Source organism: Cygnus atratus, chromosome 2 (assembly GCF_013377495.2).
Source record: "Cygnus atratus isolate AKBS03 ecotype Queensland, Australia chromosome 2, CAtr_DNAZoo_HiC_assembly, whole genome shotgun sequence".
Classification (NCBI taxonomy): Eukaryota; Metazoa; Chordata; class Aves; order Anseriformes; family Anatidae; genus Cygnus; species Cygnus atratus.
Genome location: NC_066363.1, coordinates 129788967 through 129922623, shown reverse-complemented (window position 1 = coordinate 129922623; position 133657 = coordinate 129788967). Strand labels below are relative to the sequence as shown.

Genomic DNA, 133657 nt, shown 5'->3' with positions numbered 1-133657 from the left:
ACACACTTTGTTTTGCATTCATCTCCAACACACCAATTGCTAAAGAAATAAAGTTAATCTGCAGTGAACATCACAACAGTGCTGTCAATATGTGGTGCACTAGGATGAAAAATTAATCTCCAGCTATGACAACTATTGTGGCTAAATAACTTTCAAAGCTGCTTTAATGATAATTTGCAAGCTACCAGTTTTTGCTTGACTTTAGCTTCTGAATAGAGTTAAGCTCCTCAGTCCATATATCTTTTGGGTCCCACAACAATTTAGAATCAAGGTGAGAGAGACATGAATACCAGAAGTAATCTGAACAAATGGTTGCAGCCTTCTCATCAGTTGATGTTAAAATGTAACTTTCTGGTAATTATTCCCACCTAATTACCAACTAAATACTGAACCAAAGCCACTTTCACCTGTTTTCACATAATATAATATAATTGCAACTACAAAATCCACAGGTTTAAGACACAGGAAGGGAATAAAAACCAGACTTTGCATCCACAAGCAATCAGTTTCTAAAGTTCTAAGTATCAAATATTCTTTATGAACTGCCATGGAACTAAAATATCAAACACCACAGGTGAGAGTCCACATAAGTTTTGTTTTAACTCTTCCTCTCAAGCTAGTATCAAATTTTCACTGTGAAGTTCTAAAACGAAGTTCCACTTCTTAAAATTTAGTTTCCATTCACTTGAGTATGTTTTTACACCTTTTCTAACCCTTTTCTCAAGAAGTATACTGTAGGATAATTTTAATCATGGATGCTTGCCTCTGATCACTAAGAGAACAAAAGCTTCACAGGGAAACAAATGAGGAATATGCATTATTAGGTTTAAAACCAAACCACAGGAGCATCTCACATTTCGCAGAAATGTTCTTTTTTAACTTATTTCCTAAAGCTCTTTATCAATCAAATTTGCCAAAGGAAGAAAATCTCAACCATTTAGGTTTTTGAAACATAACTTAAATTTCCACATAGCACAGACAATATTTAGATAGATCAAGAAAAATGCCACTTTCATAGTAGCTTAGTCTCAAAATTCTAGGGTCCTACATCACTTTTGCAAGTCCTATGTATAGGTATTCATTGCTCGATACTTCTTTCTTTATTTTTGTTGAGCACTGATGGAAGACTTCTATGTAATTTTTGAGGCAATTATTACTTTTAGAAAAGCAATAGATTACAATTGGCTCAAGGGAGACAAAAGTTTGCACCAGATCTCACCTGACACTACCTGTATTTACCTATCTGGAAAGCTAGTTAGAAGTCATACATAAAGCAGATGCAGCACCAGAACCAAATGAAAAACATACCAGGATTTTCTTTTTATTAAAACAAACAAACAAACAAATGCACAGACAGAAGTATTTGGCATAGATGGATTTTAATTGCTGTCAAGGAACAAGAAAATATCGAAGAGGCTGGAGAACGAATCAAAGGAAGCCATGTACACTATTGCATATATATGTATCATTCTTCAACCAAAACTGGTGAATCTGTGTACAGTAGAAATATTTAGAAATATGCAGAATAACAGACAAGTAAAAATTTAATTAAAAAAAAAAAGGCAATGTATTGCCAGAGTTATTTCTTAATTTATTTGGAATCAGGAGACAAAAGTGGAAACAAAATATACAGATATGCAGGAAAAGCTCGGCCATGAAACAGATGGGTCTACCACTGTGACAAGTAAGGTAAGAGAAGAGACCTTCAGGTATGAATTAAGAAACAAGCTCCATAATGGAAGCAGAACACTGTTCAGGGGGTAGCACTCCAGGGTTCCAGAAAACACCTTGTTTGGCTTCAGTATGGTCATCTTTAACAGGGCAAAAAAGTGAACACAACATATGCAAAAGACATTTGTGCTCTGTTAACCTTGGTCTTCTGACATTAACAACTTGCTTCTGTATCTAGTATTGAAAATGGGTAGGGGGAAGGAGGTAGTGTGCGTGTGGGGAGCTGGGATTTATGGTCTCACACCATGGCAGGCTCTCTCTGATTGTCTTCTCTGGGCAGTGTAGAGGCTCTTGGATTCAGGTGTGTTCCCAGGAGCACTGTGGTACAACCTGGTCACCACTGAGCAGGCACAGAGCTGTGCCCTGTTCCTGCCCCTGTCCAAGGTGCCAGCCCATCCTAGCTTCCTCCACAAATCCCGTGGGAACTCTGGAGGTTGGAGCCCCTTTTTGTCTGGAGAGGCCATCTCTGGCTCCACGAGCAGCAGATGTTCCCACTGATTTCCTACAGAAAACATACAGTTGCTAAATAATAATAAATAATAATTAAAAGGCAATGCAAATGTTTTCCAATAAATCATAGATTAGCTCTAGTGTTATTAGTCAATATATTTGTATGATATGAAGGAGTTTATGGCAGTAAATAAATAGTCACAGATATGTTACAATTAATAGAATCATAGACTCATTTAGGTTGGAAAAGACTTCTGAGATCATCTAGTCCAACCTTTAACCTAGCACTGCCAAGTCCACCACTAAACCATGTCACTAAGCACTACATCTACATATTTTTTGAAGATTTTGGGGGATGGTTACCCAACTGCTTCCCTGAGCTGTCTGTTCCAATACTTCACAAGTGATGCACAAAGTAACTCATAAGTTTAATGTAATATTCCTTAAATAACTGGTCTTGCGTGACTATGTTACTGAGGATAGTGTTATTAATTAACATAGCTACCTATTAACAAACAATGGTAATCTCTGTCATATAATACATCTCTTACCAAAAAAAAAAAAAAAAAAGCCTACTGTTATGAACTAAACTAGAGCACACTTCCAGTAGTTCAGAGTATCTTTCCTTTAGGGAGAAAAATTTGTTCAATACAGGTGAGTGGAAATTTGAGAGAAAAAAAAGTTCTGTCAGGTTCCTATCGACAGTACTGTGCTCTGTAATTACTTTTATTGATCAGTGAGAACATTCATGCAGTAATGTTCTTTGTGTAATGGAACAAAACTTGCTCCATGTAAATTCAGACTCAACATGGTTAAGGTGTACAATCTGGCTCATTTGTTTTGCAGCTACAAGCCACTAGCTTTCTAAATTTTTATGGAAGTATCAACAGCTGTTCTCTCCACCCAGCTATTTCACCTCAAGCTGGAATGCACACTAATCCATCAGTAATTAGAACCAACTCCTTTGCAGAATATAAATAAGCAAAGAAAATCTCATGGACAATCTGGATATATAAAAACATATTCACAGCCCCAAATATCTTTACTGTGTCCTGGAGAAAATAATATATAAAAGATTCACGTGAACATTCACCTCTGTGAAGAGGAAAAAAAATGCAGAAGGAAATTTTGTGTTTCTGCACTTCATGTTTGAAAATATTTGATGAATTTATGAAGACAGGTTCATATATTCTGCCCTGGTCTGTTCACCAAATTACTTAGCTATTCATTCATGTTATAATGAAATGGATCATTTATAATACACACAATCAATCAGATCTAAACTTTATTCATTAAGGTCAGAAATATTACGAGTCCATCCCCAAGATGAATTGCCAGAAGTAGAAAAGGGGAATCACAAGATACACAAGAAGATGTCCGTGAGAACCTCAGAAAGAAAGAAAAAATGGTAGCAACAGTCATTTTAAAAACAAACTACAGTCAGGATTGAACTAATTCCTCCTGAGATAACTCCAGGACTGGAAGTAGTGCAGACACACCCAAGATCACCACATGGAAATGTCCACAGACATATCGTGAATGGCAGGGCTAGTCAGCTCACAGACATTATAATATAGGATCATAAACTCAGCTACACTGTCAGGAATGTGAGTTTTTAAGTCTACACAGTACTACACTGTCTGGACTCCATTGTCAACATCATATCCAGCCCTTCTACAGATCTATTTTGTGCTGCAGACAAGTCAGAAATCTTTCCAGGAACTGCTTGTAAGAGTTTCCTCTTCTCTTTGTTAGATCTCTACTAGATCAGGATGCCCAAAGCCCTATCCAACCTGAGGTTGGTAGGGAGAGATGACCCTGCCCACAGCAGAGGGTTTGGACTGGATGATTTTTAAAGGTCTCTTCCAACCCCAACTATTTTTTATGATTTTATGATTCAATGGTTGTAAATAATGTTTCTTTACTGTATTTTTATTGCACATATAACATTGATATGTGGTCATAGTGATTTCTTTTAGACAGTGTTAGTTTTGCATTTACAAATAAATGATATTTGAAGAGAACAGTTTTTTAGAAAAAGACTTCAGATTTTGAATTAGTACACTGGTATGAGTTACTATGGACTTACAGTAACTAGGTCACGAAAGTGTATTTTTTAGTTAAAAACATTACTTTCTTAGATGTTGTATATTTGTTCTACTCCAAATAAATAAATAAATAAACTTTCTAATTAGAGTGGTTCAAGTTGTAACCCATTTCTATATAAAAATGTATTATTGCAATAAAAACTTCTAGTTCAATTTGTTATGGTTTCCAAAATATTGTTATTCATTATTCACAGTTTATGTCTCTGAGTTCTAATGAAAAAATATACAAACTAGCTACTCACCTATCAGTAATCTTCTATAATACATACTGAGTTGAGGAGCAGAAGCAACATTGCATGATTTATGGTTGTATTGCTTACAAAAATTTTAAGTGTGTATAAAAGGTGTCTGATTATTGTAGTTAAAGTATTTCCAACCTGTTTGCAGACCATGGAATAAACATATTGGAAATATATATATTGGAAAATTAAAGAGTAACTATTGTCTACCTGAATCAGAAGGATATCCTTGCACGATGCAAGACAGATAGGTGTAGTTAGTTGTGTAGCATGTCTACTTGATACTGGCGAAAGGCTATAGGAAGAAGTAAGCTAATACTCTCAAGACCTCTAGGCTGTGATTTGAGCAATCCTGTGCCTGTTCTTGAAGCCAAACATCTCTCTTCTTCTCCATGACAGAATCTTTAGCTGATAATTGGAGATAACAAAGGAGAAAATGTGGATCCCTGATGTTTAATGCATTCCTGCACTTATATTTGAGAGAAGTGAGAATGGCATTATCCAACTGTCCTTAAGTGGTTGATGATGGACAGAAATTTTGTAAATTTTTCTAGAATTGCCCAATCCTGCAAACTGCCAGAGCAGTGGATTTTATTGCCATTGCAAGCTCAACTGCCTTTGAATAATACAAGGTCATAAGTGCTCAGCTACAGTTATCAGAAAACTGTCAATGTGAGTGCAATGAGCTATACTAGCAACCAAACAGGCACTAGCCCAATCTATTATCCAGTATAAAAAGATGGACATGCAGATGTGGTCCAGATTACCACTGCTTATTCTCCATCATTGCTATCAAAATGAGGAGTGCTAGCTGCTCTCTCATATTCATTGAGTAGAGCATAGATAGCAGTGGATTACATACTTTTTCTTGTTACACCCAGACGACACAGGGAAAAAAGAAATGAACCTCTCCAGCTGTCCAGAGTCAGAGGAAAACTATTTCTGACCACAAGCCATGTGTGGCTGTAACTGTTCTTTGAATAGAAATTTTTATGAAACATATTCGAAATTACTGAGTAGGTTAGCAAGGTTATTTGGCCTTAGTTTTCAACAGAGGATTTTTAGCTGAATCATGAACTGGTCTGCAAGTTTACTTATTCCATCCAGCATTTCAATCCTCAGGCATAGTCACAGGTAATGAATACCCAATGTGAGACAAGCAAACAAACAAACAACAACAACAACTACAACAACAAACACAGTAAAATGAAAACAGGAAAATAATCTAATTGGAAAAGTAGGGACTTCTTGCAAATTGTGTTCTAGTCCTAGGAAAAGGAAGAGCTTCAAAAGACCTAAGATACCCACTGTCATCATTTGTGCATTCTTGATACTCTCAAAACTGCCCTTCTGTGGCTGGCAATGCCAAACTGAGGGAAGTGTGCATGCTGTCTCATAGTTCACAGTCTGCTCTCAATTATCTCCCTGGAGTAGGATGAGTTAAAACTCTTTTCCCAAACTGTCCAACATTGCAAAATATGGTCTTGTTCCAATGCAGAATGAAACAAATTATCTTCAGATTTTCCTGTGAAATGAACATCCAAAAGTATCGGGGAAGAAAGGATTCATTATAGAGCTCTTAATTTTGATTTTTTTTTTTTCTAATAATTTCTGTCATTTGGCATCATGTCTCTCAAGCATATTAAGCACATAATATATTAGAGACTTTTTACTGAAGTCAGTAAAAATGCTTAAAATATTCTATGCTTTTGTTTTTTAAAAAAGAATAAAAATCTTTAAGACAGCTGCTACGTAACAGTGACTGAAACATCTTTTCTAGAGCAAAGTGTCTTTGTGTCAATATTGAAATAATTGGCATAAGCAGAAAACACTTTAAAGGTAGAAAGCAACTAACCAGTTTTTAAGGGATAGATATTGCAACATAAAACAAAACCAAAATGATGCATAAGTTCTTTGAAAATCTGACCCCAAACTCTTAATGAATTAATAGCTTAACAACTAGTGTTTCCTGAACATCCAAGAGTTTCTTTTTATCTTCACTTTGCAAAATTAAACAAAGGTAAAATATTTGGCTGTCAATAAATTTCTTTCATATTTGTTATTTGTCAAATTAACAGTTACATAGTTTATAACTGTCATGTGATAGAGTAGCAATGTGTATTACAGTAAGTCAGTTGCTCCTCCCTTCTTTCACTCTGATGTGTTGATGTGACTTGATTTACATTATAAACTAATGATGAGCATTAGGGTTTATTAAGGAGGGACTCTGAAGATATCTTGCATTTCTGTATTTTGTGGACTATGGGGCTGCTATAATACCATGTAATTTGATGCACTGGCTAGAAACCAGATAATAATGTCAGAGAAAAGGGATAAACACATCAGAAGATAGTACATACTCAAAACATCTTCTGGTCAGTTATTCCACCCACAGTCTGTTGATTTATTTCTTTGTGTGGTAGAAAATAATGCAGTTTTTATGTCTTTTTCTCTCCTTTTGCATGCACACAAACACCCAAGCACAGCCACACCCACATATGATTTATAATACTCCTCTTATCGATCTTCATTTTAGTGTCCTCTAATTCAATATATTGCTGAGTTTCACAAAGATATGACAAAGTAAAGATATTTGTTTTTCTGAGTCCTTCATCACTTGCTTTGCCTCAGTCAAGTGTTTCTGTGTTCTTTGTTCTTTGACTGTCAGATTTTTCTGTTTCAAGCTAGATATTGGCAATTCATTTTCATTTTCTCATTGTAATATAGTGGAATTTTCCCCTACAGAGACCTATAATTCCTCTATTTTTCATCCAGACTATTATCTGCAGGAGATTTCTTTCTTAACCTGAGAAAGAACTGTTTTTGACATAGCTGATATTCAGTATTTGTGATTAGATATAAAACAGATCAATGCAGAGTTTACAAATGGCAAAAATGACACTTTTTTTTTCATAACAGAAGTTCACTAGAAAAGCATGAAAAAATAATTATTTCCTTATTTGTTTCTTGGAATTTTTGCTTGCCTCTGATAATAGGAAAAAAAAAAAGCCACTGGAAACTAGAGACTGAGGTTGATATAAAGTCCAGCCCTGACAGTGCTGTGGCTGTGCTTTCATTATTTCCTGTCTTGATTGTTTTAATCAAGTGGCAATCACATACATTTACATCTAAATCACTCAGAGTTTCTAAACTTGATCCAATAGTACCATGTCCTCATGGCAGTCCTATGAGTTTAATTATTCCATACTTGTATAGCCAGGGGCAACTCTGGCTATATGTACAGACAGGGAGAAGAGAGGCTGGAGAGCAGCCCCACAGAAAGGGCTCTGGGGGTTCTGGCTGATGGCAAGTTGAGCATGAGCCAGCAGTGTACCTTGGCAGCCAGGAGGGTCAACTGTACCCTGGGGTGCCTCAGGCCCAGCACTGCCAGCCGGGCGAGGGAAGGGATTGTCTCTCTCTGCTCTGTGCTGTGTGGCCTCACCTCAAACACTGTGTGCAGTTTTGGGTGCTACAGTATAAGAAGGACATAAAACTAATAGAGAGTGTCAAAAGGAGGGCTGCAAAGATGGTGAGGAATCTAGAAGGGAAGACTTATGAGGAGCAGCTGAGCTCCCTTGGTTTGTTCAGCCCAGAGCAGAGCAGGCTGAGGGGAGGCCTCATGGCAGCCTGCAGCTCCCTCACGAGGGGAGCGGAGGGGCAGGCACGGAGCTCTGCTCTCTGGGGACAGCAACAGGACCTAGGGAACCGCATGGAGCTGGTTCCAGGGGAGGGTCAGGCTGGGTGTTGGGAAAAGGTTCTTCACCAAGGGGATGGTTGAGCACTGGAAAGACTGATGGAGTTCAAGACAGTTGTCTGGACAACGCACTCAGACATATGGTTTGGTTTTTGGGTGGTCCTGTGTGGAGCCAGAAGTTGGATTCGATGCTTGTGGGTCTCTTCCAACTCAGAATATTCTATGATTCAGTGAGTGTCTTTGTAGACGATTGCAACATCTAATCATGCTTGCCTCCTTTGACTAACAGATATGTCATGAACAACACATAGTAACCAAAAGAAGCAAGTCATCTGCACTGGGTACGAGTGTCTTTTTCCACCACACAGTTTGAGAAGAAGATCACAAATGCAAGGCTGGCCAATTTTCAGGCCCTAATGAGCCAAGAAGGAATCCCTACAGAAAATGTGTCCTCCTTCTCAAGCAGAAAACTGATAAAACCAAACCAGACAAACCATGGGTTGGAGAGAGAGAGATATATGTTTTACAGTTTTTTACATGCCTGAGAAATAAAGAAATTAACAATTTCTGTGACAAAAGGAACAAAACCCTTTTTTGATGGAAGAGGTTGTGGAATAGGTTAAAACACATCACATGAATAAGATATATGGCTCGTGTCTGTGATGCAATATTCTTTGATGTGTTTCAGCAAGATGGCTGAATCATAACTGGGAACTGTGATGAATAACAAAGTAACAGCTAAAAAAGGTCATGAGAAAGGGAAAGAAATATATGCCCAGCTCTGACAAAGTATTAATTTTCTCTCCCACTGCAGGCAAGCTCTACCTGCCTGTTCCTCAGAGTCTTTCACCCACTATGCAACTAGCCACTTATATCCTTCATTTACTCCATACAGAGCACATGTAAAAGTATTTTCCTGAACTTTTAAAGTCTAGTTTGCTCTGTCTTTGATATGTAGCTACTGACTTTAACTCAGATTATTGTTTTATAAAAGAACCAGTATATACTGAAAGGCGTGTGAACTGTTCATGACATTTTTTTTTTTTTCAGTAAAGTCAAACACAGCTATGGATGCTTAGCCTGGTGAATGATACCTTGCAACATGAGTTACAAAAATACTTTCATGTACAGGACACAATCTGCACTCTTCCTCAGTAGATTTGACAAAGAAAACAAAGCCGTCACTGCCAAAACACAAGATCTGCATTGCCAGTTCCTTACAGAGTAGCCAGGCATTGATACGTTCATTCACCATGTGCCTGGGGGGATCACAACCAACAGCATGTATCAGACTGAAGGGTTGTCCAGATGTGAGATAAGTGCTTCTGTTAACACAGGACAGTAGGATAACTGGTGTATGATGTGTATGATGTGCATCAAATTATTACAGAGGTTGCTTAATAAAAATTGTAGAAGTTGAATGGGAAACCACTGTTTACTCTTTTAAAAGTGTTATTCAAAACATTATTTTTAATAGATTATTTTCTTGCTCACTTCCATAGTAATCTATATCTTCAAGCCAGGGCCAAAGCAAAGCAGAGACTGATTTATTCATGAATCGATAAAAATCAGGTGTTCTTATAAACCATTTGTCTTGCTAGAGAAAAATCACTTTTAGATTTTAAAACCTTTTGTGAATATTAGTTCTTGCAACAGCAGAATACAAATGCAGATACTCAGAGTTTTACATTGTACTAACTCCCTGAGCTCTACTTTCTTCTACCTATGGCTTATTTATAAATAGGTCCAAGAGTCAAAATAGGGTATTTGTATGGGAACAGTTTAGTCCCACATTATGATGCAGCTCATCAGTAAGAAGCTGATGCATCTGAATCAATTTCTTACATTGTAGATTTTGTTTCTTTGAGCAAAATTCTTCTTTTAACAAAATAACCAGTGGTGATTTACTATCCCATTTCTGTCTCAGCAGCTCTCCCCAGTAATTTGTTAGGATTACTTATTAGGGACCTCCATCAACTCCAGAAAAGGAATGGAGGAATGTCAGAGAGGATGAGAATGCTTTGCAAACTTACATAATCTTATGGAAGTCAACAGGGACTTTCATATTCCCCTTTAAGATGGCTTAAAGTTGACACAAAGATTTTTCAAGCATAGCCACCTGCAGCCATGAAGGATTTCACATGCAGATAACACGCAAATTCGTATTCTTAAAATTTGGTTTCATCCAAACTTGAACAACTGAAACTGCATTCACTGATTCAGCATTGTTTTCAGAAACGTTTTACAGAATCACTGGACAGGTGCCAATTAGTGTTTCTAGAACCCAGTCACTGTTATTGCTAGAGTATGAACTTGATTTTCTTGCTGACAGGCATAGCCTTTTATCTTCCTCTGCCCTTGCCATTCATTCCTCTCTCCCTTGCACATTTTGGCTAAACACTGTTCTACCATTACTTGCTCATCAGTTCTCCTCATTGCTCTCTCATCTCCTTGTCTCAGTTAACCTTCCTTGTATCCCATCGAATGAAGCACAGTGTCTCAACAGATCTGTCAGACCAAGGGCCATCCATTAAAATAAAATTAATATTTTATATAATATTTCATGCTTCAAAAACCCAAATTAACTTCTGAATTGTACATATATATGCTAATATATTGTAATACATAGCAGCTGGTTAAATGGCATGTTAATAATGCATTTTGGGGTGGAATTGGGGAATGTGGTAGGTAATTAAGGCACCTCACAGAAATAAGGCATAAGGCAAAAACGTTTTGTTGCCTGATGTAGCATTTAGCTGTCACTAGTGCTCAGGATACTTGCTACATTAAAACATTCTCCATAACTATGATAACTGGCCCTAAAACATATTCTGTGCCTGTGGTGGTTAACTCCAAATTTGCTGATTCTCAGGCAATGAAAACAAAAAAGTTAAGCACTACTTTGTTTTTCTCATAAATTTGGGGAAGAAAATGCATCTGCAGAAAGCAAAATATCATAGCTTCAGAAGCTGTAGGCTGGGACTTTCTGGTTTATTGAACATAATAATAATAATAATTTAATTTAACAATTTAGCAATGATAATGATAATTTAATTATTAAGGTAACTATTGTTAACTCATTTAATTTAACACTGTTAACGAGCAGAAGTGGCTTTGTTTTATCTCTCATTTATCAAAGAGTCTCAAGCAGTAACATTTTGTTTAACACTGTGCTGAACTGCAGATGTGCACTATTTTAAGGTCTGATATCGAAATGACTTATGTCAGTCAATGGGAATCCTTGCTAATTGTTTGCAATTACAAGTATCTAAGAGTCAGAGTAAACAAGACGGTGCAGGGATGACTACTGCCTTCCACTGCAGGAATTACTTAAGTAAATATACTTACCTCATCTGGACAATTTTACAGATATTTTTCAAATCTTTATTGCTTCTATTTCTTTCCTATCAGAGCATGACCGTGCCCAGCATAGCAAATTATGACCCAACACAGCAGATGTTCTTCACTGGATTTGAAGCCCAGCTTTGATCAAGCAGCATGGGTATTGTCAGAAACAGAGTAAGCCTTCCAAAAGGACAAGGTTCACGTGTAACATCACAGTCACGAGCCAAAAGGAACAATTTTATTCTTGCCTCCTGTCCTCAGCAAACTGATTTCCCTTAATAACTGTCGTGCAGAATCTTAATTACTGAACAACAGGATTGCGACATCACTAAAGGAACACATCCAGCTGATTAATTTCTCCATAAAAAAGTTAATAGCTTACTTATTGCACAAGTAATTTTAGGGCAGCTGAATACATAGATTGAAATATTTCATGAACAAGGGCCTGGCTACTATTTGTGGGTTGATTTTTATTTGCAGTCATTGTGACAACAACTATTCACAGGACAGTTTGTGAATCCTCAGCAACTTTAGACAGCTCTTAATTCTCAATTACAAACAATTCTTTGTTATTGAGTTATGTCCAAACCCCAGCAACTGCTGATAGCAAAATATTTTCAGCCTCGTCCTTCTCTGCTTGCAACTGAAGACCTAGGACTGCTGCACAGCCTCTTGCCAAAATTGCCATGGTCAGGGAGGCAAAATGAGACCCAGGTTGTGATTACAATGACAAATGGGAGAGTGAGGAAGAGACTGAGATATTCATATACTTTTGTACCTATGGGTTAACACACATTGGAGTTTTTTGCCTGTAAAGCAATCTCAGATGATTTAGTACTTCCAGGTTACATATACTTATCCAGGACTTGCGTCACTGAAATCAACTACTGGCAAAGGGACAGAGTCTGGACAGCACGAAAGCATAGTCCTAAAGCTGTTAAGCTCAATGGCACATGCTGTGTGCTCTCCACAGTCTATAATTGTTCCCAGGGCTTCTTGGGACATGCTCTGTGTTAGAATGCAAGTTGCTATGGGCAAAGTGTACATGTACTTGGCCATACCTACAGCACCAACATCCTGGCATGGGGCTTGATTGTTTTTATTGTGAGTAATTCACTATAAAATTAATCACACAACCCAAGGGAGCAAATACAACTAGCGAGTTCCTGAACAACCTGCAGGTGGGAATTATCAAACTATTCAGCAAGCATTCAGTGATTTAAATATGTTCATAGAAATCAGAAGTTTTTCATGAAATATTTGTCAAAAGTGAAAAGGCCGTATATGTCCATAGCTGTTCATGGCATTGAACTTAACCAGCACTCTTCTTTGTGTGATAAGACTTAGAATTTTTCCAAATATTAAGTTTTATATGAAAGTTTTCTGTTCTACCTATCAAGTGAATGGTACCTATTTTCCTCTAATGTTTCTGTCCAACCAATTTCTGTCCCCAATATTCCAACAATTTCTGACAATGGGAGAAAAAAAAAAAAAAACAAACACTGGTTGATCTCAATTGAAAATATTTTAACACCTTTTAGGGTTTTGATATTTGAAAAGGAACACCATGCTGCTTATCATGATCAGAAATGGAAATAAAAGGCAATTCTGTTAAGAAATGCTTCAATAAAACCTGTGTGCAACATAAATATTCCTTGAATGTGTTTGTTTAATTCATATTATTTCTGTTAGGACATTTAGCAAAGCAAAATGTCACATATTTTCTGGTTATTGACAAAAGAAGTATATATACCTTGCTAATAATAATAAAAAAGAGGAGATCCCAAAGCATCTTGTTAGATCTTGTATGTTGGTGACTTGTGTGTTGGTGACTACAGCATATGTTAAAAAGATCAAGTACACAAGAAATAATCGTTCTTTACCTATTTTCCACAGAAGAAATTACGTATTCACAGTCTCATTGAAAAATGTGGGCAAATAAATTTGTCCAAAGAAAAAAGCAGTCAAACTCTATCCTGGTGGTGCTTGCCTAGTTGCTTACGAGAAGTGTAGTGCAGTTATGAAAAAAGACCTGTCCTCTGTAGCTATGGCCCTCTGGCATCCTGTTCAAAAGTGAAGGCATTTCCATTCCTGAGGAGGGATTCCCTACGAAGTTCATTAGGGTAATTAGCAGCAATTATTGGATTTTAAATATTGCTACTTATGAACCTGCTGAACTTGCTTCTTGTATCTCTTTCCTAATCAAATCTTACATTCAAAGCAATCATATCTGTTAATCTCTCATCATATCTGGCTGCTCCTCAGTAGGACAAAATACAAAGAGGGCTGAAGTAAAGTCTGGAGCTATAACAACAACAGTAAATACAACGAAGTGCAAGCAACACCACAGTTTACATCCAAATGGATGCAATGTTTTTTCCTTCCACTAGCCCATGCTATTCCTGTCCATGCCCAAGCAGAGATTTTCAGCATAACCATGGACTTAAACTGTTACTTGGAGAATGCTAGGAATTAAAGAGAATAAGTGACTATGGGTAGTGTTTAAGTCCAAGCATGAGCTATGTGTGATGGTAGAGATGTAGGACTAAATTCAATCTCGGCACTGAGATTTCCCTTTTTTTTTTTGTCCTGAGCATGAGTGTAGCCCAAAAGAGAAACCACACTCAGTGAACAGCTTCTGACCTACACTACATTTCTCTGCAGAAAGAAAGACCCTAAAGCAATGTATATACACTAGGGCACAGTATATATTTATAGATCTATTGTTTTTCTCTTTGTGTTATTTACAACGTTTCGCTTGCTTCAGAAAAGAAAAAAAAAAAAAGGTCCGTCTGCTGAACTTACTGAACATGCATGTCCATACATTGCAATAAGATAAAATATCAAGACAACAATTTCTAAATTTCATTTGAGAAAATTTCTAGAAATGTTAATGAAAATAGAGAATAGTAGGACTAAAATTAGCATCTAAAGAGAGAATTGCAGAATATAATCAAAGAAATCTGAATCCTGTGTTATATTCTTAATATCAATGAATGACAAAAATCTGCAACATCTCCCATAATAGGTTTCTAAACTCAATTTTCTTCATGCAAAATATCATGAAAAATCCAACTTATATCCTCTGCCACTATGATGAGATGAGGAAGTAGTTGGCTCAGTTTTATGTATGTTCATTTAGTGTACAATTTACTGTCGAAAGAGACACTGAGTCTATGTTTAAGGCATGGCAGAGCTGGATCAAGATCTAATAGTACCTTAAAGTCAAACTGTATAGTAGAAGACAATCAAGGGATGCACAGCCCTGAAAGGGACTTTAGGTAAAATCTCAGTGCCTCACATCCTCTTTAAATCTTAGGCTTAGTCCCTAGCCTTAGGGACAATTTTATCAATTAATGTTTAGAGGACTCACTAGAGGCATTATAATTGCACTAAATGCTAGCAAAACAAATACATAACACAAATGAAAGAACTGGTAGACAAGTAGCCCTTCAGAGAAGACAGGTCACAGGAAAAGCAGAACACGCTTTTTATTTCTTAGCCTAATAATTCCCAATCAACAGGATGTATCATGGGAGGTGATTACAAAGGCAGTGAGGATTACATATTTTATTACATTTCCTTTTAGCAAAAATATGTTCCTTCCTTTTCGAGTTGCCAAATCACTGTAGCCTTTGATATTCATGTATTCTCTGCCAAGCATTCAGAATACACAGGCTGAAATACATATCTCTACAAAACTAACCTCCTATTTTACACTCTGATATTCGTAATGAGAAAAAACAACAACAACAAAAAATTAGGACATTTCAAACAACTTCCATTTCTGCCAAGGGGACCAACCACAGAAAAGCTTCAAAATGCAACAATTCCCTTGGATGTTGCTTGCTCTTTGTAAAGGTGAGTGCTCAAAAAGATAGTTCATGAACAAGCCCCAACTCATTGTCTTCAGCAAGACTTCCAAATTTTTTAGGGCATTTTTCAGCTGGATTTTCTTGTACTTCTACAAAATTCTGAAGATAAGAATAAACAATAACTTTGAATGTAACAGACAGGTGTCCAGGTTTAAAAGAAAGCAAAAACAACAACAACAAACAAACAAACCAAAACTAAGGAATTTAAAATATTCTGTTTCGTTAATATTAACATTAAATTGTAATGTTAAGAACTGCCCGCATAATATACTTTGTCATTGGAAAGGTCTATTATTATTATTAAAAAGCATATGCAGTGATACTTAGCATTTCTGAACACCACAATTTGTTGACCTTGATTCAGGGTAAGATTGATGCATATACTCAGCAGGAGAAAGCTTGAATGCTTTGCTGATTGGCACTTCATTAAATTTGACTATAAGTGTAACCTGCTTTTTTTTTTTCCTTCAAATTCAAGAACTGTGCTATGAAAATAATTTTCTATTCCTTTAGTTGAATTGAGGAAAAACAAGCCTGACCTCTATGGATTACAATATTATCTCTTTAAGCCTGAACGCATGAAAAGGCTAGGATTTTCCTAGTTCATATAAACTGTAGGTGAAAATGTAAGCTTAATTAACACCATATTTTCATCTGTTCTAAAATGTTTGAAGAAAACCATCTACAAGTGTGTTGCTCTCCCTTTCTTTCCCCTCCTTTTTGCTTCCAAATACAATGTTTCATTTAGGAGGTCTTTAAAACCTGCCATAACAAATCCTTTGGGGCTGATGATGATTTGGCAATGGCTGGAGTTACCCACCTGGTTCAGCCTTATATAGGGAACAGGAAAGCTGCCTTTTTTTTAGTATTTCAGAGCAGAATAACTACTATAACTTTCATGGTATAGCTATTGCTCCCTGAGCACACTCTGACAATGCATATGTGGCTAAATGACATATAATACACTTAGCAGATTTCAAACTGCAAGAACTACAGGGATTTAATAGTATTTATTGCCAATTTAGAGTCCTCCTCTTCTGTTTGTTCCCTCTCTCTAACCTTCTTCTCAAACCATAAATCTCTGCAGGACTGATGGATTGCACAATTTTCCTCAGGATTATATCCATTGTTTTAGGAAAAGGAGTGTTATTTTTCAAAGCACTCATCCAGAAACTTGGCTGAGAGAGTGGCCTGATCTCACAGGGGTACTGTATGTCCCTTAGGATGCTTCCCTTTTGTTCTAGGAGGAAAAAAAAAAAAAAAAAAAAAAAAACACTTTTTAAAAAATAACCTTACATATGGCAATGAAAAGGGAATAGACATTGGAATATTCCTTTTGTGAATAATTACAATCCTGAATTCAGTACAAGTATGCTAAAGAGGGCAGTTGAATGCTTGCCTAACTCTGTGTGTCCCAAATTAATATTTTATTTTCGTTCAGGAGTATACTGCTGAGAGGAATCTTCTGATTATCACCACTTACCAGCTTGATTCACACAGGGAGCAGGCTTTCAGTGCTCAGCCTGAATTCATAGAACCACAGAATGGCTGAGGTTGGCAGGGACCTCTGGAGGTTATCTGGTCCAAACCCCCTGCTCAAGAAAGGACACGTAGAACTGCTTGCCCAGGACCATGTCCAGATGGCCTCCTTTAAGAAGAAACCATATCCAGACAGCTTTCTTTCAGATGAAACCAAACCTGAAGATGTGCTCCCAGAAAATGCTCTTCCAACCCCTAAAATGTTCAGCCCATAGACTGTAAAACTGTAAAGCAAAGTAAACTTCCCCTGAAATGCACATGGTATGAGTGCCAGGCCCTTAGCATTCATGATTGCTAATAGGAACCTTAATTCTGTGGCCTCTTTATGGTACAATTTGTGCACACAGACATGAAATCTGTTTGTGCAAATAAGAAAGGCTTTTGCCTATGTCCTTTCTGGGAAACTGGTTTCAGTGTGTGCTCTTTGTCCAAAACAGTTACTCTTTAATTGCTGTTCATCAGTATTTGTGAGTACATGACAGAGACTATACATGAGACCGATAAAGGAAGAAACTTTTTTGTTTGTTTTTTAAACTCTTAAAATTAAACTTTTAAGACTAGCTTTTTATTTGTACAGGAGAATATTTCTAACAGAATTACAGTGCTGAGATTTTCAAAAGATGCCATCTTTATCATTCTTTTCATTGTTGTTATACTGCCATGAGTAGCTGCATACTTACAACTGTCAACAATTGCAAATGGATGAATGGCATTATCTGCAGCCACCAACCCATTTGATTAAAAATAGCATTTGCAGACCCACATTCGCTGTGTTTCCATATGCCTACAAAGGGAAAATCATAGCAATTACTGCAAAATAATTATTGCAAAACCTCATCTACATCTCCAGAAGCAGTGAAATTTTTCTTTGTTGCGAATACGTGTTAACCCAGACACGAGACACCTGAAGAAAGCATTAGGGACAAGCATACGTTTGTGAACATATGAGGATAATCAGATAAAGCTGGATGAATTACTCTATGAAAGCAGCAGTAGCTAATTATGTAAAGAAAACACAGTTTGGCATAAACAAATATTTCTGTGTATAATACAAATGGAAGACATATGTGTGAGTTGTTTGAAAAGATGAGGTCATGGTATCATGATAGTGTTATATGTTATATTCCAGACATTTTTGTGAATTATATTTATGCTGCTCTTGGGAAAAAAAAAAAAAAGTCAGTAAAGAAGAGTCCATATTTTCACTGTCCTTGGGAAACATACAGGTAATGGCTAAATAAAGTTACTAATGAGGAAAGTTTTGTAAAAAGACTGTTGCTCCTCATGAAGCACAGAGATGGAAGAAAGAACAGTATGGCAGCATACCAACATACGGAGCTACTGATGAGGCATTTTTAAATCAGGAAAATGTCCTAAGAGTAGGAGGAAAAGCGTCACTCTACTGCAGAGATTTCTCAGAGTTGTAAAGCTCTGGATTTTTATGCAATAAATTATGGAGCATGAAATTATTATACGGTAGATATGAACCTGCATTTTTAAGAGGTTCATCATGTAATAATCTCATAATGTTGTGGGTTTTTTTTAATCCATATATGGTGGACTTTTCTTTGCAGAAATTTATTCTGTAAAACAGGTCTATAAAGCAGTCTCTGCTATGCTAGTGTAGTGAAGTGTTGAGCACTGTTTCAGAGCCAGAGCTACAAAACTCAACAGAGTATGGTATCATATATGACCAGGAGGCTAGTTTAGAATAAAAGAAATGCTATTTAATGTGACTGGCTTCTCAGTTCCTTTTCAGAAGGATATCCTGAAATATTTCAGACAAACTATAAAATATGAAAGAAAATCGTAACACTGAAACATTTTTAAGGATTCTTTAATTATCTTGTTTCAGACATCTCATACTCCTGACAAAGACTACATTGAGAATTGAAAAACTCCCATATTAATATTTCTTCCAGAAAGTACTATGGGCTGAAGTGAGACATTAAGTTAAATTAACCTACGTTAGTGTCTTCAGAATATTGTTGTCTTTTCCCCAGAGAAGCTATTGTACAGAAGACAAACAAAGCAAAGAATAAACACAGGGTCATTACTCAAACTCTTGTGATTTCTATGTTAGATTAGAACACAGTTTCAGGGGCAAATACTATATAAGAAACCTGTTGTATACAAACAGAGATTTTATGAAGATGAAGAATGCAAAAGTCTCCAAAGGACTTCAAAGAAGGAAATAAAAACTCTTTGTATGTTCAGGCACAAAATCATAAACTCAGAATTGTATTTCTGATTACACTTTAAAGTTCATTTGAAGTTGGCAGATCCTATATTTAGCCCAACATTCTGTAAAATCAGTTATACAAGAGCCTTGTCAGACCCTTAGACACCAGAAAGCAGATCAAATCTGCTCCCTTTACCACAATAGCTGCCATTTTCCTCCACCCCCTCAATTTATTTGGACTTTTTTACATGGAGGCCTCTGAAAGGGAGAGTGTGAATTTATTGAAGTGGTATGTTTTTGATGTTTCCATTGCCCATGCAATATTGCCATATCTCACAATGGTTATTCAAAGGTAATCTTTCTAAATGTTCCCTTTCTGAAACTTCACTCTGACCAGAGTCCACAGTTGAAACCATTTGGTTCAGGTAAACTCACTGTTTTTTCACTATGGATTCATTTCATATGGAACAATTTTTCTTTGTGAGGTCAGAGTAGAAGGATGACTGCAGGTGGCAGAAGTATTGCTCCTTGCACTGTGATGCAGAAGTGCTACTGCTGGGCTGCACAGGCAGGTTGGGGACCCTGCTAGGATACTGCACAGCTGAAGCAGCAACATCAAGGGCTTTGCAGATGGAGAGATCCTGACATTGGCTACAGCCAATGTTGCTGGAGCTGATTACAATGCAGCTCCTGTGCAGGGACCTCTACAAGGCTCTTTTACCTGACTTGGAGAAAGAAAAAAAAAATCCAACTCTTAATTCACATTTAGATGGAGCTTTGTCTTTTGTGATTCTCCATATTTTCTGCGTTCATTGCTGAAAATTGGTCACCCAGTATCAGCGTGTTTATAAAAACTGATTAATCACATCTCTAGCAGTTGGCTTGTTTATGTTTGTTTGTGATTTACAAGATAGGAAATAAGACTTGGCATAGCAAGTAAAATTTGATTGTTACTATTCCAATCATTAATTGTATTTCTAACATTTGGAACTGATTTCTTCTAATTTTCATACTGTCAAAAATATATTCCACTTTGTAATTAGTTTGATAGCCTTTGTTTATTCCATCATATCAAGTTTCCTCTTAATTTTAAATCAACAAAAGTTCTTTTTTTTGTTGCCTTTTATTAGAGAATGATTAGGTTTCCTAATCCAAGGACCATAATTGCATGATAGAATTACAGTTACAATGCTGATATTCTTTTCCAAGGAAGTGTTTAATTATTTGGGGTGGGTAGAGAATACAGTATTACTTACTTGATATTTTGGTGTCAGCACGGTGTCAGTTACATATTCTGACCTGGATTCTCATACATGCAGATGCCCACATACAGCCTGGATATTCCATGTGCAGAAAAAGTAATGGAAATGTATAACCCATTCCACACACAAGTACATTTGGAGTTTGCATCTGCAGTTACTTATCTGCAATCACAGCTCTGATTTATGTATTTTTTTAATTCCTTACTTTTTTGGGTTGACTATACAAGAATAGGAAAATGCAGCTATAAATGGCTCTTTCAACAGTTATTCGGACACACAATATGCAGTTCTGATCTATTTCCTGCAACTTTTTTTCCATTTCAGTATGAAGTACAAGTGGGTTCCTTTAAGAGACTACATATTTTTCATTCAAACATTGTGCAAATACAAAATATTAAGAGTATCTCATGAAACCCATCTTTAAAACATAAGTGAAATTGGACAGATTACAAAAAAAAAAAAAAAAAGTGTACATACTGACAAATACCTCACTCTGTAGCATATTAAAATTAATCCAGTAGAGGTGAACAAATTAGGATAGGAGCCCAATTATTATTGTTTAATGATTATTTATGAATGTTACATAATATGCTATGTATAGGAGCCCCTAATGCTTTTTAAATACTTATCCAGCACCTCCAGCAGCTAAGATGTTTTATAAGCAAGGGCAATCCCAAAGATGAAGTATTTTTATAATAGTTTCAGTCTGGTGAAAAGAAACACGGTTTATCCTACCACAAGTGAAACATTCATACCCGGTTAGGGCTCTAGCTAGGATGACTTCTGAGTTATCTCAGTCATATATATTAGAAGGAAAAAAGATTAACATTGAAAAAAATAGATCTGAAAGAGGCTTGTGCACTGGAATGTTCATTCATTTCTTCCCTCCTGCTCTATGAGCTCTTTCAATAAAAGCTATTCTTTCACCCTACAGACTCACTTTTTTTTTTTCTAAATAACTTATAGATTCACACTGGAACTTATTAATTTCATTTTTATAACAGAAAGTATATACAAAAATCTTGGTTTTGCAAATTTACCCTTATCCTGGATTAAACTGGTTAAAAAATATTTTCAAGCAGACTCATTGCAAAAACAAAGCCTGATCACTTAGCACATAAAGGAGAACAATCTTTTCTGAAGAAAACTTGCAAGTTTTTATATATGAAAGTAGAATTCATGCTCAAAGAACACAAACTCCTGGGAATGAAAAGACAATTACTTTCAAAGGAACTCCATTCTTTTGCTAAAATACGTGTCTTAACACCTCCTGTGCAAATTCAACAGGACCACACGAGCTCACTTAAAACTTGTTCTCAGCAAGCACAAATTCCAACAACCTTGTAGTCAAAGGCTGTAAACCATCCAGCCTGTTGACATCCTGCTTTGTACCACACTTTGTCTTTAGGAACCTGCATACCTTTAAAATCAAAAATGTGCAGGTTTTTCTTATATTGTGCATACTTTTGGACAGATATTCTTGAATACTTACAGTGAGAATAGAGTGAGGGGATTTTTCTTGACTAATTTTAACTATCGCTGTTTTAACTATGATTTAACTACCACTAGTACTACTAACTACAGAAGTGAGCCCTGCAGTTAAAGCTAGTTATCTAGACCTGAAACAGAAGCCAAACACCTCCAAAGACATGGTTTATCCCTGTCTGTTTCACAAAGATCTTTTGGGCTGAGATGAATCACCCTCTGAGGGTGGCTGTCTCTTCCCAGTGATCAGACAACTGATTTAGACAACTGATCTAGGTCAGATGCCGAAGTTTCAGATAACCCAAATTAAGTAAATTGAATAGCACTTCCATGCAGTGCTACAAGATCTTGGTTGATAATCTCTAATGTAAATCAGCTCTTAGAATAGCCAAGGTTTCTGAATGCAGACAGTCTAAATTTATTTTGACTTCCGCATCTCTCACTGTCTCTTACTATAGGCCATTCAGACCAGTGTGGTTTTATTCTATTCTTTAAAATATCTTTCAAAGACATTTTGCCAGACAAATATATAGCCAATGTGTAAATCACCTTATTTCCCCCATGTGTAAATCATCTTATTTCCCTCATTATTTCTCTTTCAATACAAACTAGCCTACTGCTTTCATTTAAGCAAGACTAATTGTTAACTGATATCTGTCATGACTCAATACTATATCACCACTTCATTTAACACATAGTGCTTAGATTAGCAACTATTGTTAGAGCCTTCATAACAACTATTTGTACTGTTACCTTTGCTGAAAGACACCTTTCAGTAGATCAATTACCACATCTAAACCTTACAAATCTCTGAAATTAGACTATGGAACCTGGCAAAGAATTTAGCTAACATAGAATAAGTACTTATACATGGATTTTACACTTTAATATTTTTTATCTCCTTTATCTACAGTTTCATTTAAGACATTCGGTGGGCACACTGACATTCATGTAGGTACAATATGAATATCCGCTAGACAATTCTTACAGTTTACATGTTATATATGATTACCCCCAACAGCAGTTGTAAGGTATAATGAATTACAGGGACTGAAATAATTGTACAGCTGGGACAGTAAGAAGAGGCAGGATCTGTGCAGAGATCCCTGAAGTTATTAAACAAGTGTTCATTATCAAAGAGGCTGACAAACAACTGGAATGGGAAAGAAAATCAAAGTTAAACACTTTCATGTGATCAGATGCAGAAATTACTTTTTAAGGAGAGGCTGCAATTGCGTAGTCTGCCCTTTGGGGCCCCTCAGCTTGGGTCTAGTTAACTTCAGAGTTAAATAGAGTTCTTCTCTACTGAAAAGCATTCTTGAGTGAGGAGTTTTGATGAAAATTGTCTTTTTGCATATCGTGAAAGTTTTAGAACATGTTGCTGTGCCCAGTCTGGGCTCTTTCAACCCACTAGCAAAATGTGAACATTTCCTACAGCACAAATCAACCATAAGGACTAGTGAATGGGTGTTTGAGATATTGAAAAGCAGGGAAAACCTACACAGTTAGTTGCTATTGCTCTTGGTATATAATCTCCTTACGTAGCTCAAGGCATTAAATAAAACTTTTGAAGTTCTGATCCAAAACTATTAGCAAACACTCAACTTTAAAAGAAAGAAACATTACAAAGAGAACAAAAGGTAACCACCACTTACTTACACTTTAGCAGCTATTCCTTGTTTGCTGTGACTGCACAAAGTGGCTAAGAGCAGCCATAAAAGCAAAACTGCTGAAAGCATAATAGTTCATAAATGTTATCCTATGGGTTTGCTCAAAGTCTCAGTAAGATCCAAGCATTGTAACTATATTGAGATGGGCATTACAGAAAGTACAGAAAGCACTTTTACAAGTAATTTAACAAAACTGCACATTTATAACTACCCATTAGAGGTTGTGGCACTAGCCACTGGAGAAAGGCATGAGTCTCCAAAGACATTCAATATTAGTTTTATTACTGACTTCCCATACAATATTGGTCAAGTTACTTCATTTTTCTCTGCTTTGAGTCCTTCTTCTATGAAACAGTGATAACCATACCTGTAAAATGTTGTAAAGCATGTAAACAGCTGACAGAGCTGTCTCCCTAAAAGTGAGAGATGCAAAATTAAATGAAACTGATTCTATATATCTTAAGACAGATTTGTAGAAGAAAATTTAAGACATTTCAGAAGACAATCAGAACATCAGAAAATGCTAAAATGCTTCTGACATACAAAGAAGTAAGGTTACCATCAATTAGCCTTTGCTGTCTGTATACACTGATAAACCATTCAGTCACTTAATGGAATTTAAATTTAAGTGCAATTATATAGGTCCCTAGATTGTAGTTAGACTTGGTTTAAAATGCAGGGTCAGAAACGCATTTAAGTTGTGCACTGAACAGTAACAAAATCTGAAAGTCTGAAACCTTTTTATTGATGATTTGGACAAGGGAATTGAGTGCACCCTCAGTAAGTTTGCAGACGACACCAAGATGGAGGGAATTGTCAATCTGCTGGAGGGTAGGAAGGGCCTGCAGAGAGACCTGGACAGGTTGGATCGATGGGCAGAGACCAAAGGGATGAGGTTCAACATGGATAAGTGCCGGGTCCTACACTTTGGTCACAAAAACCCCATGCAACATTATAGGCTTGGGGCAGAGTGGCTGGAAAGCTGGGCAGAAGAAAAGGATCTGGGGGTGTTGGTCAACACTTGTCTGAACCTGAGCCAACAGTGTGCCCAGGTGGCCAAGAAGGCCAATGGCATCCTGACTTGTATCAGGAATAGTGACGCCAGCAGGACCAGGGAGGCGATCATCCGCCTGTACTCAGCTCTGGTGAGGCCGCACCTCAAGTGCTCAGCTTTGGGACCCTCACTACAAGAAGGACGTCGAGGCCCTGGAAGGTGTCCAGAGAAAGGCTATGAGGCTGGTGAAGGGTTTGGAACATGAGTCCTATGAGGAGCAGCTGAGGAAACTGGGGTTGTTTAGTATGAAGAAGAGGAGGCTCAGGGGAGATCTTATTGCTCTCTAGAACTACCTGAAAGGAAGGTGTGGGGAGCTGGGGGTCAGCCTCTTCTCACAGGTAACTAGTGATAGGACTAGAGGGAATGGCCTCAAGTTGTGCCAGGGGAGGTTTAGGTTGGAAATGAGGAGACATTTCTTCTCAGAAAGAGCAGTCAGGCATTGGGACGGGTTGCCCAGGGAGGTGGTGGAGTCACCATCCCTGGGGGTGCTTAAGGAAAGGTTGGACATGGTGCTTAGGGACATGGTTTAGTGGGTAATGTTGGTGGTAGGGGTATGGTTGGACCAGATGATCTTGGAGGCCTTTTCCAACATTAATGATTCTATGATTCCATGATTCTTGCAAGAATGTCCTGCCGATTTGTAGGGCTCTAGCAGGAAGTGGGGGAACTGGTAAGCAAGGGCGATGCTCTGGTTTCCTACCTCTAGGCAAGATGTTAGTTGTTTACAGAATGATTTCCCAGCTCTGTCTACTCCAGGAAGAGTCATGAACGCTTCCACAAGCAGAATTCATAGTCAAGAGCACATATAGAACTATGGAGGGACTATGCTATTTTGGCTAAATCTGAAAGATGTATCTCAACAGTACAAAGAACAGAAGTGTTGTGATAGGAAGATACAAAACAAACTATATATGTACACTGAAAAAAATTGTTGAAATCATCTCTTTCAGGTTAATGAACACACATTGCCTTGGAATTTATTGTGCTGTTCATGCATTCCTTCCCATCTGTGAAGTGTAGGGGCATGACAGAACAGAGTGGATCTCAATCAGCCTTTGCCTGCATATTTTCCTGTGAAACAGCCACTTTGCAAATTAAAGTCCTTATTTGCATTGCAGTTTACTGCTAGAATAGCAGATCCTGACTGAGACTGCTACATTTATATACTAACATTGTATTGTATTCAGTCATTTATATCTGTTTTATAAATAATTAGTTAAATCTAACATTAGTCACACTACTAAAAATTGAATAGTTCAGATATGTAGTTTGGAAAACTAGGCTATGAGACTTCTGAATGAAGAGCTAGTCACTTAAGAATGTGTTTGTTTGTCATTTGGCTAAATCAGAACCAGACAATGTAAGTATCACCAGATGGAAAGTATTACTATAATATTAAAAAAAAAAAAAAAAAAAAGAATGCCGGAAAAGTATATTTGACTATGCACGGGCCTATACTGCTACTTAAATACTCAGTGAAACCTGTGAAATATAGGTTAGTCCTGAAATGTGCAAAAGCACAGAGAATCCTTCACTGAAGGAGTTCAATTTCTTTTGAAAGACAGCATGGATAACTCCCGCCAAGTTTTTTAACAGCTGGGTGAAAGAGTTACAGTAATTGAATTTTTCTCCAGCATAAAAACTAGATGGCTTGTAATCCAGTATTACTGCATCAGGACATATGTGCTGGATCATCAAAGTCAGTTAAAGTAAACAGATAAGCAGGAAATCCAGACTAGCTTTACAAATCTAAAGTGTAATCAGCTACTTCCACAAAGCTCGAATAAGTGGACCAAAGCTTGGCAAGCTGAAGGATGAATAACGTTTATGAATCTTCCTCATAAATTGTCCTTCACAGAATGCCTGGGCCATGGAAATAAAATGTTTTTTTCTTGTAGGTTTGTGACTTTGGGAGAACAATAATTCTTATTCTATAATAAATATATACATTCTAATCTGTTTTTTCTTTTCTTTTTTTTTTTTTTTTTTTTAAAAAAAAGCTATCAACATAAACAAGGCAATAGGGGCTGCTATTGAAATAAACAGGGTAGAATGGACAGGCAACACTAGAAACAATGGCAAATGCAATGACTGAGTGAGGTGAAAACTGAAATCTCTTTTGTCTTGCCCCAAAAATTCTTTGAAGGGGATCATGATTGTCACTTCTGAAAATCCAGTCGTGCCAGCCCTATATTATAGTCATCTGCAGCTTCAACATGCCACAGCTGGGAACGACCAGAGTTGTTTCCAGAGTGCTCCATGGTAGAGGAAGGGGCTCCTCCCTGAGTCTGTCCTCAGATATTCAGGAGCTCTCTAAGGCTTCAAATGCTGCATGCAAATCTTTCTTCTTAGGAGAGAAGTGCTACCCAAAAGCCTTTACAGCCTGATCCTGGGAATCAGCCACAAAGCCAGAGAGATCAGTGCAAAAGGCTGGAATTAGAGATTAGTACAAAAGTTTGCTCTCTCCTACAAAAACGTTTGCATCAACTTTAAATTTTGAATCTGCTTCTTGGTGGAACAAAATCCACCCGATTTCATTTCTGGCCTCATTCTCCATCTCTCGCAACTCTGGTGAAAAGTCTTGCTTGCTGTCTCTACAGCCACCAAAAAGGGGCTTCAGAAACTGGAACACTCTTCTTCTCATTTCAGGTCATATCAGAAATGACAGCCCATAAAGACCTTTTACCAGATTGCTACCCAGAGGCTTACATTTTATTACATTATAGCATATTCATGGAAATCAATAAATATTGGTACTCTATCTTTCAGTGGATTTTAATAAGGATATTAACTGAAGAAAACTGAAGGAAGAAGGACTATTTTAACCCAATTTCAAGTGCATTGAGGCAGCTAACATTTCTAGGAAATAGTTATCCAGAACACGTGTTTTCAAAGAAGAACATGCTGATAAATCTGCTGAAAGCAGAACAAAAACTCTGTGTATCTGAGGCAAAAATACACATTCTGAGGAAGAAACAAACAAAGCTGATTACTTAGAAGACAGATGCCATATACTGGTACTTTTAACTGATGATTGTTATTTATTTTGCCTGGAAGCTACCCTGCTATTTTCATATAGTTTGTGGTGGTGTGGCTTTTGTTTTGGTTTTGTTTCTTTTGACCAGTTTTGTGCCATTGGGTAGTATCTATAGATGAGATACAGCCAGAAGAGCTGTTTGTGTAATTGTACTTTCAGTGAAGCAGTTAAATCCTCTCCTTCAGCACTCCCTCTCACACCCACATACTCCTATTCATATGCAGCGCCTTATCTCTTGCTGTCTGGCCTGTGAATTATGTGTCTGCTCCTATGTTTTCTGCCAGCATTTGCTCATCACGGGCTGGTCATTTTTCACCTACAGAGATATACAGTCATCACATTTACTAGCTGTACTTCCATGATAGAAAATGAAAATTATGTCCTTTCATTTCACTATTTAAACTATTTAAATTTGTGCTAAAAGAGACCAAGGACTACACTAGTTAAAACATGTTACTTTCTAATTGAGATCAGTCTGGAAGCTGGAAAATTAGGTAATGTTTCCTTAGTATTTTGTTACTAAAGTTACCAGAGTCTGTAGTGATCTTGGCCTCTGTCCATAAAGTACTCATAAATCACTGCACGGTTCAGTCTGCTCTTCTGTATTATGGTACACAACAGGCTGAGCAGGGAAAGAGACAAATTAAATGGAGACACACAGAAGTGTGTGTGAATCTGAGAACACTGCAGGACAGCAAATGGTTTCCTAAAAGGAGCAAGAGGCACTTAATCACAGGGACCATGTGAGTGGCAGGAATTGCTCCCTAAGTTGGGAGATGCTAGAGTATCTTGCTCCAAAACTGCCACTAAAGAACCACAAACCCCACTCCCCCATCATAATCCCCCCAACAAGAATCAGGTACTGGTGGGGTGACCGTCTTACTGGCACTGCCACCAAAAATGCTTCAAGGGCATGTGCAAACAGAGGAAAAAAATACCAACAAGTTGCTTTTCAGATTGAATTACTAGCACAAAGATACATGCATTTTAATGTAAATTCTGTTCCCAGAACAGTGTTCAAGAGATTCAAATACCCACAGGAATTCCACTAGCATATCTTAAGGGTATTCCTCTATTTATTGTGTCTTTTACTAAGAAATTAATTGCTGACAAATTTATTAGACGTCATATGCAGACATCTTTTTATCATCTTTGGCTGTGTGTTTCTTGGTAGTCTTTTCTTCTTGACAATATCATAACAGTCTCTAGGGGTGTCAATAATAATAATGCTTATGCAAATTTCTTGGCCTGAACTGAATGTCAGCAGAAAAAAAAAAACAAGTTAACACTTTGTTAGTCAAACACTGGCTTTGTTTTCAAAGGAAAACAATACAAAACACAAAGAAAAAAGAAAAAAAAAACAACAAAAAAAAGAAAAACAGACTTAAATAATTATCTGTTTATGAAATGCTGAATCATGGACCCACATATGCCAGAAAACTTGTCAGGTTATGTTTTCTATCCTGCTTGTCTGTTTTTTCCAGTAGGGCTTAAGGGATTGATAGAAATTAATCATTTCTCAAAATCACCAACTCTTTGGGCAGCAGATATGAGAAAAAGATTTATCACATGATAGCAAACCCATCTCCACTTAGGAAATTACAGTTTGCCAGCCCTCTCGCCTCCGCAACCCCCAGTCACTCTACAGTGCTGTTATTGCTCAAACACAGCCAGATCCCAGGGGCAGCAACCCAGCAAGGAGGTAGCTCAGGGAAAAACAAAACAAAACAAAGCAAAACAAAAACCAACAACAAAAAAATAAAAAAAACACCACCCTTTGCCAAGCCAGGGCACCAGCAACCTGGTAACGCAGGTGAGGTGTGATTATGTGGTCAAGTAACACAGTGAACTTGTACATTCCTCAGATAGCTGCAGGGTTTTAGTAGGGCATGTTCTGCAAAATTATTGCTTCTGGTTTCTGGCAGACACCCAAGGAAAAACAGTACCTGCAGCAAGGTCAGGGAAGTACTGGATAGGAAAAAACTTCTGAAACATCTCTGGTTAAAGTTTACTTTTACGGCACCAAAAAAAAAAAAAAAAAAAAAAAAAAACAACTTTTCTGCAGACTTGAGGTAAATCACAAGTCACTCAGCACTTCTTTTCCCATGAGGGCTCCAGGAACAATCAGTACATTTGCTGCAGGAAGGTATAAAAAGCAACATATTCACAAACAGTAGTTATAATTCCTGAAATGGCTCTGCTGCCAGCATGACTTTATAACCTCCATATATTCAGTTTTTAAAGCACCTTCTCTTTCACAAGAGCCAGAATTAGTATGAGAATATTAAGACTACCTGGTGCCTATTAAAGCCATATGCAATCAACATTGTTGAAATAAATATGCAAAAAACTCTGTTCTTATCTTCCTCTGTGGTGTGCAGCAGTGCTAGCTCTTACCTTGTAATCCAGAAAGAGTAGTGGAAGCTCAGCTGAGCAAGACAGCTGTTGTAGAACATGGGATGGTATCTTGCACTGCTTCAGAAAGATAGCTCTTTGGCTAAATAGTACTGACAGTGGGAGTTGGTTCTACACAGCCAAAACACAAGAATGGGAACAACCCATGGACACGATACCTCAGGTTTTGCCTTCTTCAGTTTGACCAACCTGTGCTGCTAACACTCTCCTGACCCAAGGCTCATTTTTAACGGTACAGAGAGAAGAGTGTGCTAAATGAGGCATGCTCCTGGCAGACTTATATTAAAACCAGGGAATATAGGGGTTTACAAAGCAGTAATCTAGACAAAGCTGGGAATTTTAACGTGGTTTTAATGGTTCAGAGGGGGAACATATGTGCTTTCTGTCCTATTCAGGACACAGGAGCATCCCCATAGTAATAGGAAAGGGCCTTATTTTTCCCCTTCTAACTTTTTTGGAGTACAGGTAGGTTGCTTTTTTAGACAATTCCCATTGTGGTGCTTTGATAAAACAGGAGGTACTATTCTGCTCATATTTATCAAATACTCAAAAACACTTCCGAAAATTTCTAAATTACTCCTCTCCTGATATCCCCCAAGGGCTAAAGAGCTTTTAAGTACGTGTAATTTAAATGCTTACACCTATGACAACTATCATCTTTTGCCATTTGCAATTTTGGAGGACGTAGTTTAGTTCCAGTGCCCCTGCAGAGAAGAAAAAAAATCTGTTTTTCTCCAGTTCTGAAGACTGAAACCAATGCAACTATGTGGTTCTCTAGTGCAAGAGCCCATTTCTATAATGAACATCTGGAAAACAAACAAACAAGAAAAAAACAAACAAACAAACAAACAAATAAAAAACACCAAATCTTTTATCACTGTGAATGTATTCTAGAATAAGCAAACATTTTATTTCACATGTTATTTTGACTTCACAAATATCATGGATTCAAAAAGTGAAGCAGCTGGGATAATCAGAAAAAAAATAAAATAAAAACACAGAAAAAGAAGTTGATGAACATGGAATTGCCCAAAGATTTGGAGAAAAGTGGAAACAACCTCTTCACCACCCGAAAGTGCTGATTCCTGTTGTCTGGATTTTGGTATCAGAGGTGACCTTTCCAGCCTTGCATGGGAGGCCAATGCCTCGCCTCCTCCCTATGGACACCTCTGACCACTCAACCCCTCTGAAGGGTCCCACAGCATCCATGCATCAGTTCCCACTGCTGCTAGAAGGCTCCCAGATGCTTGGGTGGGGTCAGCCTGCAGGACATCACCTCCAGGAGGTGAGTAAGGAGCAAAAGCTTGCCCCATAGGGCATAACCTCAGGTAAAGTTCTTGATGTGCTCTTGAGTAAACAGCCTGGCACCCGCTGTGCAATTGCTTCCTATCTGCCTGCACAACAAGGACTGTGACAGTACATTTGGACAGTGACTCAGGATCTTCCCCAACTCACAACAGATAAGACAAACAAAGCTGTAAGAGATTACATTTCATTTCCTAGCTTCTGCCAGAAACTGAGATGAAAGGTAAACAACTATATGTGCGTGTGTGTATATACACATGTACATATCCTCCATGCTGTAGGGAGCAGTCAATATCTAGGGATGCCGGTAACTGCAGTTTCTTTTGTCTTTCTTAACAAAAGCACCAGAAAAGAGAGAGCACTGAAGCACAATTTTGGTCTGACAGATGTAATTACATACTTATGCATTTTTTTCTAGTCAGTAGCTTTCTACCAAGTTTTAAAAGAGCTGTAAGTTATGCCAAATCAATAACACACAGTTGTGTATATGTTCCTCTGAAAAATGAAAGAAGCTATCATTCTTGATCCACTTGATGTGACTGAAATACAAAAAGTAATTGTGAAAAACAAATTGTGCAGACTGTGCAAAAGCAGACTTGTTGCCATTAAACCTCTAAATGGACTATTAATTTTCATTACTCAAAATTATACAATTAAGATCACAGATTTAATCGATTAGTTTTCAGTAATTAGGCTAATCCTTTCTGAGACCATCACAGAATGTTTTGAACAAATGATTACTGCAAATGCTGTGTGTGTACTACTCAGCTTTTCCATTTCAATCTTTTTATATAAATTGATATTTATTACTTCATTTAAAAAAAAAAAAAAGTGCTTCAGGAGTCATGAATACTCTGAAATAACATGCAAATATCTTTCAGAAGAGGTCAAAAAATAGAAAAATAATCTGCTGTTTAACATTTAATTAAAATGAAGCTATTTAATGAACTGAAATTAAATGTTAATTTAATTAAAAAGAAGCTATTTTTAGAAAACATAAAAATTAAGATACCCATATCGGACAATTATCCCATGGCCTACTATAACATTCTATGATTCATCAGATACAAAATAGTGTAGAGTGAAATCAATCTCATGCTGCCAGATAAACTGTCATGTGTCATACTGACACGTTACTACATGCTCTCTTACTGCAGTTAAACAAATGTTCCTTTGAAACATAGTATAAACTACATTAAAAAAAAAAGTACAAAAGCATAAATGCACATATATACATTTTGGTGGCATTAGTCTTAGCTCGATAATTAAAACTAAGCTGAACTTTGCATGAAAAGGAGGAATCCACTTAACCTTCAATATTCTTCAAAAGTAATGTCAGCCTGCAAGCATTAGCACCACAGTCAAGAGCTCACAAGAGAGCTTATGCCAGGGATTTAGTTGGCCCATAATTTATTTTCACTTTATTAAAATATTTTCCTTAATTTGCAGTAGGCATCCAAACAAAGAGAAAGATTTCCTAACAAAACAATGAAGTAGCTTTATATGTCTTTACCAGAAATCTTCCTTTTGCTATATGGATCAGTAAAGATGGCTTGCTAGGTTACAATTTTTTTCATTAATCTTTAACAAATTTCATGTTACCTGAGATGTTATTCACTAAATACATACTTTAGAGTTTTATAGGCAATGGCTATTGGGTTATTTCTTTAAAACCATGCTTTTCAATAACACTCATTAATGTGTACATCAATGAATTCAAGAGTAACAAAGAATATTTGGCTTCAATTTTTATTATCCTTTCAAATTTTTGCCTATTCATCCTCTTTTATTTCTGAATCCACTACAGCAATCTATTGAGTCACTGTTTATACATTCCAGAACAGCTCGCATTCACTTATCTCCTTTTAGAAAAAGCTTCTTTTCCTTACCATTTTCCTATTCAGTGCTTTTTTGTTGTTGTTGTTTGTTTTAAATTTACTTGAATTATTCATTTCTAATTTTCAGATTACCTGTATTCAGTTTTCACATTTTTTATGTCGTGTTTTCAAACCAGTTTTTGAAAGTTTCTGGTTATATCAACACCACTAGCAGGTGTTGAAGTTTGTTAGCACAATGATTGTTAGTAGATCATACCATCCCTGTGATAATTCTTGCAAGAAAGCCAGACTCTTTTGTTCCTATTCAGAAAGGAATAGAGGGGCTTTTCTGTTGTAGGTCAAGAGTAGTTTTTTAACATAGTTCATTGGTTTCAGAGTACAGATAAGACAGTCCCTTTCAGCCTTACTTTCTGAGGTTATGTGAGTTAGGATCTGATTTTTTGTATGTATGCATATACATGGCTTGCTCATTACTATTAAATAAAGAAGATATTTTACTTCACGTTTTGAACTTATCTTATTTCATATAATTGAATGTCTCTGTACTGTAATACAACTTTTGTTAGCAGGTTTCCCTCCCTGGAAACTAAACTGAGATAAATATTTAGTAGTTCATCTATTTTCATACAGGAGTAATATTTTCCCTGTCAAGTAATTTGCTTATTTTCCAGGCTACTGGAAATAAACCATTCTAATGGCACTAACCATTCCAACAATTCTAAGTGTTAAAAGGCATTGAATTCACCTTCTCCAAGCACCACCAAGAAATCTATTTGCAAACACAACTTTATTTTTAAGGAAATACAGAGCTTGTAGTGAGTATGGTCATTGCAAGACTTTATTGCCATAGGATTACATACAGAAACACATCCTAGCAATAGGATACTTTACCATTGGTGGCTATGCTGTAAAGCTCTATACAATAACATGAATTTGCTTAAAATTTACATTGCAGTTTCAAAAATCTTCCACTAGATGCCGATATATTATAGTAGAAATTATATTGGCAGTCAAATCGTATCAATTCAACCGTAAGAATAATAATAAATATTTTTTCATATATGTGCTTGTCCTGATTTGGATTAAGACTTCTACAGCTGACACTCCATCAGATTTGTGCTTCTTAACTGAAGGCCATTACATCTAGTGTCATCTGGACATGGTCCTGGGCAAGCAGTTCCAGGTGTCTCGCCTTGAGCAGTGGGATTGGACCACATAGCCTCCTGAGGTCCATTCCAACCTCAACCATTTTGTGATTCCATGATTAGAGAGACTGTCTAACTTTAGTAGGTCTGGTTCTGTAAATTTAGCAGATACCTGGTTAGATCATCTGGTTAGATGATGCTCTGGAACCTTCTGAACAACCATCAGCCTGGTCAGTGAGCCTTGGCAGAGCTGGGGCAGGCAATCACATTTCCATCCTTCACACCCATTTGATCTGCTGTGATCACAGGTGTACCGTACAAATCATGATGAACTGTAGATCCATGATACAGATAACCAGTGAATCAATGCTTGCCCAACACTACTTACATGCAGCACCAACGAGGGAACCTCAGACAATTTGTACTTGATATTTGGTAGTGATTATAAACTTTGATTCCACAATATCTCTTTGTATTGGAAGATGTGCAAATTTAAGAGCAACCCATAACTTATGCTGAGGAGCCTACACACATGAAGAAAAAGACTTAAAATATCCCTTGGAAATTTGAAGTCTCCTGTTAGCCTTCCAAAACCATGGAGATGATCCTTAGAATTTTTGCATTCTACAAACTCGATTTCATTTCTGCTACACGACTGGTGATAATCAAGTTGGGAACTATGCTTTCACTACGGACCAACCTTTGAAAGCTAAAATGCTACCTTTATATTGGCTACATGTGAGAACTTTAAAGAGCACAATGCATGGCAAAGTCTCTGAAGGAATTGCTTGCTGATTGCCTTTGTTTGGGGATGCTATATTGCCCTTAGCTAACCATCAGGACGTTAGCACTTCACAGCGCTCAGCTGCCACTCTCAGCCTCTGACTCCTCTTCGATTTCTGCCCAGCATTTTTCCTGGCTCTGACAATGGCTTGCAGTGCCCTGGCTCTGGCAGCAGCACCTCCTCCATCACAGCATGGGGTAGGCAGGGAGCACCCCCTCACTCCGGGACCTGGCCTCAGGCAAAGGGCAGTGTGTCCCACCTGCCCCAGCCCCAGCTCCCAGCACATGGGCTGCAGTGACCTCCCGGTTACCAGGCGTGGGACTTGTGGGCTGCTATACAGAAATCAGTGGGACGTGTACCACAGCACTCTTAACTTAAATTGCTTAACTGCAGTTATTTTTAACTCTATGCTTTTTAACATTGGAATGCAATGTTTATCTGGATTTCAAACTCAGTGTGGGAAAGCTAGATTATCTTCCTGCTTGGTGTTGTGCTTACTATCCACCGTGCTGGAAATTTAGGCATTGCAATTTCATTTTTATATCAATTCAGCAATTTTATTGTGATTTCACAACTTCTTATGTAGCAAAGTTCTCCTTTCCCCTTCACTGTTACATGAATTTCATTTGAATTCCTTTGAATGAGAGCCCTACACAACACAAATCAGGCTACAGGCTCATTAATTCATTCTTAATAATAACTTTCACAATCATGGTGTTTTGGCTGGCTCTATAAGAGAAGTTTTAACAAGCAAAAGAGAAAATCTGCAGTCACACAATCCTTGGTAAGGAAAACCAAGCAAGCAAGACAAGCTGCTAACAGATAGGTCCTACTTTGGAAGCTTTCTCTCTTATGATATAACTTCAGGATGCCTATTTTATATGACCTGTACTTTCTTTCTCTTGATATAAATATGTACCACACTGACTTTGGGACTCCCAAATTTCATAGATTAATCACCTGTCATACATTACAATCATTTCATTTACTTAGTGAGCTCCCATAGTACCATTGTCCATACTGTGATTACACCTATGTATATCATGTAAATATTGATTATCAGTAACTACTGTTGATATCCAGATATGTGTTGGGAATCAGAAAAGCTTCCCACATAAGTAGACAAAAAGTCTACCTAAAATTTTTGAAATGCAATACAGTGACAAACAGCAGCCTTGCAATATAGAGCAGATATGGAGATCTATGCAATACAATAATAAGTAGAATATATTTTGGGGGGATTATATGCATAGTGAGAAAAAGAAATACTGAAAGAAAAATAAATCTTTTAAACTAAAAGAATACTTTGAAACTTACTGGATAAGACTTTCTACTTTAACATAGCTCAAGTGCATAAACTAATTGCAGAAGAGTATTTTATAGCATCTGTAAATGAGATGTTCTGGGAAAGCGCACCTTTAGCCTCAGAGACACCAGTAATGAGGCTGCATTTTAGTCACTGGGGTAATATAAGTTAAACACCCTCCTTCACTACTCTTAACTGCTGATATCTCCCTGCCTGACATACAAATAAATTATTTCCCCATGGATCTACTCTTTCAGAAAGATCAGTACAGCCTCTGGTTTCCCTTTGCCACTTAAAACAAAAAAGAAGTAGCCAATAACTATACTGTTATATTGTCTGACTCTTGGGCTGCTATGTTTTTTTCCCTTCTCTTTTTAAAGACACATGCTGAATATATTGCATTTATTTTTTGGCCTTTTTAATAAAAGAACAAATAAGAAGAGATATTTATCATTGAAAATGAATTTGCTTTATGATTTCACAATATTTATACACAAATAATCTCTGGAAAAAAAACATCTTGGTATTTGGCAAAAATTTCTCCATTGCCAGACAGAAAGTTATTTTTACTTAACAATTAAGACAGTTGCTAAGATGCTTTCTCAAATATATTTCCACCCACACAACTACTCTGTCATATGATTGCTAGCATCAGAAAAGAGGATAATTGCAATATACTGGCTCTTAGAGGATGTTTTTGATAAAACAAGCTGACTGAAGAAAAATCTCAATAGAGTTTCAAATTGTTGGGTGCTAATAACTGGATAGATATTTTAAATGCATTTGAGTGCTATATAATGTTCCAGTTGTCTGCATTACCTGTTAATGTTAGACTTCGATTATGTTTTAGCCATGCCTCGCTTTGTTTCTGAGCTGTCGATCCACTTTATAAGAACCAGTCATAATTTATACAGCATGTAAACTTAACAAAGCAGCCTGAATTACAACTTTGTTCAGTGTGATTTAAAGTGGCACTGTGTACATACAAATGTCAATATTATTCTCTATATGCAAATATTCCCTTTGTTTGCATAATCCTCAAGAGTATCATGTTTCAGTATTTGGCTGCTTTTCGCAGACCAAAGGGCAAAGTGGTGGAGCAACCTGCAGTAACACATATTAAGAGAAGCCTTTGACCAAAAGCTCTTCAGTCTTGGCAATACCAAAGTTACCAAATTTAATCCTTAGTTATGCAGAGCTCAGTTTTATGTGTGTCAAGTGAAATTTTCAGGAGTCAAACAAATGAGATGCTGCTTGTCGCACCCTCCTCCCCAACACAGTGTTGTTCTAAGCACAAAGGAAGCCCTGCAACAATTCTACCACAGGGCATGATACAGCAAGTGTTTGTATATCCGTACACACAGCCCTCCTCCCAAATAAATAAGAAAATAAGAATTTGCAGCAAAGAACACATCCCCTGTCTTAAGGATTTTATTCCCATTCATCCTTTCACCCAGCCTTTGCTCCTTCTTCATGCTGCCCATCAGGTGCATCAGGCACCAAGCTCAGACCACGACTAACATCACACACAAGGCAAAACTGCCGCGGAGCCTCATGGCAAGGCAGCCTGCTTTGCACACTGTGCTGAGCAGACAGCGGCCAGTCATTGAGCACAGTAATTTGATTTAGGTGTCGTGCCTTCTGAGTGAACTGTAAGTGGGGTACTCCTCTTTCACACATGCACACACGTCAAATCCTGAAATCCCCTTCCACCTCATGCCCAAAGCAGAGTGGTTGTTGGTTTGTAAAATGTTTCTCTGATGTTCTGATGACACAATAACCAACAGTTTTCAGAGCAAAAATGAGACACCTGTTGCTTAATGTTGTTGATTTGAAAATAAGAGTATTTCTATACTTTGCCCATCTAAAAGTTTTCAGTAATTTCTCATTCTTCTTATGTACCTATAGGTCTTCATGTGTGCAAACCTCTGCATTTGATGTCGGACACCTCTCTGACTCAGAAATCTCCCTGGAGAAGCTGTAACTTTATTCAGCTAGGTTCACATTCCCGGTATAGTATTCACCTTGAGCTTCATCTGTTCAACCAGCACTACCAGCTGACCTTCTTTAGGGACACTGACTTGCCAGAGGAAGTAGAGGTTGCCCCATTTTAGCAGTAGCATTTTGTTGTATCCCTGGTTTTTCTTTCAGACCAGTTAATTTAGTCTTTTTTATTGCTGTTGATTTCAAAACCCCAAGTCATTCGGAAATCCACTATCAGCTACTACCACACTTTATAAATCTGCTTTTTTTTTTTCCCATGAGCACACATATTCCTAGAAGAAGGTCCTAGTTAATGTCTTTGCTGTTTTGTTTAAGTAGTAGTCAGCTTAGCTTTACAGATTCAAAAAGTATTCTTACCTTTTACTGCACAGCGAGGTGCTACATATTTTATTTCCAGTCATTCCCATCCCCCCACCCTGGTTTGCCTCCTGCCTCTGTTGCTTCAGATATGCACCACAATAAATGCAGATAAGGAACTGCTTTTTTTTTTTTTTTTTTTGGCTAGTTATCCAAACAAGGCAGTGAGACGCTTGTGTCTTTGCAATGCCATAGCAGAATTTCTTGGCACTGCTAATAATAATACTTCCTTGGTGTAGCACCTATCAGGTATATAGGAAAAAAAAAAAAAAAAAAAGAATTTGCTTTCTGACTGCAGTTTCACCGGATTAGAGCAGTTCCCCCGCTGTTCCAAAGTGTTTCCCTGCAGCAGCTGGCTTGCACGGAAAGATACTACAAGCGTTTCAAGGATGAGTTCAGGCTGTACTGTTTGGCAGGCTTTCTTGCTGACATTTCAAGACAGTTCTAGCTCCCCCTCGTGGATAATTAACCACAGGAAACGTTTTCCTTATTAACAGGCTCCACTAGTCACACATTGATGTATAACCTGGACCTAAAGTGTGGATGCCATTAAGAGAAACCTTTATGTAAAGCACATTAAAAGGACGTCACTCTCTAATTTCTAACCCTCATCAGCACAATTCCCCATTTTCCCATGATGATCTCAGCGAGGTTTTGGGAGGACTCCCCTCTCTCCTTCCCCAGCTCTGGCTGTGTGACGCCCGCCTTGCTGGCCGCAGCACCATGCCTGCCGATGGAAGATGCCCTTCTTGCCACTGCTCTGCCTCAGCTCTCGGCACCCAGCCAAACAAAAACTTCCTCCAGGAGAAACCAAACCCACTGAGCCCTTCTGAAGACAATATTTGAAATTCTTTCTTATGGTTCCTTTCTGAGCTGTTTCAAATATTTTTACAGTACCTGCTGTAAGATAATAGGTGATGCCACCTACAGAAATAATACCCCTTTCCCTGTGCTTCCTTCAGATTTCCATTCAGCTCTCCATAGATGCATAAAATATGAAGATGACATCACCTTGCTAAGTCCCCATGATTATTTGATGGTCCATCATGATCCCATGATTCTTCATTAAACAGAAGAAAAAGCCAAGTGAAACAAGGAAGAGGGGAAAAAAAAATAAGCACCATGTAGACTTAAAACCTTACAAGGTGCTCCCATGTTGTGTTTCACTGGTGAGAAAATATCTTGCTGCTTCATTTTCATATGAAGACTTTAATATGGTATTCATATAAGGTATTAACTGAAATGGCATATCAAAATAAACAGTATTTTTTTAAGCTCAGAATTCTACCATGTGATGTCACATTCATGACTACATTCCCATACAGCCCATACGTGAGAAGTCAATGGAAAGTGATTGCATAACAATAGTGTTCTGTAGCACTTAAAATGCCATTCACTACTCCAGTTGTTCATTAATAAACTAAAACAAGCAATTTTTATATCATGTAAATGCTTGGGTTTTGTCTACATAGTGGTAATAGGTATTCCAGCTGAAAAGTAAAAATCGCCACAAGACTGCCATAAGCAAGCTGGATGATTTTACACATAAGCATCCCTCAGAAGAGAGTTCCTTGCACTTTTCCCAGCCTCCGCTGGCCTCCAGTGAAGCAGAAATGCTTCCAGCACAGCCAGGTGCTGCACTTCACCTTCACGCCTGCAAATGGAGCAAATATGACAGCTGCTCCCTCAGAAACTGCAGCCAAAATAAGTAATAATGATGTTCCTGGAGAAACAGTGGAGACCTCACACACCTCCCCTATGAGTCACAAATGCACACACAGACCAGATCCAGTACAAAAATAATTCTGGTCTGAAACTTCTGTACTAGAGAAATCTGACAGCATATAATAAACATCTTTTTCAAATTCATGCTCCTCATAAATTAAGAATGATACTGTAGCAATATATCTTCTCTTTCCTTTGTTATGTATTTTACTTTCACTTTAATTTTCAGAACAGCAATTATCCTTTGGAAAGGATCCAATTTACAATGACATGAACCTGCAGAAGCCCAAACAAATCTTTGTAAATAAGAACAATATAGTTTCATTACAGTTCTTGTGACTTGTCTTTCCAATGTCTTATTTCATTATTTTGAGGGAACTCACAATCAGCAAATTCACATCCACCAGGAGTTTACTCTCCTATTCAAATGAACTGAAATAAATAAGTAGCAGACAACTGATTCTGCCAGTGTCAGTGATGCTCAGACAGCCGGGGTTCACAGCAGAGAACACCTGCACAGATTTTAATTTTATTTTTATTTCTATATATATATTTTATTTTTACTTGGAAAAAAAAATAAATATTTTTTAATGTATTATAGGATAAAAACCAAGCTAAATCAACCAAACAAAATGAGTCTCCTTATTCCACCCTTGAATGTAATTCTTCCACACATTAACTATGCAAGAGGCTTATAGAAATGCCAAAACCAATGTACGTCTTGCTTAAAAATCTCAAAACTCTGATACAATCATAACTTTAGACTCACTGAAATCATTATGCGCCAAGACAATATTTTATCTGTACACAAGAAATCAAATTATAGTATAATTGCCTGTCACTAGGCAACCATTGATTTTTTTCAAAATGAGTAATCAATCCTTGGAGACAAAGAATAAACCAAACATAATAAGTAGTTACCACTTAGCCCTTTAGATAATCCTTAAAACCAAGAGCCACTCCTTTCTCTCTTCTGAAAACTACTCTTTTTATCTCACAGCATCAAAGAACCATGCCAGGTACATTTGTGCAGTTTTGTTAAATCAGTCCCTGCTGTTAATTACATAGGGGATATAAGAATGTTTGTGTCAAAAAAAGAAAAATAAAGTGAGCCTGTGAGACAGAATTTAATGTGTTAAATCTTTTCTAAAGCACAGGACTGAGAGGTAGTGTACTGTTGGGCCATTTTACCATGTTTTCTGCAACCTCCTAGCCAGAGTATTTTCGTATTGTTACACTTTTTCCATATCTTTTTTTTCATCTCAGCCACAACATCGCCTAAACCCTTCTTCTAGTGGAAGCTGCTCCAGCAACTTGTTTTCTCCCTTGGTCAGCAGCCATCTTCCAGCATCTAGCCTGTAACCTATTTACATGCATTTGTTCCAGCATCCATCATCCTTCAGCTTATTTAGCTCTTTACCATTGTGTTCAGCCGCTAGATTTACCTACGAATAACAATCCCTTTCTTTGTCTGTATTTTGTTAGGCAAAAGAGATCAGCCTTTTAGCTTCCTTTTGCACCAGAGGATCACTGTCCCCTTTAATACCAAGTATCTGCATTGATTCTTGTTAGCTTTTAATTTTCCTGTACCCTTCTTCCACATCTGTGCTTCATCAGTGCCTTACGACTAATATTTCCTCTCTTCATGGGAAATACCTTTCCTGGTGACCTGCCAATTATATCTGCCTTTTTTTTTCCCCCCCGACTATACAACAAAGGCTATTCTCAGTGAGAAAGAGTAAAATTACCTAGCACCCATGACATGAACCCAAACATATGTGAGCCTGGGCAGAAATGGAGCAAAGGGAGACATAGGGAGAAGTGAGAAATTTGACAATGATTATTACTTAAAATAAATCATAGAAGATAGTAAGAAAACAAAAACAAACAGTCCATCTACAGAACACTTTAGACATCTGTACCGGTGAAAGAAATGTGGGAAACTGAATAGAAGAGCCTGAACATGTTAAATATTAAGTGTGATTATCTATGCCAGTTAGCATAACTGAGAATGGATGGGATAATTCATACAGGTTGGATGTGCACAGAGTAAGCCTGTTGAGAAGACAGCTGGGGTGGAGGAGGAGACAAGCTGCTGCTCCGTGCCAGAGGACCACAGGCTCTGCATCTTGGCTCCACAGGGATAGTAGAAGGTGCTCAGCTGGAAATGCTCAGGTAAAGGTGAGAATAGACAGCACCCTGTCAGAAAAGTGACCCATATAGTTGTCTGAAAATCTCTCTCCTAGAGTTGGGAAAGGAAAGCAAATTCTACTAATGATTTGGGAAGGCCAGCTTTGAAAGGAAAGATGAAGAAATCAGCTAGAGAGGGAGACCACCAATGTTCAATAATGCTTCTAGGATAACCAGCTGTGCATGCAAAGGCAAGTCAAGTAGCAGAATTATTACTTGATAGTTTAATATTTCTAGGGAGAAAAAAAAGGCGGGGGGGAGAACAAACACAGTTGACATGAAGACAGAAGATACCAGATTCAAGGAAAGAAAGATATTTTACTGGCAAAAAAAAGTAGCACACTTTAAAGAAAAAAAAATAAAGCAATTGCACCATCCAAAAGGAAGAATAAGGAAACTTAAAAACAGTTCAGCTTGACAAAGTCATGGGTCCTCAATAATCTGAACTCACAAAGCATACAGTGGGAAATGAATGAGAAGCAAAAAAAATTTTGAAGCACGAAGTACAGAATGAGGCTGGGCAAGGCACACAGGCAGATCCAATAGACAAAGAAAATACAGGAAATAAAAAAATATACACACATACTGCAACGGCAAAACCACAGAAAGAGATGGTACAGAAAAAGGTAATGTTCATTCATTGTCTGCTTTAGAAGCACATCCACACATTTGTATTTTGCTTTTGCATTGTCTTACTCCTACTAGCAGCAGATCTTGCACATCTTCCTATTGAAATGTTTATTCCTCTGTTCCTGTGCCCCAAACTACCTTAGCTCACGAAGATCATTTTCAGTATTTATCCTGTCCTCCAGCATGCTTTATATACCTTCCAGTTCTGACAACTCCATGATTCCTCCATATCTGAGAACTCCATCAAATACTCTCTAGCATCTAGGCTATTGAAAAAAATACATGTTAGTATCAAACCCAGAAAAGACCCTTGCAGGGCTCCCCAATACCTTTTTTTTTTTTTTTGACAGTAAACTCCGTGGCAAGGTTTTTTGAAATCTGAATTCAAAGTCTTGCACCCAGCTAGCTGTACATTACCATTTCTCTAGCCTATTTACTAAATGAACATGTCATAAGAAACATAACAAAAACCCTAATAATGCCAAGGCAGATGAAATTTGCTTCTTCCCATCTGTCCAAAAGACCTATTATCCTATCAAAGAAGGAAATAATATTGGCTTGACATGACTTGTTGACTGCAGTTCGTCTCATTTTACTCTTTCGAGTGCTTACAGGTATTTGGAATTTTTATTCCAGCATTTATTTGGAAATCAGAGTTACTTGACTAGTTTAGAGGTATGCATCCTCACCTTCTCTTCCTCTTTTCTTTTCCTGTCTTCCCTCCTACAAAGATTATTTCCAAACAGTTCAGAGTCAGTAACAGAATAAGATCAAAAAAAAAAACCCTGTTGAAATTAAGACTGTTCACATGAAATCTAGAAGTTTGCATCTCACATACAGCAAACATTTAACAGGAATATGTTAAAATAATCAGAAAAAAAAAAGTTTATGTTTTATGCAAGAGTGTATCAAATTACCTAGTTTAAAAATGGCTAGAAAGAAGAGTGGGAACAGAAAGTGAAAAAGATTAATATACTACAATATCATGTTTAGGCTAATGAAGGTCATAAAAACACGTTGATATTATATAATTTATTTCTTGGCATATTTTTGTTTTCTTTCCTCATTTCTGAATAAAAGTACTGGCATAGTCAGGTGCTTCTAATCAGTACAATTCCAAATGTAGACCTCAGAGTAGTCTGAGAAAGGAAAGTCTTGGCTGAAATAAAAGATGAGAGAGAAATATGTATCTCATGACAGATGTCTAGTCTTTGACATTTAATTTTTTTGTTCATGCCTGCTGATTCATGTCTTGATTCTCTCTTTCCTGGAAGTCTTTGCTACTCATTGTTGTACCCTTCACTCCTGTAACTTTTGAATAGGAACACAATTTTTATCCAGTGCTGACAGCTTGTCATCTTTCTCCCAGTAATTTATCACGAGAGATGCTTATCTTGTGGTATGTCCAAGACTGAAAGAATCTGCTTTTGGTTTTTGTTAAATAAGCTAAAAACTATAAACAACTCTAGTGAATGAGGTTGCACTGAAGTACTGAAATCCGTTTTTGTTTACGCCTTTTTCATCTCAGTGTAATTCTCTGTTCTTTAATCCTTTATTTAGAGGAATCTTGTCAGTGAAGGAGGGAAATCCTTTCCTGTCTGATGAGAACTTGGAGCTCAGGGTCACAAGGACAAGAACCCATCCTCCCCAAGCTCTGAAAAGAAAGGACAAGAAGAGTGTATCCCCTCTGGTAGATGCAAAGGGTGAACTGGTAATGACAGACATGGAGAAGACCAAGGTACTCAACAACTTCTTTGCCTCAGTCTTCATTGACAGTCAGGCTTCCCAAGTCTTTAACTTCCCTGAACCCATAGATGGAGGCTGGGGGACCAAAGTCCCACCCACTGTAAGTGAAAAGCAGGTTCGAGACTAAACAGGTACAAGTCTGTGGGACCTGATGACATTCATCCCAGGGTCCTGAGGGAACTGGCTGATGTAGTTGCCAAGCCTCTCCCCATCATATTGGAAAAGTCCTGGTAGGCAGGCAAAGTCCCCAGCAACTGGAAAAAGGGAAACATCACTCCCATTTTCAAAAAGGGTAGAAAGGAGGACCTGGGGAACTACAGACCAGTGAGGCTCACCTCTGTGCCTGGCAAGATCATGGAAAAGATCCTCCTGGAAGCAATGCCAAGGCACATGCAAGGCAAAGAGGTGATCTGAGACAGTCAGCATGGCTTCACCAAGGGCAAATCATGCCTGACCAATCTGGTGGCTTTCTATGATGGAGTGACTGCATCAATTGACAAAAGAAGACAGACCAATGCCATCTACCTGGACTTCTGCAAGGCCTTTGACATGGTCCCATACAACATCCTGATTTCCAAATTGGAGAGATGGATTTAAAGGGTGGACCATTCATTGAATAAGGAGTTGGCTTAAAGGTCACACCCAACGAGTGGTAATCAGTAGCTCTATGTCCAAGTGGAGGCTGGTGATGAGTGGTGTACCTCAGGGGTACTGTCCTGGGACTGGTACTATTTAATATCTTTATCAATGACATGGACAGTGGGATCGAGTGCACCCTCAGCAATCTGCAGATGACACCAAGCTGAGTGGTGCGGTTGATAGAATAGAAGGAAGGGATGCCATCCAAAGGTACATGGGCAAGCTTGAGTAGTGGGCCCACATGAATCTAATGAGGTTCAACAAGTCAAAGTGCAAGGTGATGCACCTAGACCAGGGCAATCCCAGATATGAGTACAGACTGGGAGAAGAAATCATTGAGAGCAGCCCTGCAGAGAAGGACTTGGGGGTTCTGGTGAACAAAAAGTTCAACATGAGCCAGCACTGCATGCTTGCAACCCAGAAGGCCAACTGCATCCTGGGCTGCATCACCAGAGTGGCCAGCAGGTCGAGGGAGATGATTGTCCCCCTCTGCTCTGCCCTTGTGAGGCCTCATCTGGAGTACTGCATCCAGGTCTGGAGCCCCCAGCACAAGAACGATGTGGACCTGTTAGAGCGAGTCCAGAGGACGGCCACAAAGATGATCAAGGGGCTGGAGCACCTCTCCTAAGAAGAAAGGCTGAGAGAGCTGGGGCTGTTTAGCCTACAGAAGAGAAGGCTCCGGAGTGACCTCATTGCAACCTTTCAGTACTTAAAGGGGACTTATAAAAAAGATGGAGAGCAACTCTTTGCTCAATCAGATAATGACAGGATGAAGGGTAATGGTTTTAAACTAAAAGAGGGGAGATTTAGATTAGGAGGAAATTCTCACTCAGAGGGTGGTGAGGCACTAGAACAGGTTGCCCAGAGAAGCTGTGGATGCCCCATCCCTGGAGGTGTTCAAGACCAGGTTAGACTGGGGCCCTGGGCAACCTGATCTAGTGGGTTGTGTCCCTGCCTGTGGTGTGTGGGGGGTTGGAACTACATGATCTTTGAGGTCCCTTCCAACCCAAGCCATTCTGTGATTCTATGATTCAAGCTCAAGCTTCCCTACTAAGAACTCTGATTTGCAAAGCGGGTGCACACACAGAATGTGTACAGGGCTACCCTACTTCTAGCTACTTGTCACAGTACTGTTTGACTTTCTGTCAGGAGAAAGTCCCCTGGAGTCATCTGCTCTACCTCTTGCTGTTCCTTCTCCAGTGACAGGTTCAGAAAAAAAAGGCTAATCTACAGAAACTCTGGCCTTGCATTATGCCACCAGCTTTCAAGCCTGAAGAATTGCTGAAAAATACCACACTACTCAGACATGACTATAGAGGCAAAGACTCAGCATCTTGGAGTTTTATTCATATAAAATAATCCTCACTAATTATGCTAGGGAAAACATATTAAAATTATTTCATGCATTAGACCACAATGATGGCATGTCACCTCTGAAGGAGATTAAATAATTATAATAAATAATTAAAAAAACAAAAACGGAGATTGGCTATGTGAAAGAGCAAATAAAAATAATACAAAATCAATGGTTTGTTCAGGCTTCTTTTGTTGCTTTCTTATTAAGGAAAAAGCCTTGGGTGGCTATACTTTTACTGGGGTGGAGGGGATTATCCTTTTTTAATATTAGAATATAAGTTCTCAAATGCTTTTATCACAAGGGCTGTATCTCAACAGAGCTCACTACTTCCATTTACAGAAGATCCATATCTGCCCTGCAGAAGCACTTGAGATACCATCCTGTAAGCACTTAGTGTCTGGAGCAGCGCCTGCAGAACATGATCAGCCAGCTGTCTTAAGGCCACCTACAAGTGCTCTGCAGACCAGCGATCCCAAAACCCTTCAGTGAACAAATATTTAGAGCATTTGTGTCTACAAAGATGCTTTCTTAGTACATTTTTCAAACCCACATAATAACTCTCTTGAAAGTAAAGACTGAAAAAGTGCTCCAGAAAAGACCATTTCAACGGCAGTAGACCTTTTAAGCTCTGCAAAACTTACACATGCATTATCCATACATGCACACTCATACGTATGCATACATGCTTTTAGATGTAATCAATCATAATTCATCAGGGCAATACAGACCTGGACACAAAACCATGAGAGCACTATAGCATCACTCACTTTTGACCCTTCCTGTTTAGAAAAAGGCAAATGACTTCTGCTCCATCACACACAAACAAACAAACAAACAAAAAAAGATGAAAAATCAATACAGTTCTGATACAACAGTTCAGACATACTGCTAAGCCCTGCTCTTGCATATAATGGTTGTACTGCACCACATACAGAAAGCGGAAGCAGATGCACCAGGAATAAACCATAAACCATGGTTTTCTTTGTGTATCTGGTTTGCTGTAAACTGCCAGGTTTTATAATTCTCTCTCGTGTGTCGATTATCTGGTGCATAACAAATATGCAATTTCATACTAAAGACTCTCTTTCTGTCAAGGTATTGGGTCTCTTCTACCCAGCCACCTATTTTCACAAAACTTACAGGAATTACATCTTCATGATTGCTGCCTTGCTACTCACATCAAGCAATTAAACCACCCCACATATTGGGGTATGAAGGTGAAAAACCAGTGACAGCACTGCTGGACAGACAGTGTTAGGCTAAGAAGAGGAGGTTGCAGTGATAATGTAGTGTGTAGGGAAGGACTCCTTGCACAATGTATTTGCTTACAAGCTAAGTACTAACTGGCTCTAAATAAGTTCTCTTTAGTAAAGTACTGTCAACTCTTAAACATTTCCAAAATTGGTTTAAGTTGATTACAGTTCTAAGGTTTGGAAAACTTGATTCTAACTAATCTTATTTATCCTATTGAGCCTTTGAATTTTTTTCTCCTGACCACAAGGGCTAATATCTCATTTATTTTTGGCAGAGAAAAGGGTAGATAATGGGTGTTGTTTGATTTCTTATATAATCCTCTTACTGAAAAGGAATAAGCTTTAAGGGAAAAAGTAAATATCATAGATGTTTTATAGTCTGAGACTACATGAAAAATATTGCTAGTACTCTGGCAGTATTGGTTGCTATTGGTTTAAAATCAACTGTAGAATAACTTAATAATATATATATTATATATATAAAAGGCATAACAGAATACTAACAAATAAGAAAAAAAAAAGACGTGCTTTTTAAAAGGCACTGAAGTTCAGTTTTGTCATATTCAGACAGTAGGTATTGTCTACGGTCTAACTCTGAAAGAAACTTACCCAACTACATCCCGTAACTTCTACATTAACGTATGTACTAGTGCTACAAGAAAGTCAGCTATTCATGTTTCAATAATTCTTGGTACATTAGGGAAGTCTGGTGTATTTGGAAGGAATTAGTATATGTCAAGCTACTATAAAAAGTCATCTAATCCATTTGTGAAGCACATAATGTTTCAGAATACAAGTTAAGAAGCTCCACGCAACAAGAGGCCACAATGCTATAATCATAAACAGCAGCCATAGCCATAGTTACCAAAACTAGTACACATACACAGCTTATCTGACTGTATTAAACTGGGTATCCATTAAAGACATAGCCTCAGCCAGTTATCTGCTATGGGGAAAGTTTCATACCTGCTTTAGTGTACAAATTTGCTGTGTGAAACGTCAGCCACTTCAATTTCCAAATCAGAAAGAAAATACAGCTGCTTTTATCAGAGCACTGTATTTGGTGTAATCCCCTGAACATGTTTTGTAGCTAACAAAAGGTAAACATGTCTGCACGGAATTTATGTTCACAGCCTGTTTAGACTGCCAAGTTTCAGCTGGTATGTGTTGACCAAAATCTGTTACACTAAACAAGCATTATGTAACACGTCTCTCTCAACCACTGAACTGGGCTCCTCCTACCTAAATTAGGAGACTGAAGATAAGGATTGGCAGGCATTAATGGTTTTTGAGATGAGGATGAGGATATATTCTCATTTATGCAAGTTGATGAATTTAGGCAGCTTATTTGTTAAAGACCTACTCAGATCTTTCATAGCATTGAACAATATATTTAAGATAACCCAAATGTGATTTTAGGTAAGATCAAAGCTGCATTCTGCAGAGGAGATGGTGGTCAAAAGCAAAAAGCCTATTTATTACATAAATCTTTCCTTCTGAGCTCAGACAGTTTTTGTTCTACCAAAGCATCTGAAATGACATGGCACCTTGTACAGTTATTCACCTCAATTCAAAAATACCAGATCCTTTAAGACTCTCAGTGTTACTCAATACCTCGGTGGCAGAGTTCAGAAGTTTGGGGCTTACTGACCTGTTAGACTTGAACCTCCAGCAGAGATAATATACAAGTATCATAAATAATAATTCTAGTTTCTAATAGGTCATATCCTGTAATTACTTTTTACTTTGTGAAACAGTGAAGCATTCAGTGAAGCATTTCTTTGCAAAACTGTAGAGCATTATTTTTTGGGTCATTTTGTCAGGGTGGGAGGCAAATGACCTGTTAGCTAAAAAATAACTGTATCTACGTACTCCTTTTTTCATCTCAAAGGATGACTGTGGTAGTTCTGCACAGGTAGCCACATTGATTGTAATGACAGTAGTGAGTGACAGTGGCACTTAGACAAAGTAGTTAACTGTGCAATTGCTGTGGTGCATGCCATTGGATTCAGTCAGTATCACACTTACCAGTTCATCAGTTTATCATTCTGCAGATCAAATAAACCATCTTCCAACTTTGGCACTCCTACCAATACTACCTTTTTTGCATATCTTATTCAGAAGTATGTACTTCTGAATCAATCTTTACTCATGTCCCTATAAGGACAGAAATTTGGTTGCATGCCTGATTGCACAGAACAAGGAAAGAAAACAATCTTCATCAGTTATTGAAAAGGAGAAAGGGTAGTGAGATTGCTTTTTGATACAGGACAAAATACATATTAAAAGAAGCAGCATGCAAATGTTTTCATCATATGCTACACCTTTTATTTTGCCCCTACCTATGCAGAGCAATGAAGTACTTTTCGACAAGCCTTAACCATGTGCTTTCCATGCTGATCAGGAGCAGAGATCTTCCCTTCCCATCCTATTGCAAGCACATGCAGGCAGAAACAGCAAACACTGACAAATATCGGTAAAAGCCAGCACAAACATTTTCTACAGCTGACAGATCATATCAAGTTTTAACTGGAACACTAGAAATGCTTGGTGTGGAGCCATGCCAGTTTTTCTCCTGCTTGTGGGCAGACAGAGTGAACAAGTTACATACGTCTTAACAAATATTTGTCTTCAGCACTTGTCTTCCTTTCAGAAGTCGACCATCCTGTTTTACTTAACTTTTCCTAAAATACCCTATCAATAACATTGATAGCCTGGGAACAGACACACCTTTATTCAGTTTAAAAATTAAGTGACACAAGAATAAAGCAGAAGCCAAAAAGCTGTTGGATCATCAGTTTTACATAAAATTAAAACTAAGCATTACTGGTGTCCAGCCTAATGTGCTCTAGTCCACTTCCTCCCAGCCAAATAAAGCCTTGGACAGGAATCAAAGCCCTTTAACCTTCTTTTTTGGTAAAGACATATTTTTTTACTAAAGAATGTTTTGCAAGATATCCTGATAATATTAAAAGCTAGATACATCCGTCTTTGTGAAACATGCTTTATTCGCTTTTCCACTGTGTGCACCATGTAAATTTGTTTTACATCCTCTAACTCTTCAGTGCTTATTACAGAGATTTCTTTGAATAATAGAAGTTACTGTGTGAGAAGATATTGTGTGACTCACTTACAGGAGTACTTCCAAATTTTAAGTGGACAATTTATCTTTGAAAAGCATGGCCACTGCTGGGAGCACCAGCAGCCAGGTCTCTCCTAGCGATCAAGGTATCATATAATTTGATTCTCTTGGGGCCAAAGTATCCTCCATTCCTGATTGCACCTTCGGCTTTTCCAGACTGCCTAGCTTATAGCCTTGTGCCAGAAAAAGCCACGTGATTCACTGAAGAGCACAGCAGAAACAGCACCTTTGCATGCTATACTTGCTAGGAACCCCTTCCCAGCCTGCCTCTTCTTCAGGTACACCAATAGGTAGCTTGGCACTCACCTCACATAGCACAACCAAAGCCTGTCTCACCTCCAGAGCAACACACGCAGAGCTGCCGGGCTGAGAGATAAGGGTGACTGCCACCCTCCCGCTCCTCTCCTCCTCCTGTTTGCCTGGTGCCCTTGTTCTAACAGTGCCAGTCAAATTTGGAGATGTAATTTACCAAGCAAAAACCAGCCAGCACTGCACGCACATGCATGTTAATGTTTTATTCTTAAGCTGCAACTTGTTTGCTCCGAGTGCAGCGATGCCAATGCACAGGATGAGGGCAAGGTGCTGAGCAGTGACTCAGTCCCTGATAGACACGTACTCCCAGCTGTTACCCCCGGGGTTGTCAGCACAGGCAAATCATGAACTGACCCTACCTCTGTCCAACTCACCTGTGTCTCACGCTACCTCCACAGATATCAGCAGGCTGATTAGCTCTGGCAGGCTTCTTAGGGAGAGATAGGAAAGCTGGCTGGGGCAAAAGAAACACGACAGTCCTTGAGTCTATTCAAAGAGGATCCCCAACCTCTTGCTAATTAGCGTTGCAAAGAGAAAATTGGGCCCACTTCACCTTCTTGCTATTTGTCAGTTTTGTTTTGCTTTGTTTCTGGTTGGTTGGTTGGTTTGGTTGTTGGGTTTTTAACACTGTTTTAAAGGAAATATGTCTGTCACCTTTATGATCTTCATTGCTGTAGCCTTCTATATCCCTGTGCCCAGAGATCATGTTGTCACACCCCAGTTCCCCATGAACACCGGCCACCTTAGCATTCATCTGGAGCTGCTTTGTTCTCAGCACTCTCAGGCTGAGGGTATGCATCCCTGGCACACACCCTGGGTGCAGTGCTGAAAAGGAATGGAATGAATCCCTGACTAATTAATTAATGTTTGTTTACCAGCTGTTCTGGCCCTGCCCTGTGTTTGCCTGCTCCCCATGGTTCTTCCTTAGGCATTCATCCAACCTTTGCTCCAGGAGTTAGTAGCAGTGACTCCAATCTTGACAGCAGTGAAGCTTTTTGAAGTGCTTCTAGAAAAGGGAGAAGAAGAAATTTCATCAGCACCAGAAGGACCTGGAACGTAGGTATGCCACGGAAGCCTGAGAGTCAAGGGTTGGAAGCAGGCATCCCATTTGAAAGGAAAATGCCTTGAACACTGTCCAAAGCTCACGTTGGAAACACCGCCTAGGCAGGGATGTCCTGAAGGATGTCCTCCTCTTACCCTCAGTTTCTTGACTGCCTGGGTAGCAGACCATCTTGGATCTAGACAAGCTTGAAAGTTCACTGGAAGATGCAGATTCGTTGGCAGACTGCAAAGTGGTTTGCCTACCAAAAGTTACTGACAGCCAAAGGAATCTTTTCGGATCAACGGCTAATAAGGTACCTTATGACAGAGTGAATGAGAGGCAGGTTTCCAGCAATGTAAGCCTGATTCCAGCAACTGCTTTCACATCATTCCAGGATCCTTCCTCAGGTGGCTTGTAGGTGAACAGAGGATGCTTGTTACAAGGGGAACGTGGACTGCAACAAGTGTGAATGCAAAGGGCAAACAGGCAGAAGCTGATAATCTTTCAACACGCAGAAGTGGAAAAGCTGATGATTGCTATCACTTCCCATATACTAGGCAACTGCTCATAACTTACACCCATATGTCAAAGTCCATGGAGACCTAGCCCAAGAGAGATCAGTCCTTGAGAGACGGAGTCCAACCAGTGGTGGTGACAGTAGTGCCCATGCGCCACCATACCTTCCTGTTGTACTTTTTGCGGACCATGCTTCAAGGGAAAACTTCCTGATATTGCAGTCCAAACTTATTTCACAGCGTTAGTTGAGACAGATGTGGCTTTTTAAGACTTTTGTAACCTGGTCATGTAGCACAGGGTTTGTTTTTGCTATTTTACTCAGCTGTGGTGAGGCAGCAGGAGAGGCATGCTGCAGACAAGGGGTTCCAGGTCCCAGGCTGCTGCGGGGACAATGGGGTTCTCTGTACCACACTGAGATCTTCAGTGCTACTTTTTATGGGTACATTATCTGTTTACCACCTCCAAGTGCTAAGAGCCAAGGTGTCTTGATTTATACAATAGAGATTTCACTTTTGCTTTTACTAGAATTAAAGCATTTGGTGCTTTCTTTGTATCTTGTCTCTTGACTCACTTCCCTAGAACTTCTTTTTCTGAAAACACAAACCCAGGAAGTTCCCATATCTTCTGCTTGCCAAATTAAGAATAATGGTGAGCTTTGGTTATAGCCTAGAGGCTCTTCCTAGAGAGAAGAAGAGGTTTACATGCCAGGGAAACGAAGGGGGAGCAGTTCTAGCTTGTGCCCCAGGATCTGCAGCTAGAGGAAGCTGTCCATGCAGCTCCTGAATGCTCCACTCCAAACCCACGAAAGCAAATTCTTGAGGTTTTGACCTGCCAGTATATATGCCAGTAAGAGCTGATGAAACCTTTCTGCTCAGGTTCACATGCTGTGTTATAAGCACCATTGGGTAATGTTTACATCCAGACAAGACCATTCATAAGTAGAGCGGGGAACAAGGAATATTGGGCTGGAACAGGATAATTGCAAGAAGGCTGCCACATAGACCTGAGACTGCTGTTTTGCTCAGAAGTATCTCATGTATGGGTGCAACAGAAATACCAGGAATGCCTCAAAGGATCTTAGGAATATGAGAACATTATGGCACTGAGCTCACTTTCTAGTGTGCTCCCAAGAAGCAACTGAAGAACATGTATATGATGCCATGATATCTATAGAGATCTGCCTCCAAGGAAGATGCATCAATTCTACAGTTTTCAAAACCCACTCCTGATTTAGGGGCACAGGTTGCCAGTGATGGACAAAAACTCCCAGAGGCCCATGTTCACCCTGCTACAATGCCCATTCCCCTTAAGTGTCACGGCCACATGGTCTTACTTAGCCCATCTTTAGCTGGCTTGCTCACAGCCATGCCCTAATCTTAACCATACACAGAAGAAGGCACTAAATTGCATCATCTGCTTCAGACGAGATAACAGACAACACTGGGTGTGACACACACTGACAATGACACAGCTTCTCACAACACATATAAAAACACATTAAATAAAATGTGGCAAAATGGAATTCTGCCTGAGAAATGGCCTGTGAATTACTAGCATGGTATTTTTCCTCCTCAAACTGTATGGCCCAGAAATTAAACAAATAAACCAGGGGTGAGAAATAAGAGGAATATTTCTTCAGCATTTCTAGAAAAGAGGAGTCTAAAACCTGCTGATCCAGAAAACCTGTTTTATAGGACCCTACCTCAAAAGAGACTCAGATCTTCAAAATGAAGTGGTACATTCTAGAGCATTTCCAAAACCACTTCTTATTAAAAATGTAGTAATTGTGGTGTGATGGAAAAAGAGCTTGGGCAATCATATTTAGCCTTGCTCATCCACCATCATTTTGAAAAATGCAACTGCTGAAAACCTTGATAACAATTTTTGAATGCCATGTAAAAGAATAAAAATCTACTGTTGGTCACTCATTTATTCCTTTTAGTTTTAGAGTTTACATCACCATTTAATCCATTTCTACAGATTAGAACAATTTACAGTTGTTCACATGTTTTCATTTCAGGTCACTTGACGTCTGTGAGAATCCATGTTATCTTTACTGAAGGAGAGAACATAAACCAAAGACACCAAAAGTCTCCAACAGAACAAGCACACACATATCCATTCACCGGTCCAAAGTCAGTCCTTTAAAATGCTTGAAATAAAATAAAAATTGCAGTATCTGCACACTGCTCTTATTATGAAATGTGTTTGCTACATCTTTAGGTGATATTTAAATGTACTTTCTCTGTTAATAAATAAATAAATAAATAATAAGATGTTTAAGTCCCAGCACATGCTACCAGCTTTGATTTGCCAAGTGACATTTATCGGATAAATTGTATTAACACACCATATTTTGATGGTAATTTTGCTTCTTTCTTAATATCCCCCTCCCACTCTATGCACACATCTATCTCCCACTCACTACAAATGAAGAAAGGCAAATTTGTTATAATGATGTTCAAAAAGAAATATGTGTTTGCAATATTTAGGGGAAATTGCAGACAGCAGCAAAAAAGCTCCAAAGTGGAGAATCTCTATTTTCAGCTGAGCTACAAACCTATAAACTAATATTTTGCTTAAAAATAAGCATGCAAGTCAGGCATGCTGAAATAAGGGCCAAACAGGCACATGTTTGCAGGATTAGGCCCACAAAGTCCAAGTTTACAATAAGTAATCTGTTTGGTTTTTTTATTATTATTATTATTTTGTATCGATTTTTTTTTTAATATCAGTCTGAAAGATTTATATCAACCTGAAGGAAGACAGATTTCCTCTTCATCATTTACTACCATACAATAAATGCAGCTGCTTGGTAGTAAAGAGGTCATTTAGTAAGAATTTTTAAGTGCATGGATTTAAGCATGCTGTTGGGACTAAAAAGCAAGTCAAGTAAAAGCTGTCAGGACCGGGAGGGTACAGTTCGCAAATGAAAAACAAAACTGGAGTTCACAGAAGCCATAACATTAAAATTTATTTTTACCCTTGGAGAAGTTCATTAAAAGTTAGAATTTAGGTTTCTTGTTATGTGTGAAAGACAGAATAACCTTTCCTAAAATAAACATTATTCAGAGAAGTGATTATACAAAACACTACTAATAAAACAAACAGAAAAAAACAACCATCAGATGGAAAAAAAAATCAGAATGCTTGTAATGGGACACACACATTTATTATTATACATCCAAAGCATGAAGAAAATAACCATTAGTGCCTTGCAATTGATTTCCAAGATTTAAGGCCTGAAACTTATTCTTAGGAAAGACTCTGGTTCTACAAAATTGCAGATATTTTATTTTATCTCCCTTCCAATGAAGTGCCTATCATGTCTCCTCCCTGCCTCCTTTCAACATCAGGAGAAAGAATCCTGGTACCCTTCCAGAAAAGAAAAAAAAAAGAAAGAAAAAGAAAAAGGAAAAGAGAAAGAAAAAGGAAAAAAGAAAGAAAAAGGAAAAGAGGAATAAAAAGGAAAAGGAAAGGAAAAAGAAAAAGGAAAAAAAAAGAAAAAAGGAAAAGAAAAAGGAAAAAGGAAAAGAAAAAGGAAAAGGAAAAAGAAAGAAAAGGAAAAGGAAAAGGAAAAAAGAAAAAGAAAAAGAAAAAGAAAAAGAAAAAGAAAAAGAAAAAGAAAAAAAAGAAAAAGAAAAAGAAAAAGAAAAAGAAAAAGAAGAAGAAAAAAGAAAAAGAAAAAGAAAAAGAAAAAGAAAAAGAAAAAGAAAAAGAAAAAGAAAAAGAAAAAAGGCAAAAAGAAAAAGGAAAAAGAAAGAAATAGAGGGACAGGTTGTCTTGGGTATTAACTACATTATCTCAAGGATGGACAGCAAGGCAAGTCAAGGCAAGTCAAGGCAAGTCAAGGCAAGTCACGGCAATGCAAGGCAAGGCAAGGCAAAAGGCAAGGCAAAAGGCAAGGCAAAAGGCAAGGCAAAAGGCAAGGAAAGGAAGACAACAGAAAATTAGAAAAGTTAAATAAATGCCCTTTTGTACTCATATATGTAGCATTGTAAAAAAGAGCAATCACTAGAAAACACGTAAGTTTGCACCAACAGTAAAATATAAATGATTATATTTTTAGGAAAACACTCTTAGAACCACAAAAACAAACCCTCATGAACTCCTAAGACCCCAATATCCATTGACATTTTCATAATTTCAGTACAGGTGAATATTTGCAAAGACCAATGTCGCTACCAAAAGGAAAAAGAAAAAAAATAAAAACAAACAAACATGAAACTGTACTTTTTAAAGTAGGAAAAGCAAGAGAAAATGTATTAGCAAAGCCCTCCTGCCCCAATCCCTTCTTTTTTCCTATGGCTATCTGAAGCAGAAGTCGGATTTGAAGTTTGCCGCAGCTGGAATATTTTTTTTTCTCCCCCACTCAGCCTCCTTCAAGGCAGAGACAGCCAGCAAACAGCTCGAAAACTTCCACTTGCTTAACAGGATGACTGCACCAAAGCCTGTCACTGCAACACAGGGCTCGAGCTGCTCAAGACCCATGAAAAGAAATAGCTCCTGCACCCCATGGATGCTGCCCCAGCGCCCAGGAGCAGGGCTGCATCCTGCGCCAGCACCCAGCCGCTGTGGAGTCTGTCGCCCAGCTGGGTGAACGGGGAGTGTAAGCACTGGGAAAGTTGAGGCTGCCCATTTGAAGAAGTTTGGGGGCGTATTTCTCAGGCATTTTGATAATGCCCTCGATAACGTGCTTTAATTTTTGGTTAGCCCTGAAGCGGTCAGGCAGATGGGCTCGATCATTGTTAGAACCCTTCTAACAGAAGTATTCTAAAAATAAATAAATACAAGAAATGGAGCCTTTCCCTTGGTGAACTGACCCAGCATCCTTCTTCCTACCTGCCATCAAATAATGATTGCAGCAACTCAAGTGCAAAGAGCTTTAGCAGAGGGGCAAGCAGAGCCCAGAACTTTCCAAACATAGGTTTGAAGCTACCAATTCCCGTCCCAATTTTCCCCCCCCAATTTCAGGGCATGTCTTATATCCAGGGTGAGGATGCCCTGGTGGGGCACCAGCATCCCCATGCCTGTTGGAAACCCTGCGCCTGCCCAGTAGCCGCTTCCCCACCGGCACTGCCCTGACCTACGAGATCTCCTCCACCTCTGCACTGCTGCCCTCAGGAAGTGCCCCCGTCCCACCGCTGGTTTGCTAAAATCACGTTATTTGGCATCTTGTCCTTGGTGCTAAAATCTTTATAGGCATCTTCCTGTCCTGCAAAACAAGAAGATAAAATGATTGCCACCTTCTGTTGAAGAAATAAGGTTTTCCATAGCTTGATAACAAAAATTTCCTGTGAGCTTCGCATGTTTCCTCAATCCTTATCTTAATAGTTTTCCAGGAATATTTTCTTTTCTTTCCTAGCTTCTGTTGATAAAATTACCTTGAATTCTCACACACACACACACACACAAAAAACGAAACAGAGATAGCCACCTTACAGTTGAGTGAATGCGAGTCACAGCTCTGCACTGAAGCACAGTGCATCAGCCATTTCACGTGTTTTTCCAGCACACACTCCAATGACAGTGATTTGTACAGAAAAAGTAGCAACTGCAGTTCAACAAAATGGGAGTCCTGGTGCAACAGAATTAGGTTGCTTGCTCTTGCTTAAATATATCAGAAGACTTGAACTTCCCACACATGGATACCAGTGGAAGTTTTGGGTGCACAATAAACTCCAAACTGCAGTTCATCCAGGACCCTTTTGTGGTTTGGGTTTTTTTTGGCGGGTGGGAGGAGGAGGGAACATGTCTCTGCTTCTCCCCCTCCCCTGCAGTTAGATGAGGATAGCATAAGTACCAGACAAATATACTCTTAAAAATAAATTCATTCACAGCAGTGACCACACTTTCCTGAGTTGCACCAGGTCATGACAACTATCACATCTACGTTTTACTCCATAATAAAATAAAAATGTTCTAACTTTTAAACTATTTTTCCCAATAATAAAATCATTCATTAACGGTAGTGCAACTTTGCAAGCAGCCTGAAGTCCAGTCTAAAGGCATGAGTAAAGATCTTCTCAAGCTGACAAGTAACAGCTGTAGAAAGCCAGCAACATTCCCAGAAGTACTTAGTCTTACGAGAATGGGGTCTTAACAAGAAATCATGTGCTTTGCAATCATGTAGTTATCCAGGAATATTGGTATTCCAGTGGATATCAATATATAATGCCAAAATAGCTGATTGTCCAAGAAGCAGATTTTACCAGGTCAAGAGACAATTAGATCTCCTTTAAAATCAAACTAGTTTAGAGAAACTATCCTCAAAAAATGTATGGAACAGAACCATGGAGTATGTTCATCCATGAGCAGATAAAATTACTGGTGCCTTTCAGTCGTTAGCAATGCAATTTGAAGTATCTTCTTTTACTGTTTTAAAAGTTATTCCTGAAAGGTGGATGAAGGAGAAAACTGCACACATTTGCACTAATGCCCTGCGTTATACTGCATCCTTCCAGAAGTCACTTATTTGGAATTTTGCTCAAATTATTTACGTAGTGAAGCTAGCCCATCTCGTATTAAAACAGATGGTTCTATCAACTGCCAGGGTATTAAAAAGAAGTGGGACACTTAATGTATGAGAAACTCGACAGGAGTGTTTCAGTTTGACTCTTCCTCCGAAGGTTTTGCCCACCAAGCCACAGCTCCGTCCTGCTCCAGAGGGAGAGCTCGCTAGCTACAGCTCGGCACCAAATGCATTTTGTAAAATGGGCAAACCACCATCACTCATTTAGATTCGGTCTCAGGTGAAAAAAACCTTCAAGACTCCTTTCATGAGTTCTTGATTAAAACTGGCTGTTAAGATGATACTAGAATAATCAGTCAAATTCTTTCTTTTAATATTTCAACTGGTTGGTGTCCATTCATTCTCAAAAAAAAATAGGCAACTATATTTGCTGAATATACTGTTCTGAAGATTTGTATTTGATCCTTTTGTAGGTAATCTTTTCTGAAAAATCCTTACTACATCACTAAAAGAGGTGCTTTGAAAACAAAATCCATATAATGATTCCGAACATGCACACACACAAAGAATAAATAAAAATAACAGTCAAACCTTGAACATTTAAGCACCAACCACACACAAATACATCAAATAACATCTGCATCGTAAGTGTATACCACAGTCCAGGGCTAGGGCCAAAGCACAGCTCACGCCACTTATTCCTCATTTTGACTAAAGGAAAAGTTCCACATCCATTCAGCACACCACGGATTCTTCATCTTACAAAACGGCAAGACAAGACCCTGCCACTACCAAAGAAAACAGCAGAACTGCTATTACACTCCGGCATTACCATTCAGAGTCATGATCCTATTAATATGTAAAGCTACTATGCTGCCTTTTCCCATGAATCACAATGAGCATTGTTTTGAATTTAAATTGAAACAATTATCGGTCCTTCTGATGTTTCAGGTAGCCAGTAAACTAGCATATCCAAACCAGCTAAAGAAGTCTTCCCGTGTGTTTTACACCCTGACAATTTACTAACACCTGCATAAAATACCTCGTGTCACATGTGAGCACACATGTACAATCATAAGAAATTAGAAGGAGGATGTGCCTGGAATAAAGTTGATCTTGTGGATATATTTTTGTATGTATGGAGCTTTATCCTGAAGCTTTTTCAAAACCTTTTAGTTTGTAAGTACCAGACCACGAAAATAGCTAGGCATAAATTTACATTGTACAGCAGCAAATTTAAATGTGCCTGGAGGCACATCTGCAGACAACATTTGGCGGAAGAAGACTTAATAAATAATAATGAAAAGAGTGACAACTTAGGAAACGTTTAAGAATGAGATGACGTATCTATTAGTGGGGCAAAATCCTTGACCAAATTCAAGATCTGACCCATCTGTCAAATACAGCCTGCCATGCATTAAGGGAACAAGCAAAGCCAGGTGCATGCTCTCTGTATGGAGCTATGTTGGTACCCATCACCACCATCCCTTGCCCAAACAGTATGCTAGTGGCATGAAATTGTTACCAAAGTCAACTCGCTCAAAGCCGAAGGGGTGGAAAACATCCTCACTCTTGAATCTTGTCATAATACTTATAACAAAGGACTAAAACATTTCCCACAGAAAACCTAATGAGAAATATGCACCCCATCCAAAGCAGAGTGCAGTCTGGAGACAAGCACCCTGAAAGTAAAAATTGCTAAGTACTGCCAAGGCACTTGTACATGAATGAAGTGGCACAATTCCAGTGAGCAAGAATGGGTGGAAAACGTCCTGAGAAGTCTACGCCTTTGCCAAGTCCATGAATTTATTCCTTGATACTCATGCCCCACTCTTAGGTAAGCAGCCTTACGAGAAGACAGAGGGGTTTTGGAGTCAGCCTTTTGTGCTGGTGCAGCTGGAAATGGGACAAAGATCTCAAAACACAAAAAGTATGTTGGTGGGAGGCAGTGGGGAGGGGATGCTACAAAGACATTTCATACCCTATTTTATTCCAAGCCTTTTCACTTGCAGCAAAACATCAATTTTTGCATTTATAGATTGGAAAATAGATTTTTGCAGTCTACCTAGGGAGGTATCTAGCTACAACGATGTCTGTTAGAATTTGAGCTGAGTCTACACTACAACACCTTCCCGAGCCATTCACCAGTTTCAGTCAATCCTTCCAGATTTCTCACGATGCTGGGGAAAATACAAAGCCCCAAGAAAACCAACCACCCTGCTCTCCCGAGGTGACGCCGGGCACCCTGGGGTGAGCCGGCACCTGATGGGGAGCCCCTTGGCAGTCCCTCCTCCCCGACCAACCCAGGCACCAAGCTCTCGGGAGAACGCTGGCCAGCCAAGTCCTTCCACAGAGCCACTCCAGAATCCTTTTTTTTTTCCTTCCCTCCTTTTTTTTTTTTTTTAATTTTTTTTTTTTTTTTAAGGATTTCCTCCCCGCGGATGAGCGGCTCTTTCCACGCGCACTGCCAAGGTCCATCCTTCCGTCCCTGGCCGCGCACCCGGCACTGGGCGTGTAACCGGGGCCCTATGTAACCCCCCGCCGGCTCTGCCCCGCCGCAGCCGCCGCCCTCGGGGAGCCCCGACGGTCTCTCCCCGCTCCTCGGGTTCCTTCTCCTGCCGGCCCGGGACCTGCCGCCGGCCTCCCCCGGGATGCCTCCTCCCCTGGCGGCCGGCCAGCCGCCCGCACCCTGCTCTCCGCGCTGAGGCCGCGGAGCCCTGCGCCGCCCGCGGAGAACCCGACGGCAGCTCCGGGAGCAGAAAGCGAAAGTACCTGCGGCCGGCGGAAGCCCCATGGGAACAGCAAAGCCCGGCCGAGCCGCAGCCGGGTCTGACAGCGCCGCGCCCCCCGACGGCAACCTCTCGGGGTGCTGAGCACCCCCCTCTTCTCCCGCTCCCCCCCGTCGCGGCTTCGCTCGCCCCCTGGCTCGCCTCCTGGCACCATGGGCGAGACGGCGCCGCCACCATGACCGCCGAGCCGCCGCCGCTGCTCCCTGCCACCCCCCCGGCGGACCATGTCCCATGGTAAGGAGCGCAGCGCCGCGCAGCGCCGCGCCCCCCCGGTTCCTCTCCGCACCCGCGCACCTCTCACCGCTCCGCCGCCTGCCCGCCGCCTCCTCGCCTCCTCTGTGGCTGCGCGGTGCCGCCCGGTGCCCTTTTATCCCCGCGGTGACGGCCACGGGGAAATTCCCAGTTTTGCTTTTCTTTTCTTTTTTTTTTTTTTCTTTCCTATTTTGTCCTTAGAATGAAAGTAAAAGAGCCCCGTTCCCAGCCCGGCCGCTGCCGGGAAAGTGGCCGGGGCGGGGGGGGGGGGGGTGGTGGTGGTGAAAAAAGGTGGTGGTGCTGGGGGAGCTGCGCGGAGCTCCGCGGGTACCCGCGGTCCGCCCCGCGGGGGCGCGCCCCGAGCAGGTGCCGCGCAGCGCCGGGGGCTGCAGCCGAGCCCCGCGCCCCTTGCGAGGGCTGGGGGCGGGCGGGCAGAAAGCCCCCGCCGGGCCGCTGCCGTCGAGGGTCGCTGCGGGTGTCGGGCGGGCGAGCAGGGGCACGGCAGCCGCACTATAACGCGGGAGGTTTGCGGGGGGGAGCCCGCAGCCCCGGGGCGCGGGAGGGTCGCTTGCACGAAGCGGAGGAAAAGGGGATTTTTTGGACCATAAAGAGGGGCTTTTTTCCATTTGGAAATACTGGAATGCTGAGTCTTCCCGGCTTTCCTCGGAGAATTTGCTGGGGGTTTCCACATAAAACTTAGGAGCTTTTCAGGAGTTTGCTGAAAGAATGGGGTTTACCAGCAATGTAAGATTCCTTTCTTCAGAAGCACTAGCCATATGGCCGCTATCAGCTCTGCTTCGTGGGAAGGTACTAGCTCACCCCAAAGCTGCTGGGACTCTTTAGGATGCTCATCTAACAGAGGACTCATTTAGGAACATCTAAACTGGTTGCGTTGGGATCCTGCTGTGGGTCAAGGGGCTTTGTGAGTGTGCAGCATCCCTTTCAGAATTATCTGCTCTGATTCTGTCGTTTCCTCGCTTAAAAGATTCACCACCTGACCAATACAGAGAAAGTAAAACAAGAGGAAGAGAAGTGATTTTGCAGTTTTCATCAGTCACTCCATTCTTACCGGAAAAAAAGTTTTAAAAGTGATGGAATCTGTTACAGTGACTTTAATTTAGAAGGTGGTTATTTGTGTCTCCGAAATGTCCTTTTGAAGCAACATAGCTGAGTTGTTTGTATCACTTTTTTGGAAGTGTGTATGTATTACAGTTCCTTTTTTAATTTGTACTGGGATCAAGAGGTGCAATGGTATGCTGGAAAAAATGTTGTCCTGTAATTGACTTCTAGCATGCTTTTGCAACATCTTTTTGGTATCACAGTTGTACAAATCCCAGTCCTACAAACTGATAATTCTCTTGGAGTAGAGGTAATTAGCATTGAGATTTACAAAGGTGAAGCTCTGTGGAAGTCAGATGTCCATCTGGAGGTCCTATCTGCCTTGCATAGGCACTATTTTTTGTATTTACTGCCTGTAGGATCAAATCTCGTCAGGCTAGATTTCTTGAAATCCTCATAGACAGGTCTGATGATCAGTGTCTGAAAAGGTTAGATTGTTTGGTTGTCAGCCAAATGAATTTCCCGTGCAAAATTGGCAGGCAGCTTGCCACAAGAAAACAAAAATGGAATTGTACAGGTGAAAATCTTCCAGTCCTGTTTCTAGGACAGAGGTGTACATCACAGCATGTTCACAAGTACACTGTCAGAAAAAACGCTTTGGTAGGCAGAAAAGTGATACGCGTCCTTCTCTGAAGCAGCAGCATGCGGTAGGGCTGGGCTGGGCTGTGAGGGACTTTCTGTGGACAGCAGACAGTCATGGCATGACCCTGGTTCTTGCATCACGGAGGTTACATGGCTCAGTAAAGACTATGGTCAAGTTTCACTTCTTTCTTCCTTGAAGCTATGCACCCAGAATAAGTATTTTAAAAGTGTATTCAGGGATACATATTTTACTTTCATCTCTAGTGTTCTGCAGTTATTCAGGATTTCTTTCTGAGGCTGGGATTCACAAGTGATGCCAAGTCCGGAGATGCCCAACTCTGAGTGTCTGGCTGGGCTCAGTGCTCCCATCCTCACCAGAGAGGAAGGAAGGAAGCTGTAGGGTCAGGGCATCCCTTCTGCCTTTCCTGGCAACTCTGGTGTCTCCAGTTACTCTGTGTACGTTTGTTGGTCTTACTGAGTAGCAGAGATGGGTAGAAACAGCTCATAATACTGCAGGAATTTGCTGTGGTCTTTGATGATCCTCCAACACAAACTTCTAGCTTTTTCTTTTTTTTTTTTTCTTTTCCCTACAACCTTCCGTTTAAGCATCATCCTACTCCATCCATCTGTAGGCCAGTGTCCAGTTATCAGCTTCCTATTAGCTTCCTCACTCCCAGCATCAGGCTAGTCACCAGCAGCCTCTAGTTACCATCAGTCCCTTCAGGCTGACCAGTTATTTTGGTCCTTTCTCTCTTTGCCCATCCTCACAAAGCTCCTGTTCTCCTGGATGTCATGCAAGGAGAGAAGACCAGTGGTCTGAGCAAAGCAAGATGGTCCACTGAGGGGAGAAACGGTGAGGAGCAGTGAGGCTTGCTCCAAAGGATTTCAAAAACTTGCAGAGAAAGTTGTATTGCTACCTTGTCTCATGTTCAGCCACTAATATGGGCTTCTACATCTGATCAGCCAGACACACATGTCCGTTAGCACTTACAGAATTCATTGTAGGAAAAATCACTAGTTAAGGTGGAATTCAGCTGCAGACACTTGAATGTCTACATCTGTTTCACTAGGGCACTTATTTGTCTACATATGTACTACTAGATGGTTATGGCCCCATTATGGTCAATGGAGAGACCTCATCAATGCTTTCTACAGACTGGATAGGAATTCAGCCCAAGTTGACATGAAGTGGCTGGTCAGCTTAATAACTGAAGGCTGTCAACCACAGTGGCTAAATCACCCTTCAGTATGAGGAAGTTTAGATGCTCAGCTAGTGTTTTACTCTGGAGCTGAATCTTTCCCTCAAGGTACAAGTCATTTGGTTGTACAAAGATCCCCTTTAAACTGTTTTAACAGATTACAGAATGTATTTGTTAATACAGGTTATATTCTATGGTATTCAATGTGTACTTAACTGCTCTTGTTGTAATCCAGCCTTTTTTAGATCTATCTTTCGGGTTCTGCCACTACTCCTTGTTCTGTCACCAGTGAATTCATCTAGTTGTACAATGGGAAATAAAACAGCTGAGATCCGTGTGAAGTATGAGAATATACTAAGCCACGACATCGATGAGCTGGTAGGTAATAGCTTTTGGGCTTCCTAATTATTTTTAGATGATAGCAAATAATAAAAAACAAACAATGACCAAACAAAAAAGCTCTAATGTTAACATTTGATAGAAGACAATTGTAAAATCGCATGTTGTACTGGGATTGTGGCTTTATTTGAGGGCGTGCTGCCTATTTGCCTGTACAAATACATGGCAAATACATGGTTTGTGTTTGTACACCAAGTAGTTAGACACAAGTACCATTTGGACCTAAGCAGTATATTAAAAAAAAAAAAACAACACTTTTTAAAGGTAGTTTTATTACTACGTGTTTTATTTTCTTGTCAAGAGAAGAAAGCATTCCACAGCCTGCAATTTTCTCTACTAACTATAGTCTTCTTGACTAAAGTTTTATGTTGTCCATTGAATACAAATGAACAGAGGCACAAAATTCAAGTCACTGATTTTCAAAACAATTTCTATGTTATATTCCGGCCAGTGAGCCCATTCATTGGCCATTTTAAAGGTAAAACCCTGCTATTAAAACTTCAGATAAGTGGACTTGTTTGGATATTTCTGCGTATTGAAACATTTTTTATGGAGAGTGGCTGAAATCTTTCATTTTTCAACTGTTTAAGATTTTTGCTTCATTAACAGAGAATATTATCATTTTAATAGTCCTAGATATTCATATCATTATCATCATAATCATTCAGAATTACCAAGGTACCTTTCTAAAGGTTAAGTAGTAAATTAATGCATTTGTAGTTAATGAAAGTGATGTAAAATTCACCCATATTACAATAGAAGTTTCTTTCTATTTTACCTATCAATACATTTTATATAACCAACAAAGAATCAAGTTTTCAAGATAGCAGCAGAGAAAAAGTTAACTTTCTCAGTTGCAAGTAGCAACCTCTCCTCCATCATGGCTTTATCACCTACAACTATTACAGCTATACAAACGTGCATTGCTAGAGTTTACAGATCCATGCCTCAAACTTATCTTCATCAAGAATTTATTAACAAATTAGTCTGCCAAGAACGCTTTCATGGGAGAAAGCACTTTCCACTCTTGGATTAGCAGAAGCATGTCTACGAAAAGGGGATTTTTCTGACAGTTTGTCACTACAGTAGAACTCACCATTCTGTTGCAGTCTTAAATCAAGATCTGTTCGCATGAAGTGTGAGTGATAGATGGTGTTTTTTCCAAAGGTGAAGTAGAGAGCTATTATATTTCTTCACACTTAGCATCCACTACCATCATTCAGAGCATTATGCTGGTGGTTTCCAACCTTTCTTTACCAAGATGCATCAACCCTTCCCTGGAAGCAAAATACCTTTAGGTTCAGGGAAAGATCATTTAATTTTCAAAAACATTCTGATCATGTGTGTGATAATCTTGAGACTACAAAAAGAGAAAGCTACTGCTTTTCTGTCTTCTGTGTAGAGAAATCACATTGTCCTCAACAAGGCACCAAAGACGGGCAAAAAATCATGGCCATGTTAGTACAGATAGCACCTTTAGTTTGTCATCATAGTGATTGGTGACCTATGAGAGGTACCAACATGTCAGGAAGGAGAGCCTCTGGGAAACAGATCCTGCTGTCTTCCTGCAGTGCAGAACCATGAGGCGCATCCCAGCTCTGCTGGAGCTGCAGGGCCAGAGAAGCCAGGAGGGTGTTTTCTGTTTAAATAATAAACAAACTAATAAACAAAACTTCAAGCATTAATGTTTGTGAAAGGTAGTGGGAATGTATTGAACTCCGAAGTTCTTACTTGCTAGAATAGACATGCACAAGCAACTGCGGTGTAACTTTCCTCATTTGCCAGTCTATATTTTCTCTCATTTAAGAGAGATTAACTTGGTTTTTTATGTAAAATCAGTGTAGAGTCTTGTCACTATAGCTTAACAGCAAACATTAGGGACATTGCCCTTTGGGTCATAGCAACTGTTCACTAGGAACTTTCCTGCAATTGTATAGCCAAAGTCAGTAACTTTCAGTCCCTCAACCTGATGTTTGGACACAGTCATGGAGACGACCAGTGGGTTCTATACTAGACCTTCAGAGATTAATTTGATTTTCACTAATGCCTTTTTTGAGGCCAGGATTTCTCTCTGGTTGCTTTAGCCACGGCAAATAAACTGCCTTCAGAAATGGTTACTACAATATGCTATAGATGAGGGGTCAGTGACTTCTTAGTGGTTAGAAAATGAAGTTGCAGATAAAACTGAGTTTTAGGATGATTTATTTTATTTATTTATTTATTTATTTTAGATCTTGGTGCTCTATGATTGCAGTAGAATTTCAGTCTGCTATGGTACAAGTAGAGATGAGCATTATATTCCTAATGCTTTTTTGTGTCAGTGAATATTTGGCTCCCTAAACTCCTGGGTTTGAAAACCCTTCCTGTAGAAAGTGCTGTTCATCTTGGATGACCTGCTGAAATACAAGTATTATGCAAAAATCTGCAAAAAAGCCCTAAATATGAGGTTGACTAATGTGTTCATATGCACACCTAAATGAGGAGAGCTAATATAGTATTGACAGGAGCTGTCTTCTTTTTTAAAGTTTTTTTGGTTGCATTAAGTTATATGGATACAGGCTGAAGAAGAAACAGAAGGGGTTTTTTTTGAGTTAGATTCAGTTGTGGGTGACAACCATGAAAGCAGAACAAAAAGCAGAGAGTATAAACCATTGATAAAAGATTATGGCCATACAAAGGGAGCAAATGTACTGGCTTCGGATTATCTTGAGATACATGTTCTGTAAATCCACATGTTAAGTTAATGCTAGAATATGTTTAGGTGCCTAGGGCTTGTATTTATTAAGACAAACATTGACAAACATTGTGTTTGATGTCTGTGTAAGATTTAAATATTTCTGTAGTTTTTTAAATGCTAAAAGACCAAGTAATTCAATGGAGTATGAAGGTTTAAAATAGACTTGTGTCCAGTTAGAGGCTCTGTGTTACAAAAGAGATAGAGAGCTACTGGAGAGAGTCCAGTGAAGGGTGAGGAGCAAGGGACTGGAGCACCTCTCCTGTGAGGAGATGCTGAGAGAGCTGGGACTGGTCTGCCTGGAGAAGAGGAGGCTCAGGAGGGATCTCATCAATAAATACCTGAAGGCAGGATGCAACTAGACAGAGCCAGGCTCTTTTCAGTAGGGCCCAGTGGCAGAAGATGCAATGGGCACAAACACAGGAGCTTCCCCTGAACATAGGCATGTAACATGCAATGAATATAGCACTTCTTTACTGTGTTGGTGACAGAGCACTGGCAGGGAGGCTCTAGAGTCTCCCTCCTTGGAGATCTTCAAAAGTTGCCTCCACATGGTCCTGGGCAACCTGCCCAAGGGACTTAGACCAGCTGACCTCCAGAGGTCCCTTCCAGCCTCAACATTTCTGTGATTCTGTGTGATTCTGTGAGTACCTTTGCAAACTGTAGCTGGATTGGGGTTTTCTTTGCTTGCTTGCCAAGGGAAAGCTCAGAACTGTACACTGACCCTGCTACAACAGAGGAGATCCTACCGAGCAATTTAGTGTTAAGGTCACCAGCTATAAGTGAGAAACTTGGCTCATTTGATTAAAAATACTTCCATGATTAAGCATATATTATATTTTACAGGTAAATATGTCAGCAGAGTATCGTGACAGGTGCTGCAAGAATAAAAAACATGAACATAGCAAGGTGTTCTTCTGCAATGATACTCAGGTAAAATTTAGCTTCTCATAAATTACTTTAGAGAATACGAACCCCAGAGGGTTCTTTGTACAATCCACTCCCTGAATAACACATTGTGATAGTGAATAATGTAATATTTTTTAATTGTCAAATCGTGGTGTTCAGGAATATTCCTTTTAGGAATTTGGAATCATAGAATCTGTCCAGTAAATAGATATTTTTTCAATTGAAATATTAAACAATACCACATCAGAAATCTTTTTAATTTTTTTCTACTGCAACAATTGCTTTAAATTTGTAATACAAATTAGTACAGAACACTGATTGTATTTTGACAATGGAAGTAAACAAAATTTTTCCAACATCTGTTTTTGTTTTTCTACAGAAATCATGTTAGCTAGTGTTTCCACTTCAGATCTGAGAGCTTTAAAATTAATAGTCTGGGCAGATCTTAAATAACAGAAAGCACAATTGTCCGTTGTAGCTGTGGATTTTATCATGACTTGGTAAAAGGACTGAGTTCAAAAACTGGTCAGCATTTTCCTGATTGCGTCAGCTGCTTTCATTAAGGCCAGGATTTATCCCTAGTATCCTTACTAATATTATTAGTGCTAGCATTATTATTACTAATTACAAATTGATGTTTTAAATATTTTGAAGAGATGGCAATTGGGTCAGATTAGTCATGATTTATTGGAACAGACTGTTGTTATGCCAGATAAAGAAGCTAATGGTTACTGATGGAGCTTTTGTTTTAAGACAAACACTACACGGAATTAACAGTGCACAGACTTTTCAGCAAGTTTTTTTTTCTTGCTCTCTTCACAGGAAATAGAATCACTACAGAGTATGGCATGCAACATGCTCAAATTCTTTAATAAGCAAAAAATCAGCAAAGAATTTAGATGGAAAGCAGCATTAGTCTCATGTGGGACGTTACAAGTTCTACAGTGCAAATGTGAAAGACATAAAAAAGAAAAGGTGAGTGGTAGTGATGGTCTACAGTTTACTGGAAGTACGTGGCTTACTCCTCAGAGCTCTTCAGCACAGATTATCACATCTACCTCTCAAAGGTATATCTATCATGCACATTACATGCATGACAAATTTTGCTCTGTATAGCAGCACGTCTTGTAACAGACATTAAACCCGGTGCAAAGACTATTTAAGTCAGTGATCTGGATGTCTGTAGTCAAGATATGTACTCTGGTTTAGTAGTGAAAGACCTCAATTAATTCTCCAGTAAAAGACAAAGATCACACTTATGCAGAGATTTCCTTTAACTTCCATATATGTAAAATCACGCTTGCTACTTCACATTGGGTTTCTACCTTAAAATTAATGTTTAAGGTGGCTTATTTCAACAAATAATTAGTGGGAGTTTCTCTCCTTTCCATAATCCCTTTGATTATTGATCTTAATTTTATCCACAATATCTCAAACTCAACAAGAGTAGTTAGATATGAAAGTATTTATATTTTTAGTTAATGGCAACATCAGCTCTTTAATATGTCAGTCAAATCTAGTGCAATGATCTACCGGAGAGAAGGAAAAGTGTTCTTTTAAGTGTGGCCTGCAGTTCTACCTAATGGGCCAACATCAAAAAGCCTCCTTGTAGGCACCAAAGGTTATAATTCTTTGTGGTTGGCTTACACAGGTGAATTGAAGGCTACATTTAACTCTTTTTTTTTTTTTCTCCTTAATATGGAGAAACATATAACCTAAGAACCAGATCTTCAAAGTAAACGTTGGTGTCTATACTTTGCTTATACAACTCTGGTGAATCTAACTTTTGCCTAACCGTAAAAAGTCTCCTAGTTCAGTAATAGAAGTGTCACCTAACCCCGTGGATGCCTGGTTTTATTTAAGGACCAATTACATTAAAGTCATTTGGTAAAACTCTGTGACAGTCTGTAAAAGTCTATAACGTCTTATAAAAGGCCATAATATCTATTATTTCAGCCTGGAGAAGAGGAGGCTCAGGGAGGATCTTATCTATGTGTATAAATAGCTGAAGGGAGGATGCAATGAGGATGGAGCCAGGCTCTGTTCAGTGGTGCCCAGAGCCAGGACAAGAGGCAATGGGCACAGACTGGAACACAGGAGGTTCAGGAAGCACTTCTGTACTGTGTGGGTGACAGAGCCCTGGCACAGGTTGCCGAGAGAGGTTGAGGAGTCTCCTTCCTTAGAGATCTTCAACAGCAGCCTGGACATGGTCCTGGGCAGCCTACTCTGGGTGTCCCTGCTTGGGCAGGGGGTTGGAGCAGGTGACCTCTAGAAGTCCCTTCCAACCTTAACCCTTCTGTGTGATTCTGTGAAGTCACAATCATAGAATGTGTACAAGAAGCCCAGTCTGGTGAGACCCTGAACTTTAGGGCCAGCATCCGGAACAGGACTGTTTGGCTCCGTCAGCCTCAAGGTACCACACGTACAGGCATAGCTTTTGAAGCTTGGCTCACAGATTAATTGGCTTTGTTCTTCGGGTCCTTAAATTAATTGAGGATAGATTTTAAACCGCTGACAGAGGACGTAGGTATTCTCAATTGCACAGACTGGTTTCAGATGCCTTTACTTGCAGAGCATTAAGGCTGCGTTCTCCCAAATCAGCAGGAAGCAGCGGCAATAGGGCTGTGTTCACAGTGAGAACTGATGCAGGCTGGGCCCTGCCATGGCACATTTTGTGAGCCCAGCATTCTGGCTAAGTTACCACGTAAGATACCTGCATTATTTATTGAGACGTAATGAAATTAGTTTGCTTTAAAATATGTCTGTATAAAAAGAATTAACACTTCTCAATTAACAATGTAAACTATCGTGTTTCAGGTTTGCACGCAGATAAACACACATAATAATGAAGATAGAGAAACAGGTGAACAGTCAAAAAAGAAATGTAACCACGAATTTTGTGAACTGAAAGAGAATATATCTAGCCTTCGATCCTGCTGGAATAAATTTGAAAAAATAATTTCCAGGTGATTCCAGATGAATCCTGCTCTTTTCTTTCAAAGTGGCATTACTTGGTATCTTTGCATTTCATATGCATCCTATGAGTAACTCTGTTTGCTTACATGAATACCAGAATTCGGATGTAAAGCTACCGTATTTTGATCCTGGAGATGGAATAAATAGAAACAGCTAAACCAAGCTGCTAAAGTCCGAGAAGGGGAAATAGAGACCAGTGTTTGAAACAAAAAACTCTGGAGAAGGTTGTGTCCCACCTTCGTGCTCTGGAAAGTACTTTGAATTTTCTGATCTTCTGAGTGACTTTGTAATACCTTCATATGAAAGCAATCCACTTAGATGTCTACTGCAATTTATAAAAAAATCTTAGAAGCTGCAGGCCAAAAAAAAAAAAATCAGTATGGAAGAGCAGCTGATTTCTTTCTACCTATAGAAAACACATCAAGGACCAAAATGAACAATTTACCAAACAAGCAGCAGCTCTTGAGTTTGTTCTGCTGATGCAATAATGTTTTCAGTGTGAGCATCTAATGGGTTCACAAATTGATTTAGGTTTGAAAAATGGGAAAAAGGTAAACTTTTTTAAAAACCTTGGAAGGGTAGTGATTTTTGAGAGATTTAGCACAGTTCTGCTGGCTGAAGCAGAGGCAAGACAGCGAGGCATACGGAAGGCGAGAAATGGGATGCCTGAATGTAAGTTTGCTCAGCTGACTGGAAACAGCAATAGCGTTATGCATTTGGTTATTGGAGTCAGCTGACAGAGGACCTAGAATTTCTTACCTTTGGATTGTGATTTCTTATATGCAATTATTTTATATAACGTGTTTAACGTGTTAGAAAAACGTGACTCAAAATGTGTGAATACTTTCAGAGAATAATATATTGGCATTTAACTAATAAAGTGTTCATATTTAATTTTGGATAAATAGAGGTATTTTTATAGATGTTTATAACTCTTTTGCAGTTTCTTACATTGATATAACTCCTTTGATAATAAAATATTTGTCTTCTATGGAATTGGGCTGTTGGCTTTTTGAGTGTCATTACTCCTTTCTTAGCTTTTTTTTTTTCCACAGCTAGTCATTAAAATCACAGTGGCTTTTGTAAGATCCAGCTGCATGAGATTTCCTATTATAAAATATCTGTTTCTTAACTGCTTATAACCCTATAATTTAGGTAGACAGTTCCAGACCAGCTGTCCAACTTGGACTAAATATTTTGGGAAATCTTCAACTAAGCCCGTTCTTTCCTGATTCAGAGTGAAAATTTTCTGTGGAACTACTCAGAGAAATCTCTGATTGATTCAATCAGATTCTCTGATTCAATCTCAAAGATTGAAAAAATGGTGGGATGTGATTTAAACAACTGTATGGACCTCTTCTGACTGGAGTAAAATCTGCTGACTGAATCCATTAAACCCAGTGTGCCCTATTGCTAATGGTGAGGGACCCATATCTAATTATGGCGAGGAAACTTCCTGAGTTTGTATCTTCGTATCTTTGAATTGGATCTTTGTAAATATGTGACTGAGATTTTCACATATTCTTTTTAGCTCTTGATTTAAGGGATTGCAACTTTAACTTCAAACTGGGAAAAAAAAAAAAAAAGGCAATAAAAAAATCAGCCCAACCCACAACCCTTTTATGTAATAGGAAAAGGAAACAGATTTCCCAATATTGCACTGCATCTCAGAGAACACAACTATTGTAGGGACTTCTGAGGAAATCACTTCTACTGAAAGAAGTCCCAGCTGGCTGAGGACTAAATTTTTCTCTGAGAGTGACTGAAGAATACCAACTATGTTTTGGAAACTCAGGAACGATTGAGAGCCAAGATTTATTTCCTAATAACTGCTATCACTTGGCAAGGAAAGGGCAGTGTGAGTTAAAAGAAAAATACACAGGTGCAATATTAGTTACTACAAAACTGAAATCACAAAGTTCAGTTGGCTTAAATGACTTAAGCAGCAGCTCACAACTCAAATCTTGAGGCCAATCAAGCAGTTTCTGGCCTATCCTGAGGAAAGACTGAACATAGATCCAGAACAGAAATTTGAATTGAGTGGTTATGAAATTGTGGTTTTCCTGATTGCTTCTCTTAATAAATATCCTGCCTGCCTGATTCTTCCTGCCAAGTTTCTTGAGTCATCACTTTTATGTAAAGACTAACTGCTAAACCCAGTGATTTGTGCTCTTTGATTTGTTCCTTCTAATTGAGAACCTTCTCCAGCTTCCACTGAAATTAGGAATGTGGCAATACCAAACTGCTTTGCAGGAAATGGGCTAAGGGACCTTGCAAGGTATCACCACCACTCCTACCTCCCTTTCATTATTTACCATCTTTTTGCTAGTTTGAATTAAAATTAGTTTAAAATTTTGACACTGTAAAAAAGGAATATGAGTAGGTCAAACATGCAATTTAGAAATGCATGGAATTTATGGGAATACCTTAATACCTTGCAAAGGAAGCAAGGGAAGACAGGTATTAAAATTAGTGAAAATAATTTTAGCACTGTCGTTACAAGGGACTGTGAATTGAGCAGATTAACCCATGTGAGCAAGATAATGTTGCACATTTGAATAATTTCTAACAGCAGGTTAGGTGCTCTGCTGAGAAGAATTTCTGGTGTTTAGGAAATCAGATCAAGGAAGGTCACTGTTTTGACATCTTACTTTACACCATTAAACTGCTGAAGTTCCTCAGCTAAGGGTCACTCCTGGCTGATTTTAATTTCCCTTCCAGTTTCACCTCTTCAGCTTTGTGCTGAGCAACAGAGATGGTGGCTTTATGATAGGATTCATGAAGCATCTGCTTGGTTCTTCTTTTTTTTTTTTTCTTTTCCTCCTGCTATCTGACTGGGATAGTTCATGATAAACTAAAACAAAGAGGAAGCAAGCTTGGTGGCTGGCTATCATGGAATCTCAGCAGTGACAAGATTTTACAGCCTTTTGGCACATGAGTTTTATCCAGAATTAATGGAAAATAGATCTGTTTTCCTCTGAAGAGGGTGTGGTAAAGTAAACAAAAGAGACATCAGGAGGAACTTTTCCCTAAAAAGAAGAAAGAAAAGAGGAACCGGTCTCTACTCAGCCCTATTTAGCAAACAAAATCAGGAACCCAAGTCCTTATTACAATTTCTGGTCACATAAGTGAACTTTACAGGAAAAATATAACTTCTTTTTCTTCCTTCTTAATCATTTCATGAACAAAGCAGTGATTAGTCCTCACAAAGCAGAACAAACCTAGATCAGGTTTAGTTACAGGTTATACCTTACAGCCTTATTAAAAATAAATAAATAAATAAATAATAATAATGATTTACTACAGGTTATCACAGTGATAGGCACTATATTAACTAAGCAATCCATGTAGTTGGGAAAGGGATAACAGAATTAACTTTACATGCGCAGCTCTTACTAACTTAAATATCTGGTACAGAGTATTTTTCAAGGTGACTAAGCAATACAGATCTCATCTTGCAAGTCAATGAAAAAAAAAACTATCCTTTGAAACGGATAACTAAGTGGTTCTCTACAAACCACTAGGAGAAGACTTTGGATGGGTTCTCCCATTAGGTATGGTTTCCCTGAGACCAAAGACATGACAATATTTATAAGGTTGAAATGATTTTACCTATCCCTATCCTATTTTTAAAGACAATTTCACATTTGGCTACAAAAATGCACGGATTTCCAAAAGTTTTATTGGCATATTTCCTTTATTGTTAACAAGTGGCAAATTAGCATCAGGTAGTGATTTACATTTATTAAAACAGAACTGGTGGTTTAAAATAATATATCAAATAAGATGGAAACCCAGGTGTTCTGAACAACAACAAAAAAGAAACACTGGATGGTCACAAACACAAATATCCAGTGTACTGAACGACAAGGCAAACAAAAAATAATAAATGTAATGCTGACAAAATTAATCACCTCAAATACATGAATGAACACTTCATTTAAAAACAGAATATCAATAAATAAACTTATGAAGATATATACTAAGTATCATATGAAGGATGAACACCTAGAGAGTTACAGCAATTATATAAAGTAGGTATTGTAACAGTCATGGAATACTTAACACTTTACAAGATCAGACCCAAATCCATCTGCACTTCTGCCAGAAATCCAAATACAAATATAGAACAATGAAAAACCATGCACTTGCATTTAGACCTTAAGTTCACTATTCAACAATATCAACCTGAATATTTGATTTACTGTCTCAAAAGCTACTGTTCATATTGGAGAAAACTGATTTCCCTATTGATTAGTTTTGTGAAAAAGTACTAGTTATTTAAAAGAATATATGAATAGGTTGTTTTCTGGAAACATGAAATGGGGCTAAATAGGATCCTCCGGAAAATGGGTATTCTGGAACAATACATATACAAAAAGAAAATTAAAATTCCCATTAATATGCAAGATTAATCCCTTATCTTGTGAATAGTGGAAAGAAAGCAACGACCAAATAACTGCTGAATACAGCTAAGAATCTTTTACTTAACATTTCTTCCAACAACACAACTAGGTAATTCAAACCTTACTCAGCAACTTAAAAAAAAAAAAAAATCACAAGTTGGAATGAGCTGTACTTATTCCAAGGCAATAAAAATATTTTCACCAAAGTCACCAAAAACAATTTCAAAGATGGAAATTCCACTGTCTCATACAATCCATATGATTACTTATAGCTTAGTCATACTGAAGAAAAATAAAGTTGTAACAAGTACTCTTACAAAACACAATTTTCTGTCAAGATATAAAAAAGATTTGTTCATTGCACAGATGCAAAAGTCATGTGATGGAAACCAGCAGTTCTTGAGAACTTTATAATATGTTGACAATGCCATTTCATTTTATATTCAAACTACTTAGCCTACATCAAGGTGCACTGCTACATTGCCTTGACCCTTAGAGTTTAAACTACTGCACCATACCTCCTCTCGCTGACTTTGATAAGCGTGCATCATGGAACTGTTCTTTTCACACACTGCATTTCAGACACTAACTCTTAGTTGCAATGGTGAATCAAGAGCTAGTCTTACCCAGATGACAGAACTTCCATGACGGATGAAGATTAGCTCAGGTCTTAAAATACATTTTTTTGGAGTTCCTAGTTTGCGTACCTTGCTACCTGAGGGTCAGTGTTAAGAGCACCATGGAGAGCTCCCCAGGCTTCCAGGCCGCCTCCCAGGCCAAGCAATCCCTCAGGTCAAGCTTTTCAAATCCACCTATGGGAGGTTAATGGCTCTTCAAGTCTCTTTGGCAAATTTGAAAAATTCTGCTTAGATGTTCACTTCATAGGTGTAAGTTGAAATGATGCTAAAGTTTGCTCCTCCTCCTGCTGCCCACTTTCCTGTAGTGGTGTGGGAGACTAAGAGTCTAACTATCTGCATAACCATACATTTATGTTGCTGTGTGGGTACAAATACCCTAGATTGTTTCAGACCTGGAAACAGTATTATACATAAACTTGTGAAAGGTAAATTATATAAAGCCTAGGCCTTTTACTATGCTGCTTTCACCTTTGGAACTAGTATATTTCAGAATTCCATTGCACTTGCATCACTACAGGCCCAATGCTCCTACACTCCTTTCTGTTATGTAGACTGCCCTAGTAAATCACATATTCGCAAGAGCAAAATAGGAATGCAAACACTGTCAGCCAGGACCTCAGCAACAGCCTTCTTGCTTTTTTACATGGGATTTTATCACTGACCTTTCTTTTTTTTTTTTTTTTTTTTTTTCCCGATCCACCTCCCCTCCCTATTGTTTTCTTCTTTGTTGATTGAAACTCTTAGCAAGCAATTTAGGAAGATATAGTGGCAATCAATAAAAGAAAGTCTGACATATGGTCAGACACTGTTAGTAGGTAACATTAAAATCATGTCAATAAATTTCACTTTCAGTATACAGCAAGTACATCAGTCAGCTGTTTGGGGCTTCACAATCCCCCAGTAATATTCAGTACAGTTTTGTATTAACTCTGCTTTAGTGAAACAACTTTTTGTTTGTATAACAAGAGTTCTCACAAAATACACATGCACACACACAAACAAACAACTGGAAAGACGGATGGTAAATGGAGTAATCACATCATCATAGATTTACACATTAAATCTAAGGAATTTAGGCTTTTAAGTTAAATATCTTTCAACAAGGCATCCAGCAGATGACACTAACTAAGTTTAGACTCCTCAGTGAAGTGCATCAGGGCTGGATAGTTCATCTAGGTGTTTTATCTTAACAATTATCAAAATTTTGATTCTTGAGGCATTCTGGAACACTACCCTTTCAGCATCTGTATTCATGATTTTTCCTCCCATGAAAAAGCAAGGCATAAGGGCAGTGGGAGGAGTAGGGCAAGATGTTTTGGACCTAGGTCTTATTAATAAATTGAATTCAGGAATTTCTTCACAAATGTAATATACCTAAAGATTCAAAATTTGGAGTCTTTACTCGTCTCCCTTACCAGTTTATATTTTCCTTAAGTGCTATAATCAATTTATTTTCTATATGCAGTTCTGCACGGCATTATGAAAACAAATCTATTCGCAAATAAATATTTAGATGGAATTACTGTGATCTGTTCTGATAATGTGTGTAATACAGCCTACTGTTCGTAACAAAACCTGCCATTCAGTGACAAAACCAGTTGAAAGTAGAAACACACCAGCCTTCTGATAGTCTCACTATACAGTAATAAACTGCATAGTCAATTATATTTTCATTCTTTTCTTATCTTTATTGTAGATTCTATTGCATACACATTACCAAATGTGACTATCAACAGTCATTAACACTTCAGTAGACTTTCCTGTAAAGCCAAATTAAAAGTTCAGGAAATCTTTTTTAAAGTTTTTCCTTCAGTTGAGGTTAATCTCCTGTCTAGTTCTTGCCATAAATCACAGAAGCATAAAAAAAATATAAAGGTGTCACTCAAGTAATTTCCTAAATGCTACGTTGGAAGCAAAGAGTTACACAAAGCTCAAAAGGCAGAAATTATCATTGTTGTATGTGAATTGGTTTAAAATTAGGAAACCTAAATGGTCAATATATTTTTCAACAGTTCCATCACTTCTTGAAAACCTGTAATATATATATTTCCTTAAAAATTTCCCTTGTAGAATGCATTTTCAGTAAGGGGTGAAAAGCTTTTTTTTTTTTCCAGCAGAAACAAACTGGAAATTCATCAACTCAGATAAAGGAAATGATTCTCTGATGAATTCACTAACCAATCAAACCTATGCTGGATTTCTCTTTTCTGATACTCACAACTTCCAGTAATTCAGTCTGCAGACTTCCATGGCCCAAGTCCAGGACAAATTTTCTAAAGCAAACTTATCTATGCTAAAGATGCAGGATTGCAATTTTTCCAAGTACAAATATGAATGTGCCAAAAAGGATCCTAGAACCTAAATTATGTAAAATATAAACTGGCTAAGATTTGTCAGATCTCTCATTAACAGTCATCCATCCTATCATGCTCAGCCGCCAGCTTATGTAAATTACAATAATACAAGACTACATTGAACGAAAAGATAATTTCTAGAAATAATTTTGTATAAAAAGTGTAAGACAATTTCATATAATCCATATTGTATGAATTATATTATTTCCATGGAAATAATTCTGAAATATCAAAAGTTTACAGCCTGCATGATGACTACATCAAGCCTCTTAAATCTCTTATCTTCCAAGACTGGAACCTGTTTTGGAGATGCATGTCTTAAATCACGGTTTCTCCATAATAGGCCCCATTGACAGTAATCACAAATTTTGAAAATGCAAACAACATTCAAGTTGCTATAATGCAACACTGCAGCAGATTTTGCAAAAGCTACAGAGAAAGTATAAAAACCAATTCTAACGGTGAGCTCAAAGTAACCATTTCTGACAAAAAGAGTGTGTTGTGGGAAAGGCACAATTAAGGTCTTTCAGATTGTTCTTCCACGCATAGCTAAGATGGTGCCAGTATTTCAAAATAAAATTTCACAAAACAAATTACTACATTCAGATACAAGTTAAGTGATTCAGCTTGTGAATAGCTCTGATAGATTGTGTCATTTATTTTAAAAGAATGAAAAAAACAACTTCCAGGGCCTGACCCTTCTAACCAATGAACTGATGTGAAGTCTGTTACTAACTTTAAGAGGCTGCTTTGAGAGCCCATGAACATACAGAATTGAAGAGAAAAAAAATATCATGTGTTAACCCAAGAAATATGGACCTGCTGTTTGCACAGGGAGAGGTATAAAAGCAGTTGCTACTTATATCAATTTCTACTCTTCTAATAGCATACATTTTATGGATCTCTTTTTGTATTGGATACATCAAGAAGGTTGTTTTTAAAACAAGTTCAACATTTAGGTACAGTAACTACAGACTCTCCTTCGGGAGACAAGGGAAGAAAAAAAGAGTAGGACTTTTGGAAACCTTTAAAGACAAAAGCAAAGAGCTTTTACACATGCTAGTCATGGTGGAGAACACAAGAAGACGAAGACAACTATTTTGGAACAAAAGGAACTGATTAAAATGAGGATATCATATTTCTTCTTATAAGTACATAAAAATATTAACAAGTTATTATTCAAAAACAGAATGGGGAAAGTTACACAAATTTTGTTTTTCTTATATGTGAATGGAATTTTCAGACTTTTTCCTCTTTGAATAATTAAAAAAATCCTTGGAAGTAACTGTAAAGTCCAGTTAGGATATTACTGTGAAGTAATTGTTTAAATAGTTTGAAGGGATCCACTCTTTTTGCATTTTTAACCAGAGATTTCTAGGAAGTTGCTTATGTTGTTTTCACTTAGAACATAGATAACATCTACTTAATATTACATATGAAGGAAATGCCTCCACAAAGAAACTTTTGACACAGAAGTTTTTCATCGTTAGTTCCCTATGGGTGAGTTAACCTACATAAGTGATTTAAATAATGCCTTATCTAGTAGGATTATATAAGAAAAATAACACTGAACCACTTCCGCTACCTAAGTTACTTAACATGTTTTTATACTTTAAAATATTTCCAGCAGAGATTAAAGAATATTTCCATGAATGGCACAGTTTAAGGTACCTGCTATTTTTATATACAGTATATATATTTATATATAAATTACTACGTAACCGGAAGATTGCACTCAGAAAATTACAATATGATGTTTCAACACATTTGCAGCATGAAGTCTAACTGGAAGGAGTGCTCTAGCTTTCCATGCAGCAGTACATTGCAGATGCTTCCAATTTCTCTTTTTCTCTTGGCTGTTAAGAATGTGTTCACACAACCATTCTTCGAATTCCACACTCACAGCAAAACTTTGCCCATTCCACTGGATACCTTGTTCCACATTCATGGCAGAATTTAGATAACTGTACAGGTGAATTTCCTTCACTGCTTTTTGAACTTCCACCATTGACTGAGTAGTCTCCACTGTCATACCCTATTTTACCATCAGGCCTGAAAAAAAAAAAAAAAAAACAGATAAAAAACGTTCACTGTAACTCAGTTCAGTATAACTTGATGCAAAACTATTTAAATCCTTTCAGGGAATTACTGCTACTGTTATTGTCATTTTCATGCTTACACTTTGCATTTATTTGCCATTTACCACCACCTTGTAAGTTTACCCAGATTCCCCAATTTTTAGGAGCACAATGAAGTGTTTGAGTCACTAGTTAGGTTAACCAGATAATCTGGAAACATAAAAATTAGCTTGTCAAAACAGGAAAGGCAAATAGCCTAAAAAAGAAATATAATTTCCCTCCTGCCCTTTAAAAGGGTATGTGCCGGACAATTTCTTTTTGTGCTGTAGATGTAAATTTCATTTAACTTCAAGTGAACCACTGGCCATTTGAATGATCATTCACCCAATTTTTCAGTGACTAAGAGGTTTTTGACATTTCTAAAAGTCTTCTGTGCACATCTTATCTGACAGTGATATTGTATTAGATGGCAAATAAGGAAAATACATTCTGAGCATCTAAAACGGGCATCTAAAATTGACCATGAATTCTCCGTTAACTGCAGAGAACAGCATATTCCCCTACTTATTCTGCAGTGAGTACTCCCCTTAAATGAAGGTTCTACTGCTGGGAAAAATAACAAAACCAAAAGCTACCTTGAGTAACTGTCTGAATTACTTGTTTTTCTTTTGTTTGGTAGAGCACCCGTGCTCATGGTTCTTGCCACACTAGGAGGGGTTGATGTCCGTGCTTTTGATACACCTCTAAAACAGAATAAATACCCAATTAGTTACATAAACAGAAATTTACACAAGGACAGGCATTTATAAATTATATACAAAAATTAATTCAACAATCCACAACAATCAATTCACTGTATGAATAATACAACTTATTTCCTAAAATAAAGACAGAAAAGCTTTGCCATGAACTTGCCTGCACTGGACTAAATGATTCGAATCTTACACTGCCAAGCTAAATTGCACAGCCAGTCCCTTCCTGTTTCACTTGTTATCACACCAAAATACAGGTAGAACCCGCACTATTTATCATTTAGTATATTCTAAGGTCTTCTTTGACAGACTACAAGTCACTTTATAGTGTTGTCAGGACTTTCAGAAAAATACCGGGTAGCTGAATGCAATGCAAAAAAGAATTTACAGAAGATACAATATTTGCAATATTTTGTGACAAATATGAAACAAGTAATATTTTCTTAATAGCCACAGACTTGACATAGGACGCATAATTCTCAGATAAAGCTTGGCAGACCTTCTTTCTCCAAAGCATATGTATGGGGGGGATGAGGAGGGGAAGGAAGGTCTGTCCAGCTGGACATTAGGGCCTAGTTTTTTTCTAGCTTGCCACAGTGTTTCAAAGTTGGCTTCAATAGTACATCCACAGAGCTGTGAAAGCTACCTTCCTCAAGACTCATGGGTTTTATAAGTCATTACGCAATTAACAGCACGTCCTAAACATGCAGAACATTTTAGTGCTTGCTCTGGTCAGTGGTAAGAACATCAGAATCCCCTGTAAAATCTCAGAAGTACAAGGAAAAAAGATAGGAAGGGACATTCTTTTATCATCAGTGATCAAGGACAGAATTTTTCTTCATTGCTCAAGAGAATTACTATTCACCAGGATTTCTTCTTGTTTGGCAAGGCTTCAGAGTGACTATGACATCTTGTGCCTGACCACCAAGTTTTTCTGTTCACATTCTTGAGCACTGATGCATAAATGAAATTTAAGTTGGGACAATCTCATGGAGGTTACAAAATATTAAAACAAGATCTCACAAACAGTTAGTCACCAAGAGCCCAATCAGCAACAAAAACCCCAGTAGTGATTTTTTCCAGATGAACCTAACTGCTCCTTTCAAAACTATAAACAGCTTACTCTTGGCTTGCTTTTCAAAATATAAAGAAAAGCATTCAGTTCCAATAACTTCAAATACAGCAATGACACAACTGATGATCAGTGTCATAACTCCCGAATTTTAGACGATTCATTGCATAAAGCCCATTTTCCTTCATGTTGTGAACATAAGCTAAGGATGGTTTTCCAGTTCCTTCCACTAAGAAACAGTCACTCAAATACTTCAGTGGAAAAGTGATCAAATGATTAAGAATAAAAATGGAAACCAGGAACTAAATTTAAGAGTAAATCAAGTGAAAATTATATTTAGAAAACGTATTCAAGTTTAACAAGAATGGCTTTTACATTCAACAGGTAAATTGGAACTATCAAAAATTCTGTCTCACTGGGCAGAACACCAACTTTCTCCTTCAGTTCTCATTTGCGCCCTCTTACCTGGCAAAAGAGATTCTAAAGATGATTTTATTTAAACCATTGTGTAGACTGAAAAGCACTACATAGGTTTTAATTCTGAAATAACATTAAAAGTTATGTCAGTTTTTCAGAAGCTACAGAATTCCAGGATAAAAGTTCTAAGTGTAACTTACATTATGATGTTACAAGTACACATAACAGTACAGATACTAAAAACTATCATGTGTTATTTCCTCCATCTCATTTTAGATTGGAGACAGACCATGCCTTAAATACAAGTAAAATTCATTAAAGCTCAATAGTGCAGAAAAATATACTGGACTTTTACTTTATTTATTATGGAAGCTAGAAAAATGTATAAAAATAACTCAACCGCAGACACAGAAATGGTAGATCTCATGAATCAGGGATGATCAAACAATGAGGACCATAATTGTGTCCCAATTCCTGTTTAGAGAATTCCAAATAATTTAAACCAAACTTTTCTAACCTATTAATGAATCACAGTTTTCTTCAGATTTCCAAATTTGGGACCAACACTCTACTTTTTCAAAACTGAGAGCATTAATTTCTTAAATTGAAATCTGTTCAGGGTATACTTTGAATCAATAATTTCCTACATAACGCAAGGAATACTTAAAAAAAAAAGTCCTAGATATTTGAAAGAAATTGACGTGAAAAATAGTCCACTTCTCTTTCCTGTATTTCAGCTGTTCACTTCTTTAAAATATGTATAATAACATACCCTCACCTTTCTAGGGTCTCTAAAAAAAGTCAACTGATACTTTAATAATATATGTATATTAGAGAAGATTCCCCAAAATCAGTCTCTTAAGAACATGATTTGAATGTACAATATGGCACATCAGTTACCAATGAAACCAGGAAAAAATAAAAAACAAACAAAACAAACAAACAAAAAACACATTGAAAGTGCACTGTCTATCCTGTCTGTTGAGCAAGGTGGTCACATGAAAAGTTAGAACTTTATTAAGGTTTAACAGGGCACCCTAACTCCAAAATACTCAAAAATAGATTTGTTTATATGCAGATATATTTTTCTTTCTAAAAATGCAGGAAAAAAAGAGCTATTTTCAGACTGAAATAGAAGCTTAATATTAGTATTATAGTTAACTGCAATGATTTCTGCTATTTCAACAAGTAAATCAATAGCAGAAGGCTGCTACTGTCTAAAACTTCATGCACCCCAGATCTGGACACTAGAATTAGCATCAGGTTTAGTGTATATTTGATTACAAATCTTGAAACTGGATCCATAATTTGCAATCTGATCTATGGAGACAGATGTCTTCCAACACTGCCAGACATTCTTGATTATCTCTGTTTCTGTCACTGCAGCTTGGTCTCCCAGTCTGTCTAACTTCTGCTATTTCTATCCATTTGTCCAGTAGGTATAAATACATAACTACACACATAATTATATATTCTACATATTATGTAATGTAATATATATATGTGTGTATAATTATATATATATATATATATGTATATGTATACAACATACATATATACATGTTCTAACATGTATAATGAGAAATACTGGTGGAGCCTGACAGCAGGTGAAGCTGTCACAGTGCTATCTTTAATCCTTAAAGTTCTGACATACCTTTACAGGCATTTATTATCCTGTGCAATTTCAGAAGAATTAAGACTGAAGGTGACCTCTCTTCCTAAGCAACTTATATTATGCCTCTAGTTGAATTGCCACTGCGTGCAAAATCGAAAGCTTAAACAAATTTGTATGAGAAGCATACCTTTTCCATTCATACACTTGCAATTTGGTTGTATTTTGCAATGGAATATTGAACTATCAAGTTTGCTTCCTAGACAGGGTATTTTCAGATATTCTTGATAGCTATCACCATCACTCACAACTGCTAATACTTCAGTGCAAAATCGTATGCCTCCAATGACTAACAGCATGCATACCAAAGTCCAGGAACCTCTACCATAAACTGTCATCATCTGCATTGCCATACTGAATTTAACAATGGCTAGTAGCTATTCGCATTTGTCCGGTGCTGTCGGCACGTAACATACTCAACAACCTCCTGCAAGGAAGACACATTCAATCCACAATTCCAGTGGTCCTTTGAATAAGTACAACATAAACAGTGAGGATGTGAATAGCAGAATAAATGCATATACTCCTAAAGAAATTCTGTCAAGAAGAAAAGTCAAGTCCCTGCTCTACAGAGAAGGGATGCTTGTAAGCACATTTAGGAACTCACCAAGCAGAATTTTCAACATCTTAGTAACGTATTATAAAATGAAAAATTGACCTATTTTTGAGGGTACACAGACAGGATTCATGACTAGCCAACTATGAAAAAGAACACACACCAAAAAAACAATCTCTCTAAAAAGCTACCCATTCTCCTTTATTCCTTTTGCTTCTTAAAATAAGAATTCAAGTTCAAACATTCTCGCCTTGTCTAAAAAATACGTCGGCTTTGGTTACAACACTACCACAGCATTACAAGATTTAGACATGTTTCTATCTCTTAAACCACTGTATTCCAAACATGGACTATATAATTGGAATTTATATAATTTATTTTAGTAATTACTCCTAATTACTCTTCTGCAGTGTATTTTGAGGTATTATTTATGAAGAATCAGCCCATTTGAATTTGGCACCTTCCAAATTACACGGAAGCATTAACTACAATGCAACTATCTCCTTTTTAAACAATTGGAACACCTTTTCTTTCAAAGCAGCTTTGATTTTAATCTTTCATCATAAAGCCTGCCTTGCTTACATTCTTGGACTATCATAGCTACCTTACAGAAGGAGGGGAAGTAAATATTTGACTTTAAAAGCACAATAAATTTCCTTTGTCATAAAACATTTGCCTGTAAGACAGATATTTGTACAGTTATCAGTTGTTCTACAGGCTTAAATGTTTACTTCAGCTCTGCATCATATAACTTCATTTTCATCTCAGGTTTACAGAGTATATTACTCTTAGTCTAGAATCAGTGACAGAAGAAATCAAATCTGAAAAAGGGGTTTTCATCACCTTTCCATTCCTACAATGAAGCAGTTTACCTAACAGATACTTATACTAATTACATTCCCACAACATTTATACTGAAGACATACTGGGCAGCAGGTATCTTTCAAGGTCACAGTTTTACTATTCAAATGGTTTTGAGGAATGTTTCTGTAAAACAGATAAACCAAGCAGATTTGTAATACTTCTTTATAGGCAACAACTCATTTGGTCTTTTGATGGTACTCTTTTTTTTTTTATCAGTGTCATAAAACCTTTGCACATCTTCCAGTTTGCAGTGGTTGGCCCAACTTGTCCATCTTACTATTAAAATAAATGAAGGGGTACTCATAACTAAAATAGCAGTCTGTCAATCTCCTTATCACCAAAAAAAAAAGTACAAATATTTGTATTTCCAGAGAATTCCTATTTACTAAAAAAGGCATTTACCTGGCACAAATCAGACTTTAATAATCGAGCAAGCAAACGGGGTGCGTGTGTTCTTACATTAAAAAGAAGAATATTTCATAGACTTATAATTGTATTAGGTCTCCAATATATATATTAAAAAAAAAAAAAAACAAATAAAAAAAACTGTTGCTAGTTTTCCTTACAGTCTGCACAACGCTCTCACATTTAGGCTTTTTTGTTTTAAGCATACTTTTTATAATGTCAAATTCATCACACCTAGAAGAGGAGGCTCATATTTACAAGATATACCAACTTTATTAAGATGGTAGAAAGTAAAAGATGTAAGTACAAGTCTTGTGGACTTTAGGGTTAACAAGAAGGAAAAAAAAATTTTTTTTTTTTGTAAAGGCTTAATGTTGTGCCAAAAGACAGTAATATGCCTTCCATTCTCTTTTATAGAGATAAAAAAAAGACCAGAGAAAGCCTGAAAGAAAAACAATTGTTTTAGTTATCGAAATACCCACTCACAATAGACAGCACCATATACACAGGCAATACTTCTGGCAATACTTTTTTTGTTTTTAATACTACTATGTATAACAATTCCAAAATGGAAAGCCTTGGTAGAGTATCAAAAACTAACAAACAAACAACAAACCAAAAAAAAAAAAAAAAGACAACATTACCCCCCCCCCCACATGTGATCATAAGAAAAACTGTATCTCTTGAGAAATCACAGCTTATATGAGGAAAATCAGGACTTCATGTGAAATTTTGCATTATTATGTCAATACAGTAAACTTGCAAAAATTAAATTATATCTTCACTCCCATCTTGGTAATGTAATAAAATGTTTCTTCTTATTGCCAAAAAATGGTATATAAGCCCCAAGTGAAACATGATGAAACAATCTGAGCATTTTTATTGATCTTTCTGAAATCAGAGAACTATAAACAAACAAACCAAAATTGATGGAAATGTCTAGGCAGCTGAAGATTAGCTTTTCTACAAGTTTTCTACCACTCAAGGGAAGTTATAAGGAAAACAAATGAACAAAAACAATAATGAAAAAGCTATACTTTTACACCAAGAGAAATAACTTTCTAAACTTACCGTGGAGTTCTCTGACTCTTGTTATATAACCTTAATAAACTGTAATGCCAGGAAAATTACTAAACAGCTAATTACTGTCAAGGAAGCTCACTATTTTTGATATAGCTTTTAATATCTCAAAAAAAAAAAAGAAAAAAAAGAAAAAGGAGCTTGTGTACCTCCAACATTTATATCATACAACTTCTCATGCTGCTTCTGCAATAACATCATATTAAAAGTCATTGAGCCTATAAATTTTGCCAGGTAATTTGGGTTTTGGAAATTTTCTCTTGGGAACCTTGCAATCCGTATTACATCTGTAAAGAATCAAAGGAAATCTCCTCATAAGGAACAAAATTCAACAACACTAAATGATATTCCTTTATTATGAAGCCAGAAGGGAACACCGAGATTTCGGTCTGACAATTTAGCCCCCAAACAACGTGGGACATCAGATAAGTTCCCCTACTGTTCCTCTTCCCACTGCTCCTCACAAACCAATCTTGTTCTTGTTCAAACCAATTAACTCCGGAAATGCTTAATCAGTTCCTGTTTGACCAAATACATATTTCCCAGGGATCGAGAAGCAGGACCAAGATTTTTGACACTGCATGACACTTACTCCTACCTGTCATGATTGTCTTAGTTCTTTCTGAACTTTAAATGACCAACATTATCGGCAAACTCTGGTCACCCGCAGTGTAGAATACTGTAGACAGTAACCTAGCAGCAGTCACGATTGCCAAAAGGAAGAACTACAGTATCCCTTCCACACTTAAAGACACACACACACACAAAAAAAACCAAGCGAAGCCCTTTCATGTACTAATAACCAAAAGTGCGATCATAGGAATCATAAGAATCTTCTGAAATGCAAATACCACTACAACACTTATTTACCTCTATTTCACTGAACAAAGCTGTGGAAGTTACAGTCTTATTGAAAGGAAGTGAAGTACTCTAAAGATATGTTGTTTTTAAAGGCTGCACATACTGTATGCAAACATAAGCGGAATTTAAAATGTATTGACACTGGTTAGGTAAGCAGTTCACATTGCACTTCAGCTGTACTGGGTGTGCCACTGACCGACATGACTCCCAGTCACGGGAGTGGGCTTAACATCAAATAGCAAAATTTATCTGAAAAAATAAAATAAAATAAGTAATTTCCAAGCGTACATTTGCCATACTGAAAAACATAACAATTTTCCAAGCCACAATAAAAGAAATATTACTGTTCACATATGAAATATGCAGAGATGAGAAATTAATCTGTATGTGCAAAAGATCTCTGGCTGGCCACAAAGAGTTTGTTTTTGCTATGGAAAACATGGCGGGGTGGAGTCTGGCTGTTTGCTTAGCCTTAGGAAAAATTGGGTAGGTTCTTCCTATCCTCCTGAAGTTCGGACTATTTCTAACAGCTCACAAGAACTGCCCTACCCCTTAAAAAATGCAATACATGCTGCTAAATTCTGTGCTCTTATAAAATATGCATCAAACTTTGGATTTTAACATCATTCACTGTCAGAATATAAGCCCAGCAATTTATGTAGAATTAACTTTTCTTTTCCCTATTCTTCAACATGAAAAAGATGAAATCCTGTATTCACTCAAGCGAATGGAGGTTTTCCTACTGACTGCAATAGAGACCCACTACTCTTGCGCTCTCACTTGCTTCTCCAGGACTCATAAATGATGCCCTTATGCCACACTTCCATTCATATTTATTAACTGGACATGTTACCCTGTTCAGGCAGAAAACTCTTTACAGTTGAGCTCAGCTGACCCATCCTGACCTACATGTACCAGCTAAGTCTCACTAATGCTAACCTAGCTTATGCTGATGATGTTGTAGTGCAGTCCTTTACCTGGGGAGAAAACGAAGAGAAACAGTATTTGAAAAAGGAAGTTTATATAATCTGGTTGCATTTCTGTTCCTATAAAATAAAAATTAATAGTGTAATATTGGAGTTGAATTTCATATTAAAACAAGCTACAGAATTTTTCCTTTATAAAGCTAAACACGTGAAAGACCCAGTTTGTTTTATCCTTCACCTTTAACAGAAGTGTACCAATAGCTTCAGATGCCTGTCACAATAGTTTCAGACGGCAGTTCAAGAGTGCCACCTAAAGAGCAAGAGGAAAACTGCATGCCTGTGTATTTTAATCATGTGGTTGCTACATTAGCCGGCAAAGTTGTTTCTTGTCTCTTCACATATTCATCACAATGAATTGGTACCATGATTCTACAGAAAGAAGCAGTGTTTGATTAAGCTGCCCACCTTACTAATATCGATCTAATTCATCCTTGACATCGCGCATTATAATTGTAATTCTATCAAGCCTTACTACCTCTGTGTCAAACCTGGAATTACAACAATCTAGGCAAAAAATGGAAGATTTCACTTTATACATAAAACCCCACAAAATTAGGGAGTGAATAACACTTCAGGAGCTCATTTCTTACACCAAAGACTAGAATTTAACCAGGTCAAAACCAGTATGTAGGAATATTGAATATTTACCAAAAAAAAAAAAGTAAAACAAAACAAACAAAAAAGCATTGTCTCTCAACATTCTGAACATTTGAAAAACTGCACTTAAAACAGAACATTTGAAACACCATGCTCAGTCAATCAGATCATTAGCAGCTCACAAGGAAGAGCTATTTTCATTCTGACTTTAGGATACTGACTGTTAGTGTCTCGCTCCCTACTCTGATGTAATTTTATCACAGGTAAGTATAAATGCTGGAGGTATTTCAGTAGAACCCTAAACATTTCAAACCTCCCTTCCTCCCCCAATACTGAGGCTGAGAGGATTAAGGTCAAAATTGTCACTAGCAACCAAACTGAGACACCTAACTTTTCCATGTTGTTGGTACTCCTACATCTGCTTGCTTCAACATAACTCATGACAAATTTGTTCTCAGAAGTGAATACAGCATAGACAAAAGAAAGGGAAAGAATTATTAGGTCTCAGAATGCTTAGGAAAGGGACACATTAAATTGCCTTCTATCAATGAGAAGGCCGGTTAGTATAATGACCAAGAAATCACATGGACTGCTTAGCAAAGACGAGAACTTTTTTTTTTTTTTTTTTTTTTTTAAAGAACAGAGAAGTGAGAAGGACTGCAGGCAGAACACACTGATCACACACATACTTGTACTGGGTCTGACTGGGGTGTGGAGATAACTTTCCCTGCAGCAGCCCATACAGTGCTGTGCTCTGCATGTGTAGCTAGAACAGCATTGGTATCACACCAGTGTTATGTCTGTTGCTGAACAATACTGGCACCGCATCAGGACTCCCTCCAAGACCCCAAGAGCCAGCAGGCTGGGGGTGGGCAAGAGGTGGGGAGGGGACATCACCAGGGCAGCTGACCTAAACCAACCAAAGGGATATTCCATGCCATATGGTGTCACACACTCAGCAATAAAAGGTGGGAAAAGGGAAGGAGAGAGGGGGCTCTCGTTATGAAGACATCTGTCCTCCCAGACAACCGCTACACGTATTGAGGCCCTGCTTCCTGGGACATGGCCAAACACTGCTCATTGATGGGAAGTAGAAAATAATTTCTCTCTGTACTTCTGTGCAGCCTTCGCTTGTGTTTTTTTTTCCTTTTCCTTTTCCCTTTAATTAAATTATCCTTATCTTAGTGCACAAGGTTTTTGTTTTTTTTTCTTTCCAGCATACTTTCATCTCCCCCTCTTCTGAGGAGGAAGGGGGATGAGAGCAGTTGTGGTGGAGCTCAGCTGCCCAGAAAGGTAAAACCACCACAGTCTTTTTTGGCACCCAACGTGGGGCTCGAGGAATTTGAGATAAGGATGATAGTTCAGAGAACTAATGGGCAAAACATGGACTGGATGTTGTTTATGAATGTAATAGTTGTGAAGAATTTAAAAAAGTAATAATTGTGAAGAATGTGTTTTAGTAATGTGAATGGACGAGGGGTGGAGTTTGTGTAAATTGTCAACTTTGTGATGATGTTATGTCTCTTATGGTGTGGGGAATTTTTTCTTTTTTTATGCAAATGAACTTTGTGAAGACTGTGATGATCATCATGTAAGAGTATATTGTGATTATTCTTAAATATGCTTTTCACAGAGGTGAGGTGTGGAACGTATTGGGTTTACGTAGCAAGGTTTTGGTAGTGGGGTGGCTGCAGGGGTGGCCTCTATGAAGCTGCCCCATGTTAGATAAGGGGCATTTTCAGCTGGCTCTAAAGGGACCCACCGCTGGCCAGACCCAAGCCAATAAGCAATGCTGGTTGGGCCTCTGTGAGAGCAGATTTAAGAAAGAGGAAAAAAAAACTGCTGCGCAACAGCAGCTGGGAGAGTGAGGAGTGAGAACCAGCCCTGCAGACCCCAAGGTCAGTGCAGAAGGAGGGCAGGAGGTGCTCCAGGCATGCAGCAGCAGTTCCCCTGCAGCCTGTGGAGAGGCCCCTGCTGGAGCAGGCTGTCCCCCTGCAGCCCATGGGTCCCACAGGGAGCAGATCTCCACGCTGCAGCCCGTGGAGGAGCCCCCGGTGGAGCAGGTGGATGTGGCCTGGAGGAGGCTGCGGCCCATGGAGAGCCCCCGCAGGAGCAGGCCCCGGGCCGGAGCTGCAGCCTGTGGAGAGGAGCCCACGCAGGAGCAGGGGGTCTGGGGGGAGCTGCCGCCTGTGGGGGACCCATGCTGGAGCAGTTTGCTCCTGGGGGATGGAACCCGTGGTACGGAGCCATGTGGGAGCAGTTCTGGAAGAGCTGCTGCTTATGGGCAGCCCCCACAGGATCAGTTTGGGAAGGACGGCATCCCGTGGGAGGGACCCCACATGGAGCAGGGGCAGAGAGTGACTGTGAAGGAGCAGTGGAGATGAAGCATCAGGGACTGACCTCAGCCCCCATGCCCCTGCACTGCTTGGAGGGAGGAGGTAGAAGAGGGTGGATGAGAGGAAGTTGGTTTTATTTTTTGTTTGTTTGGTCTTGTTTCTCACTGCTCTAGCTTGTTAGTAATAGGTAATAAATGTCTTTAATCTCCCTACGCTGAGTCTGTTTTGCCTGTCACGATACTTGTTGAGTGATCTCCCCATCCTCACCTCACCTCTCGAGCCCTTTTCCTGTCTTTTCTCCCCCTTCTCCTTGAGGAGGGAGAGTGAGAAAGTGGTTGTGGAGAAGTTCAGCTACCTAGCTGAGTAAAACCACCACACTACCTCACACTGATCTGAATCACTTTTACTCAATTTTACTATTCTGAATGGAAGATACAGGAAAAGACAGCAGCAAGAAGAGAAAAGCAAAAGTTTGATGCAAGGCAAAGAAAACCAAAGGTCTCATAATACAGGGCAAAATAAAAACCCTTTTCCATTTCCAATGTGTTTCTTCATTTAACACTGAGAATAACATTCCTCTTTGATTTCAAAGGCTTTCATCCTGACCTCTCAGTGTCTTCCCTTCGTTTTCCACAGTTCTGATGTTCAATAAATGTCAATTTAATGTTCACCATGCCCTGTCCCCTCTGCCAAGGCTGCTGTTCAAAACTCTTTCTACGATTAGGAAGGCCACCTTGCATAAGCTTGCTGTAAGGGTATGAACAAGGACAGTGTTTGCTCCTTTATGGGTATCTAGTCGAGGAGCTTTTCCAATACAACAAGGGATAATAAGAAAGGGAGGCAGTGATGGGAAGCAAGTCTGGTGAGTCACATTAATTTAGTAGAGCAGGTGAGAATGTAGGAATGTTTATTCCAGCAAGGTTATCTGATGGAGGACTTCTAAGCTGGTAGACAATCACAAGAAACAAACCTCTCAGTCAAACTACTTGGTGGGCTAACAAGCTACAGGAAGGATGTAGGAAGGATGAACCTTGTAGCTGGTGAGATTGTGAACCACAGGGCCCCAGATTGGGGTGATGCATGAAACTGTAGAGCTCTGCAAACCCGTAAGGGATGTATAGGGAGAAGGACAAACTGGAAGAACAAAAGGGGAATACATAGAAAAGAGTATAAAAGGGCTGGCTGGCTGCATGTAAAACAGGGCCAGTCACGCTTGTCTGGCCAAGCCCTGCAACTGAACAGAGCAGTCTGTCCTATTTTCTCATCATTAAATCTTTTCTTAACTCTCTGTATTCACACTCTTTCCTGTGTGTGTGCTGCAATGCAGGCCAGGGATCTGGGCAGGGATGTTGGGTGTACAGAGGGGCCAAACTGGTACTCAAAGAATCAATAAATGCGTGTGTTTGTGAACCCTGACAGCGCTGCATGTGTGCCTGTACTAGTAACTTCCCTTCAGTATGAACCAGAGAGGAGGAAGGGATCTTGGCTGCCTACGTCTGTTTTACATGAGCCTTGTTGAAGGCAGCCCTCGGCTGGGCAGCCTGCGTGACCAGCCTTGTCAGAGTCCTGTCTCTGTGTGTGCCTGGGATATGAGCTCAGCTTTACTGCTGGTTGAACCTGAAATGTGGAAAGCTGCAGCTGTACTCCAACACAGCCAGGGCAGAGATCTCAGGTCCCTGCAGGTGACAGGAGAAGCAGTCCTGGGCCAGAGCAGCTGGAGGAGGCAGCCACTGCCTTCCCTTTTTACCTCACTTAATGTTTGCCTTTTAGTAAAACCATGTCATGGTTAGGACACTTTACTTAGCTTATTAGGACACTGGAGAAAAAACACTCAGACACTCACTCCATCAGGTCTGTGCCTCAACGACACAGTATGAGTGGGCAGAGCAAGGAAGAACAGAACTGTGTCCTCATGCTACATGGTGTTAGGATTGAAGGATAAGAGCTGTAATTTGTACTTGTGCATAACTCGTAAGACTTGAGAGTGATAAATGAAAAATCACAAATTTTATGCAATAAATAAAGCTGTTCAGCCCCATGAGTTATTTCAGAATGTCTTTTCTTCCTCACAAACTTAAGCTGCTGTTTTTCTCCATCTTATATGGAGTTCATCCAAATTGATAGTCATACTTTACAGGAAGAAATCATCTTCAATCACCGATGATACAACTGCAAACAGTTTCTTCTTTTATTTTTATGTTTTCTCTCACTGCTTCTTGTGGCTGCTCAATGCTCTTCAAAACTTCTTGAAGCCAAGAAAACTTTACAGAAAACCCTTGGTATCACCAGCACGTGAAGAGAGGTGATCCTTCCACTCTACTCAGCATTGATGAGTACCTGTAGTACTGTCCGTCCTGTCCCATCCCGTACCTGCCCCAGTACAAGAGAGGCCTACACACAGCGCAATAAGTCCAGCAGAGGGCTACCAAGATAATCAAGGGACTTGAGCGTTTCTCTTTTGCGGAGAGGCTGAGAACTGTTCAGCCTGCAGAGGAGGCTCAGGGAGGATCTCACTGCCTATAAATACCTAAATGGAAGGTGCAAAGAAGACAGAACCAGTCTCTTTTCAGTGGTGCCTAGAGCCAGGGCAAGAGGCAATGGGCATAACCTGCAACACAGAAGGTTTCATCGCACTATCACGAAGCATGTCTTTACTGTGCAGGTGATGGAGCCCTGGCATAGGCTGCCCAGAGAGGTTGTTCAGTCTCCTTCCTTGGAGATCTTCAACAGCTGCCTGGACATGGTCCTGGGCAGCCTGCTCTGGGTGTCCCTGCTTGGGCATAGGAGTTGGACCAGATGGCCTCCAGAGGTCCCTTCCAACCTCAACCATTCTGTGATTCTGTTGCACTACTTTTTTTTTTTTCATTACATACATTTCTTCTTTGAGAGAGTGTGCACTGAATATACTCCTAACAAATATCAGTAACAGCCTTAAACACGTTACCCGCAATTACCAGCCTTAAACCCGCAATTTCAGGGAACTCTAGTAATGTACATCTACCATTTCTTGTTGGTGTTGTAGAGCACGGGATTCTATTGCCTTACTTCTGCTCATTCATTCGTTGCCTCTTATGTATTTTAAGGGGCAGGTAGGAGTGAAGGTGTGCATCCTTTTGTGTTAAGAGGAAAGATCCTGTCACAATTGGCTTGTGGTCCACGGCAGAGGCCTCTTATTTTATTTTCATGAAATGAGAGAAGTGGTAGTTTAGTAGTATGCCTGGTAGTTTTCTCCTTTTCTCTTTAAGTCCTTCCACTTTTACAAAGAAAAAAAAATACAGGACTCCAACCATTTTTGTCTGTTCTATAACTTCCTAATTTCATATCTAGTTTTATCACTTTACCTCCTTTGCTGTTATTTTAACATTACAAAATGCAACTTTGCCTTCTCCAACATTCCTTAAATATTAACTGCATTTACAAATACAGGATGAATTCAAAGCAATGCACTTCTGAAGCTTGCAGAAAACAGAAAGAACACACAACCCACAGACACTTCTAGAACTAGCACAACGTAAGTATAAAATAAGCTATAAGTGGGAACTTACCCTGCTTGTGGGTTCACCATTCCCAGTGAGTTTTTATGAGCTGGTGATAATGTCTGAATTTTGCTCCCACTGGACCCAGACGAAGACAATGCTTTACCTGAAGAGGCACCTTACAGTTGAAAGTAATAAGGGAAATATAAGAAAGCATAAGATTCTGTTATTGGAATGATACAGCTAACAATATATTTATTGTAAAATTCAAAACAAGAGTTTTAGAAATATTATACATTATATACATATAATAAATACATCTTGTATTAAAAAATATCAAGATACTAGCACAAAACAAGTATGCTTGCAAAAGTGTATAGCAAATATGCAATTGAGAAAAAATATTCTAATAATTGGATCTGTTTCTTCAGAAAGAAAAAGGAAAGAAGTCTAGAATCAGTAAATGTACATACAGAACCCTATTGTTATCTGAAAAAAGAATAAGTCTGCAAAATATTTTTATAAATTTATGATTATATTCAGCATACAAATTAGTAGAGAATGCAGCAACAGAAAAATCTGATGTAAAAACATCAGAATTAGATATAATCATACATTACTTCACAGAATGATTTCGCAGGTTCAAATCAGAAAATTCCTTATTTGACCAGATATATAAAACAAGAGCCCTACATGCTTAAGAGTCTTGTTGGATAGGGGCCAATCTGCAGCCATTCCATTTGTTTATTTTGCAAACAAATACTTGCAGTTCAACAATAAATTTGGATGGGGCTTTGGGCAACCTGGTATAGTGGGAAATGTCCCTGTCCATGGCATGGGAGTTGGAACTAGACGATCTTTAAGGTCCCTTCCAACCCAAAGCATTCTGTGATAGACATCGTATATGTAGTTAAAAAAAAAAAAAAACGTTACAAAAAACATTGATTTAAAAATTGTATTTGGAAAAACAGAAGCCATCTTATCCTCTCATGAAACACTAAGCTCCTGTGAAATTTTTACTCCTTCAATTTAAATCACTGGGCAACACTGTAGAAATCCTTCCAGCTATTATACTATTTTTACTACATAGTTTGATAACTAGTATTTAGAAAAGAAATGCAAAATTGCTAACATTAATTTCTTACCTACACCTGTTTTGCTAACACCACTTGGCTGTGGTAAGCGGGATGATGATGGTGTTGATCCTGCAGAAGGCGTCTTCTTAACTGCAGCAGGCTTGTACTGTAACAAAATACAGCCTAGAAATTTAAGCAATTAAATCAAACTATCTATGTAACATGATAGGTAGTTACCTCAGGCAGGCAGGGAAAACAAATTATGATTACTTAGTTACTAACTTGTTTCTGGTACAGGGGTCACACAAACAGTTTCTGCTGGTCTGCTTTCTTACAAAGAAATGATACTAGTAGGAAAGATTGTCCAACTTACTGGTTTTGTGTTTTTCATTTAACTGCATGTTTTGTGTTTTTTCCACTTTTCTACTGCTTTTATTTTTTTTCCATACATATCTCACAAGCTTAACATTACCACCTCATAACCTGGTAATTTTAAAAAGAATATTCAACGGCAAAATCATTTTTGCCTTTTAAATCCTACTCTCATGTGTGCTGTCAGCCAGTCTAACATGCTTCAGAATAGAGTGCAAGAATCACCAGACTAACTGCTTGTGTCTGTTTACTCTTCAAAGCTTTCAGAAAAAGTTTCACCACCAAATGAAGACACGCTTTAATCCTTCATTTGTTTTAATCACAACTTAACTATTGCAGTTCCTACCCTGGTTTGCTTGACTTCTCTAAACCCCTATTTAGACAAAAATATAATAATGCTGTACCTTTATTTGTTTAGTCTGGAGAAGAGAAGACTCAGGAGAGACCTTATTGCTCTCTACAACTACCTGAAAGGAAGGTGTGGGGAGCTGTGGGCTGGCCTCTTCTCGCAGGTAACTAGTGATAGGACTAGAGGGAATGGCCTCAAGTTGTGCCAGGGGAGGTTCAGGTTAGAAATTAGAAGACATTTCTTCTCAGAAAGAGCAGTCAGGCATTGGAACGGGTTGCCCAGGGAGATGGTGGCGTCACCGTCCCTGGGGGTGTTCAAGGAAAGGTTGGATGTCGTACTTTGGGATACGGTTTAGCGGGTGATATTGGTGGTAGGTAGACGGTTGGACCAGATGATCCTGAAGGCCTTTTCCAACCTTAATGATTCTATGATTTTTAGTTGTCCACTTAAGGAACAGTCTTGAACTGGATTCACAAGACTTGCACAACAGAAATTAAACTCTGTCAACAAAAACTCCATTTACGCTTCCTGCTACTACCCTTATCTGTCATTTTCACAAATCTCCAAATTACATCTATGACTGTTTTCGGCTTTTCAGCTGCTGCCATCTGATTTACAAATCTCCAGTTGCAACTCTCATAAGAGACCGAAAACCTCTTCCACGCTTAGGTTCTAATAAAAGAATATTTTAGTGTCTAAAACAATAACATTACAGAATAAAATGGTTAATTTAAGGGCAACAAAATATTAAACAAGTTTGATTTTATATCCAACGCAAATTACAATTTAAGAAAAATGTTTCTGTTCACCTGTGTTCTAGTAGGAAGCTTCCCTTTGGTATCAGCTGCCAGTTTCCCCTTATTAGTAATACGTGCTGCTTGTTCCTTACAGAAATTGATGTGTCTGTCAGCTGCGTTTTCATTAAATCTCCTCTGACAATATGGACACTGAATGTAATCTTAAAAACATAGAAGTCTAACATTAATAATGCATTTTAAAAGGTGTTATTTAAAAAACAAAGTGTTTTAAAGTCTTTTAAAGACCAACCCCAGCCCAGAGAAAATCAGCGTCTCTTACATCTGAAAATGAAACACAGATTACTAGGGAAAAGATTATTGTCCACATGTAACACACAAGGTTGACGGATAAGAAGGAGAAGAGTGGTGGGGAATCAGAAAAAACTTATGTGAAATCAGAAATAGTTTGAGAGATGCTACTCAGCAGGGAAGGTGACCAAAGAGGTAGATGGACATGGTTGGGAATTTAGCTGGCAGGAAGTAGAGAAGAGGTTTAATAAAGAATCACAAATACAGTTCAGTTTGTTCAAGATATGAAAGTACATTGAAATCTTTCCCATACAGATAAGCTAAAGACATCAAATTCCCTTTCCTCTGGCAATTTTGAAAGAACTGAGTAATACCAACTGAAATACTGGAAATGACAATTTAGAAATAAATGAACAGAACCAGAAATATAACCTGATAACAAGATAACGTGAATCAAAGAAAACGCAGCGAAAATTAGGAGATAGGATAATTGGTGTCTGCATTATTTTTTCCAAGATAAATTTAGTCACACTATGAACAATAATGCTTGCAGGAAATATTAACATTGGGGGGAAAAAAAAAAGAAAGGCTAAGTATTTAAAATCCTAAAAGATCCCTCATCTGCTTGTTGGAAATACACCCCTTAAAATATACTGCCCATGAACAGTAAAGTGTTTGGGCTGCAGTTTCAGATAGGTGTTTTAGTGCCTAGAGATATGAACATTGAATTCCTCAGAATACAGTATTCTAAACCATAAACATCAACTTTGGAACACGAGCACAGCAGTTTAAATTAGTATGTTCCCAGGTGATTTTAGAAGTGTATTAAACAGAGACTCAACAGTCATTGCCTCCAGAATGAATTAGATATTATACAATCCAAAATAAAATTGAGATTACATGTTACTACTCCAAATACAGCTGATCTAGTTTAAATAGTTAGCCCTTACAATAAACAAAATTTCAAATAGGTCCAATGTTTAATGGCTGGCAAACTATGAATAGTGACTCAAGAAGGGAGAGCAAAGGCCACAGGAAGAACACAGAAATCCTTCACAAAAGCGATGGCATGGGAATCTCATGTGATAACAGCAATTGTTTATTTTTACATAAACTCCACTACTGTCAGAATACTCAAACATAAACTACACCTTAACAGATGGAAAGTCAGAAGCAACAGAATTAGTAACCATGATCAAACTATGACAGGCCCCAGACAGAGAAGAAAAAAAAAAAGAAGAAGAAATCCATGAAGCAAGCAACTATGGAAGCCCCTAAATCATAAAAAAGGCCATTTCTAACTAGGGCATGGCTCAATTCCGACAGAAGACCTCCAAAGCCCACTAAAGTAAATAGATCAGACAATAAAGGATTAACATGTACTCTTAAGTATGAGGGATTTTATGTTCATCCTTTGTAAAATGCTTAGCACCAGACAGCCACCTGACTATCACAGTTGCAGAATGGTTGAGAATGGAAGCGATCTCTGAAGATCATCTGGTCCAACCCCCCTGCTCAAGCATGGACACCTGGAGCAGTTTGCCCAGGACCAGACAATACAGTTGGTACAGAAGAACCGTTAAGATTCAATATAAGCTTTATACAATACAAATTAATCAGATTAAAAACAAGCAGTATACATACACAGCCAAGTTCAATGTAAATAGCGCTGACTTCAGAACCTTCTCAACATCTTCAGGCTATTCTGCACTATTTCTAAAGAAAATCCAACTGGGTGGCCTTCTCTGATGGAGTGACTGCATCAGTCAACACGGGAAGACCAACTGATGTCATCTACCTGGACTTCTGTAAGGCCTTTGACACAGTCCCACATGAAATCCTGATCTCCAGTTTGGAGGGAGATGGATTTGAAGGGTGGACCATCTGATGGATATGGAATTGGCTGGATGGCTTCATTCACAGAGTTGCAGTCAATGGCTCTATGTCCAGGTGGAGGCTAGTGACCAGTAGTGTCCCTCAGGGGTCTATCTTGGGACTGATTTTGTTCAGTATCTTTATTAATGACAACGTCAGTGGGATTGAATGTACCCTCAGCAAGTTTGCAGAAGACACCAAGCTGAGTGATGCAGTTGATACAACAGAAGGAAGGGATGCCATCCAAAGGGACTTGGACAAGCTTGAGAAGTGGGCCCACATGAACCACATGAAGTTCAACAAGTCCAAGTGCAAGGTGCTGCACCTGGGTCGGGGCAATCCCAGATGTGAGTACAGACTGGGAGAACTCATTGAGAGCAGCCCTGCGGAGTATGGAGAAGGACTTGGAGGTTCTGGCGGACAAAAAGCTCAACATGAGTCAGCAGCGTGCACTTGCAGCCCAGAAGGCCAACTGCTTCCTGAGGTGCATCAACAAGGAGCAGCCAGCAGGTCAAGGGAGGTGATCATCCTCCACTGCTATGCCTTTGTGAAGCCCCACTTGGGGCATCCAAGCTTGCGGCCCCCAGCACAAGAAGGATGTGGATCTGTTAGAACAGGTCCAGAGAAAGGTCACGAAGATGATCAGATGGCTGGAGCACCTCTCTGGTAAATAAAGGCTGAGAGCTGGGGATGTTCAACCTGAAGAAAAGACTCTGGGGAGACCTCATTGCAGCCTTTCGGTACTTAAAGGGGGCTTATAAAAAAGATGGAGAGAGACTTTTTACACATACAGATAGTGATAGGACAAAGGGGAATGGTTTTAAATTAAAAGAGGGGAGATTTAGATTAAATGCCAGGAGGAAATTCTTCACTCAGAAGGTGGTGAGCCACTGGAACAGGTTGCCCAGAGAAGCTATGGATGCACCATCCCTGGAAGTTTACAAGACCAGGTTGGACAAGGCTCTGGGCAACCTGGTCTAGTGGGTGACATCCCAGCCCATGGCAGAGGGGTTGGAACTAGACGATCTTTAAGGTCCCTTCTAACCCGAGCCATTCTATGATTCGATGAAAATGTGGAACAGGAGATCAAAGAACAAGCAACCCTGCTGTTTTTTTTTTTCCAAACTCAAAGCAAACAGTTAAGAAATATTAATACAAGACTTTCTCCTTCAAAAGGAAAAAAGTCTAGCAGCTACTAAGAAATAGACATGCCACAGGAAGAGCTGAGTAGGAGAGGATGGATATACTCCATGATACCCCATGTAATTCCCATTTCTTCCTGCATGTAAAGTGGAAAAGAAGCAACTGTAGCTACCCTTGCTCTTTTTTTTCTATTTGTGGGAAGGAATCCACTGATTAATTAATGCATCTTCTCTTCATTCCTGATTCCCCTTTCCTAAAGTCTTACCCACTGCAGCAGGATGAAACCAGGAGGCTACAGACAATAAAACTCAGCTTGGGAAAGTAAAACAGAAGGAGAGAAACAGAGGTGAAATATCCTTCTCTTCCCATTACAGCCTCACATTCTTTCAAGCAGATTGAACAGAGCTACTTTCTTCACTTCAAACTCGCTTGCAGTCTCTTACAGACTGGAGCTAGCGGAGCACAATTTCAGTGACTTTTACAGGGTAGATTTAGTTACGTGTTTCCCTGCTTGTAATTCAGAATCCATACAACTAGTTTATTAATGTAATTTTTTTCCATGATTAGGCATGTTTCTTAGAGTACTGAATATTATGACTTTTCACTTCTAACTATGAATGCACAATTACAATCCTAATATTGGGACTAACTCACTTCCAGCGGAGAAGCAAGGTGGGGAATACTTAAATCCTCACTTGACCAAGAGCAGCCAGAAGCAAGTAGATTGTGTCTGTTTTTCCCCAATCTTTCTGAAAATAACCACTGAGCTGTTCAAATTGTTTAGCTCTTATGACAAGAAGGAATATATTCTCCACCCTATTATCACATCACAGAAGTTCACCGAAAAGTGTACTTCCTTCCCAATGACACCAGACTGCTTCAACGCTTTACCTAACCTCAGTTCTGAGGCTACTCAAGGACTGTCACTCACTTGCTAATACAAGCTCCAGATCTCACATAACTTAAATGCAAGTATCCCCCAACACACGAGTAAGGGTCACGTGCACTAGAGCAGTTCACTGCACAAGGTGCATACACAAAAATAAATTTGAATCTAGCAAGAAATGGAAGAGACTACACTCCAGGCTGTCAGCATGTGCATTCCTACAATACATAAAGGTTGTAGGTGTCCAGAATCAGTGGCCAATTAAAAAGATAGTCTGCTCTTCCTAAACAGATCCACTGCAGGAGGCAGAAATATGGTGCTGAAACAATTTGTCCAGCCTAGTGGTTTATAACACAGTGGCAAGCTGCAAGTTGGACACAACTTTCATTGCATTGAAAACAAAGTCACAGGCATTGAAAACTACAAAGGATGCTAGCCAGTCACAAGACAGCATCTGCTTAGGGATAATCATACAACAATCTTTATGAACTCATGAATACTGTGTTCCAAAAAAATAGTTTTTAATTCAAATTTTTACAAATTGTTTAAATTACAAACAAGTCTTTAAGAAACTCATTTGTTTTACATACCAGGGTCATATGATGGCGGAGGTGGTGGAGGGAGTTTTCCACCATCTTTAAGATTAAGTCCTTTGGCTGCTCGTATAGTTGCTATGAACTCCTCGTGCTTTCGTCTCCAGTTGGATGGTTTTTTGGGAGGTTCTGGCTAAGAAGCCAAAAAAGAAAGAGCTTTATATGTTTGAGGCTCTTACTTTATGCTAGGTACATCCCTTATTTTAATACACAATATTATGGTTACATTTCTTCCAGATCCTAGTTGATCAAATTTATCACAAATTGGCAGCAGAAACAAACCTTATTACGAAGCATACGTATTTTGCCTAAAATGTTCCTATGCAGAGTAAACCACCAGAGTAGTTTACATATGCAGAGTAACATACCCGTGGCTTAAGAGGTTTTACTGTGGGAATGTCCGTTCCTTCTGCTCTCTGTCGGCTGGAATCAAATGTCTTCCTTTTCTTTGCAGAAGTTTTTTGGCAAATTGGTCCATGCTTTTTCTACAAGCAGAAGAAATACAGGAAAATACAGAATTTTCTCCTGATGAGTACAATCAGACTGCTTTCACTCAAATACTTATGCCAACCATTACTTTTTGAACAGAACTACAGGAATTCACAAATGCATATACATGATCACAAAAACTCAGGAGCTGAGGAAGAAAAAGAGGGAGGCACCTGTACTTGTTCCTTGCAAATAAAAAACTGATGGTAGGTAGGCAGCATTTACATTTGACGGTCAAGACAGATCAGTGTCTGAAATTCATATTAACATTAAGGTCAATCTAACTTCTATTGAGACTGAAGAGGAGGGCATTCTGAAGACGGCTAGCAGAACACTTCAATTACTAGATAAGATAGCATGATGCTCAGGCTTACATTTGCAGAGACAAGGAATAATTCTGTGGCGCCATAGCAGACGCTTTTAGAAGGACCCGAATTTTCAGAACATGACAGGATGCTGAAATAAAATTCACCTTCTTTTAAGGAACTTCAAAACCGAGACAGCTGGAATTCTTAAGTATTTGAAAAAACAAACATCTAAATCTACTTTATTTAGCTATACTAACCATTGCTTAACTCTTGTTAACTTATGAGTACTGTTGACTTCCAGGTCTGATACTACTTACCAGTGCTGCTGGAAAGAAAGTCCTTCCACAAATCCTACATGGCAACAGATCTCCAGTCTGCACTGTAACCTCACCTTAAAAAAAAAAAAAAAAGCATACTTCTATAAGACTGTTTAAATTTGCAGTAAAAAAAATTCTTCCTAGATTGCTAACCTCATACGCTTCACAGTAACAACAGCTGTCACTGTAAAAGTATGCGTTCTTTGAACCATGCAGAGGCTGTGCAGATCAGAAATGAAAAGCCAATATGCAAGTCCTTACATACTTTTCAAAGCAGTAAGGCCCAGTAACAAGCCGGCATGAACTCTGATGATTTACAACACGACACTCTGCACTTTTAAAGAGGTGCCTGCATATCAGCATGCATATGACTGATTCACTGTATGTTGTACTGACAGCTCAAACGGACACGGAGAGCAATGACACTGGGTATTCCCGGTTCTTTGAAAGAAGCACCTGTTACAGCATCAAATGGAAGCCACAGCCCATCACTTATTTCTCTCTATTAAGTTAAACTATTCCACTTGCTCTTCAAAAGAAAAATTATTGAAGGCTCTTTTTACAATCCACTTTATACAGGTTATTACTGACAGTTTACATAAGCATTTCAGAAGTGACAATTCAAGCACTGGTACAAAAATGTAAACATTATACTTGACATACAACTGGTTTATAGAAATAGATAAAAGACTAACAAGCCAAAGTATCCAAGTCTAAGCAAGCAGGTATGTTCATATAGTATGCATTAAGCAATGGTATTGTGTAAGAGATGAAAAACTGCATAGTTTCCGAATGACAGGTATCTACTATATTTAGTACTGTACGAGAGCTGTAGAAATATTTTTATACCATGTGTATACATCTATCAAGAGGCAGTAAATTTGGATCAAGTTTAAGATTGGTTAGACTGAGTACAGAGGAAGAAATTGACATTTGCAGATGATACAGCTCCCTCTATTTATACTGGGAAAATAGAAGCACTTTCAATTAAAATAGAAGCACTTTCAATTGACTTGTACTTCAGGCAAACTAATGGTTGAAACTAAAAGTTAAAAACATAGGAAGGTTCAAAGGTTTGATCATTTTTTGTTCCCGATTCCTCAGTGGAAAACCATTTTCCAACTAAACGTACATACTTGTCAATTAACTGTAGGACCAATCCTAAAAAAACAGAAAACCTAACAAAATTTTTCATGGCAAGCAAATGCAGATTCAGGCAGCCATGGTTCCCCAAAAATACATTTTTTCCCCAAACTTGAAGGTTAAAATTGAACGAGATTTCTGGTGCCGATACATAACTGTTAAACCTATTCCTGTCTTTTTCAATTACTCAAATGAAATACATTATCAGTATGTAAACATGCATGATGTATCAATATACTACAACAAGTTTTAAGAACTACAAATGATACAAAATGTGTTCTGCAATTTAACACATTTCTGTTCATACCATGTTTTCATTATTTATACACCTTCTCCATGTAGACATGGATAGGCTCTTAACACACCATAGCAGGGCTGCACTGACAGCAATTTTGAGTCCTAAAGCTGAAGTCATAATTAAACTTCCTTTTCTGTCATCTAAATGCAAGTGTATTTGCATGCACACAAGTAAGGGGAAAGTAGGAAAGAGAAGATATTGCAGATAAATCTTGATTTTCTTCTGTTCTTGCATCTGACTTACATTTGCGTGTTAGCAACACTTAATGGGAACTTTTTAATTTTTTTCCCCTCTCTATTTTAAATAATCATGTCTGATTTTTTTTTTCCGTAGGCCTCTTCCTGTAAAAATCTCAAGCCTGAGCACAACATTAGTCACAAGTAACAACATGCAAGCTGCTCGTACATAGTTCAGATGGCTGGAACCTACCCTCATCTTTTTTTTTTTCAAGGGTGAAGTTGCGATGTCCTGGGCTTTCCTCAATTCTCTCAATCAAAAAATACAAGGTATGCACAGATTATTTTTCTTTCACTACTTTATTCTTCACAGTTCTCAGCACTCTTAATAATGCTAGCAGACATCACTGCAAAGTCTTGTTAAAAAGAAAAACCACAACTTTCTTTCATCACATTATTCTAATTTAATTCTCAGCTTTGAAGAAATTACCAGTAAGAGATGTATTTCAGGGAAATATAAAGTGATGCCATTTGTGACTTTAATAAATTAGCTGAAATAAATCACAAATAGTGACCTTAAAATCAGGTGCATAGTACAAGATTAAGAATTTGAAAGAATTCTTTCAAATATCTGCCTTAGTAAACGAAGAATGGCTTTTCCACCCCATTCTTCTATTCACTGAACTCTGGAATTCAGGTTTGCATTTAAATTTCCCATGGGAAAAAAGAAAAAAAAAAAAAAAAAAAGAAAGTAGTGCTCTAGGTGATCCTGCTTGGCAGGGGGGTTGGACAAGATGATCCTCAGAGGTCCCTTCTGACCTCGGCCATTCTGTGACTTGATAGATGCTCAGTGCTCTAGCAGTATTTACACACGACATACCAACACGTAGTAACAAAATTAAGTTAGCACTCCCTGCAGCTACAGTTACAGAGCTGTACTTCCCTGAGGCATTCCTAACCCTCTGTCGCTGCTGCCAGGCAAAATCATATTTGCCAGGAGCTGTTGCTACTGCCACCCCTTTCCTCCCCATAATACAGATCCCTGACCCAAAACCAAAAGGAAGTTACTTTAAAAAAAAGTTGAAGCTGTACTGAAAATGGGAAGCCCACAGTCCTTTAGATCTGCACACCTTCATTCCGTTCTCAATTTCCTCTTCTTTAAAGTAAAAAAAAAAAAACAAAAAAAAAAAAACCATAAAATCTTAACACTTCTCTCTCCTGGGCTCCAAGTCTTCCCTTACAGAGAGGTGAGCTACACCAACAAGAAACCTGCTAATTTTAAAACAAAACATGGGATTGAAATTGTTAAAGTAGGAAAAGAGTTGGTGGGGAACTTTTTTTTTTCCTTAAAGACATTCATGTAAGATACCTAATGCAGTCAGTCTGTATACTTGCTATGCAGAAGCTATGTAAGTAACAAGTGACATAAATGAACAAAATAAAAGAGAGAAAAATGCTTAACATTTTTTCAGTAATGTTAAAAGTTAGTATTTCCAAGACTAGCAATAAAGAGGATAATCTGGCACTTAGGGACATGGTTTAGCGGGTGATATCAGCAGTAGGGTGACGGTTGGACAAGATGATCTTGAAGGTCTCTTCCAACCTTAATGATTCTATGGTTCTATGATGATTCAAAATAGTAGTGTGTAAGCAATTACGGATGGCCAATTTCTTATATTAGGACTGAGTTTCTGTATCTGAGTAATTTTCTGTTATTACAAGTAGCATTGTGTGGTAGGTACCATCCTATTCTTTATTATTATTATTATTATTTTTATTGCAAAACAGCTATTTTAGTACATGGTAACTTCCGTGTGCACTTACCTATTTACATCAGAAAGCACATGGGAATTAGGTCTGAAGATGCATCTTGCTTCTGTTCTTTTACATAAAGAATAGAATGAAATTACCTCAAAACCAGTCTTAAAAATAAACCCAGGGCACAGGATGGGAGGTGGAGGGCAGTCCCTGTGGCTGAGGGGCAGCCTTTCTCTCTGGCAAGCCAAATGGCCCAGGGGAGCCAGCCCCAGAAAAGGGGCCCTCAGTCCCCCCTAACCCTCCTCCTTTTCCCACGAGGGCATCTTTCAGGCTGCTCCCAACGCAGCCGCCTTTGGCCACGCATGGGCCACTCATCACAGAGCCTTGCTGAGGTCACAGTGGCCACCACTGTCCCGCCTTTGCTCCGGGCCCTATAAAACTGGACCCCTACAGCTGGCCCACTACTTCTAGCTTCTAGGCCCTCTGATAGCCAGCTCGTGTGGCAGGAAGAAGACCAGAAGCAGGAAGGTAAGTGGCAGCCCTCCTCGGTGTGGGTGGACAGAGATGCAGTCCCAGTAAGAGAAAAAAATCAGGAAGGCCAAAGCCCAGCACGAGCTCAACCTGGCCCCTATGGTCAAGGATAACAAAAAAATGTTTTTATAAATATATTAATGGAAAGAGAAGGGCAAAGGAGAATCTTCATTCTTTACTGGACGCAGAGGGGAACATGACTACTGAGGATAAGGAAAAGGTTGAGGTTCTTAATGCCTTCTTTGCATGTCTTTACTAGCCAGACCACTTATCCTCGGGGGTACTCAGCCTCCCGACCTGGAAGTCTGGGATAAGGAACAAAAGAACCCCCACACAGTTCAGGTGGAAACAAGTTAGAGATTGCTGCTCCACCTGGACTGTCACAAGTCCATGGAGCCAGATGGGATCCACCCAAGGGTGCTGAGGGAGCTGGCAGATGTGATTGCTGGGCCGCTTTCCATTGTCTATCAGCAGTCATGGTCATCCGGAGAGGTCCCAGATGACTGGAGACGTACTGATGTGACGCCCATCTACAGAGGAAGGGTCATAAGGAGGAGCCGGGGAACTACAGGCTGATCAGCCTGACCTTGGTGCCAGGAAAGGTGATGGAACAGGTCACCTTGAACGCAATCACGTAATGTATGTGGGACCACTGCGAGATCAGGCCCAGTCAGCATGGGTTCATGAAAGGCAAGTCCTGCCTCACCAACCTTATCTCCTCCTAAGACCGGGTGACCCGCCTGGTGGATGAGGGAAGGCCTGTTGGTGTAGTCTGCCTAGACTTCAGCAAAGCCTTTGTCACGGTCTCCCACAGTATTCTCCTGGAGAAGCTGGCAGCCCATGGCATGGACAGGTACACTCTTTGCTGGGTTAAAAACTGGCTGGACGGCCGCGCCCAGAGTGAACAGAGTGAAATCCATCTGGTGACCTATCACCAGTAGCGATCCACAGAGGTCAGTGTTGGGGCCCATCCTCTTTAAAATCTCTATTGATGACTTGCATGAGGGAATTGAGTGCACCCTCAGTAAGTTTGGAGACAACACCAAGATGGAGGGAAGTGTCAATCTGCCAGAGGGTAAGAAGTCCCTGCAGAGGGATCTGGACAGGTTGGATGGATGTGCAGACGCCAATGGGATGAGGTTCAACAGGGCTAAATGCCCTGTCCTGCACTTTGGCTACAACAACCCCATGCAGTGCTACAGGCCTGGGGGAGAGTGGTCGGAAAGCTGGGCAGAGAAAAAGGATCTGGGCGTGTTGGTCAATGCTCACGTGAACGTGAGCTGGCAGTGTGCCCAGGTGGCCAAGAAGGCCAACGGCATCCTGGCTTGTATCAGGAATAGTGTGGCCAGCAGGACCAGGGAGGCGATCGTCCCCCTATACTCAGCTCTGGTGAGGCCGCACCTCCAGTACTGTGTTCAGTTTCAGGCCCCTCACTACAAGAAGGACATCAGGGCCCTGAAACGTGTCCAGAGAAGGGCTACAAAGCTGGTGAAGGGCCTGGAACACAAGTCCTGTGAGGAGTGGCTGAGGAAACTGGGGTTGTTTAGTCTGGGGAAGAGGAGGCTCAGGGGAGACCCTACTGCTCTCTACAGCTACTTGAAAGGAAGGTGTGGGGAGCTGGGGGTCGGCCTCTTCTCACAGGTAACTAGTGACAGGACTAGAGGGAATGGCCTCAAGTTGTGCCAGGGGAGGTTCAGGTTGGAAATGAGGAGACATTTCTTCTCAGAAAGAGCAGTCAGGCATTGGAACGGGTTGCCCAGGGAGGTGGTGGAGTCACCATCCCTGGGGGTGTTCAAGGAAAGATTGGACCTGACACTTAGGGACATGGTTTAGTGGGTGACATTGGTAGTAGGGTGATGGTTGGACCAGATGATCTTGGAGGTCTCTTCCAACCTTAATGATTTTATGGTTCTATGATCTTTTTCATTGAAATTAATTATTTTTGGCCATAGTTTTCCAGCACAACTACAATAAAAAAAAGCACTAAGAACAAAAAAAAATCTTGTTCTGAGTGTTTTTAGCCTTATAAAATGAAAAAGAAGTAAACAAAAACAAAAAAATTATAGCTGAAAACTTTGGGATTTTTAGAAGAAAAGATCTCTTTTTTTTTTTTTATCTCCCTAATCAAAAGTTAAAAGAAACAGGTTGCATTGACTTCACAAATAACTTCAGTAAGGTATTCTCTAAAGCAACAACTGAAAATTTAGCAGTGGATGGCTGAATTTAGCAGTCTTTAAGGAACTATTTTCCTGATATGCCACTCCTCAGTGCATAAAAGCCTCCCAAATGAGGATAAATCACACAAGTGACAAATTTGTTAAGGAGCACTAGCTTACTCTTCTAGTACTTCATGCTTCCTCTGGGTTGTACCAGCAAGACAACCCTGAAGATGAACCAGTAATTCACTAGCCAGCTTCATGGCTGTGCACTGGAAATCTTTCCTGCCATGGCTACTTTCCAGCAACAATGCAGGGATTGCTCTTATTTTGATTACACAACCACAGAAGACCCAAGACTCAGCAGCTACATTTCGCTTTCCTTTTCCCCATTTGTAATATCACTTACCACCAGCAGTTTACATGCTGGTGTTAAACATGAATAAATTCAGTTAACTTAGAGAATGACATTATTATTACTGTTTAGATAAACACACTTCGGGAGAAGAGAATTAGGTTCAGAATGGTTATGTCTACACCAACAGAAGTATTTTTGTTGAAGCGATGCCAGCACTATGATATACAGCTTTACACCCTACTCTCCTACTGTCTGCCTGAAACCAGCTCTTAAAAAGACAGTTCAACTTACTAAGATGCTGGCTGTCCAAATTATAAAAACTGACTGGGAGTTTTATTACCAACACTCTTTGCTTAATTCTCAGACTCTTATTACCTGTATTTCTAAACTGGAGAAGTTACTCTAAAGAAGAGAAGTTTTTTTGGAGAAGTTACTGCACACTTTCCTTTTGAATATGGTCACTGTCCAGTCACGCATATAGAGCTGTGGGGAAACATAAAAGGTTGATCTGATACAGTCAAAGCTAGCATAATGCTAGCTCCTACTGTCATGTTTTAGATTTAAGCAGTTGTGTAAACAGACTCCACACCTAGAGGGAACAGAAGCCTTCAGTACTGCTGAACAGCTACTGAAGGAAGTTTCGTTACAGCTTTCTCTTTTGGAAAGCTCTGTGTTCCCACGTCATGTCTGCACTTAGATACGAAATGCAGAATGCTCCAAAGAAACAAGGCTGCAAAGATTAAAGCAGCACTTAGCCTTAATAACAGCATTTTGTCATGTGAAAACTGTTCAACTATCCTTCAAAACCTTTAATTTATCTGCAGCAATGGCAGTACTAAACGTCTTTGGTCAGACAACTGTGATGATCAGAACACCAAGCCTCACTGCGTTCAAACTTGCAGAAACACTCCAGCACAATTTCCAGCTTTGAGATCACCTACTCAAACCCAAGTGGTCTACAACCATTGAAAGTTAGTAGTCAAAGAGTGCTTGCCAAATTTTTCTTCAAAATTTCATTTATTACTTTTAGCACAACTCCCATCCCATCTCCAAAAGCAAGTCATTTTTTCCACTTAGTTCTGGTACAAAAAAAGTTTCAGTGCACATACTCCCCTCAGTAACTGAGGAACTGCATCTTCAAGCCACAGCATCTACGCTGTCATTCTCCAACCTACGTCTACTAATCAGCACTGATGGGGTTATATTTTTTAATCAACACAGTAACTAACAGCATTCATCGTGGAAAAGACCGATGATAAATAGCATAAACAAGCTCACCCCAAAAAAATACTGACGCCGTGATACAGGTAGTGAAACACTTGTCTGAACAGCTTAGTACACAAATTTTAATGAGCATTGAATAATTAAAAGATTAATGTACAAAAGTAGAAAAAAAGAAAAAACGGGATGTTAGTTCTGCAAATTTTTGGTATTTTGATAAAGTTAATTCTGAGGTAAAAGCGAAAGAAAAGGACATCAAACTCCTTAACAATGGGCAGTACTTGCAATATGTTGCTGAAGACTGTTTGATGGGAATGATTTATCCCACCAAGCCAATTCTTCATAGTCTATGCCATTCACTAGTTTGTGGGAAGAGTTTGAGAAAGCAAGAGGAAATCATAGTAAGCTCTCTTCCTATTCAAACTTTTTGTATACTTTGAAGTTTTTATGCAATCGGGTTGTCCACAATAAACAGCAAACCATTCTGCTTCTGTCTGTCTACTTCTATCTGCACTTAATTTTAGAGCAAAGACTGACGAACTCTTCATCTAATTCTGTACTGACAATGAAGTCTAATCTTGTGTAAACCTGTCACTTCTGCTTCCAAAAGATAACAAAAAGCAGCAAAACTTCAATTTCTTCAAGCTGAAAAGCTTCAGTAAGGCTTTCATAGTACCTTGTATGTTTCTATGTCAGCTTTCCAGCCTGACAATGCAAGTGCACTATATTTGTCAAAATTGCTGTTATTGCACTGAACACGCGTCTGATGACGGTAAGTTCTGTATTACTTCCTTGAAAATAATATCAAGGGGAGCCCCACTGCCTCAAAGTGACAACCTGGAGGAGGATTCTACGAAGAAGTTATTTTTGTGACTGAGAAATGAATTGCATGCAGTTATGAATGGTTGTAATAGCAGCACATGCACAACTCACATGGTATGCTTCTCTCTTCTCTGTCTACCCTGCCTTCTTCCCTTCACTGTATGAAGTGTAACTTCTGACGTGAAAACATTCTGATGTCACACTAAGTATCCTTAAAAATAACCAGCTCTCCTGGATCCTCTTCTTTCTAGGACTGTATCTCATGGGATTCTTCAAAGCTGATTCCTTAACAGGCCAGAATCTCCTCAAGTCCAGGTTTATGATCCTGCTTTTTGCCCCGCTCACTCTTCTCAGGATCCTTCATTCAACCACCTCATGGTCCCTGCAGGTAAGGCTGCCCCAACTCTCACATCTTGAGCAAACACTTCCTTTGTTGTGGCTCTGAAGTGCTGCAGGAGTGCCTCCTCTTGTCACCTCCTTGATCACCTGGGTCTGGAAGTTGCCATCAACACACATGAGAAGCATTCTGGATCATTTGTGCCCTGCTGTGCCATCCCTCCAGCAGGTAACAGCATGGGTAAAGTCCCCCATGAGGACCAAGGCCTGTGAATCTGAGGCTCCTTCCAGGTACCCGAAGGAGACCTCACCTTCTTCCTGACCAGGTGGCTTGTAGCAGACACACACGACATGTCCCACGTTGGTCTGCCTGCTAACCCTGTTCCATAAGCTCCCAGCTGGCTCCTCATCTGTCCCACAGTAAAGCTCCACGTACTCCCGCTGCTCTCCCACATAAAAGGCAGCCTCCCCACTCACCATCCAGCTGGTTCTTCCTGAAGAGCCTGTCTCCAGCCACCGCAGCGCTGCAGTCACAACCACCTGCGTGTGATCCCAGCGAGACCGCAGCCCTGTAACTGCATGCAGACCTCCGATTCCTCCCATCTTCCATCATCCTCCCTTCCATATCGCTCCCCACGCTGAGTGCTCACATACAGGCACTTGGGAGAGGCACTCAGTCATGTCACCTAACCAGAAAAATCTCTGAGAGCTTCCCCTGTAATGCATAGGGAAACACAGCAAAGCTCAGGGCAACTAAGTAGCGCTATTTGATCGATTTGACTTCTGAATACATTATTTGGTCTTCTGTTAATGAGCTTTAACATCAACCACTAGCCACGAGAAAGCACGTGACCCGCAAAAAATCAATGTATGGTTAAAGAGTTCTATTTTGGCATCATGAGCTTGCTGTCCTCCTGCATTCGGCTGCAAGCATCATGACAGCAGGCAGGCGTGCAGCAAAGACTGGCCTTCCGGCTCTGACCTTACGCCAAGGCAGCTCCAAGCAGCTCCTAGTAACTGCACACACTACCACTACTCAAAAGCACCTGGACAGAACAGTCCTAATCTAAGTCTGCCTGTTTGTCAGAGTATTACCTGGTTAACGGACTAACACAATGTGGTAAAAATAATGTTGATAAGAAGCTTCATTTATAATAATAATACTACTCAATATATTATTTTTAAGGAATTTCTTTAAAAAGTAAGCTCTCCTCCATCAACTGTTGAACATAGTCCTGGAACCAGATTTTAATGAAATGAAACAACAGCTTTTGATAACAACCACCCCATAGTGTGCAGGTAAAATACACTCTTCTTCCCACTTTATTTAACCCATTGAGTTGAATGACTAGATCAAGCCAGTTTCTGCAATTTAAGTTAAAAATGCACAGGGATATGATCCACTAGCTCTAAGATGCTGAAGACACAATAATCTGAAACAGCTGAACTCCTGTATATGCATTTTCCTTCCTTTCCTTTAAAAGTGAAATATATTCTGATAACACACTTCCCCTATCACAGAAGCCTACGTTTAGTTCTCAGAACTGTTCTTCAAGTAAAACACTTTGTTTCAGTCTCTTCTCCAAAACAAACATTAACCAAAAATATAATTGCCTTGGAAAAAGTAAACATGTCCACAGTTATTCAGCATATTAAATGTAAAAAATAAATCACTCAGCAGAGGCGCAATTATGCATAAAAGAGCAGTTTGATGCAAAGTCATACTTATTATTGTGCTTTAATAGCTACCAGACTAACAGATTCTTAAAAATATATATATATATATACATACACACACACACCTTAATAATAGTTTTACATTTCAAAATGTCTTTAGTAGTTTCCAACTTGCTTTCTTTTTTAGAACTATACCATAAAATTAATTCTGCCTTTGGACAGATTACACACTTTGAGAAAAAAAAAAAAGCCAAAATGTAATAAAAAGGCAGAAGGCTCTCTTAAATGCAGCTTAAGAAAATGGCTGCCAAAGTAAGGAGGCTGCTGTACACATCCAGAGAGGCAAGACAAAGATGTACGCTAAAGGAAAAGGAAACTCACATTAATATTATTTTGTTTTCAAACAGAAATAATTTCCTACAGTATGACAAAAAAAAAGAAAAAAGGAAAGGAGAGTGGGCATTGGCTCTTTCAGAAATTCTGTGAAAGCAAGCGTGTGTGCTTGCATCCGATGGTTTTACTCAGATAAAACCCCACAGCAGAATGCCTGAACCATTTGGGGTGGGGCATGTCAGCCATGATCAGGGTAAGCGAAGGGTCCAGAGACAAATGCTATTTCAGCACAGATCCCAGCTCCTGGGAGAAGGCGCTCTACAGCAAGCCTTATTAACAGACCTCCAGGGCACACCCAGATTGCTCAGAGACTAAATGCTTAATCACAGCAGTCCCTGCTTGGCACCCGCAAGGGAAAGCTCTGGGCTGGAGACTGCAGGCTATTTTCTGAGCAAGCAGCCACCCGTTCCTTTCCAGCCACAACCAGCCTGCCCCAGCTGCTGCAGCGAGGGCTGGAGGAGGCCACTGGGGCTGGGCGAGCACAGCCATTACCTACCACAAGGAGCTGGACTTTCTCCCTCGGACACAGCTGCCCCGTGCCCTTTATTCCTTAGGCAGCAGCAGTGCTGACCCTCTGGGACGGGCTGTGAACAAGTGTGAGAAGAGGCATTTCGTCAGCTCAAGCAGCTGTTGCCGGCATCCTCCCAGAAAAAAAACAACAGACTGGAGAGCAGTCAAACGTGCCAGTGTGACAGTGACAGCTTCTTCCCTGCCAGCCAGCAGTGACAGCCACAAGCACATGTTGGCCCGTCAAAAACTGTCCTCCCATTCAGCACGTGCTGGACTGTCCCGGACAGGGCTTTTCAGCTCACCTTACTGTATTTTGCAGGCACAGAGAGCCTACTCCTCTAAGCATTTTCACCATTAAATTAAATGAAAATTGAGAAACAGCCAAACACCAAGGCGGCAACAGAGTAACAAATGTCACACTAGGAACTTGAGATTTAAGTTTTGAAGCGTACATCAGACTTGTCACTTGTAGTGATGTGTGCGCACTAATTCCTTTTTACAAAGCTCACAATCTTAAATTTCACTTTCAGTATCAGTGTAGTAATACAGCAATGCTGGTATACAGATAAAATAATAAAGCACACTCCAAAAAAAAAAAAAGGTGGATTTGGAAAGATACATTTAAGTCACACAGAAACCTACTTTGCTATTTCACTGAACATTTAAACTTGCACACAGCAAGAAAAATGCAATCACGACATCAGAAATATTAATCAGCTTTTAAATGTCACCAATGCATATCCACAATCCAAGTAATACGCATTCAACTCTCCACATCATGGAAAGAATCGTTATTAACTGGGTAAAGTTGTTTCTTATTAAAAGCATGCTTGCACAATCAGAAATAGACCCCACATCTATATTGCTGAGCTTCAGAAAATTAACGCACCAGCTTCGGAAGGCTGAAAGCCCAGGCCAAGCACCCCCAGCCTGAGGGGGCCTTCCACAGTCATAAAAACACGCCAGCAAGCTGCAGCCAAAAGCCCAAGTCCTGCTCCCCACCGTAATTACATCCCTCACACTCAGAACTGCCAGCATCAGCTGTACAGGTCTGCCCTGGGAATTCATTTTGCTAAGCCCCAACCCAAGACAGGGAGCAGGCAGAGACAGATTTCAGGAGCAGCCCATGCTTCCACATGCAATAAATATGACTGTGGAAGCATGGTCCTAAGTACAGACTTAGTCTAAAATGGCAACCAGCAATGTTCTGCTGACTGCCAGTAAAGCAATAACAACAAAAGCATGATACCCAAGTGAAATAATTCATTATTGCTATTGGCTTTACCTTCATTTTCCTCTCTTGAGGCTGCCTCCCTACACAAACTGCATTCGAGCCCAATCTATGGGCATCAGAGGTGGCTTAAAGCGAAAAACTGTGTAAAAGCCCTGTTTACTTATGTACTCTGCAGCTCAAGCAACATTGATAAATCATGTTTTGAAGAAAAAAAAAGAAGTATTTTGTGTTTCAGCAATGTTTAAAGTAAGAAAAAAAGTACAAACTGACCCACAAAGATGCCAAGAATTACATTGCTCAGTTTCAAGAACTTTAATACTCAAGGACACTGAATAACAGGGTGGGATGTGAGTCTTCAGAACCAAAGGTCACCTCGAGTTTTAGAAACGTATTATTACCTGAGCTATTCTTAAACTAATCTTGAGTGTTCAGAAGAAACATTCCACATCACGGAAAACAACATTACTTTGATAAGCCTAGCTTCTGAAAGTACTTTGAAGAAAAGCATCAGAGAGTAAACATGAGAGTTAGCTCTACAATTTAACATTCTTCCTCCTACCACTCCCTATGCCTACTGAAATACAAAGAAAATGTAAACCAGCTCCAGAAGTCAGAACAGTGAGAAATTCTACCCCAAGAACAACAAAATTTTTCAGGCTTCCGCTGTAACCTGTAGATCATTTGTCTTCCCACCATCTGTTATGAAGGTACCAGAGCTTATAAAACACAGCTGGCATAGCTGGCCTTGCTAAGCTAGCTCACAGCCAAATCAATTGATTGATGAGCTGCAGATGATATGCAGTCCCAGCTGCAGTCAAACACATTGCTGACTCAAAATTAAAGCAGTCTTTCCCTTTGTGGACAGGAAGCATGGGATTGTCATCAGTCAGAGACAAAAAAAGGATTATTCGATAAAGCACTGGACACTGTCTTTCAAATTTAATTAATAGACATTAATAGTAAGCAAGGCATAAGAGTAAATTAAATAAGAGAGAATCTTTTTGGATTTGAATGCCAAATCATGTTGCCCAGATTTATTGCCTTGATGAAGTCACTAGCCACAAGAACAGTCTGACTGTAAAATCTATTAAGGAAAGAAGACATTGAAAATTACCTCTGTTCTCCAACTGTGCTACAAGGGACACAGAACAAAGGCTCGCTGGTGCTCCCTCCTGTTTAAACACTCAATTATCTTTAGTGAAGCACAGCCTGGAAGCCTTACTAACTATTTTGCGACAGCTACTCAGAACAGGCCTGTATTTTTTTTTTTTCATATGGCTAAAGCCGCTCGTAAAGCACAGTAATGACAGACCTACTGACATGTTCTGAAGGCGAGCCGCAACTTCTAGAATCCCAAGCCGATACCGATGGATACTCTGAAGAGCAACGACACCTTAATTCACCTGGCACAGCATAAAGTTGCCAATAGTGCCAGCAAACACACACCTAGCGCACTGACCACTTCCCCAGCATTATGAGCGTACCCTGACACCCAGCTCAGTCCTCTGCCTGCAGAAACAAAAGGCAGCAGGCACGGGCTCCACGCAGCCCTCCCGGGCCACAGCACCCCGGCAGCGGCCCGGGGGCAGCGGGGCTCCCACGCCACCCGCGGCCGGGCTGCGGCGGCGAGGCAGGGCCGGAGACAAAGCGCGGCCCTGCCCGCCGGGCTCCGTGCGGGGCCGCCGCCCCCTCCTCCGCTCGCCACCCCAAAACCGCCGCTCGCCGCCCGGCGCGGCCCCTCACCTTCCAGCCCCTCCATGGCGCAGCCCCGACCGCCGCCACCAACGCCCGGCTCGGCCCGGCCCGGCCCGGCCCAGCCCCGCCGCCGCTGCTGTGGCAACGCCGCCACCGCCCGGCCCGCCAACATCCGCCGCTGCCATTGGGCGGGCGGCGCGGGCGGGCCCGGCCCTCACCGCCCCTCACCGCCCCTCACCGTCCCTCGGGGCTGACAGACACCAGCAGGGCTCCATTACACAGGCGAACGCCCCGGCTGGTTTTGCCATAGCTCCTCCCGATTTTTTAAATCTCCAAATATGGAGCAGCAAAGCATTTCAAGATTTTTTTTTTCTGTAAAGCCTTATTTCGGAATTAATTTTTAACATCTTTCATTTGAGTTGGTGGTAGCAATCTGCTATGAGCAACTAATAAAGTTTTTCTGCACAATCAACAGTAAACCTTACCGAAATTACCACTGTCTTTAGACACTTGTCAATCATTTCTCTGGTTGTTCCAGACAAGTCAGTCCCTACAGATTTCCTTGTCCATAAAACTATGGCCACTGTCACAATCACACCTGGGAATGCAACTCAAAGCAAAATAAATACATAAAAACTTAAATTCAACCTTAGATTTTGGCCACGCTGTCTTCTCTGCATTGCCTTAGCACAGGACGCACATCCATGTGCTGCATGCCAAACAGCCAGCATGTAAGCCATGATAAACAAAGGGTTTAAATCACCCTTTGAGACAAAAAACTTGAAGTACAGTAATGCTACAATTTTTCTTGGTAGTTTAGAATCGTGCTGAAAATACATTTCAAATTTGCCTTTGATCTATCATGCTTGTAAAATTACAGGCCCTGCTAGAAGGAACTAGTTTGCCACCATGTTGCAGAGTCCTAACTTTTGCAAATTATCTACTAAAGCTTCGACATAAAACATAAATGAGCCAAAGTTTGCCATAGCTGCCTGCTTACCTAAGCATGACGGTAGCGCTGCAGAAGGTCTCTTCCTTTCATGATATTTTCATATTTGGACTGCAAGTTCAAAAGCAGAGGCCTGGGATAATTTCATCTTTCAGCAGGCAAATCCTTTATAATGAAACCATAAGCATAACTTTTATCTTGTGTTTGCGGTTTAGTGAAGGGTTTTGTATGAGAGAAGTGTTTGGTGTAGTTTGATTCCTTGTTTCTCTTTGAAATTTGTGGTTGTTTTTATTAGAAATTAGGGCAGGGGATAACTTCAGCTCACCCATTGTTAAGTGTCTTGAATGTAGTGAGCTAAGTTAATTGTTAGATTTCCCATTATAGCCAAGAAAGATTTGTCTCTGTAGTTTATGCAGTCTATGGGATAGAGGGCGAGATCTGTCTAGCCAAACATAACACCTGTTTCTGGAGGAGATGAATCACAGCCTAAGCTCCAGCCAAGAGGAAAATTAGCCTTACTGACTAATTCAGCACCAACTACAAAGTCAACAATTATTAGTGTCACATGACTGGCTCAGATGCAGGCAAGTAAATAGTAAACACCCGTATTAGAGTAGTCAAATCCTAGCCTAGATGTCTTCAGACAGAATCCTGTACCGGAAACAGACATACTGTTTAGTTTTGCTCTGCCACGGTGCCATTGATCCACTGTGTCATCTCATTATCACTCATTATTCACTCATCTGAGAAGTGAAGCAAATAAGATCTGGCTTATAAAGCTAGTGGGCTTGTGACCGTGCTGCTGCAAAGCTAAAAGATTCTCCTGGCTTCTTTGGCTGGTGTATGAACATCCATTGTGTAATTGATAGCATACCTTAAAAGACTCCTGATGATGGGTCTTTCAGCTGTTGTGAACGTATGGGAACTGGTTGTGATCATATGGGAACTGGTTCTCTATTATCATTGCCACGGTGCCACATGAATGCCTTCATAAACTTACCTTAGTTCCGTATTGAAAAAACACAAGCCTTTGCTATTTCACTGCAAATGTACTACTCCAAGTGCAAGTCTGTTCTACAATGACATTCCTATAATATTCAGGATTTCTTATCTAAATTCCATGCTAAATTTATTAATTGTTAGTTTGCAGTATGCATTCTTGTGCCAACATTGGTTTCTGGCTTAAATATTTTCCTCATTGTTTATCTCTTTGATGTATTTATAGGCAATTAGCATACATTCTGTTTCAGTATTTGCCTTCTTAGCCGAAACAAAGTAGAGCTCTTCTAAGCTGTCCTCATAAACCGTGCTTCCCATTTCCATAGTCATCATGGTACCCTTTTTTTTTCACCTGTTTCTCATTAGTTCGTAATTCATGTGTGATCAACACATTAAACCATCCCTTAGAGGTGATCTTACTCTATCACTTAGAGTTCTTCACCTCTTTGGGAATATTTCTACTAATGCATCTCACGTTACATTTGCTATGTTATTGTAAGCTTGTAAGCACCACATCCATATTTAGTTCCTTTTCCATATCAGTTGTTTTGCAGGGGCAGCAAGGGTAGGAATTTTTGCCTCTAGACAGTCATATAGTCTGAACAGTGGCTGTTCAGGATCTTTGATATCTCTGAAAAGGACCAAGTAAACATGGCCGTAAGTGCAGCAGCCACATCTTTCTCACTCATACTTTATCAGAAGAGTGGAAATATAAACACTAGCAAAGACACAACTAGGCATGGACAAATGCCAGGAAGAATTCCAAAGAAGAGAGATGAGAGTTACACTGTGGTAAGCTCAGACAGGAGTGTAGAGGTACCACCTTAGCTTCAGATTCAGTTTCCAAAAAGACTCAGGTCTCTTTCAGAAGGCCAGTCATGAAAGTTTCTCAGTTTTAGTTGGTATAAAAGAGGGGGCTGCTAACAGGGCGAAGTCCCAAGTTGGTGACAAATTATGAAGGCCCAATTTCCCTACCAACTGTGGGCATAAATGCAAACCACAGCTTAGTCTGTATCTTTGGTTGCATAAGGAAACATTTTCAAAAGTGACAAGAGACTGGGAATTTCAGTCTGAGGTTTGAAAGGGTCCTGAATTTCAAAATCCAGGGAAGCTGAGATACCAGATCTTTCTATCAGAATCTGTCAAAGCCTCTTGAGGAAGAACCAGAGGAATGTGTGCACAGGTCCCAGGTATGTTACTGGTACGCAAGGATGTCTCTTCGCTTGTGTGTGATACTTGTGACTGGTCACACAAAGAACTCTAGTCCTTTCTTTTGTGCAAGCCCTATTTGTCATGCAGCTCCTCATGTGATAGAGATAACCAGATTATGATCATCTGAAAGGCACATATTGATCACAGAATATATTTAGTAGAATGCAATGGGAATAAGATTCTGAGCCTTAGAACAATTTATATGGGCAGCAGTCACCCCAGGTAAAGAAGGCTGCAGGAAATGGACTACGAGTCTTACAAATAGTTTGGGCAGGCCAATAGGAGCTGTAGAATAAATATGGTTTCCTGTATATTCTAATATGGATGATCACCTAAACTGAAGCACTCAAAAGTCATCAGTCACTTCAGAAAGTGCAAATCCTGGGATCCAGAGTTTGGCAATACATTGTCCTAGATCTTTGCAAAGCTTTGCAAATCCTTCATTTTGGTCAAAAGTGTTATAAAAGGACTAAGTCCTGTAAAATGATCAGAATTTCATTAACATTTCAAATGCCTTTCTTCACCATTCGAATCCTTGTCACGATGACTAAGATCTTCATAGAAACCTTTCAAACATAGAAACATTCAAAACCTGTTCACTATCTTTCATGTTAATAATGAACATTGGATAAAGAAGGATTTCCCAAAGTGGCATTTTAATTAATACACTTTGCACTAAAACTAGCTTCTGGGAATTCAGATATGCTTGCACAGGAGGACTTTAAAATTTAAATATTCCTAATAAGCTTTTTCTTACAATTAACGCTAATTGAGGACTGCAGACAAGAATGATTGCTCTCCTACTAAAATAATTCCTCAATTGAATTAGTACAAGAGTGCCTTTTGTTCTTCTTGTGTGGATTATAGTCCTGATTTATATTCGGAATTGGAGTATTGTGATTTTGCTATCAATCTTTTTAGCAACCCAGCCTTTTTTTCAGTACTCTTTATGGTTTTGTTTGCTCTGCGACTCCCACATTAGGCAGAACAAGACCAGAGGCCAAAATGAAAATTGGTGAGCATTGCTGGAGTGAACAGATTTTGCTCATGAATTGCTCAATGTATAAAGCTGCATCTAAATTGGAAGTATTAGAGCAAATGAGATGTAATAATGCCCCAAACACCGATAAAATAACAGTTTAAATTCTGGAATGCCATGCTGTTAGATATATTTTGTTGAACCAAGTAGCCAGTAATAAGAGGAGGCCAAGGAATGTGACTTTATCTGGGGATGTAATTCTTCAGTTGGATACCAAACAACAAAAGAAAAGCTATTTTTTTCCATCAGGCTGTCTACTGCTGGAGAAATGCCGTATGTTCATGATCAGTAAAACACTACTGCCACCAAAACCAGTTGTCCCCTGATGACCATCATTTCTCAGTTCTTCATTCTGACCCTTGTGCTGGCCAAAGTGTTGATGTACTCAGGTGGTTTGGGGATTTATCCAGGTAGGACTGGGTAAGTGACGCTCAACCATCATCTGTTCTGCGCATTTCTCTGGTTCCCTGCATGGCTAAGTGACCTGCTGTGCCAGCACAGGGAAGGGTGCCTGCATCAAATCAGAATGGGTAGCCAGAGACTTAGGGGAAGACAGAACTGACACTTCCATTGGTAGTTTCTGGTGGTTTAAAGAGAAGATAACAGGAGTTTTTCTCAGGCAGTAGGCCTGCAAGTTTCTCATCTCCTACCTCAGATGTTGCATGACCTTCCTGATCTCTCTTTTTGTTTTTCAAAAAAATGTCCTTTCCCCATTAAAATGTCTCATTTCTTTCTGATTCAGAAGCACAAAAAACAAAGTAATTGAAATACAGCCCTGTGTGTAGTGTAGGGCTGTGCTGTATCTAAAATGCTATATGAAACTCTAATGGGTCCATTATACAATCAATCTCATAGGACTGTTTTTTTTTTTTTTTTTTTCCCAATGAGTTCTAATCCTTTCATGGTTTTGTAGCAGCTATTTTAATAATTGAAGGGACAAAATGACAAGCAGGCATTTCTGTTTCTTGTTTCTTAGTGTGGCTAAAATATGAACTGTTGAGTGTTACCCGATAGATGAATATTTAGAGGCTGGACCAAAACAGCAGCAGTGGAAAATCCTAAACAGAGCAGTAGCAAGTTTTAGAGAATTAGTTTTCTCAGACTGGGTTTCTGCCAGTTGTGTTCTCTCATCAGCCTTTCTCCACTCCTCAGAGTACCACCACCCAGAGAACAGTGGAGAAATCAGAGCTCTAGAAGACAAAAGCTCTAGAAGACCAAATCCTTGGTGTTCAGAGTTGCAGTTCAGGGTATGGTTTCGTTATTCCCTAGCTAGGATAATAGTTTTCTTCTCCTACCTAAGATGTGCTTGCGGTGTCTATAAAGCTGGTACTATGAAGCCGAAGTTTCAGAATTGAAGAAACAGGAGGATTCTTAAGTTCTTTCCTTGCAGATTGCTCATATTTGACATATTTTCTTATATTTTCTCTTCTAAAACAGGATTGCCCCCTCACTCCCCCAGATGTACCTTTCCATCTGAAAGAGCCGTATTTACTTTGCAAGGGCCAGGGCTCAAAAATTCAGTAATTCCAGATTTAGGCAGTAACCATATATATATATACATATATATATATATTTTTTTTTACAACTCTGCATTTTTGCGTTCAACTTTCAAATAACACAATATACACACTTTTCAATATAATCTCTGCTTTTAAATTCTGATTAGAGACATGGTTAAATTTTCACAGCCTATAGTAGCTCTGCCATTTTCTTATTTCTATATATCAGCATTTGCAATCTATATAACAGTCTTCAACTGTTGGGGTGTTTGTTAGTTTTCACAGTTCTACTAGCAGGGTAGTTCTTAAAAAAATTAGTAGGAAAATCAGAGTGCAGAATATGTAAGCCAAACAGATTGACTTTTGGTAAATCCCCTGCACCATTTGTGTTTTATTTCCAACACACTTCCACTACTGAGCTTGTTGCCTTAGGATATGATCTTGTTTTCTAAGGCATGGCACAAGCCAGAACTGAGATTACTGAGAAGCAAAGCAATGCTGTAAAGCTGATTTAACAAAGCCATTTTATATGAGTTTCTGTGCAAAGCAGTTTATGTGTTTCTGTTCCTTAAGTGCTTGCTTAGAAAACTGACTTCTCTGGGAAGGCATGTAAAAATTGGTTGCATTTATGTATTTTACAAAGCAATTGCCCATACAGATGGTGAAATATTCTAGTCTTCTGGAATTCTCCAAATGTCATACAAGGCAATTAAAATTAAAATTATATATATGTATTGTGGCCCTGTGGATAGAATGAGGTAGTTTCACCCTTTTATGAGATATTTGTTAGTTGATAAGTTAAACTGGGCATTTTTATGTTTGTTTTTAATCATGTGATTTTTATAGTGTTCTTGTTTTCTATATTCAAAGGAAAATGTTGTGTTAAATCACAGTAACCAATGATAAAATCATTCAGAACTGGACTTGGATTTCTTTCAAAATACATATTTTGTTATATTTTTTCCTTTTTTTTTTTTATTTACCACTTAAGATACTTAGCTTCTTGCAATTTTCTGTCCCAGAATTTGATCTCATGATTCTTCTATTCTTAGACAAAAAAATAGAGAAGTTATACTGTGCATATCATCCCTCATCACCTTGTGCTATGTGACTAAATTTACACGTTCACAGTTCTTCTCTTTAGGAATGTAGTCACGGATTTGGTGGTAAAATTCCCTCTTAAAACAAAGCATTTTTACATAGTGCTTTGGCAAAGAAGGGAAAAAATAAAGCAATAGTCTAATAGCACATTTAGTTTTGTCATTATATTGGATGTGCTTTCCTTATATTAAACAGAAAGAGCCAAACCAATGGATTCTCCAGGCCCTCTCCAGTTGTAGCTGACCTCCTGGTGATTGTCCCTCTCAGTATTTTTCCTTTCAAGGCCACAATCTCACTACATATTTGTCTTTCTGTCCTCTGTCCTTCTGTCCTTCTGTCTCCTCTTTTAATAAACATTTGATACATGGCCATGATGAAAATTCCTTCCGTTTTATCATGATTTGTGGTTTGTTTTGTTTATCCAAATTCCAGATATCTGCATTCACCATGATGTTTTTCAGTACTAAGTAGTGTCAGTGAATACATCTACTTATGGTGCAGGGTGAAAACTGGTTCTTCAGCCTTCCTAACAGCAATTCAAGGCATTGCGATAAACCGCCTTTTAGGTGTAGATCAATAAACTGAAAGTTATCAAGAAACTGAAGGTAAATGTGGTGACTTTTGGTCTGAGCTAGGCTGAGACAGCATTCTCTGTACAAGTCAGCTTTGCCATGTAGTAAGACACTTGGATAAGAAAAAAAAAATCATTTCGCTATACGATACAATACTACTGATACTTCCAGATTCATACGAATATTTACTGAAAAGTCTTGATACATTTGGCACAGACTAGATTTTAAAACAGTATTCATGAAGATGAATAGTTGCTCATGAGTGACTTTAGTAATTACTGTACGCTCTAATATAAAGAACACGTACAATGTTGCACTTTATTTTTAAATTTAGATTTACCATAAGCCGTGGAGTTTTGTTTTCCACATCTTTATAAGAAGTCACCAAATATACATGGGCTACGAGAAGAAACACAGAAATATTAGTCAATGCTTTCATTTTGGGAAATGGGTCCACCATACAGATGGCATCATACTGGACTAATTCAACAATTTGTATTCATTTTTCATCATAGAAATCAGTAACAGAACGGACTTATGTTAGTGCAAACTAATTTTCAGAATGTATTCATAGATATTTTGTGTCATTTGATCAAATTTTAGAATTTAGAAGTACAAAAATCTTTGATTATTTGATTCACTGGAGAGTATTTGATTAGATGTAGCTTAATGTTTCAGTCTGTCCAGTTAACTGTGAAATTTCATATTGATTTAAAAGATTTACATATATTGGTCTTGAAACTGAAATCAACTGAGGATTTCTATTTTTATTCTGTACTGTAAGACATACTTTGAACTCAGAGCCTGAATTAAACCGATCTTTGGTCTAAAATACTTAGTCTAAAAATAAGTATTCAGATATAGAAGCTATTACTTACAAAAGTAATGGCCAGCAGTTAAGGAGATTTTTTGATCTCAAAATATTACTGAAGCTGGCAGTATAAGACCTGGAAAGGGAAAGTGAAATCACACACACACACAAAATCATATGCAGTGCTAAGAGTCGAAATTATATTCCCTGACTCCCACTCTGTGTCCTGGCATCACAATCATCTTGCTTTTTGCATAAAGAAAGCTGAATCTTTGTTGTAAAATAAAAAATGAACTATGTGAGTTTGGCATTCATTTGATACTAAGTACCAAAGGAGATTTTGAGAAGACAACCCTACACATTAATTGTAATTCTTTTAATAATTACAAATCCCAAATTTGCATTTTTGATATGATTTTTGTGTGCGTGTAACTGCTGCTAAGACAGCACAGATCATTTACACCTCTAGGATACTGACTTGTTACAGCTCTTGAAAAAATCACAATACAGTATTCTCTTTCTTGCAGCTCCAGCTGCCTTCCTTTTGTTCTTGGGACCAATTCATCTGTTTTCTGCTGGGCTGAAATTCTTGCTTTATTCATTATCTTAATTCATTACCTAAATTCATTACTGATAGAACAGAAACAGATTGTTTAACAATGCTTCTCAACCAACAGTTCAGGTAGAAACCCCACTGAATTCTATTACTCTTTTGAAAAGCTTGAAAATATTATCTCGTGTTTCTTTCCTGTTTTGACTTTCTCCAAATCTTTCAGATTGTGCTGTTTCCTGTGTCCTCTGTCCAATTTTTCCAGCTTTTCTTCACAAAGCTTTGCACATATGAAGACTTTCTACCATGTTGCTTTCTCTTTCTGGTTATCATTTCCCTCTGTTTATTATTCCCCGCACTGATTTCACCCTCTTTCAGTTTAAAGCCATTCCCCCTTGCCCTATCATTTCAATCCCTGACAAAGAGTCCCTCCCCAGCTTTCCTGTAGGACAACTTTAGGCACTGGAAGGCCACTGTAAGGTCTCCCCAGAGCCTTCTCTTCTCCAGGCTGAACAACCCCAACTCCCTCAGCCTGTGTTCATAGGAGAGGTGCTCCAGCCCCTTGATCATCCTTGCGGCCCTCCTCTGGACTCGTTCTAATAGATCCATGTCCTTCTGGTGCTGGGGGCCCCAGAGCTGAACACAGCACTTCAGGTGGGGTCTCACCTGAGCAGAGCAGAGAGGGAGAATCACCTCCCTTGACCTGCTGGCCATGCTTTTATTGATGCAGTTCAGGATACAGTGGGCTTTCTGGGCTGCAAGCGCATGTTGTGAGAGATTTGGGAAATTTTGGGAGAGCAGAGTCAGCGAAGACTTGACTACTTGTATCAACTTTATTTCCTGCTAACTAACTGAAGCTAAAACTGCATACAAATGTTACTTGACCTTATGAAAGGAGATTCTGGGGCACCTCAAAGTACCCCAACTTCTCAGATCAGTCCAGTGTCAAATACAAAAGCACCATGTGCAGTTGTGATACATGGAGTCTCTTCAACTAGGCTTTGGGAGCTAGGGCTATTTGCACTTCAGATAAATATGTGACTAAATAGGTTTTAAAATGCATGCAGTAAATGCAGATATATGCTGAGTTTTGCTTTGGCTGAGTCACTGTCAAGCAAGTTCCATTGGTGTTCTTACAAGTCAGCAGTCTGTACACCTGCTGAATTTAGCCTTTAGCCTATACTTAAATGTTGATACATCCTACCTACTGACCAGTCCTACAATATCAAGGCACATCAAGGCTTCATGCCTCATTCCTAACAAACAAGTCCAATAAAGAGTCTGGTAGAGTCTGGACATCCCCTTACATTAGCATTTCCATGCTAGAGCTACAGTGAATTTTGGGTGGATAGATTTCTCTTAGGTCATCCAGTTTCCCTACATTCAGACCCCAAATGTATTGTAGTTATAGTCCAGACAAACACCTTCGGATAACTTGGAATTTGGACCTTGGATTTGAACTACCACTTTTAGCTCTTCCCAGTTATGTGTTTCCTCCATAAAAACCTCAAATGACATTTCCATCAGCTGTGTTTAATCATCCATTATCTTAATCAGTCATTTTTTTGGTGTATTCTATAGTTGGGTGTACACCAGTTCAGTTAATATGCCTGCTGCATAAACATCTGGTAATTGCTAACAAAAAGATTATTTTTTTCCTGTAAATAGAAACAAAAATTAGGACCAAATGCTGCCACTAACATTCTTTGAGGTAATTGGTTGTTGTTGTTGTTGTTGTTGTTGTTGTCGTCGTTATTGTTGTTGTTGTTGTCACCATTTGATGTACAATTACTATGTAGATATTTTTGTATATAACAAATTTCTCAGCCCTAGTAGAAGGGTTGAATTCCCTGTCACATATCTATATGGATCCTATATGGATATGGGCATCTATGGGGATATGGATACTGGACATGGATTGGCATGTACACCATATCCTTACAGTAATACAAATTACTATATTACTTGATATATTAATTTGCAGGAGCTCTGCGTTTTTCTTACTTGCACTGTGAATTTGGGCACCTGCATATAACTATTGAGATGGCATATGCACACCCTTCAATGCAAACTCTCCTTTTTTGTTTGCTTAAAAGAATATATTTCTTTCCAGGTCCCATCACAAGTCTTGTGTTTGCAGTTTTTGAACTCCAGCTACTCCCAGTCTGAGAAAACACCATGTTAATAGAAAATGCTGTTTAGTTATGAAACATACGCATTACTCCTACGAATCATTAAAGCACTACGAAAAGAGCAGAGGGGCTGAATTTGTATGCTGATGTGGTACAGATGACTAATGTCCTAATCCTGGTATCAGTAGTTCTTTGGGGAGTGAAACTGACAGAAACAAGGCTTCCTACAGGTGTAGGAAACCATGATCTGATTGTAGGATTTGGCGAGGAAATTATTTTGGCTTCATTTTCAGAAAGACAGGTACTTCCTTTTCCAGTACTCATTTTTAGCTACAGTTCTTTTAAACAAACAGCAGAAACAGAAGAGTCTTTTTGTGAATGGAAGCACAAGTTTTAAGGTACAATTAACTTTGTGGTCCAGCTGGATGCTAAATAATAAAGCCTGTAAAGTACTGTCCAACCATGAAGCAACACCAGGTGACTCAATATGGGCATGCACTGTTATCAGCACAATAAAACAAGTTTAATCTTCTATTTTCTCACAGCAGCTCCCTAATTCCAGTAATATTAATAATAAGATGTTAGTCCATGCTTCAGAGTAGGTGAGAAGTACTGGTTTTATAAGTCTAGATCTCCCTGTTTCTGGCTATTCATCTATTTGCCACAAGGCAGAACAACAGAGACTGAGAGATTTGGTTTGCCTTTTTTTTTTTTTCTTTTTTTCCCCATAAAGTTCTCTCTCTCTCTCTTTTTTTTTTTTTAAACAACAGTATGTTACCTCTGTGTAAAATAATTGAATACATACATATATAAATATATATATACATACAGTCAAAAAATACAGAAATGCTATGGCATTTGGTTAATATATTTGTTAGAATTTTATTTTATTTTACTTCCTGAAGAGTGAATAAGAGAAAAAATCGTAGAATCACAGAATCACTTAGGTTGGGAAAGACCTCTAAGATCATCTAGTCCAACCATTACCTTAGCACTGCCAAGTCCACCATTAAACCCTGTCACGGAGCTCTACATCTACACGTTTTTTGAGAACTTCAGGTCTGGTGACTCAACCACTTCCCTGGGCAGCTTGTTCCAATACTTCACAACCCTTTCAGTGAAGAATTTTTTTCCTAAAATACTAGAATATTAATCTATTATTTGGCTCTGCCTTTAATTCTGTAAGAAGGCTTTTTTGCTTTGTTTTGTTTTTTCTCTTGCTTAATAATTGAACAAATGTTGTTTGTGTTTAAAAGGTGTTGACCTCAGTGCTTGACTTTCTGGCTAAGGAAGGTTACACCCATGTAATTGGTATAGAAAAATGTGACCCTTTGTTATTGGTAGATGCTAACAATCTCTTTTATCCTTTTCTGTGTTCAGGACATGCTTCCAAAACCCTCAAAGATCTGACCTCACATTCTTACAGTTTCTTACACTATTCTTTCTTCTTCCAGCTGGAATGCAAACCCCACCTTCATTTCAAAGATATTGCCTGAAGGAATTGTGCATAAATGCCCATATCCTTTAATCAAAGATGAATTCCTAAAGGCTAAATTGAAGGTTCTGTTCAGTTAGGAAACTCATAAGTAGGAGTTGAGAGTGAAACATAATGATGTGGAAAATGCCAGTTCAAAAGCAGTACTGCTGTTTACCTAACAACCCTTCCAAAATTCTCAGCTGGTCTGATACACTATTCCTTTTACTTATTATGCAAGCTATTATAATATTATTTTAAACAACAAAGACATTCTCTCCCAGAGCTTTTTAGAAGTGCAGGAAGGGATTGCTACATAGTCCAGTCCTGTTTCTACACTGTTATTTAACCAGTAAGACATAATTACTTAGTGAAGTTAATTATTCTGTTTGAAAATCTCACTAAAATGTGCTGAGAAGCATATATCACCAAGTACAATGATTACAATTGCTATATATATATATATATTTTAATTAGTCAGTCCTTCCAAATTCATTAGCCTGTGAGTTGGAAATGTGAAGGTAATATATAGAGCAGCTTTTTACAAGTTACTGCTTACAAAAGTGTCAATGGTAAAGCCTGTGCCACCAGAGGGGCTGTGAAGTCTTGTGTCTGCAAGCCTACACCTTGCAAGGACATCCTTCCTGTCTGGCAGTGCTACCTCTCCTTTCTACTCCGGTCCCTAGAAGCTGAAGTTGCTGTTGTTTTGGGCATTTTCAAAGAAGGTAGAGAGCACTGGCATACTGGAGCAGCTTTGTAAGTATTCTCTCCTTGGTGCAATACAGTCAAGCAAAATGCTATGTATTAGAATCATAGAATCATAGAATCATAGAATATCCTGAGTTGGAAGGGACCCATAAGGATCATCAAGTCCAACTCCTGGCACCGCACAGGTCTGCCCAAAAGTTTAGACCATGTGAATAAGTGCACAGTCCAATCGCTTCTTAAATTCAGACAGGCTTGCTGCAGTGACTACTTCACTGGGGAGCCTGTTTCAGTGTGCGACCACCCTCTCGGTGAAGAACCTCTTCCTGATGTCCAGCCTAAACTTCCCCTGCCTCAGCTTAACACCATTCCCGCGGGTCCTGTCAGTGGTGATAACGGAGAATAGGTCACCTGCCTCTCCACTCCCCCTTGCGAGGAAGTTGTCGACTGCGATGAGGTCCCCACTCAGCCCCCTCTTCTCCAGGCTGAACAGG

General features: G+C 39.1%; 2 protein-coding genes across 4 annotated transcripts; one reads left to right on the top strand and one right to left on the bottom strand.

The window, feature by feature from the left end:
- Positions 1-62345: 62345 nt before the first annotated feature.
- LOC118247918 (interleukin-7-like) lies at positions 62346-73965 on the top strand. 2 transcript variants are annotated; one of them, XM_035546342.2, is made up of 5 exons: positions 62346-62872; positions 66026-66168; positions 69770-69856; positions 70655-70807; positions 72650-73965. In XM_035546342.2, the coding sequence occupies exons 1-5, from the start codon at positions 62863-62865 to the stop codon at positions 72800-72802; spliced, it is 546 nt and encodes a 181-aa protein (XP_035402235.1). In that variant the 5' UTR covers positions 62346-62862; the 3' UTR covers positions 72803-73965. The 2 variants fall into 2 exon arrangements, with proteins under 2 accessions (XP_035402235.1, XP_035402236.1); XM_035546343.2 differs by having other exon boundaries at positions 62401-62872; positions 70655-70899; positions 72650-72810.
- Positions 73966-76486: 2521 nt separating this feature from the next.
- Positions 76487-120300, bottom strand: ZC2HC1A (zinc finger C2HC-type containing 1A). 2 transcript variants are annotated; one of them, XM_035546197.2, is made up of 10 exons: positions 119910-119931; positions 119738-119801; positions 105813-105886; positions 105067-105183; positions 104696-104831; positions 99965-100113; positions 98504-98600; positions 97428-97536; positions 82920-83027; positions 76487-82258 (listed from the first exon to the last, which is right to left on the bottom strand). In XM_035546197.2, the coding sequence occupies exons 2-10, from the start codon at positions 119745-119747 to the stop codon at positions 82078-82080; spliced, it is 981 nt and encodes a 326-aa protein (XP_035402090.1). In that variant the 5' UTR covers positions 119748-119801; positions 119910-119931; the 3' UTR covers positions 76487-82077. The 2 variants fall into 2 exon arrangements, with proteins under 2 accessions (XP_035402090.1, XP_035402089.2); XM_035546196.2 differs by lacking the exons at positions 119738-119801; positions 119910-119931 and adding an exon at positions 120169-120300.
- Positions 120301-133657: the final 13357 nt, after the last annotated feature.

Coding starts and splice junctions, on each gene's coding strand:
- LOC118247918 (XM_035546342.2), top strand. Junction 66,169..69,769: donor GCCACGACATCGATGAGCTG/GTAGGTAATAGC, acceptor TATATTTTACAG/GTAAATATGTCAGCAGAGTA. Junction 69,857..70,654: donor TCTTCTGCAATGATACTCAG/GTAAAATTTAGC, acceptor CTCTCTTCACAG/GAAATAGAATCACTACAGAG.
- ZC2HC1A (XM_035546196.2), bottom strand. CDS start 120,292: ATGTTGGCGGGCCGGGCGGTGGCGGCGTTGCCACAGCAGCGGCGGCGG. Junction 105,887..120,168: donor CGCCATGGAGGGGCTGGAAG/GTGAGGGGCCGC, acceptor TTTTTTTTTAAG/GTGAGGTTACAGTGCAGACT. Junction 98,601..99,964: donor AGCTTCCTACTAGAACACAG/GTGAACAGAAAC, acceptor ATTTTGTTACAG/TACAAGCCTGCTGCAGTTAA.